The sequence below is a fragment of the Chrysemys picta genome, chromosome 1 (genome assembly GCF_011386835.1).
Source record: "Chrysemys picta bellii isolate R12L10 chromosome 1, ASM1138683v2, whole genome shotgun sequence".
Classification (NCBI taxonomy): Eukaryota; Metazoa; Chordata; order Testudines; family Emydidae; genus Chrysemys; species Chrysemys picta.
The window spans coordinates 63,753,206-63,875,101 of record NC_088791.1 but is presented as its reverse complement, the minus strand read 5'-3'; the positions used below and the strand labels follow the sequence as shown (position 1 = coordinate 63,875,101).

Below are 121,896 nucleotides of genomic sequence, written 5' to 3'. Positions count from 1 at the left end.
AAACTTTTGCATCTCCACAAAAATACTTCAAAACCCTGGTGATCTCTGATGGTTTATACTCTGGGGAGAACACACAGATACGAACTTTAATAGTGTCTTTTGGTAATGTGGTGAATAAAGACAAATTGATTACAGCAGTCTGGAAAAAAGCAGGTGATGCATTACCAGGGCCACTGGGTTAATGTTTTCCCAGACATGGTGAGGGCCACCCAGATCGTAAAAGAAAGTTGATATCTTTAAAGACTGACTTGTATGATCTGGGGCTTGATATGGCTTTCTTGTTTCCAGCTACATTGTGGATTATATCAAAAGAAAAAGAAATTTCATATTTTATGAGCCAGATTCTGGCCTCATGTACTCAAGAGCAAATCTGGGCTCTACTCAGTGACATACAATGGATTTACTCCAGATATACACCAATGTAACTAAAAGCAGAATCTAGCCCTGTGACTATGATGACACATGTCACTATTTAACATTTCAACCTCAAAAAAGTGAAGGTGCAAGAGGGTGATTTGAACTCTGAAGAAGCAGTAGTATGTAATTTAATCATCCCGGCTTTCTTGCTAGTGTCTCATTAGTTAATTGATACATTGTAGCAATAACTAGCATTCCTAATGATATATTTCCCTCCACTTCACTCATTTATCAATTAATTTTGAAATCTTATTTGTATTGTAACACACAGTCAGACCTACAGTCCACACTGTGACCCTTCTCTCTAGAGCACTAGGGGGGAAAACAGCCAACAAGTGGAATTGCTTTGAGGTATTTTGCTTGTGCAGGCCAGGCACAGACAGAAAGCATCAGGGAACAGTGGAGGGACCGCTCTGCAGAGCTCTCCTCTAAAAGTACAGCTTACAGTCCCCCTCAAGGGCACAGTGAGAGCTAGCATCAGCTTTCTGTCTAGGTCATAAATAGGTGTACCAAGGGGATTGGGGCGCATACCCCTTGCATGCTATTTTACCCCATCTGCCCTGCAGATATACAGGGGCACCCAGAGCAGAGACGTAGGATGATGTAAAGCATTTCATTAACATATTGAGAGATTTTATTTCAAAGGGGAAGCAAAGTATTCTCTATTCCACCTTTACTCTTTTTATTTCATGTTCTCCTCTGAGCTGGAGGTGGATGTTGCAGAGAATGGCAAGTTTAAGTTAAATGACACGAGGCATTTTATCTATCTGTCTTTTCCCTAGTTTTATCAATTATTTATTGTGTTGATTAATTTGTAACATGCATATATTATATAATATTGTAGAAAAAGCCTCTTATGCTTGGTTGGAAACAAGAGGCTATAGAAGAATCTCTTCTCCAAAACCACTTGTGAGTAATAGGCAGTGTGTGCTGGAAGTTAAGGCACTGGACTGGCAGCTGTGTGTGCTGGGTTGTAGTCCCTGTCTTGCCTTCTGTGTGACAAGTTGTATTTTTCTCTGCCTCGGTTTCCCCCTCTATAAATTGGGGATAATTACCTCTCTTTGAAAGTGCTTAGAGACCCAGGGCAGCCGTGCACTATGTAAGAGATATGGGCTAGATTTTGTCACAAAGGGAAGCCCCTTGTAAGGAGCAATGCATGGCCATGCTGCCTGAGCAGCATTTCAGGGAAGGAACTGTGATTCCCTGAGGCAGAGCAGCTCTGAATCCCTCCCTGCTTCCTGTTTCCTCCCTGGGCTTAGTAATTTACCACTTTCATATACCAGCAGTAACTTACTACCCTCCCACCCTGGTAGGTGAGTTGGGCTGGCCAGGAAGTTGAGGGCAGGAGTGGAGTCAAAGTGTGAGCAAGTGACCATCTAGCCTCACTTGCCCCTGTGCACCCAGACCCAAGGTCTGGTCAGCCTGTGCAGAAGTGAAAGGGGAGTCTTTGCTCGCCTGGGTGGGTGGGTGGGTAGCCCGCCCAAGTCACAATCTAACCCCAGGGTATTTTTGTGAATCCTTAACATTCTGTCCAAGTAGGAGATGAAGTGGCTAGAACAGTAATGCAAATCAGATGAGAAGAAAGCTGGGACAGTACCTTTTCTTCCAAAGGTCTGCACTGCTGGGCAAGTCCACAGCCACAGGGCAACTCAAACCTCTCAATTAATTCAAATATTACGTTTTTTAAAATACCTACATCTTTTGCTTAGGATTTAATTTTTAGGGGCCCAGTTGTGCATCCCTTACTCACATGGAGAGCACTTCCTCATATAAGTGAGCATTCCTTGACTTCACGGGAACAACCTCTGTGAATAAGAGATGCACAATCAGGCCCTGTCATTGGATTTACTCTTATAAAAGGGCATACAATTCTGATAATACTGTATTATATGATACTAATTTTGTACAGCGATATTGCTCAGGGGTATTCAACACAACTCCCCAACTAAACAATAGCAAAGTTAGAACAGCCTAAAATGGGCATCAGCAAACAAAAAACAAGCACTGCACAGTTACTATCATATGCAGTAGATAGAATCACTCACTGGATAGACGGGACTCAGACACGAATCAACTACAGAGACAAAAATCACACAAGGGAAAAACGTATCTCACAGATTTCAAGAGCAATACTTACTATCTTTGGAGAGTGACCATGAAGAAAAATTAAAATGCGATTGTGATTTGATTTAACTGTGAATTTTATTTATTGGGTTCAATTTTACAACTACTGTACTTTTGTAAACCACCATTTCTACAGCTAATACATTACAACAACAAAAAACCAAACTGGCTTATTGATGCAAATATATGGGTTTTCCACAAACTTGCAAAGCGGGGGTCTGAGGCTGGCTGGTTGTTTTTGTTTTGTTTAGGAGGAGGGCGGGGAGAGACTTATCATAGAGTTTGGTTTGGGTTGTTTTTTTTTTCCCCTTGGCTTGAGTAATTGTGCTCTTCATAGAGCTAACCACAGTGTTTTAACCTATGCTGCCCCTGCTGGTCAATGCTGCCAGAAAGACTGACAAAAATATGCCACAGCATGGCTTTGAAAACTGCTACAGAAAAGCAGGTACTAATTAATAAGCGTGGGGCAGATCAAACAAACATGGGAATTGCCATAATGGATCAGATCAATGGTCCATTTAATCCAGCATCCTCTCTCCAACAGTGGCCAGCACCACATGCAGCAGCAAGAAACCCAGCCCTAGGCAATTATGAAATACTGTCCTCAGGGAAATCGTCTTCGTAGCTCCCATTAGATTTATGCCCTGAAGCAGGAGGGTTTACGTCTGTTCCACAAATCTTGTTCTTTTGTGGATTATTTTAACTCCTGACGTTATGCATATAAATAGCTAGTTGTTTTCTTTAATCCTGCCAAGCTCTTGTCCACAATGACATCTTGTGGCAATAAATTCCCCAGAATAAATGTGCACTGTTTTATTAGTTTTAATTTTGCTGCCTCTCAGTGTCACTGACTGCCCCCATGTTATTGTATTATGAGAAAAGGTGAACAAATGTGTCCTATTTATCTTCTCTCTGCTGTTCGTTATTTTTAGGCTTGGCAGAATTTGATTTTTTTTAAATAATTTTGATGGCTAATATCTATAGTTATAAGAATTCTTTAGATTTTTATTGAATTAAATTGTCACTGTTGTGCAAAATTATGAGTTAAAAGCTTTTTTTTCAATTTTTATGTATTTAAATTTTCAGTTGCATAAAATTTTCAGACAAAAGGGGGTATAATAATTATTTAGTGACAGCAGATGTTGAAATTCAAAAAGTTAAAGCTTTAAAACTGTTAAACCACAAATTGGCAACATCACAGGTCAAATATAGAAAGTAAATATCCTCAAATCAGACTCTAAAAAGTTCTCAAGCAACATTTTTCTCACTTTGCCTATTTGTAAATTTTGATTACAGATTAAAGTATTTTTTCATCGGTTTGGGTGTGTATGGTGAAATCAGTGTTTGCTGACATTTACCAATAAAATTTGAATCTTTTCAAGCCTAATTATTTTGCATACCTTGATAATGTTTTCTTTTTAAATTAAACAGTCCCAATCTGTTCACTCTCATTATCTGGACCTTCCTCCTGGACGCCTCCTGGGCATATTAGCCACCAGAGCGGTGTCTCTGCGCCTGGTCTCACCTCCAAAGTTCAGAAACTAGCTGTGACTGACTTATTTCCTATCCTCACTTAGCTGCCAAATGTGGCTACACTATAAGAAAAAGTCCTCCCACAAGAACTATCCATGACTCCTTTTAAAAATGTGACCAGCTTTCAAAAGCTGTCCAAGGCCATGTGAAACTCATTGACCTGGCAACATTGCGGCAGGAAGCCTAAAAGCAAAAATTACTCAGTCAGGAGCATTCCTGAACTATCAGAGGTGGGACAGAGGCCTAGTCATAGGAGACAGCTAACGAAGAGAGGCAATACAATTTTGGTGGAGGATGGGGGGGAGAAGAGGGTTGTTATATGATGGACTAGCGACTCCAGAAGTCAATGTGAGAGCTTGTCTCTTAGGTAACTTTCATAGGCTGCCAAAGCTGACTGAAGGGAGCATTCAAAAATCAATGCCTGCCGTTTTACGGCCACTTTTGCAGGCTTGCTTAGCCAGTTCTTGACTTGCACGTGTGGCAACACTGCAGTGGGCCAGGTTTCACAGAACGCGGTTTGGATCCAAATAATCTGTACAGCTATCTTGAGTACTCCTTTGTGGATTTTACATGAAATATCTTTCCTTTGACAATTCCTGCAATAACTTGTCTGGGTATCTTTTTTTTTTTTTTTTTTTGTTCCCCGCTCTGAAGTTTTTGAGTAAGTTGGATTATAGTTACCACTGATGTTACAGGGCCAAATATGGAGTGAGTGAAGAGGGAAAAGATTGAAGACTGATATAGAAAAATGAGCACACAGTGAGAAAGACATATTGACCTCCCTCGACGGCAACAGAGGAAGAAAAAAAATCTTTCCCATTAGCTGTTTTCTCTCCCCCATGTAGCCTGTGCTCTATCTTTTCTCATTTTTCACAGTCTAGCAGATGAGTTAACTGTGAGGTTCCATCTCTATAAAATAGGGAATCCATTTTAGTATGTCGACTGAATTAGTTGGTTAGTCCTCCCATTGGAGCAATTTGTTAACAGCAGGAGTGTATGCAGCAAAATATAGTTCTTTGCTCAGACCTCCCAAGTTGTCCCATCTCCATCAGAGAATCTTTTGTGGGACACGGTGAAGGGAGGGTCCTTCTTCCACCCTCCCCCAAAGTAATGTTTAGGTGGCAGAACCCTAAAATTCCACAGAAGAAAATGTCATTATGAACCCTTTCACCACTGAAATATTAGCAGGGAAAATGCATCATTAGAGGGGAAAGATGATCTTACAGTACAGCTAAAATGCAGGGCTTGGAGTCATAAGAACAGCCGTACTGGGTCAGCCCAAAGGTCCAGCTAATATCTTGTCTTCCGACAGTGGCCAATACCAGGTGCTTCAGAGGATACGAACAGAACAGGTAATCATCAAGTGATCCATCCTGTTGCCCATTCCCAGCTTCTGGCAAACAGAGGTGAGGGACACCATCCCTGCCCATCCTGGATAATAGCCATTAATGGACCTATCCTCCATGAACTTATCTAGTTATTCTTTGAACCCTGTTATAGTCTTGGCCTTCACAATATCCTCTGGTAAAGAGATCTACAGGTTGACTGTGCATTGCGTGAAGAAACACTTCCTTTTGTTTGTTTTAAACCTGCTGCCTATTAGTTTCATTAGGTGACCTCTAGTTCTTGTGTTATGAGAAGGAGTAAATAACACTTCCTTATTTACTTTCTCCACACCAGTCATGATTTTGTAGAGTCAGGGGGATCTGGGGTCCTTTTCCAACTCTGCCACGCAGTTCCTGTGTGACCTTAAGCAAGTGGCAGAGCAGCTCTCTGCCTCAGTTTCCCCACCTATAAAAAGGGAATAGTACTATTGCTCTCCTGTATTGGGATGGCATGAGGCAGAATTCATTCATGTTTATAAAGTACTTCGAGATCCTTGGATGGAGGGGCCCTAGATTTGAAAACAAATAAGAAAAGGAAAAAGGAATTTTATTTTAAGAAAGAGAAACTTGGCACAGGTCTGATAAAGTAGTTACAGCCATGCCCAAAACTACAGGGATCAATCTGCAAGCTAAGCCCTAGTATGATATTTCTTCTGAACTGTCTCCAACAGCCTTCTGCAAATTGCTATCTACACTCTTTTTTTAAATACAATTGAAAAACTGCCTCAGACCAACTACCTGAACTGTCAATTGGCAGGATTTCCTTCGAGGGCTTCTGTGTGTATAAAGAAAATTAGATTGTCCCCCTCCATCACCACCACCCCCTAGAGCAGCACCCATTTTATCTAGTCTTTAGGGGTGGCAGTGGTAGGTATACAAAGCCAGTTCTGTTGCTGTCCAAAAGGTTAAGTGGAAGATCATCTGACTGGATTTTAAGGAGAATTAAATGGTTTTTTTTTCTAGCATTGTTATGAGTGTAAGTTGTGCACCTGGGCTGCTTAGTTGTTTGTCTAATACTTGTTTCTCGGTAACTGTTTCACATTTCCAGATATACACACAGGAATATTTTTTGCAGTTGACCACTTCGGCACAGGGAGATTTGTAGTCCCAGATCAAGGCACTGGTGAGAGTGAAGAATACCAGGTTTTAAGTCTCTCATTGCTCTAACAATTGCTTTACTACAGATATGAGCACTGGGAGAACGGTCTGATTTCATATGTATTTGTTTCCAGAGGTAATAATAACGGGATAACATTAAACATCTTTAAACAAGACTCTAAAAAGGGAGATAGAAAATGTTTATTTTCTAGTCTATTTTATTTCTACAGTAATATTCAATTTCTGCACACACATTTTCCTGTGAAAGTTGAATAGTTAGACATACACACACCCATCTGGGTTAGCAGATGCCCATTTGTGCATGTGACTGGAGATTTTATGGGCACAAAACATTGTATGTATAATTTTGCAAGCATAAAAATAGAGAGGATGGCTGAAACATTGCTCCTCAAGCTGTAGACCCTCTATGATCTATGATTGTGAGCAATTTAAAAAAAATTGCACACAAACCGACCCGAATGTATATGGTCTAAATGGATTTTTGCTCCCTTAGAAAAGCAAGGGAGGGAGAATATGAACTGCAACCTTCACTGTACTTTTGCAATATTGCAGCTGCTCTCAATTAAAGTGAGTGGTGGTTTCTAGGGACTGTATCTATGGTATTTGTCTTCCAACCATTTTTTTTTTTATTATTTTGCAATGATTTCATGCATCACAACCGTAGCTCAATAAATGGGTGTTACAGTCAGGACCACATTGTCCGCATATTTCTTTTCTGTTGAGTATCCCAAAGATTTAAGATACAGTCACCAGTAAAATGGCAAAGAAGAAAGGGTTAAATATTGAAAAGAATATTCCCAATGCAAGGCCACATGAAGCAGAGTTCAAAGGGTCCAGTGGAAGTGGGTTTGGGCCTGGGACCATTGGGAGGCCATAAAGGGCCCTATTTTTTCTTTACTACTTTTTTTTTTCCTTCTCACTCCTTTCTGCTATCGTGGGTCATGAGGCTTCTCTGCTTAGTATCCCAAATGTACTATTTAAGGACTGCCCTGAATGGTGTATTTGGGACAATGTTTAGTGCCCTTAATGGGCCATTCCAGGCCACGGTTAATGTTTTGGAAGTGCCTTTGACATCCACATCAAAACAGGGGAGGGTCTTCTGAGAATGGGGGTACAGTGAAATTCGCTGGAGTTGGGAGCCTTTCTAGAGACAGGATGCAGTGAGAATCAGGGTCCCTCAAATTTGGGGGGATATCTCTGGGGATACAGGGCTGGTGGGGTAGTGCGATTCAGTGGGGTGTATAGTCTTTCTGTGGGTGCAGCCTCTGCCCAGCTAGCCCTATCCTGCCCCTTCCTGCTGGCCTGGCTCAGAGCCTGTCCATACAAGGTGCTTGGTTAGGGTTACCAACTTTCTAATTCCAGAAAACTGTACACTCTTGCCCCGTCCCCTACCCCTTCCCTGAGGCCCTGCCCCTGCTCACTCCATCTCCCCACCACCACCCCTTGTTCACATGTTCATTTTCACTGCAAGGCCCAAACAGGCACCAGGAGAAAGCTGGGAGCTGCAACAGTTTGAAGGTGGGAGATGGAAACTGGACACCTGGTCACCCCAGCTGCAGGAGACTTCCTGTGCCTGTGGGCCGCTCCCCCAGGGGGCTGCAGTGCTGCCGTGAAGATTGGACCCCAGAGCAAAGGGGCCAGAGGCTGGCCACCTGGCACTGAGGGGGTTCTGCTCTGTGCCCCGGGCTGCTGGCTGAGTTTTCTTGTCTTTTTATTTTCTCTCTGTGATTATGATGGTGCGTGGGAGGACTCTACTCTTCCAGGGGCTGCCTAAATCACCTGGCTGGAAAGGGTGGAGGAGAGAGGATGGGGTGGGAAGAGGCCAGGGATGAGAGCAGAGTGGGGATGTGAGGGGGCAGTGAAGGAGAGAGGGTGTGTGGGGTGGATGGGGATTCAGGGGGAGGCAGAAGGCTACAGGTGCATGAGGCTGTGGGGGAAACAAGGTCTATAGGGACATAATGGGAGTGCAGCAGTGTATGGAGGTGAATGGGGTGCAGGACTGTGGGGTGTGAGGGACATGGGGGTGGCAGCTCTGGGAGGTGGAGAGGATGGTGGGAGAGTGCTGTAAGGGGTACCAGGCTGGGATGGGTAGGTGTGCGGGGCAAGGTGGGATGGGGAGGGAGGAGTTGCCCAGAGTCCATGGCTGCTGGGGCCAGCGGTGGACTCAGGAGGACTGTCCCGGGCTGGGGGGGGAGGGCACAATGCTACCAGGGCAGAGGAGGTGCTGGGCTGGTGCTGCTGGGCCAGGCCCACCCCCAACTCTGTGAGGTGGCCGGGCCGGGCTCTGGGTTCATCTCATTCTCTTCCCCTCCCCTCCAGTAGCCCCATTCCCAGCACTCAGAAATGGGGAGACATACCTCAAACTCCTGGGTGTGGGCAATGGAGCGGCACACGCCGCAGCTTGAGGCTGTGCTCCTCCTGTGGCTGAGGAGGCGAAGAGAGCCGGCAGCAGCGGGAGAGACACGCCACAACCCCTCAACGGCTGCCTGCTGAGCACTCGCGAGTTGTGCTAGTTCGTCCCCTGCCCTGACCCGGCCAATAGGAGCTCCACCTGCAGGAGGGGTAGCATGCAGACCTCTAAGCCTAGGAGCCGAACATGCTGGCTGCTTCCTGGGAGCCACGCTGCACGGTGGCTAGCAAGGAGTCTGCCAACCCCTGTGAGGTGCTGCCAACCGGCCAGTCAATGGCCCGGCCAGGATCCCATTTCAACTGGGGATTCTGGTTGAAAACGGGACACCTGGTCACCCTATGCTGGATGGCCAGTAGAAGAGGGTTCACATCCCCTGTAGCTTCTGGCCCCTCCCCAGCTCCTAGGAGGAGCCTATCCCCCCCACTGCCCACTCCCCTACCACCACCTCTTCTACTATCCAGGCTGCCGCAGCTCTTAGCTCTGCTATGCTCCCCTGTGGGCACAGGCACCACCCACTCCCAGTGTACTGATGGAGGGGCTAATGAGTGAGCAGTGCCTGCTCATGAGGGAGTGGAGGAGAGCCTGGGGTACTGTATGAGGCTGCATCAGAAGTTCTGGTAGCTATATGAGGCAGCAGCTCTAGAAAAAGATCTGCATGGACCTTAGCGACTCTGCTCAAGCTTAAAAATATATTTTGGGAGCAAGTCTGTGGTCCCGTGTGGCCCTCCACATACACTTTGTGAGACTGAGCTATAGCCACAGATATTATGACCTTTTAGGGATTTCTCTCAGAGCTATTAGTTATGTATCTTTCACCTGCTACTGCAGTCATTCCAAACCACACAGTTCATTCGTGAAGAGCTTGGTGGGTGAATTCTTATGGTCAACTGATTTTGGCCATGAATACTTACAAGCATAATATTGGTACTCAAGAGTGCAAATGGCAGCAGGCCCCTGAAAAAGATCAGAAGAGTGCACGTGGTTGATAAAGATTCTTCAAATGTGCAAAGTTCAACCATGTTCCTAGTGGGAATCTGGACAGTTCAGCTACTTGCACTTTGCATCTTCCTTAGCTAGTGAGGATGTTGATTTGGGTTTGCCAGGTAGGACGACACATGGTGCAATATTTTACATCATCCCTTGGATATTTTGCTGTACTTAGGTGAGTGGTATTTAGATTTGAGAGATTCAGACAAGATATTAGACAGTCCTTTAAATGGTAATTTTGGGGGGGTTTACTTGAGTTGCTTGCAATGTATGATAATGTGTTGCGAGATCATATAGAAACTATTAAGGCCAGTACTGCAAAAGGCAAGATACTTAACCAAACCAAATTCAAAATGTATTGGTAGGATTGCAAGAAAAATAGCGGTAGAACTATTTTCAACAAGATTAGGAAAGTTAAATACTTCTTTATTATGGCTGATTACACTCCAGACCTCTCCAAAGCAGAACAAGTATCTCAGGTGTTAAGGTATGTTGACATTTTGAAAGATGGAATGTTGAGAGCTTTGTAGATTTCACTGATATCCACACCAAAAACAGGGGAAGGTATTACCAAGGTTATTTTAGAGAAGCTGAAAAATATGGTTTAGATATGGCTGATTGCAGTGAACAAATCTATGACCATGGAGCTAACATTGAATACAATTCAGCAGGTAAATCTATACACATCTTTCATCCCATGTGTAACCCACTCACTGAATCTTGTTGGAAAAATCCCTGCAATGGTTGGTCCAAAAGTCATTCTCTTTTTTGGAATCGTTCAAATATAATACCATATTTTCTGTTTCTACTAGACATTGGGATGTGTTGAAAAAGCAGATTAGCACTATATTAAAATGCCAACTCATGAAAAAATGGTCAGCATGGGTAGAGGCAATCATCTATGATGAAATCAGGTTGGGGTGTTTTTGACACTTTAGAAAAGATTGAGGCTTCACACGACTTTATGCCAGAACTTCACTCAGAAGTGGATAGCTTGCAAACAAACATTTCAGAGTTTGTTTCTTGTGTTGGCTGAGATATGGTGTACGATCTTATAAAAAAGATAAGTGTGAGGAAAAAATTTCAGAGTCTGGCTCTTGACATTCAAACAACTTGTCATTTTACTTGGTGGTCTTTGAGATGCTTTATCAGAACTATGGTCTTCTGGGTTCATTGCATGCAAGGAAGCTGCTACTCCACAAGCTGAAACATTAGGAATATCTATGCAGCTCAAAGAGAATTGATCTTGAGGGAGGAAAGTAATGCCAGGTGAATGTGCAAAGGATGAAAGGTGATTAGATCCTGAAACAGTTTTTGAACGTGAGGCCTTCAGTCCCATCTTAGACACAATATGAATACAACTGGACGACTGACTCCATTGTACTTACACAGTCTGCTAGTTTGACAGGCAAGAAACTGAAAAGTCTCAGCAGCGAAGAGCTAAACAGGCATGCTCGAAACTTAGCAAGCAGCTACCCTGAGATTTAAACTCAGAGTTTTGAGAACAAGATAGAATTCTTTGTCAGTTTCTTCAAGCAAATCTTTAAGGATGACTTGGAAACAAAGGTACCCATTGCTCTCCTTAGCTACTTGCACAAGAAGATCTTTAGGTGGGAGTTTTCCTAACAGAGAAAACAACACTGCATATTTTTGTTGTCTTCCAGTAACTGTGGCTGCTAATGAAAGGAGTTTCAACAAGCTAAAAATCAATCAAGACTGCCTAAGAACATCCATGGGGCAGGAAAGGTAAAGCAATCTGGCAGCTATTTCTATAGAGAACTCAGAAGCATGAGGAACAGACTGGGATTGCTAATTAATGAGGTTGCTTAAGAGAAGGCTAAGAAGATCTTTGTAATAGTAGTTAGTGGTGAGTGGGGGAGAAAGTGGGTAATTGTGGGCCAGGGAGGAGGAGCAGGGCATATCTCAGTCTCTGAATTGGACTCAGAACACCCTTGACTGCCCCATGCATTCGTTAGTATCCCACAATGGGGGACAAACTGTTAGAGAAATTATGTGCTTTTTCATTAAGGCTTGAGACAGACAGCTGTCATATCACTTTCAGCAGGTGAGGCACCAAAGGGAAGACTATACACAGCCAAGTCCTTGTAATACAACCTCTAGGTCAGTGGTCTCCAAAGTGGGGTGCGCGCAAGAGAATCCTTGGGGGTGCGCGGCAGGAGGAGCGCTTTTTTTTTTTTTTTTTTTTGCTGCGTCAGGCGGGAGTCCAAGCGGCTTTTGTTTGTTTGTTTGTTTCGGCACGGCATGGGGTGCATGCTCAAAATTTTTTTGCTGATGGGGTGCACGATCAAAAAAGTTTGGAGACCACTGCTCTAGGTAACCAATGGGGCTCCATCCGACCATTTTTCTTCATAAGGCACTCCCACTGAGGTCAATGGGAGACTTACCTGAAAATCAATCTCACAATTGCCAGAGTATAAAAGTTTAAAGGGAAATGTTATTTGCAGAAGAGGATCCTCACTAATCAGTTCCATTTCTAACCCAGATGTTTTATGGCAACATTAAAATCTTGCCATATTCTACTCTTATATATGCAACTAGCCCCACTGAATCAAAGGAAGAAATAGCCTTGTGGTCAAGATATGGACCTAGGAGTCAAGAGACTAGGGTTCTATCGTGACTCCCACAGGCTGTGTGTGTCCCTGGTCAAATCACTTCAGGCTAGTCTGAGTGCTTAGGATCAATCCTGTGTCTGTGGAGTGGCTCAGAGGCACAATTCCCCCTCTTGCTCCAGGGGATGATTAGATTACTATTCCTCTTTTTTGGATTGGCATACTCCCCCATGTACACCTGGCTAGCTCTCTCAGCTGGTGCATAAAATGTGAGACGCCAAGATTCTGATAACTCCCTGCCTCCTGCACACAACCCAGCCCCCAACTACCAGCTAATGGGGAGGAGGATGTATGGAGTCTATCTGCTGCTTTGCTCCTCAAAACCAGAGCTGCAATTTGGGAGGGCTTTGTTATGCTACTCTTAGGGAAGGTCTACACTTAAAACGCTGCATCGGTGCAGCTGTGCTGATGTTGTGCTTAAGTAAAGATGCTCCTACATGAAAAGCTTTTCCCATCGGCGTAGTTAATCCACCTCCAAGAGGCGGTAGCGATGCCAATGGGAGAAGCTCTCCTGTCGACACAGCGCTGTCTACGTGAGGAGTTGGGTTGGTAGAACTATATCTCAGGTGCGGATTTTTCACACCCCTGAGTGACATAGTTATACCAATATAGTCTGTAATGTAGACCTGGCCTTGTTGAGTACTACTTTGCTATGGAAACAGTGCCACTGAAACTATGGCACTACTCATGTAGTAAGGTACTACTCCACATGAGTAAGGATGGCAGAAACTGTGCCACACTTTTCTCATCTGTAAAATGAGGAAAATCATGTTTCCTTACCTCTCAAGAAAATTAGTTCATTACTGTCTGTAAAGAGTTTCGAGGTCCTTAGCAGATGGAAAATGCTATAAAATACAGTGTTGTATTATAATCATATGTAGGTTTTGTAAAATGCTGTGCCAGCTTGGTTCAGAGTTTAAAGAGGAAAAGGTTTTTCTAGAAATCCAAAATTTTCCAATATTAAAAATAACTAATCCAGAATATCCAGAAGACAATCTTGTAAACATGCCCACATAATTAAACCTTTCCATTTTTGGATAGATCAAAATGCTCCTTTTTTATAGGAAAGCCACTTTTGCTAAATGTAACACCAATACCTGGGGTGGGTTGAGGCTGTTCTTTCCATACTTTACAATTCCAGGGGACTCCCACTGGCAAAACCTTTCTGCAAAGGTACACTTGACATTTTCACATGGCAGTGGTCTATTTTAAGCATCAACTGAGTTTAACGTCTAAACACAGCATTGTACACGACGATCACTGGGGCTCTGGAGCTTAACTATTTTGGAATTGGGAAGCACTGTAGTCCAGAGCAAGAGCCAAGCAGCTGAGCTTGTGGTTCAGGATGTCCCCGTCTGTTTTTTTATTGAAGTAAGTACTTCACACACTTACAGCCAGCCATAGTTAGCTCTGGCCAACGCTTGTTATTTTGTATCCTGTGGCACCAACCCTGAGACTGGTAATAGACAGGCTTAACTGATGTCACATAACCACCCCCCACCAGTATCCCACAAAGGGAGCTGAAAAATGAGAGAGATCCATAGCAACAGATGTGTTTTGCCATTAGTGATCAAACTTATTCAGTTTTAATTACTCAGAATTCCCAGTATTATGACAGTCCTGTAAAATGCTGACCAAGTCAGAAATAACTTTAAAATAAAGACAGAAAGCAAAACGAGGGAGCCATTGCTAAAGCTGAATGCCTGCTTCTGAAAACCAGTCACCTATTTGGCTAGAGAAATAGCTTTAAAATGTTTTAACAGAACATGAGCAGAAGGCTTGAACAATTCTGATGCCCAAAGGTGTGTGTGTGTTCACAGATATGCAAACACAAAATAGCAGCTTCCTTGAAAAAAAACCAACCAACCAACCAGGGCCAGATGCTCTTCTTAACTGGGAGGAGTAGAGGGAAGGAAAGCAAAGTCACAGGACAGGCTCCAGGTGATCTGCAGCACTATGGGACCAAATTCTGCAGCAGTAAGTGTGATTCCTGAATTCTGTGGCCACATTAAATTGTATTATTTATTCAACAATTTTTCCATTGTGTTCTCCAGGCTTCACTCCACAGGCCTTAGTGCCTGCTCTGTTCTCCAGGCTGCCTAGCTCTCCAGCTTGCACTTTGGCTTGCGCAGCTGGATTTCCACTTTGATTCCCCAAATTCCTCTTGCTCCATAGCACAGTTCAGGGAGCATGCACGTAATCCAATTAACTTCCCCATTGAGGGAAAGCTGCAGGGCAACTAGCAGTTGCCTGCAGGGAAGGGAGACAGGCACCCAGCATTTTGTTTTCTTTCTACAGTGAAATGTTGAATCCCATGGCATCTTAGAGAAACGCCAGGTTATGTGGCTACAGAGTCATGGAAGCCACAGGGCCATGAATGAGATAAATGTGGTAGTTCACACCTTTTAGAACTAGTGGATTAGGCTGTTTGCAGGCTCACAGAGGCATCATTGCATTGTTTTAATCTCGGTTCACATCTTCAAGTTTACCTCAGCATCCATATAGGCTACAAACACACGTTTTTAAAAACTGAAAGCTCAGATTCTTTAGCACACTTCTGTGGCAAACGGTGAATTCTGTGGCTAATTCTGCAGCTGCCAAATTTTGCAATACGTGGGAATACGATGGGAAACTCAATGGAACAACCACCCTCCACTACATGGCTTCAAGATTGCATGGATTTCCCAGCTAATATTAGTTAGAGAAGCATTAGAAGCTGCTCCATGACTGTACCTTGCTTGGAGGAAGGTTCTGGAAATGCAATCAAGGAAACTCAGAGCATGGTTCTCTGTGGTAATGGGCAAGATGGGCAGCATCACAGATTCGGCAAACCCCTTGGGCACAAAGACCCTTTGATGAACAGAATTTGTCTGAGGATCCTCAAGCTTCCTGGGGCATAACAAGCTTCATATCTACTGGCTGGTCCATGTGACTGCAGACTCCTCCCCTAGAGGGAGGGAAGCTTTCAGCAGAAAGTCCATGGGTTTGATGGAAACCACACAGGATTCTCTGCAAATGCTTTTTTTTTTTTAAGTAGCAGAGGATTATGACCCATAAGTGACTTTTCCTTGTGCTGCCATATGTTTCTGCTTTGGCTACAGTATGTTCATAGAGGTTACATCACTCCATGTGCTTGATATAGCTTCAAGAGTAGGGCCACACTAAACAGACATTTCGACAGAGAGGAGGGTGAAGGATAAAACAAGTACAGTCCATGTGACTCTATTAATCTTAGGATTTTCTACAGCACCCATTGCAATGAGCAAGATTTGTGGAAACTTGGAAAAAAAACATGCTTCAGAAAATTGTATTGCATCTTCTTTTTTTTTGCGCAGTAAATGTTTCTAATATCCTACATCTATTTTTGTTAGGAGTGCCTTGGTTACTGGGGCACAGAATAGTCCAAAGGCTTGTTTGTGGCATATGGTGCCTTTCACCTCTAGATAACTGTATCCGATCCAAAGGAGGTTGGTTTGGATCTAAATTAGTTCCATCTGATGAGCCATTTGGTAGCTTAGGAGCTAATAATTTTTGCTCTCTTCCTATGGGATCACTAAAAACACCACTGCCAACAATGATACCAATGGCAGTCTCAGCAGGGAGAAAGAGGATAAAGTGGGCATGGAGCGTGGCGGGGTGCAAGCACGCTGGCCATGTGGAGCAACTTGCACAGCTGCTGCCTGTGCTGTGCATGTCCCAAGGACAAACAGAAGAGTTCAGTATCAAAGGGGTAGCCGTGTTAGTCTGAATCTGTAAAAAGCAACAGAGGGTCCCGTGGCACCTTTAAGACTAACAGAAGTATTGGGAGCATAAGCTTTCGTGGGTAAGAACCTCACTTCTTCAGATGCAAGAAGAGTTCAGTTTCTGATACTTGCCAATCTAGTACTTTTGACAAGCCTCCCCCAAATGTTCACTGAAAAACAACCCCAGAAGATCCTTTTCATTGAGTAATCAAGGTTTCAAATACTTGGGAATTGTAGTTTATACAAAAAGGTGGCTAAAATTGGTTATTTAAGCAATACAACATTTAAAAAAAAAGAGTTAACCAGAGTTGGACACATGGCATTGCCGCCCTCATTACAGAAAGAATAGAAGCTATTAAGATGAATATATTCCCTAGGTTTTTATTCCTTTTTTGTCTCTGCATTAAGCCCAAATTCATCCCTCCCCCCCTCTACCTATTAGACAAGTCCGTCTCAAGGTCCACTTGGTGTGGGAAAGAGCCAAAAGATAAAAATAGAAAATATTATAGCAGAAGAGAAATTAATGTGGGCTGCCCCTTCTCAGCTTTCTGACCTGTTCCCAGGAAGCTCATCTGAAGTATTTAACAGACTGGGTGAAAGACCCCTCAGGGACGGCATGTTCACAAATAGAAATGATGCCATTTCCATCAATTCCCTTCTGCAATCTGAATAAAAAGACAAAAATACTACAAATCCCTACATCCTTGCAAATCCTTTCCGCTCAGAAGACTTTTTTAAAAAAAGACCTATAAAGTATGATCTGCTGAAGGCCAGACAACCTCTATCACATACCTGAACTCTCTCTGGGTTTCCATTGAGCTGCAAGGAATGGGTGGTCAAAAGACTTGTGTCCCTTGAAGCAATTCTGAAATCTCCAAATCTTTTGAACTACAGGGACAATACAAGTTTCAAAGATCAAATTTCTTTAAATAGCTACAACCGAGACCCTTTGAATTCACAAAGATTGGTGCTGGTTAGAGGAGCTATTGCCACCAATTAAGATCAAAATTAGAGAAAAACACAATACCTATAGGAGTACTCTGGTTGGCCAGAGTACTTTCTGACACATGGCCTGATCCTGAAGATGCTGAGGACCCTCACGTCCTAATGACTTCAACAGAAGTTGAGGGTGCTGAGTACCTCTCTGGAGATGCTCAGCATCTTTCCAGATGAGGTTCTTACTGCAAAAGTAATAAGAAGCACGTCCTAAACAACCTAAGGATCCACAAAGTTCTTAAGCGAAAGATATATTGCTATCCGTAGAATTTGAAGCATGAAAAGAGATTCAAAGAAACATTTTCATCACAGTTGCAGCCTCCCCAGACTGAAGGGGATTCTAATTTCCTGTACTCCACATGCAAAGCATCATAGGCTAAGATTTCAAATGTCCACTAATGTTGGGCACCTACTAGAGGTATCATAGGTATCTCAAATGTGTGCCCAAAGATGAAGACATCCCAAATTAGTGGACACTTAAAATGTAGCTTTTGTGTGTCTTTGATCCTTCCAATTACTATAACTGTTGGTAACAAACACAAAAAACCAGCCACACACAGAAATGTCACTGTCTGACTGCTATGTGCTCTAGAGTTATCCAACCGTAATCTCATTTTGGAGAACTATTCCTAATTTAATAATTGACAATTTGAATACAACCCACTTTGCTACAGTAATTTTAGTACTGACAGCAGCAGACAAACAGAAATATTTATTTCTATTAACGACCACTGCAGCCAAGCAAACAGAACAAAATTGGTTTTCAAAAGCTCTCCTCCACTTGAGTACTGTGGTTACAGCAACTTCATATAATGGAAGAAAATACATCACAATCCTGGAATCCATACAATTTAATTGTTCTGCAAAAGCCACCAGTGATTAACTTGTTTATAAATGTACTAGTTTAGTGGCTTCAGACTAGCTAGTAAACAAATCCTAGTTGGTGGGGTGGCACCTCAAACAGCAAGCATGTTTTGGGTAAGATTGGATATACCGGTGGTTCTCAAACTTTTGTACTGGTGACCCCTTTCACATAGCAAGCCTTTGAGTGTGACCCCCCTTATAAATTAAAAACATGTTTTTATATATTTATCACTATTATAAATGCTGGAGGCAAAGCGGTGTTTGGGGTGGAGGCTGACAGCTCACGACTCCCCATGTAATAGCCTTGTGACCCCTTGAGGGGTCCCGACCCCGAGTTTGAGAACCCCGGGATATACTGAAATGTCTAAATATGTACAGATGTACAGTGGCAAAGGGTGGTATGTTCAATAACTGCATGCAGTTTAATACCCAAGGATTAGAAAAGAAAAAAAGGATATTTTGTTTAACACTTTGTTCTTTTCCCTCTGAAATACATTGAGATTTCTAGGCTGTACTTACATGTGCTATTGTTATAAATATATTCTAGCTATTATTAGGTTAGTATCATATGCTGTAAGGGTCTATAAGATATTCGTGTGCATTTGTAATGACTCTACATTCAAAAATGGCCCTAGTGGAAGGTGCTAACTATATTTTAAAACCCAGGAATAAGTCAATAGGAGATTTACTATTTACTTCAGCGGGGCCATGATTTTACCCTCAATTTTCAGGTCTCAGAGACAAAAAAGGATGGATGACATTATACTGAGTGAAAATGGGTTCCTAGATCATAGGTGCTATTCTATGTATTGAAACATCTTCCTCAGTCTTTTGAGGAACGCAAGAATTGTTGTTAGCTGACTGGTTGATAAATAAATAGGGAGCTTTGAAAAAAATAGCTAAACCCAGGGTTGTGAGTTCAATCCTTGAGGGGGCCACTTGGGGATCTGGGGCAAAATCAGTACTTGGTCCTGCTAGTGAAGGCAGGGGGCTGGACTCTATGACCTTTCAAGGTCCCTTCCAGTTCTAGGAGATGGGATATCTCCATTAATTTATTATTTATAGCTTGGAATTACATCAATTTGGTTTACTACTGATGTTATGTAGTCACACACACACACAAAAATCACACCAACCACACATGGCATTTCCAGCCACCATTTCTTTCCCTTTCCTCTCTTATCTTCCAACTTCCTACCTTTCCTTCCTCCCACACCCTTCACCCTTACCATATTCAGGTAGCTCCAAACCACTACTATGTCCCATTTTCTCCATTTCCACCCCTGCCCTCTTCCTTTGAAATCTTATGTTGCATTTGTTCAGAAGTGAGAAAGAACAGGCAGATTTCTACAGGGACAGTTGCTACAGTGGGAGAAAAAGCAAACCAGCGACAGTGTTCAGTCGCACAAAGGTTGTGGAACAATGCTAAATTGTACCATCTGTGGTTTCAGCTGGATTGTCATTCGGCAACGGGCCTGGGAAAGGGACTAGAGTTACTGGTGAGAAGGCACAGCATGAAAAATGGGAGTAACGGGTGTATGCTGTAGTAACAAACTAGTGACACCTGTGACTGATAGTCACATGTCCAGAGTATTGTATTGAAATTAACTTCTAATAAATCAGGCACATTTTTGCTTTAATAATCAGTCTGTTACTAGCTGAAAGAGGATTTACACACACAGTATTAAGGCAGTGGTGGGGGCTACATTGGCAACCTGCCTTGCAATGGGTTCCTGACCTTACCCTAGGACTATCTGCATTGGATGAGCAAGAGAGGGTAGGTGTGTGTGGATAGTGACATCTGCATTGTGTGGGCAGAAAGGTTGGTGGGTAAGGAGTCGCTGTGGCAGCACCTGCATAGGAGGAACTAAAGGGATGGCTCAGTGAGAGCTGCATTGGGAGAAAGGAAGGTGGTTCGCTAAGGAGGGAGTGGGGGAGAGGAGGGATGTTTGCCAGAGGAAACAAGGTGAATATAGTGTGGAGAGGAGAATTGCACTAGGGATAGGAAAGATGGATATGTAAGCTTCAGGACCATAATTTGCACTTGGGGGAAGGAAGGAGTGTGGGTAGGTCTGCACGGGGGCAATGAAGGGGGGTGGGAATGGATTTATAATCATGAGGAGGGAATGCATAGTTATATCAAAACAGGGTAGGGTAACACTATAGAATGCTTCCCAGTCTGCCAGCATTTCCAGTAAAAGCTGGCGTTTCCTCCTCCATCCCCCACCCAGTCCAAGATGTTTAGGTTTGCAGGCAGATTTGCTCCTGTCTGACATGCTGCGTATCAGGCTTCCAAACAGGTCAGTCCAGATTCATCTCCACCCATTTTCAAGACTATTGGTCTAGCTATTTTAAAAGCTCAAAGAATTGAAGTAAATGGACTGTTTGGGGAGCTGTTTTTCATTTTATAAAACATAATTTTTAACTGCAATTCAGTCCACAGAGATGATTAGCTTCTTAGGAACTTGTTTTTATATTAACAATGGGGGAGTTTTATATTTGTAAAATGGCTACTGCACGTGCATAGTACTTTCATATTTAAAAAATGCTGTGGGTGAATTTGGTGCATGTGAAAGTCAAGGACAAACCACACTGGCTTGAGTCAAGAACAATTGTGGACAGATGCTGTGCAAACTTTCATGCATAGCTGTCAAAGCATCCATGTCCTTATTTGCAACACTCCTATTTGAGTCCTGAGCAGTGTCATGGCAAATGATGCCAGTTTTGCACGGTTCTGGGGTCAATCCTGCCTAGCCTTGTTTATGTGATTATTCCTACTGACATCAGTAAGTCTACGTGCATAAGTAAAGGCTATTCACAAGAGTAAGAACTGACCGTTAAGGGCCTTACTTTCTCCTGTGACAAAAGCCTGGTCTAAACTCCTAGGTTTTTAAAGCTGGGAAAGCTTAGGGCACCAACATGCATTGCTTTGCTGAGCATCTGGCATTTTTTCCTCACATGCATCTCTATTCACAGAATTAGTCCATTCTAAATACTCCATTGTAATAGCCAGAAGGAGTCAACCATAGATTTTCTTGACAGATTACATTATTAAGGTTTTATGAAGATATGTTGAGAAGGAGCCAGTGGCCCCCATTTTTCGAGGCCAGCCAGTGGTGCTCAGGATAGGGCCCAAGGAGGGTGGGCAAGTGTGGCTTTATACCACCTCTGTAGCTCTAATTCTGGAGATGGCTAGTGGGCAGTTTGGCCACTGGCATATGTTAATACACCTCTACCCCGATATAACGCGACCCGATATAATGCGGTAAAGCAGTGCTCGGGGGGGGGGGGGCTGCGCACTCCGGTGGATCAAAGCAAGTTCGATATAATGCGGTTTCACCTATAACGCGGTAAGATTTTTTGGCTCCCGAGGACAGCGTTATATCGAGGTAGAGGTGTACAATTACCCATAGCCCCAAGGAGTTGCTCTGGCAGGAAGAAATAGCTGGAGCATAGAGATTTTCTGGTCAGGACCTCATCTGTCCCATGTCATGTACCTTAAACCAGAAGCTCCAAGGACAAATGGCATAGAGGTTCCATGCTAACTGTATGCCACTGAAGGATGCTCCTGTGCTGGGGGAATTCCCACATAGCTGGATTCATGGCCCCGTTGTGTTGTTCAAGTGTTACAAAGGGGCCAGAGCAGACCTGACAATCAGCTCCACAGTCTGTTATGTAGGTATGTGTTTCAAACAGAGTCCAACAGACAGAATGAAATAATTCTTATATTTAAGTATATGGCTCTCCAGACAAAAGAAAAGCCCTAACAAATTATTTTATATTTAAAGAGCTGCAGGGTGACCAAAGTGGCCCTGTAGGACAAATTCAGCTCTGTTGTAATCAGTTGTCCTTTGCTGACTTTAAAAAGTAAATCTGGCCCCATGTCTTTGTTTTCCTACCATAAATTTAGCAGTTTCTTAGAACTAACTGAAAAAATTGAATTTCCATCCAGCAGAAAATTACAATATTTTGACATTTGTTTTCGTCCCAAATCAGGACAAAAATTCAAAATGGTTTACTGCATGAAAGTTCAAAAAAAATTTGATTTGGAAATGTCAGAATGTTTGTTTCAACATTTTTGATCTAAATGAAATGGTTCTGCATTCCAAATCAAAACACTTCATTTCAGTTTGTCAGCCTGAGATAAGTTTTATTTCAAGTCAGCATTAATCTCTGCAACTTTCTGTACCACCACAGTGCTTTATGAGAGTTGTAGTTCCAGATTCCTCATGCCCTCAAGGGATCAGCTCTGCAACCAGAGTACATCTCCCATAATGCACCAAGCTCAGGCACATGCAAAAATTGTCAGCCTGACATGAAATGTTTTGTTTTAATTTTCCTGACAGATTTCTGTCTAAATTGATCTTTTCTATGGAAAATTTCAATTACAATGACAATTTTCCAACAAGAAAATTTTAAATTCAAATTTTTCCGTCATCCCCTAGTTCTGACCTTGTTGTTAGAATGCAGGTCTGGAATTTAGGTGATCTGGGTTTTCTTCCTGATCTGCCATCTATATCCCATGGGCTCCTGGAGAAGTCACCTAACTTCTGCGTCCGTAAAATGGGGTAATATTTTCCTATCTCCCAGGAAAGCATTGTGAGGGTAAATTCATTAGTGTCTATAAAGGACTCTAAGCTTTTTGGGGCTATGCTCTAGAAGTGAAAAGTCCTATTATATAAACTATAGACATACCATGCCTGGATATTTCAGCATATATGTCATAAAACTATCAGATATTCTAGGCCTTCCTCAAAGCCATTCTGTCAGGCTTCCCCAGAATGGCTTTTAGGTATTTGGTAAAAATGGCAGAAGTAAATCTGTGATGGCATCTCTCACCATCCCTCTCTCTGACACGAGTCCTACCAGTCTTTTTTCACAAATTGCCCTGTGAAAGAGGGCAATTTTTGTAGGTGTGATTTAGCTGAACTTCCTGTGTGTGTGCGTGCGCGCAAGGCCAATAAAGACTCACTAAACTAAACTGAATGCCATCTAATGTACCTGCAAGGAGTCTGAGCTAACCATCTAGTGCTGTCTAGAGCTCAACACCCAGAGCATCCACCACGAAAGTAGCTGCCTTTTTTAATTATAGAATCATAGAACTGGAAGAGATTCTCCAGAAGTCATCTAATCCAGTCCCCTGCACTCAAGGCAGGACTAAGTATTATCTATCTAGACCAGGGGTAGGTAACCTATGGCATGCGAGCTGATTTTCAGTGGCACTCACACTGTCCGGGTCCTGGCCACCGGTCCAGGGGGCTCTGCATTTTAATTTAATTTTAAATGAAGCTTCTTAAACATTTTTAAAACCGTATTTACTTTACATACAACAATAGTTGAGTTATATATTATAGACTTATAGACAGAGACCTTCTAAAAAAGTTAAAATGCATTACTGGCATGCAAAACCTTAAATTAGAGTGAATAAATGAAGACTTGGCACACCACTTCTGAAAGGTTGCTGACCCCTGATCTAGACCATCCCTGACAGGTGTTTGTTTAACCTGCTCTTAAAAATCTCCAATGACAGAGACATCACAACCTCCCTAGGCAATTTATTTCAGTGCTTAACCACCGTGACACTTAGGAAATTTTCTGCAATTTAAGTCTATTGTTTCTTGTCCTATCCTCAGAGGTTAGGAAACAATTTTTCTCCTCCTTGTAACCAGCTTTTATGTCCCCCCTCAGTCTTCTCTTCTCCAAACTAAACAAATCCAATTTTTTTCTCCCAATCTTTCCTCATAGGTCAGGTATTCTAGCCCTTTAATCATGTTTGTTGTTTCTCAGGACTTTCTCCAATTTGTCCAAATCTTTTCTGAAATGTGGTGCCCAGAACTGAACACATTACTCCAGTTGAGGCCTAATTAGTGTAGAGTAAAGCAGAAGAATTACTACTTGTGTCTTGCTTATAACACTCCTGCTAACACATCCCAGAATTATGTTTGCTTTTTTTGCAACAGTGTAACACTGTTGACTCATTTATCTTGTGATCCACTGTGATCCCCAGATCCTTTTGCACAGTACTCCTTAGGAGAGTCATTTCCGTGTGTGTGCGCGCATGTGTGTGTGCACAATTGATTGTTCCTTCCTAAGTGGAGTATTTTGCATTTGTCCTTATTGAATTTTATAATATTTACTTCAGACCATTTCTCCAGATCATTTTAATCCTATCCTCCAAAGCACTTGCAACCCCTCTGAGGTTGGTATCATCTGCAAATTTTATAAGTGTACTCTCTATGCCATTATCTAAATAATTGATGAAGATATTGAACAGAACTATAACTGATCCCTGTGGGACCCCACTCAATATTCCCTTCAAGCTTGACTGTGAACCACTGAAGACTACTCTCTGGGAACAGTTTTCCAGCCAGAGATGCACTCACCTTACAACCTAGACGGATCTACTGTATTTCCCTAGTTTATGAAAAGACAATAAACGAAGCCTTATTAAAGTCAAGATATACCACATCTACTGCTTCCCCTGTATTCACAAGGCTTGTTACCCTCTCAAAGAAAGTTATTAGGTTGGTTTGACCTGGTTCGTTCTTGACAAATCCATGCTGATTGTTACTTTATCACCTTATCTTCTACGTGTCTGCAAATTGATTGCTCAGTTATTTGCTCCATTATCTTTTCAGCTACTGAAGTTAAGCTGACTGTTTGTATTCCCCAGGTTGTCCTTATTCCTTATTTCTAGATGGGCACTGTATTTGCCCTTTTCCAGTCCCCTGGAATCTCTCCCATCTTCCATTATTTTTGGAAGATAATCACTCATGGCTCAACTATCTCCTCAGTCAGCTCCTTGAATATTCTAGGATGTATTTCATCAGATCCTGGTGACTTGAAGATATCTAATTAAGGCAAAGAAATTAACTTGTTTTTTCACTATTTTAGCCTCCAATCCTACCTAATTTTCACTGGCATTCATTAAGTTAGATGTCCAATTGCTACTAACCCTTTTGTTGAAAGCTGAAACAAAAAAGTCATTTAGCAATTCTGCCATTTCTTACTTACCAACTCTGAGTTTGCTAAAATCTGCCTTCTTGAAAGCCATTATCTGTATTGTGTGGTTTTCCCTCCTATTATTCCTAAGAATCATGAACTTTATCACTTCATGATCACTTTCACCCAAGTTGCCTTCCACTTGGAAATTCTCCATCAGTTCTTCCCTATTTGTCAAAAATCAAAGCTAGAACAGTCTCTCCCTTAGTTGCTTTCTCCACCTTCTGAAATAAAAAAAAAAATGGTCTCCAATACACTTCAAGAACTTGTTAAATAATCTGTGCCCTTCTGTGTTATTTTCCCAACAGATCTCTGGATAGCTGAAGTCCCTCATCACCACCAAGTCCCGTCTTTTGGATGATTTTGTTAGTTGTTTATAAAAATCCTCATCCTCCTACTCTTCCTGGTTAGGTGGTGTGTAATAGACCTCTCCCATGACATCACCCTTGTTTTTTACCCCTTTTATCCTTAACCAGAGACTTTGAACAAATCTATTTATTTCCATCTCAACCTCAGGTCAAGTATATACATTTCTGATATACAAGGCAACACGTCCTCCCTTTTCCCCCTGCCTATCCTTCCTGAGCAAGCTGTACCCTTCTGTACCAATAATCCAGTCATGTCAGGGAGAAAGTACTCTGAACCTGGGAGATGGAGGGAAATTCAACACAACTTTGACCAGATGTGGTGGAGTGCCCACGAGGCAAGGAAGACATTCTGGAGACTCAAGTTGAGCCCTCTGGATCTGACCCGCCTTTCACCTCACCAAGAGGCATGTCTCATCCCAGTAAATGCTGCAATCTCCCTCTCAAGTTCTGAATACACTTTCCATTCTGTGTTCTCTCACATGCAGTAATTCAAAAGGCTATTGGACCTGAGGAACACTATCTATATCAGTACCAGATGGCAAAAGCACCTTTATTTCTCATTATGATCCATCCACTGGGCCGGATCATCCTAGGCAGAGGGTTTCCTCAGCACACAGCTCTCTCCCTTTCTGTAGAGCAGCACCCCACAGATGCCCCTCCACTTGGGTGCTACAGACCCATTGCTCTGCTCCCACATTTCCATGTGGAAATCCAGGGGAGGTTATATAGCCAGAACAGTAGCGTTAGGGGAGACAGTGGTGCAATTGTTGTCCCTGCAAATAGCTCCTATTTTTGAGAGGAAGGGAGTTCCCTTCCCTGTGAATCCCCAAGATTTGCAAAGTTGGGAAACAGCAGGACTTTCATAATCCACACATACCCCAAATCCCTCTCACCAGAAGAAATGGTTCCAGGAAAATTCAGATGGGAATTACACCAAGTTTTCCTTCCCATCCTACAATCCCTCCTGTGGGTTTATTCATGGGAGGAAGCAATCTGGCCCACTGGTTTAGGGACCCCTAGGATGCGACACATACAGATATCATAGAGACCTAATTTTGTACACAGAGCTCAGAATTATCTGAAAGATGTGTAACTACTAAAGTACTAAGACAGCTCCCTATTGGCTATATGTGAGGCTGCTCAGGAGTACAAGTTAATTTTTCCAAGGTCAATTCAAACTTGGACTTGCTAAATTGGCTCAAGTTCTAACTATTTGGGACAGTAGCATTAACTAAGACTTTTAGCAAAAGTGCCAATTTTAGACCAAACCATACCCCCTTTCGGAAACCTTCCATTATAAACGCAGAAGACATGTGGGTATGAAGAACCAGACTTTCAGGAGGAAGGCAGAATACTACTGAATTGTAACTTGAATTCAGGAGCTGCTATTTGTCCCTCAGGCACTGAAATTAACCACACATTTTGGAGATCTACAATTCAGTTCTAAGGAGATAGTTTAAATTAAAAACTGGCATTTCTCTAAATTTGTTAGCAGCCAGGATTACTGTGATCATAGTTGTCATTTATTTATTTTGTGGTAGCACCCAATGGTCCCAATCAGGGTTAGGATCTCCTTGTGGGAGACACTCTACAAACACAAAGGTAGATGTTTAGGAACCTAAGAATTGCCATATTTAGTCATACCTGAAGTTAATCTAATCCTGACAGTGGCCAATACCAGATACTTCAGTAAGGTACAAGAACCCATCATAGTCAGATGTGGGATACTTTGTCCCCTAACCCTTATTGGTTAGAGATTAACAACCTGGGAAGCAGAAGGTTTTATCTCTCTTCCAAAACACTTCATATTTTTATCATTAACTATTATTCTTATCCGGATAAATGTCCAATCCCACCTTGAATCTTAAATTGTTTCTCACAGGACACTGCTGAGGCCATGAGTTCCACAGTCTGATTGTATCCTATGCAAAAAAAAAAAAAAAAAAAAAGCTCACAGTTGGAACTTTTCTGCACCATCCCCAATTCTGTATATTTTTACCATATCCCTTTGAATTCATCTTCTTCCTAAGGGAAATAATTCAATCTTTTCAATCTCTCTTCATATGGAAGACTTTCCATGCCCCTAATCATTCTTGTCACCCATCTCTGAACGGCCTCTAATTTTGCAATATCCTTTTTGAGATGGGATAAGCAATACCACACACTGTGCCTTATCTGTAGCTGGGGTTGGCTGCTTTAGCTCAGAAGTGTTAGTTTTGATGTTTTTAAATGCATTTTCAAATAATTTTCTCAAAGTACACAGAGCAGGAAGGACTTCTGTAACATCAGGCCTTTGGCTGATCAAACAATCTAGCTTTCCTCCCACATACATACATACATACACACACACACAGCCGGATTTCACCTGCACACTGAGGAATCTCACTTATTCCGCATGTGCAGGGCCAACTGAACATTGGGATATGGTTATTAAAAACAACATCCTCGCTTGATAAAAATCAAACACTATCAAGCACTATCTACAATTATGACACATTATTTGGCCAAATACAAAACATTTTCACCAGGCTACTAGAAGGCTTATTACTGGCCTAAAGTCTATGTCAGAAAGCAAGTTGCTACCCCAAACCACTGAAAGAGTGGTTCAAAAAATGGCTACACATTTGCTTGTTTGTAAATAACAGCAAAATATTTGTGTGTGGGAGAAGGGGGTGTTAATTTTCTTTGTTTTAAAATGTAGCTGAACTGTATTTGCTAAAAACTTTCCATGAAAAAAAGTCATCCTTACGCCAACACCAGACGTGGAAAATTACAGTCCAAAAAGTTTGAGAAAGTGATAAGCAACTGGATAAAGGCCCTTTAGGAGGAAACTTTGGGGTAACTGTAGTTAGGGCCATTGCTACAAGCTCCACCCTATGTGTGTATATGCATTAGGATTAACCCCTTTAATGCTGTACTGGAGATGTTAAGAGTCTGACTGCACAAGCTCTAAGGATGCAAATCTTGGTGGAAGAGAAGAGGGTGTTTATTGAACAATTGTGTATGGTGGGGATGGAGATTGGAAATGCTGTTATGTATTACTTTAAAAAGGAAAAACTAAAATGTGGGGAACAAAGAGGGCTCAATCCTCAGCTGTATCCAGCTATGGCTATATATTGTCTTGGTGCCATTTGTACCCCCCCCCCCCAATAACTAAAACTACACATCACAGTAGATTGCTCTTTGTTTAAAAGTACTACCAGCTACCAAGGAGAGCCCCTAGCTGATGTCAAGCAGTAATTCTTGTTCTATAGTAGCTTACATTGTAAACTATGCAAGTCTAAAATTGCCCCAGAGGACACCCCCCCCCTTTAAAAAAATACCTACACACAGGATAGAATGCAGCTATTTAGCTAGGGTAGAAACAGTGCAGTCTGAAAGTCTGTGTATTTGGGTACATTAACGCCCTCAGCTCCCTTCCACCCACCCTCTCCACAACGTCTGCATTTTATTTATTGATTGGGTGTACTTTAGAGATTGGAGGAAACCCTAACCCCACCCGCCCCCTTCTCCTGGAAGAGGGGGCGGAGGCAGAGTGGGTGCAGTGCGAGCTGATTGTGCTCCTGCTCCGACCTCCAACAGCCCGATCCGCCTTTGAAGTTTTCCACCCCTCGACTTGAAGTGAGATCGATTACAGAAGAACAACAGGGACAAAGAATCTGCTGCTTTACGTGCAGCCACTTTCCCACGATCAGGGCAGCCAGCTCGACAGCAGCAAGGGATCACCGCTTTCCCCAGGCTCCTCCTTGCTACCATTCAAAAAACCTACACACGCCCCACCCCCAAACCCTGGGCTTTGCCGGAGAAGGAGGGAGGGGGTGGGGAGATTACCAAATAAAACAGGATTTTTAGGGGGGTGGGGAAGGGGGGGGAATAGCCTTTGCTGGCTTGATCTTTCCAGAGGAAACGGCAGAGGGAACGCGTGGGCCAAAAAGCAGCGTATTTAAAAAACGCGAGGACGTTTAAAGTGCAAATAAACAATAAACGGACGTAAGCGGCAAAGTTGAGCTAAGCGGGGAGCGGGCCCCTCCCCGGCCCGGGACTAGTCGCGCCGCAGGGCTCGGAGGAGGCGCGCACCCAGTCACAGGGGGAGTGTGGAACACACCCAGTCACTCCTTGCGCGCGCTGGGCTGACTGACGGCAGCTGCGCTGGGCACAGTTCAATCGCGGCAGGACAGTGCGGGGGCGGGGGCTACGTGCAGGGCAAGTCATTTACCTTCGGGGCCGGTAAACATCGTTGTGTCATTGCCGCCACGGGGCCCGTGGAAACGGGGGGGCTTGAAGAGCGATTGTCTGTCACCGCCCCCCCCCCCCCCCGAGGCAGGGGTTTTGCACCCTGGCTTGGGGAGAGGGACGCGCCCTCCCAGCTGCCTGTGGAGGGGATTGAAGGCGGGGCTGTTTCCCCACCCCGGGTAGGGAAACTCCTGCAGGTCCGCGCCCAAACGGGGGCAGAGCTGGGAGCGCCCCCTTCCCGCGAGGGGGACCGGCCTGTCGCCCTCTTCCCCTCCCACCCCAGTGAGCGAGCGCTGCGGGGCTCCCGCCCCACAGAACGGAGACCGCGGCGGGGGCACAGCGAGGGGTGCTGGGGGGGGGGGGTCTGCGCATCGGCGAGCCAGCCCCGCGGCGCGGCTCCGCGCGGCAGGCAGAAGAGCGGCGGTGGGGAGCCCGTGCGAACTCAGCCGTGGCCGCCCGGCTTCCTCCCTGGGCATCCCCGTCCATTCATAAAAACCCCTCTCGCGGCGGGGACCCCCGGAGCAGCGGCTGCGCGTGGAGGGGGAATTCCCCCTCCTCCCCCGTCCTACGACTTTGTTTATGAAACACACCCCTTCCCCCTCCTCCTCCCCCCGGGGCCGGGCTCCTCCTCCCCAGACTGCCCGGCGTCAGGGCCGCGAGCGAATAGGAGCAACCCAATCAATAGCCCCGGCCGCAAATTACAGCAGGAAGTGTTAGCAACACACCGGCTCCTAAACAAGATCGATGACTTTCCACTGCGGCAGCCCCCTGCTCCTCCCCCGCGCCCCAGGCCAGGCGGGGGAGTCCGCCTCTGCCTTGCCACCACTCACTGCCCAGGAATGGGGAGAGCGTGTGTGGCGGAGATGGGACCAGCCCTCCACGCAGCGCGCCCCGCAGCCGGCATCCACCGAGCTACCGCGGCTGGCGCTCCCCAGCTCCCAAACTACGCGGGAGCCGCTGATCGAAGGAAGCGGAGATTAATTCAGAGGCTCAAAATTCTCAATCCAAAACCCACCGCCCGTTAAAAGCACAAATGTCCAGGCACCACGTGGAGCTGTGTTTGTACAGTGCCTAGTCCTAAGTGATCTTGATGGGGACCTCTAGGCGCTAGCAGACTTGAAAATACTTTATTAGCTTATTTTATAGTAATGCACCTGCCCCTATCTGCCCTGGCCAATATTTATTTAAAAAAAAAAAAAGGAAAAGTGTTGCTAAAATGTTTTACCTCCCCTGGTTTGTGTGGGTCTTTCACGCAGCAGCAGGGAAAGGGACTAAGGATCCCAAGCACCTCAACTAGTTTTATGTGGGTGGACCACTGAGCCCACAAGGAGCGACGTTCACTTCAAGTACGCCTGTACAAGGACCAGGGCAGGGGTAGTCAATAGGTGGACCGGAAGCCAACTGTGGACCTCCAGACACTCTTGAACGGACCCTGAAAACTATTTTTTTAATATAATTTTCTCTGGAGCCTGGACCTTGCCCAAGAAATTTGGATCTTGACAACAACAATAAAAAAAAGACTGCCGGGGGTTGGCCTGCAAAGACCAAGCTGCAGGATGTAGAGTAGCTACACAGGGGAATGAGTGTAACTGACTACTACAAAGAGCTCAGTTCAGCGAGGTGCTGAGCGTTCTGCAAAGCAATCTATCAAAGCACTTAAACCCATGAATAGCCCCACTACAGTCAAAGGCTGTAATCCTGACCCCATGCTACTATTCACTTAAATGGGACCACTCCGTAAAGGTCTTAAAATTAAGCATGTGCTTAATCCTGGCCAGAGTGTTCAGCACCTTGCAGGATGGAGCCCACATACACAAAGTAAGCAAACTGAAAAAAATAGAGCAATTTTTTTCTCCTGATTGCTCATAATTATAGCCATCTTAAGTGTTACAGGCAATAATATTTGGTAAGCAAAATTCAGACAAATATGATTTTAAGGTGATTATGTCCCCATGCACTGGGTGCTCAAACTAAGAAAGAACAGCATTACCATTCTCTCCATATTTTATGTTTCTTTAAAGCCCTGGCTGTCAGGGGATTACATGGGAAATTTAGCCTTCATTTAAATAGAGAGCTTCTAGCCCTTATGGTTATAGAGAAAAGCATGAAAATGATCTGAGTGAACCCCAATAAAAATAGTTTGAATTTCAAACCTTTTTAAAAATCTCATTATTTTAAGACAATCATGATTTGAGGGGGTTTCATGGTTTTTGAATACTTGGGATTGGAATACTGGTTATATATACACACACACACACACACACACACACACATTTGGGGGAAATGATTGTGTTTTCTGCTTATTGCTATTTTTATTCTTTTTAGGGAGTTTAATTCACACATTCATACTAGAAAACCAAATATATATTCCTCCTCTGTAAAATAAGAATAATCTGACTCACAATGTATTGTAAGGATTGATGTTTGTAACATGTATGCTATCAAGTACACAGTTAGAGATCAGTTCTGTGTGATTTGGATAGCACTAAGTACACTATTACAGGGCCTCAGCTTAAAAATCATAGTTCATATTCATATTCTGTAAATCAGTGGAACTCCATGAGAATTTAGCCCATGTCTTGTAAATATATCATTTTACCTATGTTACTAATAAGAGTTTAGTTATTAAAAGTGAAAGTTTTTAAAAATCTAATTCGTTGCTAATTAGGCTCCTTATTTACTTGTTGCATTTTTTTCTCAGATTGCAATGAAAATCAATTAAGTCAGTTTCAATTTTGTTTATATTCAGTTTCTTAAAGCTGCAGTATTTGGATTTCATACATTAAAAGGAATATTTATTCGTTTAAAACAAACGGTTTTCATTGTATTTTTTAAAATGAGGAAATGCTTCTATTCATTTTAGGTTTTATAAAAGCTTTTTGTTTTTTAGAAAATATAAATTTTGTCATATTTGACAATTTCTCTTCAAATATTAGTAGAAATAATGCCAGTGGTTCCAGAATATACAATTAAAATTCCCTTAAAAGTATGGGCCCTACATCAAATAAGTCTCTCTGTGTTTGTGGCATTGGCCACTGTCAGGAGACTGGATACTGGGCTAGATTGACCTTTGGTTTGACCAGTATGGCTATTCTTATAGTTACACATATGCATATAGACAGAGTTGTATGTTCATGTGTGTCTGTGTAAAGACTATAACATCTATATCTAAACATAATCACACACAAATATTTGTTGATATATTGTTTTGGACTGGGACTCTGATTTTCCCCACAGTGATTTAATTGTAATTAAAATATAGTTCAAGTGTAATACTTATTACTTAAAATAAGATTGCAAAGTCAAACACTCAAAAGTTAGAAATTGCCAGCTCAACCTTAATTTTCCCCATTTGTGCATATGCTTTATTATGCAATCTTTAATTATATGATTACATGCTGGATTTTTTTTTAATTGTAGCCTTGAATCTGTTTCTGATCAATATTCTTTTTTATCCTCATCATTCAGTGTCTGGCCCCATGCATTTACTGCACACCATTTAAACCCTGCCTGGAATGAATAATTATTAATTTCCCCATGGGCTTTTCTAGGGTGCTCTCAGTACTATCTCAGTTCTTCACAAACATTAGTGAAATTATTGATCTCTGTTGCATCTGTGAGCACTCAGTACTTCTGCAAATGAGAGCCAGAGTGTCTCAAATTGGGCATCTAAAAAAATGATGATTACACAGGCAACCTTAATTCTTAGGACTTCCTAACTTTTGAGTTTTGAATTTGCAACCTTAACTTTCTTTTAACAGTCTTTTTGGATGTAATATGAATTAAATTTAGGATTTCAACATTGAAGGGGAACAGAATTCCTCTTGTTTAGTTCACTACACTTGATACACGTTTTATGCATCATTAGAACCAGTTAGTGGCCTTCTATCCCCTTATTGCTGAAAGCAAAACAAAGGAAGCTTTTACTACAATAGCATTTCATCATAGGGGGCTCAGTCCTGGCTTCCATTTAAGTTAATGAGAGTTTTGCAACTGACCTGGGAGGAACCAGGATCAGCCAGCTAAGCCACATTAAAATAAGAAATAATAAAAGAAAAAGAAAAAAAAACAGTTGCAACTGCTATAATCAGGGTATGATAAGTTATTTTTTTCCACTGATTGATCTATCCCAAGTACAAACAAGTGTAACTACATCCCCTCCCTCCTCAAAAAACTCTACTGGTTCCTCATTCATTTCAGAATAGGGTGCAAAACTGCCCTCCATGGACTTGCTTCAGAATGCATCAGAGACCTTGTCTTTCTACTCCACTCTCTGTTCCCTATGCACATCTGCCCCCTTCCATCTGGGCAACTGTTGGTACAAGAGCCTTCTTCTCTGTAGCTCTTACCATGTGAAACAGCCTTCCCACTTGCCTCCTCTTTGCCCAGGGCTGTAATCAGGGTGCAGGGCGAACGGGGTAGCCACAGAGGTAGAAAAATGGAGCAGAAACAGAGGCAATATGTGAAGCCCCACACAGCGACATGCTCCGGCCAGCCCCACAAGGCGGAGGTCAAGGAGGGAGTGCCACTTCCATCCCTGGCTTCACCTCAGCGAGCCTCCCAGCCTATGTGGTTCGGGGGCTCACAACCAAAATATCTGGGGGCATGTGACCCTGCATGCCCCTCCCCACGTGCAGCCATAGTGCAGAAAAGTTACCCCCCAAAATGATAGGGGGCACAAATATGCTTGCTCGCTCAGGGTGCTAAAATGCCTAGTTAGGCTCTGTCTTCACCTTTTTTTTTTAAAAATAAATTCTTTTCTCCCTTACCTATAATTGACAGTTTATTGAACACCAACGGTATTATTTGACTCTATAAAGCATTGTCGGATAGAGTTTGTGCAAAAAAAAAAAAAAAAATGCTGTACAGAAAAAGATTGTATTGAATTCTTAACTCACTGGTTGCCTCTGCTTTGTGTCTTGTGAACTAGACTGATTGTGTTTATTCTACACACTCCCATATAGGTTTATTTCCCTATATATAATCTATACAAGGGGTTCTCAACCTTTCCTTCTGAGCCCCTCCACCCTCCAACAGGTTATAAAAACTCCACGGCCCATCTGTGCCACAACTATTTTTCTGCATATAAAAGCCAGGGCCAGCATTAGGGGGTAGCAAGCAGGGCAACGGCCTGGGGACCCATGCCATAGGGGGCCCCGAAAAGCTAAGTTGCTCAGGCTTCGGCTTCAGCCCCAGGTGGTGGGGCTCTAGCTTTCTGTCCTGGGTACCAGTGAATGTAATGCTGGCCCTGCTTGGCAGACCCCCTAAAACCTGTTCACAGGCCCCCAGGGGACCCCAGGCCCCTGGTTGAGAACCACTGATCTATACAATAAGGGTATGTCTACACTACGAAATTAGGTCGATTTTTAGAAACCGATTTTATACAGTCGATTGCATATGTCCACGCTAAGCGCATTAAGTTGGTGGAGTGTGTCCTCACTACCGTGGCTAGCATCAACTTACAGAGCAGTGCACTATGGGTAACTATCCCACAGTTCCAGAAGTCTCTGCTGCCCATTAGAATTCTGGGTTAAGCCCCCAATGCCTGATGGGGCAAAAAACATTGTCATGGGTGGTTTTGGGTACATGTCGTCAGGCCCCCGCTCCCTCCGTGAAAGCAATGGCAGACAATCGTTTCACGCCTTTTTTCCTGGGTTACCAATGCAGACGCCATACCACGGCAAGCATGGAGCCCGCTCAGCTCACCGTCACCCTACGTCTCCTGAGTGCTGCTGGCAGATGGGGTACTGCATTGCTACACAGCAGCAGCTCCTTACCTTTGCAGGAGATGGTGCAGTAGAACTGATAGCTGTTGTATGTCTCCTGGGTGCTCCTGGCAGACCGCGGTGAGGTCAATCAGGGGCGTCTGGACAGACATGGCTATCCTCCTCTTAGAGCACCGAATGGAGCCAGAGATAGGGTTACCATATTTCAGCAAGCAAAAAAGAGGACGGGAGGAGCCCCGCCCTAGCCCCGCCCCTGCCCCTCCCACTTCCCGCCCCCCCAGAACCCCCAACCCTCCCCCCGTTCCTTGTCCCCTGACTGCCCCCTCCTGGGACCCCTGCCCCTAACTGCCCCCCAGGACTCCACTCCCTATCTAAGCCTCCCTGCCTCTTGTCCCCTGACTGCCCCAACCCTTATCCACACCCCCACCCCCAGACAGACCCCTGGGACTCCCACGCCCCATCCAACCACTCCCCACCCCCTGACAGCCCCCCCCCCCGAACTCCCAACCCATCTAAACCCCTCTGCTCCCTGTCCCCTGACTGCTCCGATCCCTCTCCGCACTCCTGCCCCCTGACAGCCCCCCCCAGAACTCCCAACCCATCTAAACCTCTCTGCTCCCTGTCCCCTGACTGCTCCGATCCCTCTCCCCACTCCTGCCCCCTTGACAGCCCCCCCCAGAACTCCCAACCCATCTAAACCTCTCTGCTCCCTGTCCCCTGACTGCTCCGATCCCTCTCCCCACTCCTGCCCCCTGACAGCGCCCCCCAGAACTCCCAACCCATCTAAACCTCTCTGCTCCCTGTCCCCTGACTGCTCCGATCCCTCTCCCCACTCCTGCCCCCTGACAGCCCCCCCCAGAACTCCCAGCTCCCCACCCCCCTGCTCCTTGTCCCCTGACTGCCCCTTCCTGGGACCCCTGCTCCTAACTGCCCTCCAGAACCCCACCCCTAAGCCTCCCTGTTCCTTGTCCCCTAACTGCCCCCTCCTAAGACCCCCCCCAACTGCCCCCCAGGACCCTACCCCCTACCTGTACCCTGACTGCCCAAAACTTTCTCCACCCCCCCCCAAAAGCCCCCCCCCCGTTTCTTGACTGCCCCCTCCAGAACCTTCCTGCCCCCGGTCCCCCTTACCCTGCTGCTCAGAACAGGGTGTTGGGCTCTGTGCGAGCCGAGCCGGACACGTGGCTGCGCTCCCCAGCACAACAAAACCTGGTCCCTGGCCCTGCACAACAAAACCCGGTCCCTGGCCCTGCACAGTGCTGCCGGACCGGGTTGCAGGAGAGGCCAACTCAGAATGCAGGGCGGCTCCGGCTCCTCTACAGCTGCTCAGGAGTCCAGCCCGGGATTTTTCTGCAGCCCTCCCACCCGCTCGCTCTGCCGGGGGAGGGGGAAATCCCGGACATTGTGAGTGCTTTACAAATTCCCCCCGGACGCTATTTTTAGCGCGAAAAGGAGGACATGTCCGGGTAAATCCGGACGAATGGTAACCCTAGCCAGAGACTCCAGGTCATTCTCTTCTTTAAGTTTTGTCTCATGGAGATTCAGTCCTGCCTGGAATATCATGCGAGCTGGAGGCTTCTGCCTCCGGCTGTTCTCCCAGTGGCAGCACCGCACAGTCGCACCTACCCCAGCCTACCCCTTGCTCCCATGGCTCACGAAGCCTAGACAGTAGTAAAGAGCAGTTCAACTATAGGCTGAGCAAGTGCAGAACGGTGGTAGAATGTGCCTTTGGATGTTTAAAAGCTTGCTGGCGCTGTTTGCTGACTAGGTCAGACCTCAGTGCAACCACCATTCCCATTGTTATTGCTGCTTGCTGTGTGCTCCATAATATCTGTGAGAGTAAGGGGGGGGAAGACGTTTATAATGGGGTGGGAGGTTGAAGCAAATCGCCTGTGTCCGATTTTGAGCAGCCAGACACCAGGGTGATTAGAAGAGCACAGCAAGGCACTCTGCGCATCAGAGAGGCTTTGAAAACCAGTTTCATGACTGGCCAGGCTTTGGTGTGACAGTTGTGTGTGTTTCTCCTTGATGCAAACCCGCCCCCTTTGTTGATTTTAATTTCCTGTAAGCCATCCACCCTCCCCCCTTCAAAATAAAGTAACTGTTGTTTTGAAACCATGCATTCTCTCTTTATTAACTTTAAAAAAAAATAGATAACGGACAAGGTAGCCTAGGTGGGGTAGGGGAGGAGGGAAGGACAAGGCCACATTGATTTTTAGTGCGGCTACAATAAGCAAATTGTTTGACAGCCTTCTGTTGCTTGGGCCATCCTCTGGAGTGGAGTGGCTGGATGCCCAGAGCTTCCTCCCCCCCGCATTCTTGGGCATTTAGGTGAGGAGGCTGTGGAACATGGGGAAGAGGGGAGACGGTTATGCAGTGGGGGTCTGTGCTCTTGTTGGCTTTCCTGCAGCTCCAACAGACGCTTCATCATGTCCATTTGCTCCCCCATTAGCCTCAGCATCACGTCCTGCCTCTGCTCTTCGCGCTCACTTAATTCTTTCCTGGCCTCTGCCACTGAATGCCTCCATGCATTAAGCTGTGCCCTATCAGTGCAGGAGGACTGCATGAGCTCGGAAAACATGTCATCGTGAGTGCGGTTTTTTGCCTTCTAATCTGCGATAACCTCAGGGACGGAGATGATAGGGGGAGTGTAGAAACATTCTACACTCTACAATTCTACAACTCTACAGGGGAGGACTGCATGGTCACCTGTGCTGCTGAGTTCACCACTCTGACCAAACAGGAAATGAAATTCAAAAGTTCCTGGGGCTTTTCCTGTGTACCTGGCTAGTGCATCGGAGTTCAAAGCAGCGGCGCCAACTTTCTCCAGCACCAGTGGGTGCCCGCGCCCCCCCGCCCCTTTCCCCGCCCCCCCAACTCCACCCCATCCCCAAAGTCCCCGCCCTAACTCCGCCCCCTCCCTGCCCCTATTGGATCCTTTCCCCAAATCCCCACCCCGGTCCCGCCTCTTCCCCCAACACATGGCATTCCCCCTCCTCACAAATCAACTGTGTCGCGGCGCAAGGGCTGGGAGGGAGGAGAAGCAGGATGTGGCGGCGCGCTCGCGGCGGAGGCGAGTTGGAGCAGGGGGGCGGGGCCACACGGGGAGCTGACGGGGGATGCTCAGCACCCACCAATTTTTTTCTATGGGTGCTCCTGTCCTGTAGCACCCACAGAGTCGGCACCTATGGTTCAAAGTGCTGTCCAGAGCAGTCACAATGGAGCACTCTCGGATAGCTCCTGGAGGCCAATATCCTTGATTTGCATCCGCACTACCCCAAATTCAACCTTGCAAGGTAGATTTTAGCGCTACTTCCCTCGCCAGGGAGGAGTACAGAAGTCGATTTTAAGAGCTCTTTAAGTCAACGGAACGGGGTTGGTTGTGTGGACGCATTCATTTTAAAATCGACTTAACACGGCTAAATTCAACCTAACCCCCTAGTATAGACGAGGGCTAAGATTCCAAGATTGCCACCTTGTGTATCATTGAAGCCTAGAATGTCTGCTGAGTTGGTGCAAAGTGATGGAAACAGCTACAAGCATGGGAGAGAGCTCTTTTGGTTTAGAATATGACCAGGTTCCATCACCACTGGGATTTGAGGTCTATTACCATCCAATTTTTATGTTTGCAGCCATTGGGGGGGGGGGGGGCGTTTTAAATCAAAAACAAAACATACTTTACAAATTTCACCAAGATACTTGCACAGGCTTTCACCTTATACAGTGGTAATGTATTGTCACCTATACAGTTATGATTAAAGAAAAAGCTAATTAACCCTATAAAACAAGCCAACAAAATTAAAGACATTGAATACAGAGGCTCAAGATGAAGCTATCTTGAACTTGCTGCCACTCCAGTCTCATTAGCCAACATCATTAATGTACATCTCTTAATAAATAGCCATGCTTAATATACATTGTAATTACTTCATTAAGCCTAACTAATGTTGACTCTTGCATAGAATGTGTGGTTACCATACAGAATGGATGTTTAATACTTCAAGAAAATGGGGGAAGTTAACATTGGAATTTCAGCCTTCACTTTGACTTTCTTTTAATTGGCTTGTGACAAACTTAAAATTATTGAAACAATTTCTTGGCCAGTTAATTAACTTGTATCAGTCCTTTAAAAACAGATTTTTGGCCAGTTTGAGGGAGATGGGACTAAGGTAATTATAAGTAGTGTAGAAAAGGCAAGTAAGGAACTTCTATCCACCTCTGCCCATAATACAAGAAACAGAGTGTGGTGGTCAGTAGGACTAATAGTTATCTGAGCTACTCCAGTATAAATCTGGAGTAACTGATCAGAATTTTGTTTATTGAAATTAATATTTATCCTTTACTGTATAGCACTTCACATCTTCAAAGCACTTTACAAACAATAATGGACAAATTGTACTTCATTACAGTGAAACCCAAGAAATGCCAGACATCAACCCAGGTCAGTATCCTGCCTTCAACAGTCACCAGAACCAGATGCTTCAGAGGATGGGGTAATGTTGGGCCAGCCCTGCCCCACATCTGCCCATCCCCCAGTCCATACATTAATTATGGCTCCAAACCTTTGCAGAGCCCCAGTCTTGTCGAGCATCAGCCCCTCCTTGCTGATCAAGTGGCTCCTTGGATCTCAAACAAAGAACCTGCATCAGCACAAAATCCACTCATGCCAAGGGAGAGGAGCTGTAAACCAGGCACCAACAAGCAATTCCCAATACTACCTCCCAAGTATCTTCTCTGTCCCCCAAACAGAAACATTCCCACAATAAATTTTCTGCCCCCTATGACAGGGTGTGACTCACCACTCCAGCACCTCCTTGTGGCCAGTACAGGAATTAGCTCTGGTAGCCAGTGCACCTTGATCTGGTGGTGCTCCACCCATCACCTCTTCTGCTCCTGGACCCACATCCCTCCAAGGACCATGATGTCCTCTTCAGTGACACTGCCCTCCAACCATACCACACTTGGTGCTCTCCCCTTCCAGGGGAACATCTCTATAGTCCCTGTCCAGCCACTTTTCTCAGTGGCAACTGCAGTAAAATGTTTAGCCATTTCCCCATGGCAAGTGGGGGAGACCCAGTTGCAGCCCAGGGACCCTATAGAAGGCCACTGCTTGCAGCACCCCCCTCCAACTCATCAGTAGGTTTCCCTGGGCTACTTCCCTGAAGCCCCAGCACCCCCTTTGCCCTTGCCTTGGGGCCTCAGCCTGCAGATCCCTACCCAACCCACCAAGAGCTGCTTGCAGTACTGCTCTGTCTAGAGTGCTAACTACCTTCAGCCTGCAAGGTAGCCAATCCTCCTCAAACTCCAGGGAGTGACTGAAAGTGTACTGATCTCCAGCCCTTCTTATATGGGCCAGCTGGACCCTCATTGGCTGCTTCTCACAGCTCCTCTCTGATTGGCTGCCTCCTGTGCAGCTTCGCAAGGGCTCTATTAACCCCGTAGAGTCCAGTGTGGCGTAGGCACTCCATCAAACCCACCCAAAAGCATGCAGCCCCCTCTGTATTCCCTGAATTAATTCTTCTGAATTAATCTGCCATTTCTACACATGCACTATCCCAATTAATTCATCTGTTGCCCCTATACAAGACCAATTAATTAATCTAATCCCTCCATGCAAACCCCAAAACTACTTATGTACCCACGAAACTTACTTCAGGTTCTGCTGCTGCTGCTTACATTTCTGTGACTCTCCTTATCATTTGCTCCCAGCTGTTCTATTTCCTCCTATTCTCCTCCTGGGAGGTGGGCAGCATTGGGAGCCAGTGAACAGGAGCTGCAAGACAGCTGAGCACCTGGCCATTTAAGAGAAGAGAAGGTGGAAAATGAGCTTAGCTTGCTCCATGTACTGATGGAGGAAGAAGCCCCCCAACTTATGAAGCAGCTCTGATTGGCTGCCTTTTCCCAGGAGGCAGGCAAGAGAAGAACAGCAAATCAGAGATTTCCTCAAAGGGGGACAGTTTATCCTCACCGATCCCTTAGGAGGATCTGAAACCCTGTGGTCTCTGGGGAAAGCCCTTCAAGCTTGCAGCTCTCAGTTGCCCAACTTTCGCTCTCTTGTAAAGCCATCGTTTCCCTTGTTCTCCAGTCCTCATAGCGATTTCCAGGCTAGACAGCCCCTGAATGTCTAATGTTTAAAAATGTCTTTGCAGTTTCTTTACATATCATGAAGAAACATAAAAGGGCAAATGCCACAAGCCACACAAACAGGGTTGCCAACTTGCAAACAAAGGGGATTTTAGCCCCTGTTGGAACCTGTCTCCCCAGTAGGGGAGTAGCTCCAGCCTTCAGGCCATCTCTCACCTAGCCCAGTAACTCTGATTGGCTGCCTTCCCCTCTTCCCTGCCGCCTGAGGAAGAACCTCCAATCAGCAGTGCTGAAAGAGGCACACAAAGCCTCTCCTCCCCTACAGCTGCCAGAAGTGCTTGGGGAGGGGTGAGAGGGAGCATAAAGCCATTCCATTCTCACAGGAGGGCAAGGCAGAGGAGGCAGGCTTCTCTCTTCCTTCCCATGAACAACAGGGTAAGCTTCTCACTTCCCTTTAATCCTGCAAAACTGGCCCCGGTATAGGGGAGTGAGGAGAGCCTCCACATCTGCAGAAGAGGCAGAGGTGGGGCAGAGCAGGACATAAGGCAGCTGTGAGACAGAGGTGTAGAATTGATATGAATTGATAAGAAATGTGACCTGCATGCACTATGAAGGTTTAAAAAAAACAGAAGGTAAATAAACCCTAACTTTTATTATTTAAAAATCTCATCATTTTGAGGGACCTCACAGATATTTTTGTACACTCTGCGTTGGCAATAGTGCATCTGTGTGAACTGGAATAGTATTTGCAACTCTAAGACTTGGAAAGAATTCCTCCCAATCCTATAACAGCTTTCTTCTCTATCACCTCAGTACTAACACAAAGTAGGGGCATTATAAAGGCTTTTTGTCTTGCTCTGAAGCACTTTGCTTTGGCCACTGTCTGTCACAGGAGCAACTCAGATGAACTTGTTCCAGTGCTGAAATACCTATGTTCTTATTGGTCAGAGATCCCTGGGTTTTATTTAATGGATTTCTGGATTAAGTGCTGATAAATCACTTACTTTCTCTGTGACTCATCTGTAAAACAGGAGTAATCACTCTGTATCTTTCAGCAACATGGGGATGACTAACATTTGTAACATAGCTCTTTGTTTGGGGGGAGTGATAGCTCAGTTGCAGGGGGTTGGACTAGATGACCTTCTGAGGTCCCTGATGTTCTATAGTTTGAGATTCTCACATAACAAGTCCAGAATACTATGACAAACTAATGATTTTCAGGATTTCACATTGGGAATTTAGGAGCACAAAACTAGCATGTTATTTACATCACTAACCTCTATTTTGGTTTCCACTTTTATAAGTTAAATATCAAATATATTTTTATTATTCATTTTTTTCTGTGAATCTCCCCCCACCCCACCCCAGAGATATTATATGCCAAGTTCCATCTAGAAGTGAATTTTTACGGTTGAATTATAACCCCCCTGAAAACAGAGCTTTATAATGGAAATCTGACCTATAGTACCATATACAGATACATAACTTGTTGGGGCGGGTGTGTATTAGTATTCCCCTGGTGTCCAGAATTCCCCTGCTGTCCAGAATAGCAATTATGATTGTCATTTTTCCCCCTGACAGCGTCACACTGTTTGCAGTCAAAAATTCCTAGCCAGCCATGCAATCGAGAGCAGATCAACCGTGTTCACAAAGAGACAGTTTGTACTAGAAAGGCAGTTAACCTAGCCACTCGGCATAACTTTCTGAGAGCAGCTTCGTATTGTAGAGCCCAGCAGGGAAGCTTTCGATGAATATTCTGCCTGCCTCTGAGCTCAAACATTTCAGCAATTCAACCTGCTCCCTGAGTCTGCATGGGAGACTTGGGAAAGCCCTGCCGGGGAATTATGCTGGGGCCGGGGGGTTAGAGAGATCTACAGGAGTTGAGATTGTCTGTCACCTACCATCACCTTCCCACGTGCGCTGAGCAGAAATTCCCTCCTCGCCCCACCCCAAAAGCAACCCAACAACCTCTGATTGCTCGCGGTGCCCCAGTCCGAGGCACTGCTCTCTCCCCTTCTGAAAGGGCTAACGGGCTTGCTGGCCGCTGGCGGAGCTATTTACAGATACACAGAGGTGGCCCCACGCTCAGCCGCTTTAAAGCTCTTGATTTCCTGTCGGGGAGCCGGAGGAAATCGGGGCATGTCATGAGATCTGCTCGCAGGAGGGAGGCAAGCCAGCCAGCCAGCCGGTGCCCACCCGCATCAAGGAGGCAGAATGAAGAAGAGAGGCCGCCGGGGAGAAGAGAGACACAGTAGCCTACAAAACTAATCTTGTCGGTTGTTTGGGGGAGGAGGGAAGCGTTAGTGCTAAATCTGTAGGGACTAATTAGCTAGCCACAAAATGGTCCAAATTCCCCAGCCTTATCATGGGAACCTTCTCTCACCAATCCAGCCTCCTAAACAAGAAAGAAAGTATTTTGCAAATTATTAGACTTTCTACAAACATTATTTATTTGCCTTGAAACATTGCCTGCCTTTATTAAAGCACATTCCATTCAACATACCGTTTGGACTAGATTTGATTTAAAAGAAAGAAGAAGAAAAGAAACCCACCAAAACAAAGTATTGTTTATATTTGAAAATGATTGCTAGTTTTAGAAATCACCTGTCAGATTAAGAAAGCACTGACTTGTTATAAAAGGTCACCCTGAAGAGCTAGTGAGGGGGCAAGCTGTCAATCAGAAATTTACTACAAGGTTTGGGTTTTTAAAAAAATATATATATATAACAATAACCATGACTTTATTATTTCTAAAATTCAAAAATAAAATGCACAAACAAAAGTATAAACTGTCTCAATTAAATGAACTTACTGAAAGGAGAAGGAAATTAATTCTCATAACAAACAGAAAAAATAACTATCATTCAGCTGACAGTTTTATTATAGGAACACAGACAAATTGTGACCAAAAGTGATATTTTGATACTGTTTATTAGTAGTAATTTATGTCTCTATATATTTTCTTTGGACAGGGCTGACGTTTAAGTAATCAGTATTGCCAAGTAAATAAACGGTGCCTGTGAACTAATTGTCTTCTTCATTTAAATGTATCTTTTAATTGTTTATTAGTGGAAGTACTGATAACATCTTTACATTTAAGAGAAGTTAAAATAAGTCACTTCCAGCTGCAGTCTAAATAACATCAAGTCTGAATGGTAGTTGTTTTCCTCAATTTATTATGAGATTTAAAATCATATCCTATTGACTTTCAAACTGCTTGCAAATTAAAACAATTACTCTTAACTCATAATGCATATAGGTAAAATCTGATTTTTGTTAATGACATATTTCAACTGCAAGTACTATAGCTGTAATTCAAAGGTGGTAAGGTTATCATTAGAGAAAAATGTGTTCTCTATGGGGAATCACATTTTTATATAATAAAAAAAAATGAAAACCCCATGTATGTTCTTCACCTTCAGAGAAGATTTAATGTAAGACTTTGTTCGTTTTTTGTTTTTTTTTAGTGGGGAGGGCGGATTCACCCACTGGCTTTTTTATAGTTTTTAATACAGCCCTATAAAGATTTTTCACACCTAAAGAGAAATGGGTAACATTGACTATTTGCTGTTTTTACAAAAGATCAAAAAGATTCACTTTTCATCTGGTACAATTTCACAGTGGAAAAAAAAACCCAGCAAAAAAGCTGTTTTCACCAGCTTTGGTTTGGAAACTGCCTGTTGTGTATCACAGCAGAAAGCGGGAAAAGGTCAAAGTTTAAATTTAGCTTGCTGCCTCACTTGGTCTGTTTGAATCTTGCACACATGAGGTCTGATTGTGCTTTTTTCTGAGTACCCTAGGCTCCCATCAACTTCTTTGGGAGTGCAAGGAATGCAGGATCGGGCCTAGGATAAACAGCACTCATTGCCTCAGTGGTAACTTGCAAAGGGAAAGATGTAGTAGAGAATTTAAATTGTGCGGGAAAAAAATCAGAAAAAGAGTCTTACCAATTCAGCAAAAAGAGCTCTTTTCACTTATTTAATTTCAATGGTTTTAAGTTATAATAAATGCATAATTTCCCCCTTTTTTATGGATAAGTAGCAAAAAAAAATCAACAAGAGGAGCTGTTAAAAAGGAATTAACCCTATAAAAGTAGAGGAGGAATAAGAGAAAAGAAAGAGGGTGTAATAACAAAGCCTCCTACAATTACCTCTGTTAAAGGAAAGGACAAAAGGCAGGGGCAGGTATAATTGCAGCCTCTTTCCTTCTTGTTTTTTTATTTCATTCACAGGATTGGCAGGGCTGAGTTCCCCTTAGATTTGTGCCATTGAGACAAATAAAAGGGCAAAAAGGAGCAGCAAGGGGGGGTGCTGTTATTACAGAGAATAAGGGCCTGATCCAAAGCTAGTGGAAGTTTTGTTCCATTGACTTCCATAAGCTTTGGATCAGGCCCTAACTGCAGAGACTGAGGCAGTGCCGCTTTTGTGTTCAGAAGACACTGAGAGAGGTTACATTAAGCCTAATACTTTAAATAAAAGCTGTATGTTGTCCTAGCTTTTGCTATTTTTATGCTTTTTCTTGTTCTTCAACCCACCACGCGCAGCAAGCTAAAGTCTTTGTGGGACTGGGGCCTCAGGGCAGGTCTACACTACAAACTTGCGGCGCAGTTGCACTGCTATAGTGCTTTTGGTGAAGACGCTTCAAGCTGATGGGAGAGAGCTCTTCCGTTGGCTTAATAACGCCACCTTTGCGAGAGGCGGGAGCTATTTTGGCGGGCACGGGAAAAGGTCTCCTGCCGACACAGCATTGTCTGCACAGGGGTTAAGTTTGGTATAACTACATCACTGAGGGGTATGAATTTTTCACACCCCTGATTGATGTAGTTATACAGACGTAAATGTGTAGTGTACAAAAATAGGTCATGTTTTAAAACTGCAAGCTAACACTGTTTTAAATAAATCTTTGTACCTTGTAGAGAGGGCAATAAATGGCTGAAAACATGTTAGGTAGTCATGGTCAACCCGATCTTCATGCCTACGACTGACCATGACCAGCTAATACATTTTAAAACATGGCCTATTTTCTTAGGCCAGGCATGGACGAAGAAACCTATTTGCACCTAAAACATTAGCTGCTAATTTTTCAATTGCTACTTATTTGGATGATAATTATATATGCATATTACAATTACTATTTTAGCAAAACAATGTGGCTGCAGTAGCACAGCTGAGGAAGGCTGAGATCATTAGCTTCTATATCCTCCATGCCACTGACATTTTCATCCCGGCAAGTCAACTTGCTGCTCAGGCACTGCTTACACACAGAGTTGAACTGATTTAATGAAAATTGGGTTTTGAATTGATTAAGCTACACTGCTGCAAATCCGTGTGGACATACTTAATTCAGTTTACCATAGTCTTATATCAATGTAGCTTTATTAAGTTATTTTCATTAAACTGTTGTGACTGTTATGTGTAAATAAGGCTGTGGGCCTGTATTTTTCACCTTTGTATGTAGTTATGTATTAGGATTCTTATCTGTAGGTTTCTTAAGTATTATTTTAGTGCTAATTTTTAGACAAATTATGGTTTGTTTTTGAATGAGTATAAAAATTGTTTGCAATCAGTGCTTTAAAATTTTTTCCCCCTAGATTTTCTGGGGAGAAGAGTCCAACATGCCAGCTAATCTTTAGGGCCCCACCATAAACAATTTCTACCACTTCAAAAATGGTATATTTCAGATATTTGGAGTGTATATTTTTAAAAATGCATTTTCTCATTTCTTTGCTTTAATGGAGTCTTATTAGATTTTATGAGTTATAACTTAAAACGAAAAACCCAAGTTATGGAACTGTGTTTGAGTAGCTATGTTAGGTAGAGCACATGACTAAAGCACATGACAGAGTTTTAATAATAATAGCTACCACGCTTTTACATAGCACTTTTTCTCCATAGATCTCAAAGCACTTTACAAAGGAGGATCAGTAGCATTACCTCAATTATACAGTTGTGGAAACCGAGGCACAAGGCAGGGAAGTGACTTGCCCAAGGCCACCCAGCAAAGCCACGGCAGAGCCAACAATTGAACCCAGGGGTCCCGAGTCCTAATCTGGGGTCCTGTTCAATAGGCTACACTGCCTGCCTTTAAGAGAGCTTGATTCTGCCACAGACTTCCTGTGTAACCTTTAGCAAATCACAACCTCTCTGGATCCCAGTTTTCTCATCTACAAAATAGTGATTATGCCTACCTCAGAGGGTGTTACAAGGCTACATTCATTCATGTTTGTAAAGCACTTGGAAATCTGTGCATGGAAAGTGCTTTATACGTACAAAGCATTATTTAAAAGGAGGAGAAATGTTCAATTCCATCTCTCTAGTTGTTTGCTATGGCTCCCCATCACGCACAAAAAACTGTTGCTTTAGGGGCTTTTACTCTAAGCAACACTCCAGCAAAACAACACTTTCTCTTCAACTTCCACAAAACCAGAAACAACACTTGGTTTCTTACATCTTCATTTACTTGTAAATTGCACTTTTCATTTAATTTTTGTAATTTAATTTGAAACATTTTAAATTGAGTAAGTTCCCAGATGTTCGCTAAGCTGATATTCATTTTTGTATTCTAGCACAAACCTGACATATCTGCAAAATGCATTTCCAGTTGGAGTGAAAACAGAATTCAAAGCAAAACTCAGACTTAATTAACTTGAAGTTCTTAAAAACTGATGGCCTTATACAACCCTCTGATTATTTCCCTCTGATGCTCAATAGTGAAATAAATACATAAATAAATACTTCATTCTCTAAATTGGGTAAAGTAAAAAGCACAAGACATTTACTGGACAGCTTCTCTTATGATTCTGAATGTATTATCCAACACAGCTAAATCTATTGGTAATTGCTTTACACTATTAGAGCTCTATTTGCTAGAAGATTAGATAAAGTGTTTATGACAAACATCAACCTTTAAAATTACCATAAATACAAAAATTAAGATATTGATAGAGAAGGAAATCTACTTTAATAACATGCTAATGTTTCTAGTTATTTGCTTATCAGCTTTGCTTAAATCAACTATGACTGAAATATGCTCTAATCTTTTCCTCAATTAACTTTTCATTCATTCACAAATTCATTGGGCCTCACCCTGGAATGAGACCCTTCATTCTTCAAAGAGTCTGGGTGACCTGTTACAGTTTTCAACTAATCAGAGAAACAAAAAAGGCTGAGATTAAACCCCAAGGAATCGAAGCTATCTTGGAATTTACTTGCAAGAATAAACATTGTCACTTACAACATGCAGATCTGCAGATATTTAACAAACCCCAGGGTGCCTTATACAGAGAAGATTTCCACATTTGATTGCCATCTTATCCACCAGAGTGGTTTTCTTTTAGATAGTTCTTTATCTAATCAAAAAGTTAGCTGGTTTGCTGGACAAAAGAAATTTTCAGCACAGTTGTAAGGATTGGGACAACTTTCAATGTCCCTGTCCATTACAGAAAAAAAACAAAAAACAGTTTAAAGGAATAGGAAATGTGGTTAATAAAGATCAAAGAGACCTGGAAATTGTGACCTCTGTGTTTGAAGGATCTCCAATTTGTGAACTTACAAACTTTTTTTAAAGAAAAAATTTGCTAAAAATTTAACAATAAATATGATTACAACAGAAGATTTCTAGCATCATAACATTATTTATAATTGCATGATGTCTTTGCAAATGTACGAAAGACAAGGTAAGGGAGGTAGTATCTTTTATTGGACCAATTTCTGTTGGTGAAAAAGACTCAGAAGTTGGTTGCATAAAAGATGTTACCTCACCCAACTTGACTCTCTAATATTCTCTGGGACCAAAATTACAACAAAACTGAAAACAACAATTGTAGATGTTCGTCCAGCTCTTAGTATGATGGGGCCTCAGATCTTGATTGGAGACTTGCAGCATTACTGAAACACAAATATCAATATTAAATAAATAATAATGGCTCAGAAATCAAATCAGGCAATTTCTAAGATTTACCAAGCTAATAGTCTTATATGTGGTGCTTTTCAGATTTTTTTTCTTTTTTACACAGCAAAATGTTCAAGTTAGCTGAAATGCTATAGATCTGTCTGAAAAGAGTTGGGGGGGGGGAATAATTGAAAGAAAAGAACACAAAAGAGTGAGATTACCAACAAAAGCATATACAAATAAAACTTTCTAACTTACTGGGTCACATTGTGGGGCAGCATTTCCAAAGACCCTTTTGGATATATAATGGATGGATAGCAAATATCTTCTCATAACTACTGTGCTCATAATAGGATGAAGACCAAACAACTTGAGCAGGGAACCTGGAATGGGACATACTAATCATGCGCAGCATTTGTCATGCATAATGAATCCACCTCAAAATGAATGGCCAGAACAACGTGTTTCATGACAGAATCATCATTGTCAAAGGATCTTAAGATTTAGGCATCTTCACAGGTTTGCTTGACTTTTTTCCAGTAATAGATTATTTTGCTATATGGTGCTAATATATAGTGTACATTTTTGTCCTGCATAGGTTCAGTCATAAGACCTGAAACTGAAAACATTTATTCATGCAAAAGATTCCATTGACTTACTAAGGGCTAAGGTGGGCTTATAGGAGTCACACGGTTCAGTCCCTGATTCACCCTATGGGAGAAGAGACTGTGGCAGCCCTTTTCCTGGTGTAGTTTACTTTTTACCCCTCTTTGGGAGCTCAACTCCTGCAGGACGGGGGAGTAGCAATTTGATGGAAGCTTCTCTCCCCCAGCCCTACAATACTGGTAGTCTGTGCAGGGAAGTAGGGGAGGTTCCTTATGTCCTTTTGTGCCCCTGTGCAGGACCATAGCAAAGGTCATGATCTGGCCTTAGAAAGGACATGATTCTGCTCCCATTTAAGTCAACAGCCTACAGTGACAGGAGGGGTTTTTGCACTGCTGTAGAATACCATCTCCTGAGTGACAGTGGCTAGGCTGATGGAAGCATTCGTCATTCATCTCTTGCCCTAGCTGCGTATACACTAGGGGTTAGGTTGGCATAGCTATGGCACTCGGGGGGAGGAGGGGTGGATTTTTCACCCCATTGAGCATTGTAGCAACCTGAATTTTAAGTGCAGACCAGCCCTCAATGAGCGAGTGAGGACTACTCATGAGTGTAAGGGTTTGCAGAATCTCCACTAATTTCACTGATTACATTTACACCCAAGTTAACATAAGCGGTTTAGTAGAGCACCTCATCACAGGCAGCAAATGGTTAGCTGTTCAAGACACCCGCACTTTTATTGCTGATTTATAGATGGCTTCCAACAGTGCTGGAACATAGATGTGACAGAAAAGCCACTCTTCTTCAATTCCTTTATCCTGTATTATTTTAAATTAACATGTTTCACGAACGACTTCAAATTGCTTTAATTTAGTTTACGTTACATTAGCTGCTCTTCATTTTTATGTACAAATTGTGGAAAATGGCGTTTTTATAAGTAATTCTAACTCTGCCTGAAGAACCTGTTAACAGAATCAGGGCCAGATTCTCAGATACACCACTAAAGACAAAGGGATTGTTTGGGTGTAAACAAGTTTGGCAAGTAATCTGGATTCCGAGATGAAGTGGTAACTTCCAAAAATGTTGAAAAGCCCATTCCCCACCTCTCTCCACCTCCTCTACTTTTCACTTGTAAACTGCAGTCCTCAGTAAAACCGGCAGTTTTCTGGCCTGCTGTGTCATGCCATTATGATTCAGGATGGACTGAACAAGTGGAAAACAGAGCTGTGTGACATTTTCACAACACATCACAAGTTTGGTTTCAGGTTTTGTTAACAATCCAAATCCCAGAGAAGTCTAGTTAAGGTTCATGAACCTCAGGGTTAGTTTGGTGAGGTTCCAAGCAAATGCTCTGGAGTGCTGAGTGAGAATGTGAGACAGGAAGCTTGAGTTCTAATTCCAGCTCTACCCCTGACTTGATGTGGGTCTTGGGCAACTCGTTCTACTTCTCTGCCATCTGTGAAATAGGGATAATAATGCTTACCTCCCTCCATCAGAGGAGTGCTGTAAGGATTAATGGTTGCACAGCCCTTTGGGTATGTAAAGTGCCACCTCAGGCTGGATTGAGTAAAGAGTAAAGCATAGCTATGCTGCCCCAAGAGCAGCCCCGGGAAGGAACTGAGATTCAGTGTTTCAGTTTCTTCCCTGCTCTTCCTTGCAGGGGTGGGTACTTTACAGTGTGGTTTACTGGCTAGCATGTTGGAGAGGTGGAAACTTGGCCTCATGGGAGGGAGGGAGAATTGGGCATATAACCCCTGTTCTGCGCACCCATGCTCAGAGGCTGAGTGGGTGGGAGGGTCTCACTCCCTTACACGGTTGTGTGAAGGTTAGTCATACTCTGCCCCTAAGTAATTCATTATAATTATTATTTATTATGAACCTTTTCACAGAATCTATGCCCAGTTTTATTAGGATTATTATTTGTTTAGTAATAATTATACCCTGGATTAAAAAAAAAAGATGCTAAGAAAGAAAACAACCAAGGAGCAAAGAAGAAAGAGACAATAAAATTAGTAAATAGGGAAAAATATTTAATATGGTCCAAATCTTGAAGTTCTTCCTCATGCAAAAATTTGGTTTGGGTCAAATCCTGCTGCTGGTTATAGCTGCGCAGCCTTGGAAAAGTCAGCGTGGTTGCACTGGTGTAATTGAAGGCAGAAATTAGTCCACTGACTTCAGTGAGAGTTTTGTCTAAGGACTGGGTACATATACTTCTCTACTTGTTATTTAAACAGAAGAAATTGGAACAATTTTCATTTGTTAGATTTTTTATCTGACCTCAGGTATATTACAAAAAATCATACATATTCATATATGCCACTGTATTTAAATGAACATTTTATTTAGCTGTTTAATTTCCATGATTGATTTTACCAGGAGCCACACGTCTTTTGACCATGTCTTTAAAAAGTATTTAACATTCGTTGTTGTTTTGTCTATAAGATTCGTTTAAATATTGCAAGTCTGCAAAGCCCTATCCACAAATTCCTCAGGACCAGGGGGAAGAAAATTTTCATTTCTGTAAAATAATTTTATTGAGTATTAATGTTACTTGCAGCAACCACGTTCATTGGGGTGGTGGTGAAATCAGAGACTTTGAGACAATACCATAACATATGCAATGGAGTGTCAAGATATTGATTACAGCAACAGCAATTTTGTGAACATTTCATGGTGCAGCAGCCACACAGACTGGTGTCCAATAAGTTCAAAAAGGGATTCTGTTGTATAAGTCTAGACAGAAGGTCTAGAGAGGCTAGAGAAATATTGGAACTAATATGTGTTGCCAGTCAGTAGGAAACAGGGAGGTCTCTATATCTTTACTCCATATGGGATGAAGTGAGTTTGATGGTATTTCAGATTGTTGGGTTACAGCAGATTCTGAAGTTTTGGTGCAGGGCCATTTTATAAAAAAAAAAAACACAAACATATATTTAAAAGAGTGAATAATTGTGGAAGCCTTATGAGGAATTTAGGGTAATATTGTACAGAGCCAGGGGGCACATACTGCCTTCATACACACGTTGTGATCATCACAATTCTGTGCATTGTTATGGTGTCAAGAAGTTAGGTCAATATGTCTGAGTGGAAGACAGGAAGAAGCTAGTGTGCATAGGAGACAAATTTTCACAGGAGTTGGACCTAGACAATGGAATTCATTCAGGCCAGAGATAAGAATGACTACAGGCCTCAGCACTTGCAAAACTCAGGATTTTGACTTTCCCTCATTAATGTCTTCAGACACTCTCTCTTGCACACACAACTAACTCTAGTTCTTCCTCAAGCTGGGAAGAAAGAAAGAGAGAGAAATTTATAGTTTTAAATACATGGGTAAGATTAATTATTAAAATAATGGGGGCTATATAGTAGACAGATTTCCCGTAATTTCCCAAAATGGAAGCATTAGGGAAAAAATATCCTGTAGACATTTCATGGATTCATTCTAGATCTCATTCATTTTTATGTAACTCAAATCACTAGGCTCATTATTTAAAGCTAGTGAAATGTGTACAAATTATTACATCCAATATCTATGTAATAGGAAACTTAATAAAGAAAAGTTATTTTATTTATATATACACACACACTTCACATTTTGAGTACACAGCAAACATTAATTAAATAGGTTTCAGAGTATTAATTAAATAATATAACCCATGTTAAAGCTTTCTGTTCAAATTACGTACATTAAATATGTAGCCATAGCAGATTTTTAGAAAATAATAACACTTCGTATTGCTGTTTCACCTTCTGAGGTTCTTAATGCATTTTTCAAACATTAATCAGTTTAGCGTCATGATACATCTGCTAAGTAGATATGTACTGTTATCCCCATTTTACAGATAATGAAACTGAGGCACAGAAATTAAAGACTTTCAGAGTGATTGCAAGGAATAGAGCCTAGCTTTTCTGACGCCATGCTTGTTCTTCAACCACTAAACTCCCTCCACTTTCTATACATATATTAAGATTAACCATTGTTTACATGATTTCTCATTGGTTAAAAAAAAAGGGAAAACACTTTAATTGTATTTAAAATAATCTATGTCAAAACTAAGCAATATTTATCGTGCTATAAAAATACATTCACAATTCATTTGGAAATAGCAAAATTTTGTTGATAAGAAAGTAGAATTAATGAGTGAAATGGTTTCAGTGCATTGGAATGAGCCACATGGCAATTCCATGCTACCGTGAGCCTCTGTTCATAGGGAAGGTGTTCTATGAAAAATAAATGTAACAAAATGAGCACATTTCCACTGTTTTCCTAAATACATAAAGTAGTAAAATATTTAAAACAATATATTAAAGCAAGTAACATATAAACATGATTACTGTGATGTACTTTTTTAAAATTTTCATTGTGATCATAAGAAAATAATAAATGTTTGCATTCCATATTTTAAAATATTTGAGCAAAGTATCAGCCAATGTATTTATTATAATTATACATTACATTGGGAGGATGACTTATCAGAGACTCTTCTCTTATATTCTGTGTTCTAAACAATACAACTGTATCCTAAGAATGTACTTTCCAGGGAGCCTGAAATGTGTCCTAAAGTTCCAATGCAAAGTGTGTTCATGAAGTAGATTGATGCAATAATTTATACATTACATGGAAATAAATTTCTTAAGGGTAGCAGAAAACTTCTAGGAGTGTGACTACTGTGACCCAGGTGTGACCCTGTGAGATTATATAAAAAAAAAAATCTTCTGTCTTTTGTCATGTGTTCTCTGGGTGTGATAATCATGTTAAATTCAGATTTAACTTCATTGCTTACAGCAGTGAACATCACAAAACCACCAAAATGGACTCTCTCGAGAGTTCTGGGTAACAGACTATCGGGAAAACATTATTACATCTTACTTCCACAAGTGATGATTGCCTTCCAAATAAGGTCTGTGGCCATTGACTGGGCAATACTGGAAAGCTTCCAATGCAGATGTTTAGACTACTTGACTGACTGATATATGGAGACTCCTTTTTACAATGCTATTAGTGTCTTAACATTAACAAGCAATGGGATTTAATAAAAATACTTTTCCTGAAAAAAGGCTTAGTACTTTTATTTTAGCGGTAAGAAACTTAAAAGCATTTCAAACCAACCTTTGGTGAAAATAATCATCCGGGCAGGATTTGGATGCCTTCAAAGCAGACCTCTTAAGCATACAGTACGGCATTTTGTGGGATGCCGCACACTTTGGTTGACTCAAGCTGCCTGTTTTGCAGCATAGCAAAGACAGGCAGTGTTCCACAAACAGAGAGAGTAGGAGAGATACTTCCCTGAGCCTAGGGGAACATGCACTGGTGGGGCAAAAGACCATGTGTTTAAATCTCACTTTTCAGGACTGTTTATATTTCTGTTAACTTCACAGCTCTTATTACTGACCAAGACCTTACATTCTAACCCTAGAGGCAATAAGTTAACAGGAAAGCTGCATAAGATCACTTCTGAATAAACCTCTAATAGCGCTAAGTCTTACCCACTCAGCACACTGTCTTTTTAGCTATGTCTTCACTGCCAAAAGAGATTATTATTATTTTTAACTGAGAGATAACTAATGCTAATTATCTTGCTATAAAATCCTAGTGGAGACAAGGCACAGGTAGTTTTTACTATGATGTAATTAGGCAGACTATACCTCCAACTAGCATTAACTATCTCGCTGTAAATCATATTGAATGTGCCAACTATATGCAATTTGGTTAGCCTACCTCTAACCACTACACTACACTCCCTAACCCTGGATTACTGATGTCCAATATGCTGCTGCTGTCTTAATAGGTCTGTAACCTACTAGCAAAGTGTGTGGCAAGTCCCCCTCTGGTGGTCCATATAAAGCAGAGGTGGGCGAACTACAGCCCGCCGGCCACATCCGGCCTGGGGGACGGTCCTGCCCGGCCCCCAACCTCCTGGCCCGGGAGGCTATCCCTCAGCCCCTCCCCCGCAGCCTCAGCTCGCTTGCTCCGCCACTGGCGCAGTGCTCTGGGCGGCGGGACTCTGAGCTCCTGGGGCAGCGCAGCTGCAGAACCCGGCCTGACCCGGTGCTCTGCGCTGCATGGTGATGGCGACAGCGTGGCCCAGCTCCAGCCGGGTGGCACGGCTGTAGTGCCACCAGCCACCAGTGCTCCAGGCAGCATGGTAAGGGGGCACGGAGCAGGGGGGGGTTGGATAGAGGGCAGGGGAGTTCGGGGTGGTGGTCAGGGGGCGGGGGTGTGGATAGGAGTTGGGGCGGCAACAGGGGGTTGAATGGGGGCAGAGGTCCCGGGGGGGAAGTCAGGAAGGAGGGGGGGTTGGATGGGGTGGCAGGGGGCAGTCAGAGGACAGGGAGAAGGGGTGGTTGGATGGGACAGGGGTTCTGGGGGGGCCGTCAGGAATGAGAGGAGGGTTTGGATGGGGTGGCGGGGTCCAGGGGTGGTCAGAGGACAGGGAGCAGGGGTGTGTGGATGGGGCAGGGGTCCCGGGGGGCTGTCAGGGAACGGGGGGGGGTTGGATGGGGCAGGAGTCCCGGGGGGGGCAAATAGGAGGTGGGGGCCGGGCCACAACCCCCTCTCCTAATCGGCCCTCCATACAATTTACAAAACCCAATCCGGCCCTCGGACCAAAAAGTTTGCCCACCCCTGATATAAAGGATACTAATTACTCCTATCGTTCAAGTGGTAAATGTTTGTGTTGGAGCTCTGATTCCTACTCTATGGATAGGGCCCTACCAAATTCACAGTCCATTCTAGTCAATTTCATAGCCATCAGATTTTAAAATTACTCAATTTCACATTTTCAGATGTTTACTTCTGAAATTTCATGGTGTTGTAACTGTGGGGGTCCTAACCCAAAAATGGGCTGGGGGGTGTCACAAAGCTGTTGTGGGGGGGGTCACAGGATTGCTCCCTCACTTCTGCACTGCCTTCGGAGCTGGGCTCTGGGCTCCGAAGGCAGCATCCCTGGAGCTTCCCCATGCGGGGAGGTCTGATTTCATGGTCTGTGGCACATTTTTCATGGTCATGAATTTGGTAGAGCCCTACCTATGGATGATCCACATTGTCGGGGCGACTTTATAGCTGCAATCAATAGAGTTTTTGCTTTTACAGTTTTATTTTTAAAAGAGTTACTTAATTTATACAAAGAGAAAACATCCTTTAAACAGGTTTTGTAGATAAAAAACATAATCAGTAAGTTATGGTGTCATATGCAGCCATATACAGATGTTCCATATTTTGGTCATTTGTCACATATTTTGCTTGCTGGGGTCATACACTGGCAGATTTGAAGGTTGAGAGGTATGCTCAGAGGACGGGTAGCTGGATATGGAACCTTTTATTCTTAGGTCACTGGTTAAAATCTCATCTGGATATAAATGCTCAAAAGTCATATTTAGTCTCAGTCCACTTATTAGTGGATAAGGGCCTACATTACAAAACTGGCACCCCAACAGGCTGTCACAGTGCAGTCTCAACAGAGTCTCAATTAATCCATTTTGCCTAATTTCAAATAGCCCGCAACCTCATGCATGACTCAGACTTAAGTGGGTTCAGATTTTACTTAAGAAAGACTGTAAGGGGGAAAATAGGAATAGAGAGGGTGAGAGAACTTTTCTAAATTACAGTGTGTCACACACAAATACAGAGAGGGAGATTAGATGTATGTCATCTTTCTCTATATATCTATATGTATATATGGGTAGACACTCAAGGTGTGATAGGCACCAGTGGGTTCCCTCTATATTGTGTGTACACACACACACACACACACACACACACACAGAATGTATAGGGATCCCCACTGGTGCGAAGCACACCAGGAGCCCAGTCCTGATTAAGCTCTCAAAGTGCATTTCCCTTTAGACAGAAAAGCATGTGTGTAAATTGAATCACTCTTAAAAATCATAGGTTAAAATTATGGGTGGAAAAGGTTTGCAAACTCAAAGCAGCACAGCAAACCTAAAAACATACATTGAGAGGTTTGCAGTCCATCCCTACTTTGCTCATTCTTTCCTTTTCACTAAAATATACTCTACAGCTGCCTTCCAGGTCCCCTTGTCATAACTTGTGTGTGCAATAAGGCATTTTATTTGTAGATACCAGATATAATGTATTCCTGAGATGCCCAGAGCTCTGCAAATAAGCAAATACAAGTAAACCATCCAGGAGAATTAAAGCCTTTATGTTTCTCTCCTAATAAAATCTTCTAAAAAAGGAGTTGAGCTCACTGTATCAAGAGATTTGTAGAATTTTGGATTAATCTTATCTGGAAAGTATACCATATCTCCCCCTTCTTTCTTTATACTCACAAGTGTTCTCTCAACCTCTATGCCTCACAGCTGCAGTGCTAATAAATTACCCACCCGGTCACCTCCCTCATAATACTTCAGCTGAGTCTTCTTCAAAGCCAAAGGAGTGAACTATTTGACTGCATATGAGACAAGCAACACACTAACAAGGGTGTGTGAGTGATCTTACTTATATTTCTCTTTGGTCATGAGTTCACTGGAGTTGGCCTTGTATTTGCTAGGCAGGACAGGAATAAATACAAAGAGAGAATATTAAAAAGCTTAGGGACAGATTTTCTTCTGCATTAGGGCAGATTTGCACTGCTCTGCTAATGGAAAGCTGCCCTAAAGCTGGCATAGCTGGCCACAGGAGGATTACCTCAGTGGAGGCATTGTCCCAGTGTAGCTGGATTGCATAGAGCGGCCAAGTGATTCCTTTACCACCATCTCATTCCCGTGGCTAGCACAAGGATCATAGTTGCGATAAAGACCATGTGCCTGAGGCATTCCTACATCCTGGTGATCCCCAGCAGCCTTAACAGCCTTTGACAGCTGGTACAAATTACAGTAGCCTCTACATTGCTCTAACTTGCACCAGAAGGCGGGTCTAGCTCAGAATGGAACTAGGATCGGGGCAGTCGAAAGGTAACTGAGTTCTGCTCAGTTCCTAGGCCAGAGCCAAAGACCAGGGCCAAAACATGTTAAGACAAATATATTTAACTGGATTCACTCACATCTGGAAGAAGCAGCCAGCCAAGTATATTCAGTATCACACATTTGGAATGGGATGATTTCCTCTGACTCTCTATGACCCAGGCTAGTAAAGATAAAAGGAAAGTCACTGTGGAAGCTAAACCTTATTTCAGTACCAAATTCCACCCCAGCCTGGTTTGCTGTGAGCCCTGAACTAAGTTTTCTCATTTTCATTTCTGCTTTGCCTTAAAAATTTCCTCTTCTTTTCTCTTTGCTTGTCTCTCAGAGCCTGAGTGTTTTATCTGCAAAAACATGCTCCCCTTTGCACACACATTGACGTCTACCCACACTACACCAAGGTGAGTGTTTATTCAAAAATAACTTCAACTGCTGGATCAAATCCTCTTCTGGCATAAACTGGTTTATCTGATTTCAAGGAAGATCTGGGCCACTATTCATTTGATGAGATAAAATAGGACCAGAATTAAATACAACTCAATCAACAGGTGTAAATTTTCCCTACAAACTATGAGTTTCATCAAAATCTAAATTTTTCCATGGGAAAATGTCACTTTTGAGAAAATTTTGCAATTTTTCAATACAGATTCCGAATCATCAGAAAGGTTGACATTTAAAAACAAATTGCTTAAATTTGATTGACATTTCAAAATGATTTTTTTTATTTTGATGTTTCCAAAGTGAAATTTTTCTGAACTTTTTCTTCTGTGAAAATTTTGACTTTTCATCCTGTTTTCAGATGAAAACAAATGTCAATATTTTGGAATTTCCCATGGGATGGAAAATTCCATTTTCTGAGCAGTTCTATTATTCAAACTCAAGAGATCATCAAATTAATAGAAAATTCCTAAATCTTCTTAGCTGGCCTATGGGGCTAATGGTATGCAGTAAATACCAGGGAGGGAGAGGAATTATTTCAGCTCAGTGCTAATGTGGACACGAGAACGAATGGATATAAACTGGCGGTGGGGAAATTTAGGCTTGAAATTAGACGAAGGTTTCTAACCATCAGAGGGGTGAAATTTTGGAACAGCCTTCCGAGGGAAACAGTGGGGGCGAAAGACCTCTCTGGCTTTAAGATTAAGCTTGATAAGTTTATGGAGGGAATGGTTTGATGGGATAACGTAATTTTAGTCAATTAATCAACAGCGTGCCATCGCTGGTAAATAGTATCAATGGTCAATGAGGGTCTGGCTGGAGAATCTTGCCTGCATGCTCGGGGTTCTACTGATCGCCATATTTGGGGTCGGGAAGGAATTTTCCTCCAGGGTAGATTGGCAGAGGCCCTGGAGGTTTTTCGCCTTCCTCCGCAGCATGGGTCTGGCTGGAGAATCTTGCCTGCATGCTCGGGGTTCTACTGATCGCCATATTTGGGGTTGGGAAGGAATTTTCCTCCAGGGTAGATTGGCAGAGGCCCTGGAGGTTTTTCGCCTTCCTCCGCAGCATGGGGCGGGGGTCGCTAGCTGGAGGATTCTCTGCGACTTGAAGTCCTTAAATCACAGGATTTGGGGATTTCAACAGCTGAGTCAAGGGACAGGGGGTGGGTCAGCTTTTGTGGCCTGCATCATGCGGGAGTTCAGACTAGATGATCATACTGGTCCCTTCTGACCTTAAAGTCTATGAGTCTATTCAACAAATAACCAAAATCTGAGTCCCTAAAGTAGATTCAAATGTCAGACCTCTTCAATTGCATGTCCAAGGCTATGTCATTAAATAATAATACAGTACTTAGCATTTATACTAGTGCTCTCTAGACATGAAAATAAATATTTACACCTTATCATGTAGTTAAGCACAGTTATCATTATTTGACAGATAGTGAAAATGATATGCAGAGGGCCAAATTCATCCCAGCTGTAATCCATTAATTTGAGTATATCGGGGATGCATTTCATCTACAGTGACAAATTCTGCTTACAGTTATACCCATACACCTCCATTTAGTTTATGGAGGATTTGTATGATATGGGCGAGCAGAATTTGGCCCATTGCAGGTTAAGGGACACGTCCAAAGACACATGGTGAATAAATGTCAGAACTGAGACTAGAAATCAGGAATTCCTGGTTCCCAATTCTGTACAAATTCCCTTAGCTCATGCTGTTTCTTTGTCCCCATTGGAGGCTTTACCGCATATGATATTTTGTATGTGATTTCTGGCAGCTGTGAAGATTAATAACAACACTGTGTCCTTCCGTAAATGATTTTCACTGGAAGATCTGAAGGAGCTTTACAAACATTATTCCCATTTTCAGGTGGATAATTGGAGGCATAGAAAGGTTCAGGCTGAGACAAAGGATTTAGGTTGACTTTCATTGGGAGTTAGGTACCTAAATCCCATTGGAAATCCCAGCCTAAACAACTTGCCCAAGGTCACACAGCAAGTCAGTTTGTGAAGTGGGAATGGAGCCAGACAGTCTCGACTCCCAGTTTCCTAGTGTAACTACTGGACTGTTCACAGGACATTTGGTTATCATTGCACAAAATCTTGTCAGCAATGTCTTGTCATGACAAAATTATAATCCCAAACAGAAGATATGATGCCTTGAAGATAGAAATTGTAAATCCAAGTTCCTTTATATTTAGCAGCAAGGATGACACATCCCATGGTCAGATCTCATTACAATCAAATATTTGTGGTGAAAGAACCAACATGAAATGATGCAGTCCTGATAAAATGGCCATTAAAGACCAGATGTATGCATCTGGAAAACAGGACACACTACATTAAATATCATGCCACAAATATTCTGTTTCCTATTTGGGCTCAAATCTAAAGTCAAATGAAACACTTCTCATGCTGGGAAGACTATTTTCACTCTTAAAAAATTTATTACAAAAAACGAAACCAATATAATCCAGATATTCATATTATATAAATAAATGCACACAGAATTAGATGGTTATTTTAATAAGTTTAGTCCTCCGTTACTTGCACACTTTAACCTCTCACTGAAATCGATGGGAGGCGTTATGAGCACACAAGTAATGCAAGTTCAGACTCATCTTTGGCATCTAGGAAACCTATATGACAATATTAAATCTGTCCATTTGAATCCATATAAGGAAAATCATATAGCGAAATCAGATAGTTTTTAATGTTACAGAAACAAAAAATTTTGACTGGGTTTTAAAAAATATTTTCCTTTGAATTCTGTACAAAGACTGAAGTGGAAAGCCCTGCTTTCTGTGCTCCCAGAGGGAAATCTTTAAGTTTAACCAGTCCTTCCACAAATAAATTTCCTCATGGCAAGAATGGCATATTTTGTATTTTTGGTGTTTATCTTATAGAAAATTACTCTTTTTTTGTTTGTTTCAATTGAGTTTTTATTAGATTTTATTAGTTGTAACATGCAGTAACAAGCCCTTTTTTGATGCACATCCATGAAAAGGTGATTCATGGATTCAATGACAGACAGTATCTTTAACTGATTTACATATGGAGTGAAATAACATTGTACACCCAATTTGCACAGGTATAAATGGCTGGTCAAGCTTCAAGCTAGGGAAGAATCAGGCCCACTGTAGCTAGAAGGGAGAAAGGGAGAGATGACAGGGATGTCCATCAGTTCCTGTTTCCCATCTTTAGTGGCGCTTCACAGTTAAGAGATATGTTATATAATATATAGTGTCTATCTTTGTCAAGGCTCCTTCCCCACTCTGAACTTTAGGGTACAGATGTGGGGGCCTGCATGAAAATTTCTAAGCTTAACTACCAGCTTAGATCTGGTCCGCTGCCACCACTCCCAAAGTGCTAATTCCCTTCCTTGGGTAGCCTTGAGAGACTCTTTACCAATTCCCTGGTGAATACAGATCCAAACCCCTTGGATCTTAAAACAAGGAGAATCAATCAGGTTCTTAAAAAGAAGGCTTTTGATTAAAGAAAAAGGTAAAAATCATCTCTGTAAAATCAGGATGGAAAATAACTTTACAGGGTAATCAAACTTAAAGAGCCCAGAAGAATCCCCATCTAGCCTTAGGTTCAAAGTTACAGCAAACAGAGGTAAACACCCTAGCAAAAGGTACATTTACAAGTTGAGAAAACAAAAATAAAACTAACATGACTTGCCTGGCTATACTTACAAGTTTGAAATATGACAGACTTGTTCAGAAAGATTTGGAGAGCCTGGATTGATGTCTGGTCCCTCTTAGTCCCAAGAGTGAACTCCCACCAAAACAAAGAGCACAAACAAAAGCCTTCCCCCCACCAAGATTTGAAAGTATCTTGTCCCCTTATTGGTCCTTTGGGTCAGGTGTCAGCCAGGTTACCTGAACTTCTTAACCCTTTACAGATAAAAGGATTTTGGAGTCTCTGGCCAGGAGGGATTTTATAGTGTTGTACACAGGAGGGCTGTTACCCTTCCCTTTATAGTTATGACAATCTTATTCTCATTTACACTATGGCCCCTTTACCCCACTCTGACACAGTAAAGGATCCTTAAAGTGGAGTCGACCCATTCTAAGTCACCTTTACAGGGCCAGATCAGTGTAGAGGGGCCTTAGTGAATCAGGCCCTATTTCTTTGGGACAGGGATCATCTTTTCAGGTATAGGGATTAACACAACAGGCGATCCGCAGTTGAGACTTTTGGGGAGCACCACAATATAAACCATAATAGACTACCGTGATGCAAATTCGGGAGAAAAAATGTTTCTCCATATAATAGTTTGATGTACTTTAATATTTGAGCAAAAACAATGAGGAGTCCTTGTGGCACCTTAGAGACAAACAAATTTATTTGGGCATAAGCTTTCATGGGCTACAGCCCACTTCATGAGATGCATGGAGTGAAAAACACAGTAAGCGGAATATATATTATGGCACATGAAAAGATGGGAGTTGCCTTATCAATGGGGGGGGGGCGTCAGTGCTAACAAGGCCAATTCAATTAAGGTGGAAGTGGCCTATTCTCAACAGCTGACAAGATGGTGTGAGTATCAGCAGAGGAAACATTACTTTTTGTAATGACCCATCCACTCACAGTCGTTATTCAGGACTAATTTGATGGTGTCCAGTTTGCAAATTAATTCCAAGTCTGCAGTTTCTCATTGGAGTCTGTTTTTGAAGTTTTTTTGTTGAAGAATTGCCACTTCTAAGTCTGTTATTGAGTGTCCAGGAAGATTAAGGTGTTCTCCTATTGGTCTTTGAATGTTACAATTCTTGATGTCTGATTTGTGTCCTTTTATTCTTTTGCATAGATACTGTCTGGTTTGGCCAATATACATGGCAGAGGGGCATTGTTGGCACATGATGGCATATATCACATTGGTAGATGTGCAGGTGAACGAGCCCCTGATGGTGTGGCTGATGTGGTTAGGTCCTATGAGTGTGTCCCTTGAATAGATATGCGGATAGAGTTGGCAACAGGGTTTGTTGCAGGGGATGGTTCCTGGGTTAGTGTTTTTGTTGTGTGGTGTGTAGTTGCTGGTGAGTATTTGCTTCATGTTGGGAGGCTGTCTGTAAGCAAGGACTGGCCTGTCTCCCAAGGCCTATGAGAGTGAGGGATCGTCCTTCAGAATAGGTCGTAGATCCTTGATGATGCACTGGAGAGGTTTTAGTTGGAGGCTGTAGGTGATGGAAACCTACACCGGAAACCTACTGACCTCTATACTTACCTACATGCCTCCAGCTTTCATCCAGACCACACCACTCGATCCATTGTCTACAGCCAAGCTCTAAGATATAACCACATTTGCTCCAATCCTTCAGACAGAGACAAACACCTACAGGATCTCTATCAAGCTGACACAGACTAACACGGCTACCACTCTGAAACCTGTCACCTTTTAATACTTGAGAGCGTCACATGATTCTGAGGAAGACTGTGCAGATTTCCGAGACAGAATCAGAACTTTTCACTCATTTACCCAGACACTAGCATTTTACACCCTCTTTGCTCTGGCATAAATGGTGACACAAAGTACAAGGATGTGGTGAATCAGGCCCACTGGCTATTTTCTATATTCAACAAATGTTACTCACATAGTGGTACAAATGCAGCCTTGGTATCACTCTAATGACTGCTTACGCAAGGGGTGATTTTGGCACCGAGTCTATTCCTTTTCATTTTCAGGTAGTTGTGAAATCACATGGTGCACTGGGAAACAACCTGCTGCCATCCCAGCGAGCAGCCTCATTCAGACATAGGGAAACAGCATCCATCAGTTATACTGGAATGGCAAATGAGGAAATAGATAAAACAGGGCACCTTCCTTGAAAGGCACTTGTCACTCAGCATGTTCACTTCTTGTTATCAGAGGTCTGCACTTCTGGAAGTCAGACATTTTTAAAAGACCCTTGAAATGTTACATACTAAACCTTCTATTTTGTTCCCAGTGCCCAAGTTTGATGCCATCTGGCTATTTGAGCTGATTTCTCAGCAAAATGTTCTCAGTTCAAGTGAGAGGTGTAGCCCGTAAGGGCCACTCAATTCAACACAAACCTAGAAAAGATCCTGTAATGAGGCAAAGAGAAAAGAGGCAGGAGAGTAGCAATCCTGTTCCCTTCTAAACTCAGGTGCAGATGACCCCTGTGGAGATGTTATGTAATAATCTAAGAATGCTCATATGGAATAATGGCATGAATCTTGTAAGTGATCTGGTCAGTCAGGTAAACTTCCTGTATAATTATGGTGGATTATTAGAATTTCTTGTATGAATGTATTTATTAAACTTATATTGGGGGTGATGGAATACTTATTATATGGCTATAATACTACTTGAATTCAATGGGGTCTGTGCATGAAGGCAACAGAATAGCTTCTCGGATAAAAACATCCAGGTACACATTTGAAAGACAATGAATGGAGCAAGATGTTAGGATACAGGATCCTTGAAGCAAGTCTTGTTTGCAGGTCTTGTTTTGACAAAATTGGGAGCTTGGAGATAAAAAATAACACATAAATAAATCAAAATACACAAATACTAAATAGTTAAAAAATCCTTCTCAGGAGAAGAAAGGGATTCAATTGTCAGAAGCTGTTGAGGGATTCCGAAGGAGTTGGGTCTTCCCAGATCCAGGGGACAGTAAGCCCTAAGGAGATGCAGGTATGCACATAGACTGGTTTATTGTTTGAAGAGCTGTGTTCTTTTAAATGTTTTTGTTCTACATAAATAACACTTTGCTTGAAGAAGGCTGTTTGGTCGCTGTATTAAACCCTGTCATTGCTCCAAGCAGGAACAGACTTGCATGGTCTGGACATAAGTGAGACTTTCTGTGGTGATCATAGTTGATGCATAGGGACTGCAACCCAGGGCCTGGTCTGACAGCGGGAGAATCACAGCTTTCCATCCCAAGAGAGAGGTGACAGCTCCAGGCCTGAGAGAGGTGTAATCAAAGAGATCAGAAGGGTGAGAGGTGCAGTTAGCCTGGTAACCAGGACAACACTGCACCCCAGAAAACAAAACCTTTAATTGCATCCACAAGACCTGTGATGTAAAGGCCAAAAAGAATCAAGGACTTTTAGTGGTCTGTAGAGCTGAACGCAAAGACCCTGTTGATTTCCTAGAGGAACTCACAGAGCTATTGCCCAGCCTGGCATTGGAATCCCCCAGATTTACTATCCTCAGTGACCGTACCTTCTACATATAGAATGCCAAAAATACATTAGCATCCATTCTTCTATTCCACATGGAAACCATAGGTTTCACACAGCCCATCTCTGGACCCACACACTCAGGTAGACACACACTGGATCTGATCTTCAGCCTAGAAGTGGACTTTGGGGACATCATCAGCTGTCCGGCCTCATGGTAAAGGCTACATTTATGTCACGGAGGTCACGGAAGCTATGACTTCCAGAGACCTCTGTGACATTTTCTGCTTCACCCCCTGGGTCTATGGGACAGGAGCTGGCAGCCAGTGGGGCCCCAGCAGGGTTCCAGCGACAGGTGACAGCCTCCTCAGGGGCCCTGGGGACAGCCTTGCAGCGGGGAAGGAAGCAGGAGAATCTTGTAGCTCTCAGCCACCATGGGGTGGGGGAAACCATAGAGCCACAGCAGCAAAAGTCATAGACAGGTCACGGCTTCCGTGAATTTTTGTGTATTGCCTGTGACCTGTCTGTGACTGTTACTAAAAATAACCATGACAAAATCTTAGCCTTACACATGGTCCAGCCACCCTCACCATCCAGATGAAGATCAGGGCTATCCCTCCAGGTAATCCAGGTTATGGACTGCCAAAACCGTTTTACTACACACACACTTAAATCCGTTATATTTTAACATCCCTGTAACAGGCTAGCAGTGTTTGCCGGAAACACCCACCCGGTTAGCAAATGTTGATATTGCTAGGAATGTTAAGGAGGTTCTGCTGATTCACTAAAGCGGGCAGTTTGTCGGCCCATTCCTTGATATAAAAGAAGTGGGAGTAGCTGTCTAGAGAGAGAGAGACAGGACCCAAGGTGCCAGCTGAGCAGTCCAGGGGAACTCTAGGAGCAGCTAAACATAGAGGGAGAAGGTCTGAGATGAATTTTGTTATTTTATTGTTAATTTGCTAATACATTTCTTTTTTAATAAAAAATCAAACCTCAGGAAGAGGACGAATTTAGACTTTACTTGAGGTGTAGACTATGTTTGAAAGTAAGATGGGAAAAGCATCTGTTCACAATGCCTTTGTGGGTAAACCACCCACCCACAGGACCGTGGGGATGGGTAACTGCTCCTCCTCCTCAAAAGCGCTCACCAAAAGCGTCCCACAGAGATCCATCTGGCCTCCCTTCTTCAATATCGACATAAGACCACTGGGAAGTTGGTGAGATGCCATAGGCATCACTGCCACCAATATGCCAATGACAGCGCTCTGTACGTATCATTTTCCACCAGGGCCACCCAGAGGATTCAGGGGGTCTGGGGCAAAGCCATTTTGGGGGCCCCTTCCATAAAAAAAAGTTGCAATACCATAGAATACTATATTCTCGTGGGGGCCCCTGTGGGGCCCGGGGTCTGGGGCAAATTGCCCCACTTGCCCCCCCACCTCTGGGCAGCCCTGTTTTCCACAGCTGAAACCAGCAACACCACTGAGGTGGCCCCTATAAGAGATCAGCTCTTGGAGGGCAGCTGGCTCATGCTCAAATGAGGCAAGACCTAAGTGATACTGGTTAGGAGGAGAAAAAAATTATTTTCTCTTTCAATCAAATGGATCCTTCCCCTTCCCCATTTGTCAAAGTGGTGCAAGGCTTCTAGGTCCTGTTTGACTCATCCCTAATATTAGATGCTCAACATCCACAGTGAACACAGCCTTTTTCCACCTCCAGACTGCTAGGAAGTTCCACCCCTACCTCCTGGATGAGGATCTGGCCACAGTGATACATGCATTTATTACCTCCAGACTAGATTACTGTAATTGTTAACTGGAACTAAATGTGGATGCAAATAGGATGGGTTGCCATGAACACATCTTCTGTGATCTACTCCTCCATTGTACCCCAGTCCACTTCTATTGTCTGTTCAAGCCTTTGCTCCTGATCTTAAGAAGCTTAAGGACCCACCTGAGTCAGTGACCACATCACCATCTGGTTCATCTACCCAGCTGCAATCCTGGTTTACAATGCAGCTTAAAAAGCCTCAGGTGAAGGAAGTGATAAAACATTCTCTATTGAAGGAAGATAAAACAAACATTCTATCGAAACATTCTATCGAAGGAAGATGAAACATACTCTATTGAAGGGCATTAGAATGACCAGTCAGGCTAATCTAATCTGACCTCTGGTAGGGCATGTTGCAAGAACTTCTTGTTTGACAAAGCATTTTCCCCATAAATGATAGAATGGTGATTTTTTTAAAAATATTCCCCAAGCCATGCCCAAGGAGGGGGAAAGAGCAGAAAACTTGCTGAAGTTCCCTAGCGATGTGAATCTTTAACTTACTTGGGAAGTGTGTCAATATTGTGGTGATGGACAGTAGAAAAACTCTAAAATATGCCTCCAGTATGAAATACAGCCATTTCAGTTTAGCTCAACCAGTGCTGAATACGGGCTGTGTAACTGTGTAAATGTAAATATGTATAAAGTGTAAAGAAAAACAAGCTGTGGCTAACACTGGATCAGCAACCATGGTAAAGCCATTGCTGAGGGTAAATAGGTCAAAGGGATTGTGTCCTTCTTTTCAGGGCCTTACAAAGCCTTACCTGCATATGACCATTTCATTGTTAATCAGATCCTTAGTTTGGCTCCTTCATTGAGAAATGACCTGTTATGTCTTCATGTTTTCCCCCTCCCTGAAATGAGGGTTTTGTATAAGAGCTACACAGAACAGCTGCTTGGACCATGGATAGGCCAGTTTACATTAGGCTGGTTTTTCTTGAGAAAGTCATAGTTTAAACAAATGGTTGTGTCTATTTTAATCATTTTTGCCCTCTTTTGAAGTGTTTTTTCAAACATTAGCTTTTTTTCCTTCAGAATCAAGTTTAGCTTTACAAATTAGTCTGCCCTGTCATGTCCCCTTTAAACACAGCTGTTACTACAATGTAAACATAGTTTTAAAAATGTAGATAAACAGTTACAAGAGAAAGGACTTCAAGTGTTTTTAACACATGGTCAGCTTTTGCTTACTTGGTTCTCCGGTTTAAAATTAGAATTCAAAATACACTCTGTATTTCACAGATGTCAGCCCCTCAGTAATAACACTTACATAGCGCTTTGCATTTTCAAAAGGCTGAAGAGACATGAACTAATAATCCTCACAGCACCCCTGCCAAATAGGAGAGTATTATTATTTTATAGCTGGCAAAGCCGAGATACGCAAGTTTAGTCTAGGCTAGGGAATGTTTGCAACTATTTCCCACCATCACAAACACAGTTACTGCCCCCACAAGTGTTAGCGGCTTTGGGAGCCCAAATTATTTATACTGTAGTAGCACCTTGGAGCCCCAGTTATGGACCCAGACCCCATTGTGTTGGGGGCTGTACAAACACAGAAGAGATGGTCCCTGACCCAAAGAGCTTACAGTCTAAGCCCTAGTGGAGGTGGGCCATCTCTTGCCATCACCATTTTAAGCGCCATGACAATCAGAACTGCTATGAGCAAAGTTAGACACAAGGTAACAATTGCAGTAGTGCCTAGGTCACTTAGGAGTCTAAGTTAAATTTTCAAAAGTGACTTTGGCATTCATTAAAAGTCAGTGTGACTGAAGTGCCTAAGGGTCAGATTTTTAAAAGGCATTTAGGTGCTGACTGGAATTTTCAAAAGCCCAATTTCCATAGGTTTAGGAACCCCAGCTGCTTTTGAAAATCCCACTAGGTACCTAAATACCTGCCCCCAAGTGCCTAATTCTCTTTTAAAAATGGGACTTAGGCACTTTTTAAAACTTTACCCACAATGCCTAAAATAGCAGCATCCTGTCTGTGCTAGGATTCCCAACGTCACTAACACCAGTAGAACTAAACCTGTGCTACCACTGATGTGAATTTTTTGAAAAAAAAAAAAGCTAAGCTATAGAAATTAAGTGACTTGCCTAAGGTAATCAAAAAGTAAGTCAATTGCAAAGGTCAGCTTAAAATTTAAAAGCTCCTGCAACTCAGTCTTGGGTGTGGTCCTCTAAATGACACTGCCTGTCTTTAACAGAGCTATTCTGCATACTCTGAAAAATAACTAAATTATGTTCAGCAGCCAGAATTGTTAACATTGTCATAATTTTAAGAAAACAGCAGTCACACAGAGGCAAAATGGTCTCTCTTCTGACCCGAATCATTTTCAGAAAGAGAGAAAGGGCATGGGACCACAATTTAATAAATGTTTTCCTTTTAATGAATTAAGGATGACTGCAAAACTTTGGTAGGCCAAAAATAAAGTGAAACTGGATAAGCTGTGCATGGTTATCTCTAATAATTGAAAATAAAATGTGTATTATGTTTATTTGCATTGTATTTACATCAGAGAGGATGTCTACAGAGTAACTCAAGGTAAAATATGTAGCTATTTGCTCTTCTTTAGAGCAGCCATTCTGATTAGAAGTGCAGCATATAGCAAAGCTTCTAGACAAGGTTACACAAGAGTTTTCATTCTAAAGGCTATTTTTCAGATATAACTTTGTCAAACTGTTACCTTTGGGGCTAAAATTTGGCAAGCTCTCTCAGCTGAGGAATGAATTGCTTTGAAAAGTCTAAGCAAACTTAGTTAAGCTTAGTTAAGCCTTTTTTCAAAAAGGAAGAGTGAAACAACTCTTTCAGCATTACAAAAATTATTTGTCACTTTTTTTTTTTTTAGAACAGTAACATTGCCTAAGTGGGAGATGGTAAAAACTCTAGATTTGGCAGGGATGTCATCCTAAGGTAATAGATGTGCTTTTTTACGGGTTTCAAGAAAATTAGTTTTGAGCTGTCAGATTAATGTTTTTTACACTATGTTTTTTATAAGGTTTTACAATGAATTTCATTTTTAATGAGCAGGCAGATATAAAATATAAGGCAGAATTCAATTTTTATTATTTATTTATCTGTCATTTCAACAGATAATAATGTTTATCTGTAAGCATTTTTTTAGATTTTGATTGATTTAAATTTTCATAGTTGTGTGCAATTACAGGGATGGTCACACAATGGAAGGTTGAGACAACAATTATTTAATGACAGAAGTGATTGAGATTCAAAAAGTTAAAGCTTTATCACTGTTAAAACACAAATTGACAACATCACGTCAAAATATACAAAATAAATATCTTCAAATCAAACTCTGATAAGATCTCATTCAGCATTTTTCTTACTTTGCTTATCTATCAATTTTGATTATGACTGATGGAAATATTTGTTTGTCGGTTTGTGTGTGTATGTTGAAATTGATGTTTACCGACATTTACCAATAAAAATGGAATCTTTCCAAGCCTAATTATTCAGCATACCTTTATCACGTCTTCTCTTTAAATTAAAGAGTCCCAATCTGTTCACTCTCATTGGCTGGATCTTCCTCCTGGACTCCTCCCTTGCACATTAGTCACCAGACCTGTGTCCCTGCCCCTGATCTCACCTCCAATGTCCATAAACTAGCCAAGAGAGACTTATTTCCTATTTTATTTACTGACATTTACTGATAAAAGTCTAATAATTCCAAGCCTATATATCGGGGGGGCGGGGGGGGGAGGGAGGAGTGTTTTTGAAGCCCTGCTCATTCCACAGGATATCTGAAGTTACATATCTACTCAATATGTTCATGAAAGGAGAGATGACTCTAAAGGAGCACTGTTTCTTCCATACATTATGTAAAGCTGCTTTTGCAGGAGCCCTTGCATTGTTGAGTGCATATATTGTGCAGAATGGCACACTAAACTGTTGTCTAGCCAATAATGGAATTCTTTGTTTTATCTCTTTTAAAGAAGAAGAAGAAGAAGAAGAAGAACCTAGGCAATTCCATACAAAAGAGACTGGTAAGATTGCAAACTGAAGCAAACAAATGTCAGGAAATACCAAAGTTAAGCTTGCCCATGCATCCTTATCTTGGCTCCACCAATGTCTATACATTACAAAAAAGGCTTTCATTACAAGATCACATACTCTCCTCCCCCACATCACCACCACAGGACCCTTGCCTCATTCATTGCACATAATGAATGGTGAATAATGCATGGCTGTGCCGTGAATGAAGTTGAGATCTGGAGATCCCGTTTCATGCATGGCAAAAGCTGGATGGTGTGTAATGAATGAAGCATGGATCCACAGGCCCCCTGCCCCATTCAGTGTGGGGGTTGGAAAGTGAATAGTTTCTGAAGCATGCGGCCAATCATTATTCCTCTGGGAATATACAATAATTCTTAATGAATATAACATTGTACATTAAGTTAACAAGTAAAGTAAGCATACATTTAGACAATAATCGGCCATTTAAATGGCCAAGTTAAACAAGATACAATTAGAACTCCCAGAACACCCATGTGTGGGTTGCTAAACCTAGTCGGAGGCCACATTAACTTTCACTACATGTTTATGTTTTTCAAAAATAAGTCCTCTCTCACTGAGAAAATCAGCTATTAGGCCAGGACTAGATAGCACCTCTGACCTGCATGAGGAGGGGAAACCTCAGATGCAGCTCTTACCCCTCCCACAAAGAAGTCGGGGGAATCATCCATCTTTATAGCTTCTTCTCTCACACCTTTCTAGGACCTCACAGTGAGGTTTGTGTGGGGTCAGGATCTGCATGTGGGAGGGAGAGGGGCAGGCACTGGGTGGCCCCATAATGGTGAACAGGAAAAATGTGTATCATCCCTTCTCTGGTCTTGCATCTATGGCTGTATTACCTCTTCCACAGAGCCCACTCTGTGTTAAGACCCACTTTTAAAGGGGGCTGCCAGGGGACACAACACCTCCGCACATTTGTAGGTGAGCTCCAGGGTTCACTCCAGAATGCCCTTTTACACCTGTGGAGCAATAGTAGACAAACATCACAAGATGAAGCTTGTGAAGGTTCCCTGGCCCTCAACCCTCATTTGTGGGTTTTACTGTAGGAGGGGGTGATCAGGGCCAGCATTACTTTTTATTGTTAATGGAATCACAAGCAACACATATGCCGCCTTCTGTGCGGTCACAAAAGCAGCCACCATATCCACCATGCTAGAGAGAGCCGTTGATGAAGAATAAACCAAGAATTTTCATGTGTTAAGTTATACACCAGAGGGAGTCCCATGAATGTAATACAAACATCCTGATAGCGCTGAAGAAAAGTCAATTTAAAGTTGGACATAAAGGCTACAGAGCTCAAACAGTGTGATCCATAGGTCACAACATAGCTCTCCATGCATGCAAAAGTTCATGAACATCCGACTTAATTTACTGGCTGCTTTTTATCTATAGCCAAACATAGAGGCTGTTGAAGATGATGCCTCTCCTCATGTTTTTCTCCAATATGTATCCTCATCTACATCTAAATGAGCAGACATATGAAACTGATTTTATGCATGTGATATTTAAGCAAGTAGGTTTGTCTGAAACAATACATTTCTAACATTTGGAACCGTTTTAAGGCAATATTCTAGATTTCCCACTAGGTTTGCTCCTATATGGGATGGTTATTTTCCCCCCTTACTTGAATATTGTAATGTTCATGACCTTCAATATGTGAATTTTAACATCAGCCAGTTTGATGAAATGATTTCATGTAATAATTCATCTCCTATTTTCACTCATTTTATTTCCTTTCCCCCAGCCTTCTGGAAATCTTACACTTTTCATATGCAGCAGTCAAGCTGGTCTGGTTCTCTCCTATTGCCCTTCCCTTCCCTCCACACTATCTAGTAATGTTCAACTTCTTGCTACAGAAATGACATCCAGAAACTTGCCATATACGGTCAGCTTAATGACTTCAGCAGTTAGCTTCAAATCTGGGCTTTGAACCAGAGTTGAGATTCAAAGGGTCAAATACAGTTTCTAATGTTTTGGCTGGCCTTTGTTTCTAGTTTTTTTTACTGTCCTTTTTTTAAAGCACTAAATGGACTTTGTTTTGGCTTTACAGTACGCCAGACTATTTATAGAACTGGTCAAAGCATGTGGGAGAATTTTTTTTCATGAACATGATACACAAAGTACCACCCATCATTTAAGCTAACTCTGCTAATTAGAGGAAAGAGGTGTATTGTGTGAGCATTTGATAAATCTGGTCACGGGTAAGCTACTGCTGCTCTTTGTCTGAAAAATTCAGACTCCATTAGGCTGATAGCCACTGTTCTTCTGAGGAAACTATGTCACTTGTGGACCTTCCTGTTTCCTTTCAACATTCTTAATGTGATACTGGAAGAGGATATCCTAAGGTCAGACATTAAAATGTAAAGTTGTGAGGTGATGATTAAATGGGAACACAGTGAAAACTTCACTCTTCATTATTTTAATATAGTCCAGCCTTTGCTTATATAATCATTTCCAGCAGATATTTAAAGTGCTTGTGGAAATGATGAAAAGAAAAGACTTTCATTTATTATCTTAATTATATTTTTTGTGTTATTTTAATTTTTTTCTTCATTTCACTAAATGCTCAGGTTTAAGTCTTACAAGTTTATTTTAAAGGACACTATATCTTCAACTGTGCGTTACACTTTGATCTTCCAGGTATAATGGTTTCATAAAGTTATTATAGCAGTGGCTGCGATAGTTAAAATTTATAAACATTTTCCATTATAATCGCCTGGTTTCACACACTCATAACCTACTGAAAAAGTCACATTTGTGGCTGAAATTGTCCATTCTTGGTTGCTGCCTAAAGGCTATTACTTTTTTCTTTTTATAAAATTTGAGCATGATTCTTTCGGCCCTTTTGAGTTATAGGACAGGAGAAAACAAAAACTAGCACACACACTTTCCCCACTCTACACGTTTTTCTACAGAAAATATAGCTGAAAAATAAATCCTTAAATTGGGCCTGGGCATAGTCCTGACTGAGACTTAAGTCTTTGCATTCATTGAAAGTAACTGTTTTCTTCAGAGTATGACAGCCATTTGAAAACTGTGTTGTGAGCATGCACAATAGAAAATGTCACAGTCCCTAGATATGTGATGAGTAAATTTGCAGGTAGGCCCCCCTTCAGCAAGTTATGACTCCAGTGGAACTACTCATGTGCTTGAATTTAGGCAAACTCAGAAGTACTTAGTTGAAATGGGTGCAACTTAAGAGGCAAATCCATACTCACTACCAGTCAGAGTAACTGAGCTAGTCACTGGGCTATAAGAACAAGTAAAAGAAATCATCATGCCCAAGGCAGCAAAGTGAGAGCAGCTTATATGGAGTAGCGTCTACTTCCCTGTTGCGGGGGTAAGGGAAGAAGGATGGCTGGAAGAGCCATGTAGCTTGCACAATTAAAACCACACATCAGGCAACGCAAGTCTATGTCTTCAGCAGCTATATCAGCTCCACTGAACACATGAACTGCTTTCAATTCCTGCTTCTCTGGTTCAAAATATAGCCCAATATATTAATTGTTTATATGCTTAAACGTAAACTACAGAATACACAGCATGAGCAGCCCAGCCAGGTTAGTGTTGCTGCTGGAACCTTAACAGTTGCATTTCTTGACATATTGTTATTTCAACTGTGCATCTTTGGTGTAGCATCAACAGAGGTCTTTCCCCCTCTATTTAACTTTAGATTAGCTCAGACTTTCAGTGCAATAACCCCATAAATTAAGACCCCTGTCACATGATTTCCTTTCAATGAGCATGAGCGTATGCTCTTTGCACAGGTCTAATGAAAGAGATTTAGCACAAAAATTGAGAGTTAGCTCTCAAACACAAAGCTTTCCACAGTGTTTGTGTAGCAAACTTTCAACAACATCAATACCTTGTCAGTCCCTCAATGTCAGTAGAATTGCAGTCTACTCCCATCTGATACCAGGCCCTCATCTGGTAGAGTGACCAGACAGCAAATGTGAAAAATCGGGACAGGGGCTGGGGGTAATAGGAGCCTATATAAGAAAAAGACCCAAAAATCTGGTCACCCTATCATCTGGAATGATAGTATAATATACATGGATGGAAATTGCTGAGACTGTAAGGATGCACCAGGATTACTCATGTGAGTAACAGCTTCATGATCAGGCCCTGCACTTCTATACCCCACCAGGACTGGAATGCTATTCCAATTCATTCCCAGCATTCACGCTGAACACCAGGGAACAGTTCTGTCAGTTTGCCCAGAAGGTTGCAAATATACATGAAATAGTTAATTTTTGCAGTCCAAACTTAGTATTCTCCCCCTCCCTTCCAACTAGATCAGGACTGTTGCTTTAGGACTGTTGTTTCTCCACACCATTCCAAGGAATCCTAATGTTTGGACATGATTCAGATAAGCTCACGTGTGACTATGTCACTACAAGCGAGAAAGGTGCGTGTATTAATGACTCACAAGGGAAAAGCTGAGGGTTTTTTTGTTTTTTATATAACTTCCAGCCCTGAAAGCTCCCAATGGGATCTGAAGGTCAAGCTGGGTTATTTCCTTCTCACACATCATCATCAGCAGGAATAAAGATTCTGCAGACCAAACTGTGCCTCAGTTACACCTGTGCAACCCCAGTGTGTTCTGCGGAGTTGCCCAGATGTAACTAAGGCTATGTCTACACTATGGACCTTACAGTGGCACAGTTGTACTGCTGCAGCTGCGCAGCTGTAAGGTCTCCTGTGTAGCCACACTGTGCTGGCGGCAGAGAGCTCTCCCACCGGCATAATTAAACCACCCCCAACGAGCAGCAGTAACTATGTCGGTGGAAGAATGTCTCCCGCCAACACAGCACTGGCCACACTGGTGCTTTTGTTGGTGAAACTTATGTCGGTTGAGGGGTGTGTGTTTTTTCACACTCCTGACCGACAGAAGTTTTGCTGACAAAAGCGCTAGTGTAGACAAAACATTATTGTATCCCACAAGGTTGCACAGCAATGCTGTTAGAACTTTGTTCAAAATTCTGTTGATGATGTGTGTAAATGGCTGGGCTGAGGCAACCTACCTCTCCTCCATAGGAGGGTTCAGGTGGTGTTTTGTATCTTTGTGAAGGGCTCAGAGGCTCACCCTTCCCTGTCAAAATACAGAACTGTATAGGGGACCTGAACACCTCAGCCTTTCCAATGGGATTGCAGGAGCAGAATCTACATGGTTTCAAAGGCTAATGCTTTATATAACATCAGAGCAATTTTGCATGTGAGAAAGCAGTGGCTATCTACATTCAGAAAATAAGTCCACTGTCTCTGTCAAATATGTAATGGCTTTGTCTTTTATATTGACCCGATTCTCCTGCTACATCAATGTAAATCAGGAGTAACTCCATTGCCTTCCATGGAATAATACTGAACATGGCGCAAGAGGAGAATCAGGCCAACATACTTCAGTTTTCTTTGGGGGTTGTTTAGGGCTTTATTTATTTTTTCATGTATTAATTTATGTTGTGAATAATTCATATGATTTCTTAAGGGTGAGCTTCTGTGTGGTGCCTCTTGCAGCACAGAACTCACAACCAGGGGGAGAGTGAGTTACTGTGTCTTTAAGCCACTTCAGCACCCTCCCTCCAATCCTAGGCTGGAGTGTCACCCAGCATAAATGAGACAGCCCTGGGACCCTAAGTAAGGGCAGCCTCCCTCCCCCAGCACTGTGTGTTGCAGTGCCACTCCCAACACACCTCTCTGGCTTCCAGCCCTGTCCCCTATACTGGGGCTTGCAAAGGGGTCCTTGGGAGGCAGCCTCTAGCTGTCTCCACAGTTCTGAACCAGAAAATTCCTCCCTTAAGCCATTTACAGCAGGGCTTTTAGGGCTTCTTTACGCTGCTCCAGCCTTTTTATTGGGATAAAGGGGATGGAGCGAAGGTGAGGATCCCACCCTTAAACTAGAAAAGTATCTGAGCCTGATTTTCTGCTCGCTTCCACCAGAGAAGGGACACGGTGGGTGGGAGGGACCTCCAGAGAGGGCGGGGGTGGAGTGGAGCCAAGGAGGGATTCACTAGTCAGTGGCAGGCGGAGGGGGCCTTGTGGAAGGGGTGGAGCAGGGACAGGAAGAGACGGAGCACAGGCAGGGCCACCACAGCCCAGGCGTCTGGTGGTGCGGTGGCTGTGCCAGGGAGCCCTAGCCTCACTTTGCCTATTATACCTGACTCCCATGCTTCTACCCATGTAACCCCATTGGCTTCAACAGAATTACACTGCTGATTTAAACTACAGCAAGTTGTTGTGTTTGCACGACAGTAGTGCTAGAGCAGGGCCCCACTGTGCTAGACACTGTTGTAAGAGACAGTCTCTGCCCTGAAGAACTTATACTCTGTGGGCTCATCTGAAGGCAAGACACACAAAGGGTGAGAGGGAAAACGGAGACACAAAGAACTGAAGCGACTTGCCCAAAGTTACCCAGCATATGAGAGCAGAGATAGAACCCAGTTCCCCTGAGTCTAACTCCAGTGCTCTCACCACTAGACTACACTGCTTCCCTTAGCAAGGGAAGCATTAAGGCATGTATTTTCAATCCTTTCAGATCACAGCACTTTCTTAGATACTCATATACATTCCCTTTTGCCCCCACAGTTAATCATAAAAATCAGATGTTGTATCCTAACAGGCTCAGTTTCTTTTATGTCCATTTTATATTCTGCATGGTCCTTATGAAATTAGATAGATTTGATTTCTCTACCATATGTACATCATTATCTGTGTACTTATTTCTATTTGTGTCTTTGTATATACACTGAACATGTGTGTGCTATAACTCACAGAAGCCCATATCTACCTAATAATTGGTGCACTGTGAACAATAGGCTATTAAAGGGCTCAGTTCAGTAATAAACAGTTGCTGGGGATGTTGGCCGCCAAAGCTCCACAGGTTTCCTGTACTCTGCAGCTGTGGCGGCTAATTTACATTCTTCAGAGAAATTTTTTAATTTCACTCATCTTTGGTGGCCATGTAAATAGTTTGTCTGGCCTTCCACGCTGCACCCTCTCCACAGCAGAGTCCGTGGGCCCAGTCGAGAGGTGGTGTGAGTTACATGGTGGGGGTATAAATTGCATGCTAGCAAAGAGATGGGGGGAGTCCCTGGGAGTGTAAATTGATGTAATTTACATGCCACGGAGCTGAAGGGCGGGTTTGTAGGCGGAAAAAATCAAACAATAGGGGGTGGAGTATGAAAGTGTAAGGTGAAGCAGCCTGACACATACCTCTCACATCCTCCTGCTGATTGCTTTTACTTCTACAAACCCGCCCCACTCGCCTAGCATGTAAATTATCAATGTATCCCATAATTTTCATCCCCTCTTAATCAGGCCTCTGACTTTGCCTCGTCTCATAAGAAAATCAGGTTCTTGAAAAGAATGTCAGGGAAACAAGCCCACTAAGTGTGCTCGGAAAATCCCACTAAATATGCTCAGAATCACCCCTCCATCCTTCATAACAAAGCACTTGGCTCCTCCTTAACTGCCTTACAAAAGCCAGTGAGAATCATAAGACAAACCAACCCTAGGCAAAATTTTCTGCTGACACAAGTCCACTGACTCCAGTAGAGTTACAACAGCAATGTATTTAGCCCTACACCTTTATTTCTGTCCCTAAATGTTTACCAGTAGAGAAAATTCCAGTGTTATATTAGCTTAGGGTTACCATACGTCCGGTTTTTCCCGGACATGTCCGGCTTTTCGGCAATCAAACCCCCGTCCGGGGGGAATTGCCAAAAAGCCGAACATGTCCGGGAAAATGCGACACTTCCCCTCCCGCGGCTGCTCTGCTCCTCCCCTGACTCTTCGGCTCTGTTTAAGAGCCGAGCTGCCCGAGTGCTATGGGCTTCAGGCAGCCCCCTTGCCTCCGGACCCCAGCCGCCGGCCGGGCACTTCCCCTCCCGGGCTCTGGCGGCGCAGGGTCCGGAGGCAAGGGGGCTGCCCGAAGCCGGTAGCACTTGGGCAGCTCGGCTCTTAAACAGAGCCAAAGAGTCAGGGGAGGAGCAGAGCCTCTGGCCGTGGCGTCTCTGCTCCTCCCCTGACTCTTCGGCTCTGTTTAAGAGCCGAGCGCTACCGGCTTTGGGCAGCCCGCATACCTCCGGACCTTGCGCCGCCGGAGCCCGGGAGGGGAAGTGGCCGGCTGGGGGCGCAGGGTCCGGAGGCATAGGGGCTGCCCGAAGCCCAAGCGCTACCGGCTTCACGGTTTGCCGGGCAGCCTCCAGACCCTGCGCCCCCGGCTGGGCACTTCCCCTCCCGGGCTCCAGCTGCGCTGGGGAAGCGTGGCTGGGAGTGGGAGGGAGGAGGGGGCGGGGTTAGGGCGGGGTTGGGGCAGAGTTGGGGCGGGGCTGGGGGTGGGAAATGGGCGGGGCCAGGGCCCGGTGGAGGGTCCTCTTTTTTTATTTGTTCAATATGGTAACCCTATATTAGCTGAGGCAAATCTAATATGTAACTGTTGCAGGAACTTTTAAGATTTGTTTTGCTCCCTAGAACTGCTGTAACAGACCAGGGACTACCACATTTCAAAAACACCGTCCAGTGTCATTATTTTTATTGTTACACAGAAATATGACGCCTTAGAAGCCTTGTCTATACTAGCATGTTTTAAGAAACCCCCTTCTTGCCCTACCGCTAATGCAGCTCCACCAGTGGTAGCAAAGATGGGAGCCCTAAAGTAGACAGGTCATTGGCATTTCTACCACCACATTGTTTAGAACTGCTTTGAGCAGGGTTAGACAACACAATGATAAAAAGGCCTGGGCCCTGTTGTATCGGTCTATGGCATTCCCACGAGGGCTGCCACTAGTGGATCTATCTAGTGCAATGGTGGTGGTGGCAGCAATGGGGTCCTGAAAAATATGCTAGTATAGACACAGCCTTAATCTGTTGTTACATAAATCTACAGTTTGATTACACCTGGAATCTCTTCCAGACAAGAAAATGGGTATCCACAATGTGTGCACCTCATTCAAATGGAAAAGTGGGTGATTTATATAGACCACATATTGTGCTGCCCTAGCATTTGCATGGGTTTTATATTAGCTTACTGATAGTTCAGGGACATAGACAACATTTTTATGGGGCAGTGAGGCTGATTTAAAAATAATAGCTGTTGAATACCACTTTTACATCATCTAACTATAGTATAAGGGACAGTCCCCTGATAACTCAGAGTTTGTTCTCTGCAGTTCAGGAGGGGTACAGTCCTCTGTTGGTCTTGGTTGCTTGAAGTCCCTCTCTTTCTGCTGGCACTTGGGAGCTGGGGCCAGTCAAAGGTCCTTCTTGCAGCAGGCTCTGGCTCCTTTCTTCCCTGGCTGGGAAATGGCTTAGCAAGCAGGGTCTCCTCTGAGGAATTATGTGTGCCAGGGTGAGGCTCTCCTGTCTGTGCTTTCCCCACTCTTTCTGCAGCCAGCCTGGCCATTTCCCTCCTTCTCTCATGTAGGTTAGTAACCCCATAGGTGCTGGAACTAAGAGTGCTGCTGCTTCCCCTTGTTTGAAGTGGTTTCCATCATATACAGCGTTTACAGTTTGGTTCAATGGCTCTCAGCACCCCCACTATACAAATTGTTCCAGCACCCTTGACTGATTCTCTTGTTCTGTCTCTGTGCACGAGGACTTCTCATCCCCTCTTTATCTAGGGAGTCCTGATAGGTCCAGCCAGCTGCCACTCCTTTGGGGCAGACTCCCAGAGACTCCTAACTGATCTGTTCTTCTTTTGTCCCTCCTTCCTCATGAGTTCCATATGTTCTTTTTCACAAAGTGAAAGGGAGGCCAGAAGTCACTGATCCCATGATTCTTTGGCTGGTTTTTTTTTGCAGCCTCTGACACTAGTCCCATCATGCCTTAGGATCACAAGGCCACTAGCTGCCATCTTATTTGTAGTCCTTTCCTTGTCAGACTCTCTGGGTATGAGAGGAACCCAGGGGGTTACCTAAGCAAAACATAAAAAGCAATTGTTTTCCAGTGTAATCAACGGATCAGGTGTAGTCTGTTCCCTTTCTTCATTCTGCCACAGTCTTGACTATTCTACAAAGAATGCAGTGACTACATAAAACCAAGAGGCCAGCTAAATGATTCAGTTTGCCAGAGAAGTATTGTGTGTGTTTTGTAATTCTATACTGCTATGCTGGTCTCACTAAGTGAGTAGTGCCTGAGTGAAGTGCCAAAACAAAGCAGATATATTCAGGGGCTAAAATGAAATCACTTAAAACATGGCTGATTAAAAAGGAGGAAACTACACGTTCAATAAGGGGATCAACTTCTGCTGGTCATAGTACTGAGCTGTCTCCGCCATTGCCTACAACTGGAACTAACTGCCAGTTGCCTGATGCTGTTAGCGTTTCTGAGACTCCTCACCAATCACAATTTAAGTCTTTCCTTGTGCATAGTTTTGGAAAACATTTCTAATATGCATAAAATGGAGCAGAGAGCAGCTGTCAGTGAGGCAGGCTCCTAGTTACAGCATATAATGTACCATTTTGGCCTGGGCGGCCCTTCTCTGTAGTCTCAGTGAGTCACAACTCTGTATTAAAGAAGAAAGTATATGAGGGAAACTGCAAGGGAAATTACTGACATCTGTGGGCCGCATTTGACCAGTGAACCTCCTCCAGAGTTCAAGCAAAATGAGTCAAGGAATAATACATAGAAAAAAGTCCTGGGGAGTAGCAGTACAACTGAACACAAACAATAAAACCAAATAAACAAGACTAGCAGCACTCTCTGTTCAGAATTGTGTTACTCATGTCAACAGGGAGCCTTTTCTTATATTTACAACAAAATAATATAATGAGAATGTGTCATTTGGGGAAGAGAAACAGGCTGGGGGAAAACAAAGTAATTCGGAGATAGAAGGTCCACTCCTGCTCCCACCGAAGATATTGACAAAACTGCAATGAACTACCTGGGGAGCATGATTGGGGCCAAAGTGAACCTTGACTTTTGCCAACAGTATGTCCGTTGGCTGGAGCTGGCCCCTATGGAAGTGCACTCATGCTATTCCTGGGTAGAGGAAATCTTAAGGACTCAATTGTGGAACCCTTGTTCATGTTGGGGAGCACTAGATCACCCAAATAGTCCCACTGGCTGCAAGAACATAACTTGAGTACTTTGTTTAGTTCTGGACCCCTCACTATAGAAGAGATAGGGATAACGTCAAAGCAGCACAAAAGAGAAATGGATAGTAAGGTTATAGGTCATGTCCTATAAGGAGAAATTATATAGATACTTTCCAACTTGGAAAAGAGGTGACAATAGGTGATGCAGTTGTGTCTGATAGATGGTGCAGATGTTAAAAAATTAGAAGGAAGCATTATTCAAAAAGGAGGAAAACAAGGAGCAGTAATTTCAAAAGGGTAAAACTCAAAATAAGGATTAGAAAATAGTTCTTAAAGGTGTAATAGAGCCACTAAGGTTTCATAATACTGTCCCTGGATATGTCCAAGACAAAATTAGACTTAACACTTAGGGCCACAGTCTAAAGCAAATACTGTTTTATTGTGAGGTGATGAATAGATTATCTGTGTGAATCATTACATGTGTTAGCAAAAATTGTAACAATACTTTAAGAGGTTTTCATTGAAAAGAAATATAACATCAGATGGGTGCAATTTTTTTGTTTGCTTTTCTGTGTAACATCCATCACTGAGGAAATAACTGAGGGATAAATTCTGCCCCAAGATACATATATTGACTTCAGTGAGAGCTGTGGAAGTGTCTCTGAGGGTTGAATGAGCTTGTTGTGATTAGAATTGGTATGGATACCTATGAACTGCAAATATTTTACATGTAATCTGGATTCCTGTTAGTCAGGGACTCAGCCCTTAGATGTAAGGGCTAAATTACAGATCGGAATGCTGTTCTGAACACCATGTAAACTCAAGGGCTATAGGGCCTTGTCTCTAAATAATTATTAAAAGTCTCCCTTAATAAATAATTATTAAATGTGTTTTAGCCTTGTTAAAAATATTTCTTATTTTAAAACTTAAGTTACTTGTTGCTTACTTTCTAAAACACCACCATTTCCCCAAATTCTTTGAAGCTAGCACCCTTGATTTGGAAAAACATACTTGTTTACATCTTTAGGATGAATTCCTTCATAATCCATTGACTTCAGCAATGTTACAGGGCTAGCTAAATAATGCCAAATATCATTCATAGGAATTTCATTTTTTTAATGTGTGTTTTTGGTTGGTTAGGGAATTTTGGTTTTGGTTTTGGTTTGTTTTTCAAAATTTCCATGACAATTTTTCATTTTTGGACAAAAAACTGAAACCAAAAATTGAAATATTTTCAGTTTTAGTTACAATTTATGGTTTTCAGTTAAAATTTTCATTTTTCAAAAGCCAATTATTTTTACCATATGCAAAATATTTTACTGAAAAGTGAAAATGTTTACATTTTTTCCCAATTTTTCCATAAAAACAAATCAGAAAATTTTGACCAAAATGAATAATTCCTGCAAACATTTTCATTTTGGTCAAAAAGCCATTTTTCATTGAAAAAAATACTTTGATGAAAAAAACCTGACCACCCCTAGAAGTTACTCTGGATGAACACTAAGGCCTGGTCTACACTGGGGGGGAAGGGAGAGGGGGAAAATCGATCTGAGTTACACAACTTCAGCTATGTGAACAATGTAGCTGAAGTTGACGTACTTAGATCTACTCACTACGGTAAGTCGACAGCTGATGCTCTCCTGTCAACTCCGCCTGCGCCTCTTGCCCTTGAGTCGACGGGAGAGCACTTGGCGTTCGATTTACCGCGTCTAGACCCCCCCGCTGGATTGATCGCTACCCGTCAATCCGGCGGGTAATTTAGATAAGCCCTTAGTGTAAGTGAAGGAAGAATTAGGCACTTGGGGCTAGATTCACAAAGGAACTTAGACTTAGTGAAGCTGAATGTCACCATGCCTAGCTTTTAGGTGCTTAGAAAATCACTGGGATTTCCAAAGCCTGAGTTAGGGGCTGCAGTGCACATGCTCAGAGGCAGAAACATAGATACCTAGGGAACTTTTACTGCAAAAATTTAGGTGCTGAGCAAGTTTAGGACCCAAAAGGAGTTGGGGGAAGCTGAGCAGGGGTTTTGTGAATACCAAAGTGGCCTGATTCTGGTATTTAGGTGCCTAAGGTGGCAGCTAAACAACTAAGTCCTTTTGTGAATCTGACCCTTGGTCTGTACGGCTCACTCAGACTTATTGGAATAGACTAAAAGGTTTATGAATGAAAATCTATCTCTACAAGAAATAGTCCAATTAAAGTCTAGATTCCTTTCAGAGAATTTTCTAGCAATATATAGTACCATTTATCATTTAGCATTAGACAAGTCTTCCGGGTATTTTCCTGGCTGCTTAATAATGAACTAATACAAGACTTTTTCAGGGTCACTGGCTCCACTTTTGACTTTTACATAAAGGGAGTTTGTGACTCTCCTGGTCTCATTGCTTTCGGAGTTATAATGCTGCACCTGTCACGAATGATGCAATCTTAGCCACTCAGCTCTTCAGGGGAATTGCAGCACGTATGAATTGCGACAGGACCTTCTGTGTCTGATCACTTCACTAGATTTTAGTGTGTATAGGATTAGAGCTTATAAACATTTCTGATCTGTATTTGGGGAAAAAATGGGTGCTGTAGCCATATCATATGATGATAACATTCTTCCATTCCATTAGCATCTCAGGAGGATGTTGAACAGCAGCTACTAAAGTTGGAAATTTTTAAATCAGCAGGCCCAGGTAACTTGCATCCAAGAGTTTTAAAAGAGCTGGGTGGGGAGCTCACTGGACCATTAATGTTGATTTTCAATAAGTTTTGGAACACTGGGGAAGTTCCAGAAGACTGGAAGAAAGCTAATGTTATGCCAGTTTTTAAAAAATGGTAAATGGAATGACTGGGTAAATACAGGCCTGTTAATCTGACTTTGATCCCAGGCAAAATAATGGAGTGGCCAATATGAGACTCGATTAATAAAGAATTAAAGGAGGGTAATATGCTGAATGCCAATCAGCATGGGTTTATGAAAAATAGATCCTGTCAAACTAACTTGATATCTTTTTTTGAAGAAATTATAAGTTTGGTTGGTAGAAGTAATAGTGTTGATGTAATATACTCAGCTTCTGTAAGGCATTTGACTTGGTACAACACAAGATTTAGATTAAAAAACTAGAATGATATAAAATTAGCAAGCACACATTAAATAGATTAAAAGATGACTAATATGACTGATAGTCTCAAAATGTAATTATAAAGGGGAATCGTCATTGAGAGATGGAGTTTTTCTAGTGGAGTCCCACAGGGAATCTGTTCTTGGCCTCACGCTGTTTAACATTTTAATTAATGACCTAGAGGAGAACATAACATCACTACTGATAATGTTTGCAGATGACACAAAGATTGCGGGAGTGGTAAATAATGAAAAAGAACAAGTCACTGATACCGAGAGATCTTGATTGCTTGGTATGATGGTTGCAATATGAGTTTTAATACAACTAAATATAAATGCATACATTTAGGAATAAATACTATAGGCCATACTTACAAGATGGGGGATTCTAGCCTGGTAAGAGGTGATGCTGAAAAAGATTTGGGAGTCATGCTGGATAATCAGCTAAACATGAGCTCCCAGTGTGACATGATGGCCAAAAGGGCTAATGCAATCCTGGAATGCTGTAGAGGAGCTTAGCCGGGTTCTTCCCTCTCCAGGGCAGTGGGGGAACACACTGCCTCGTTATATCCTCACCGTTGCTGGCGTGGAATCAGTCCGGTTCCGGGAGTCTCTCACAGGGATGACCGGGGAGATGCCACAAAACAGTTATTTGTGCCCAACTGTGGGTGGTGAGTGCCAGTTGGCAGTGGCTCAGGCCCTCAGCAGCAGTTTTTAAGTAACAGGCCTAGGCCCAGGGTCAGGGCGGGGCAGCAAGGAGTCAGTGGCTCAAGCCCTCAGGCAGGGCTGAGTTCAGACAAGTTAACAACAAGCCCAGGCTCTTGGCTCCGAAGGGCCTGGGACAGGGGGAGAGGGCCACCCCCGTGAGGTGTGGCAGGGGGGACGCAGGTCCTCCCACTCCACTGCGTCCCAGCCCGAGGCCCTAGCAGTGGCAAAAGGCCTACTGCTGAGTCAGTGGGGATCCTGGCCGCATCACACTGACATTGGCACTGGCAGTACTGCAGCCAGACTAGAGTCGGCTGCCCCCCGGCCACTTCCTAACGCCCCTTCTAGAGGTACCTGGGTCAGGACAGTGTCCTCCAGGGGGTCAAACACCATGGGGTCCTCAGGATAACTTGGCGAGGGTTAGGCTTGGCAGCTCCTCCAGGTAACTGGCGAGGGTCGGGTTTGGCAGCTCCTCCAGGCTCTGGTCAGCATCAGGCATTGGTTGTGCGGGCCAGTCTTTGGGTCTGTTGCCGGGGTCTCCCAGCCAGGAGCTAGGCCAGAGGCATCTGGCATCTTCAGCAGCTGCACTCGAGTGAGCTCTGGCCCCATGCTTTTCTACTTCCTGTCCTGCGCCTGACCCGCTGGGAGGCAGGCTCAGAGCTCTCTGGCCCCACCCACTGTGGTGTCTGGAGGGGCTCGTCCCTCTCCAGGGCAGCGGGGGATCACACCGCCCTGTTACAGATGCATAAACAGGGAAATCTCGAGCAGCAGTAGAGAGGATATTTTATCTCTGTATTTGGCACTAGTGCGACCAGGTTCTGGTGCCCACAATTCAAGAAGGATGTTGAAAAATTGGAGAGGGTTCGGAAAGAACCACGAGAATGATTAAAGAATTAGAAAACATGCCTTATAGTGATAGGGTCAAGGAGCTCAATCTATTTAGCTTTACAAAGAGAAGATTAGGGAGGACTAGATACGAGTCACTCTAGAAGTATCTACATGGGGAAGAAATAATAATGGGCTCTTCAATATAGCACTATCCAAAGGCTGGAAGCTGAAGCTAGACAAATTCAGATGGGAAATAAGGCATAATTTTTTTAACCATGAGTGTAATTAACCACTGGAACAATTAATCAAGGATTGTGGGGGATTCTTCCTCACTGACAACTATTAAGTCCAGATGGAATGTTTTTCTAAAAGCCATGCTCTAGGAATTATTTTGGGGCACTTCTATGCCTGTGTGATACAGGAGGTCAGACTAGATCAGGGGTGGGCAAACTTTTTGGCCCAAGGGCCACATCGGGGAATAGAAATTGTATGGTGGGCCATGAATGCTCACAAAATTGGGGTTGGAGTGTGGGAGGGGGTGTGGGCTCTGGGGTGGAGCCGGGGATGAGGAGTTTGGGGTGTAGGAGGGTGCTCTGGGCTGGGACCGAGGGGGTTCAGAGGGCGGGAGTGGGATCAGAGCTGGGGTAGGGAATTGGGGTGTGGGGAGAGGCTGAGGGGTGCAGGCTCTGAGCGGCGCTTACCTCAAGCAGCTCCCTGAAGCAGTGGCATGTCCCTTCTCCGGCTCCTACATGGAGGCATGGACAGGTGGTTCTGCACGCTGCCCCATCCGCAGGCACTGCCCCTGCAGCTCCCATTGGAGCGCGTAGGAGCCAGAGTGGGGCCATGCCGCAGCTTCTGGGAGCTGTGTTTTGTGGCTTCCAACCTTGCACCCCAGCTGGTGCGCCGGAGCAGGGCCGAGCCGTGTGGTGCGGCTCATGGGCCAGTTTAAAACGGCTCGCGGGCCGTATCTGGCCCACAGGCCATAGTTTGCCCAACCCTGGACTAGATATTACAGTGGTCCCTTTTGGCCTTGGAATCTCTGAATCTCTCTGGGGGTTGTTCTTTTGTTTTTGTTACTCAGTTTCCTGTTTGGTCAGCTCTCACAAAAGTGGGTATTTTGTAGCTCTACTTGGAAACATATGGAATCTACACATGTTAAAGAGTTCATAGCTCTGGGCATTTGAGCTCATTCCAGCTGGCATGAGTGCTTCTAAAAGGTCAGCAGAAAGAGGCATGCTCTCATGGCTTGAACACAGGACTCAGAGCCAGGAACTCCTGAGTTCTTAACTCTGTCTCTGACACTGACGATGCCTTCTGTGGATTTGGGCAAACCACATAGGCCTCAACTGAGAGCTCCTGAATATTCCTGCGTAAGTGGGTATAGGATGCCTCCTTATTCCTCTGCACAGATACATGCTGCAAGAAAGCATTTGCCACTGGGCTCCTTCTCCCCTTCTTGCTCCTCCAATGCACTAGCCAACACAGTTGAGCCAGTACAGAGGGGGGAATAAGGACCGAATTGTGAATCTGAGTCGCAGTTTGGTCCCTATCCTGCTCTTGAGGCAGCACAGCTACTCATTGCCCATTAGTCAGGGCAGATTGCAAGGTACTAGTGCAGGGGTCGGCAACCTTTCAGAAGTGGTGTGCCGAGTCTTCATTTATTCACTCTCATTTAAGGTTTTGCATGCCCGTAATAAATTTTAAGGTTTTTAGAAAGTCTCTTTCTATAAGTCTATAATATATAACTCAACTATTGTTGTATATAAAGTAAACAAGGTTTTAAAAATGGTTAAGAAGCTTCATTTAAAATTAAATTAAAATGCAGAGCCCCCCGGACCAGTGGCCAGGACCTGGGCAGTGTGAGTGCCACTGAAAATCAGCTCGCGTGCCGCCTTTGGTACGTGTGCCATAGGTTGCCTACCCCTGTACTAGTCTATCCCTTCACCCCTGAGGGTCTATACTTACCTTCGGGTCCGGCGGTAAGCAATCGATCTTCTGGGATCGATTTATTGCGTCTTGTCTAGATGCGATAAATCGATCCCGGATCGATCCCGGCAGTGCTCGCCGTTGACGCCAGTACTCCTGCTCGGCGAGAGGAGTACGCGGAGTTGATGGGGGAGCCTGCCTGCCACGTCTGGACCCGCAGTAAGTTCGAACTAAGGTGCTTCGACTTCAGCTACGTTATTCACGTAGCTGAAGTTGCGTATTTTAGTTTGAAGTGGGGGGTTAGTGTGGACCAGCCCTGAGTGTCAGTCTCCCTGGGTGTAAAATACTTAATCTAGTTACCCAAGCTCTGGGGAGGGAGGGACATAATCAGGACTGCTGTCTGTGTCTGGCATGGTGTTGGTTTGTCCCTAGTTGGTTACTTTCAGGTTTTAGGATAGAAAAAGCTGCTGGTTTTCATTTTCAGATGATTGTATCGCCTAGAACTTGGGATAAAATCTTTTTTGTTATATATATTAAAAATAAAGCCAACTCAATATATACAATATCTTGCACAGTGTTGAGCTATAATTTTTCATTCTGTTTTGTTTGTTGTATTGTTTAACTTCAGGTTTACTTTTCTTGCTCTTTAAAATGAACAGATGCCATTTTTGTCATGAGCCCTATTTTATTTTTCCACAGCCTCTCCCAGTTAATAAATTAAGGACTGTTATTTGCTGTAATGTTTATCCCTGCAAGTCCCCCCCAGCTGCATAATACTGGGGATGTCCTCAGCTGCAGCTTGAATACCAGAAGCCATTATTTGTCAGAGGAAATATTTTGGTAACGTTCAGAAACTCTTCAGATTTGACAGCCATCGTTGTATCAAGCCCCAAGAATATTCTGGAATTTTCCTGACTTTAGTCATAGTCCCCTGGGTCTCTACGGATACACAGTTTGCCTGATTTCCTAACAGCTACCATGCTGTTAATCTAGTCAACTGGGGCAGAAAACTTGGCTGGGATACTCTTCCCCCTCCCATTTATTTACTAGCTACCTTCAGACACAAGGAGCCACTTAAAACCCAATTGCCCAGGACCACTCCTGATTTCAACCCAAAATACAGGTGCCCCTTCCCTACTCAACACTGGGCTAAATGTACACTAGTCGATTCATGTGCTTTTATTCCTACAGAATTTAGTAGCTGCAACCAACTCCCTTTTTCATGTTGCAGCCAACTGATAACGTAACTGATAACGTAACAGGTGGCATTTGATTTCATTTACCACTGCATGAGGAATCACTTGTAATAAAGCTTTAGAAGTACAGGGTTGCATATGGTCACCACTGGGCCAAATCCAGCATCAGCAGCATTTGCTATTGTATCTCATTCATCTCTTGTCTTTGGAAATTCTATTAATCTTTGAAATACCACAGAAAGCACAAAAGGTTCGCATTACATATCAATGATTGTATTTCCTTAAGACGGTACTTGGCATCCCTTGGAAGCATATGAATCATCATCTCCTTTGGCTGCTGTATAACTACTTATTGTTTTATTGACCAAGAGAGTAAAAAGTCTCATAAAAGCCTGCATACTGTAAATGGCCAGGGTATAATTCAGGCCTGCCCTTGTGCAGATTAATTGACACATTTGGCCTTTTTGGAAAAAATGTCAACTGTTTTATGATAAATATAGCTTAGGCTGAGCACTTGAACCATGAATGACTTTTATTATTATTTTTTGGGTTGAATTTCACTCGCCCTTCTAATTTTCTCTCTCTCTCTCTCGCTCTCTCTTTTTTTGTGCTCCTGAGGTTTTTTGAGCGTAACAAGGGGAAAGCAAGTTAAGACAGCAGAAAAAACACATACCCTTTCCAAACTCAGAAAGAGCAACTTTTGGCACTCTCCATAGATAGTGCATAAAGCTTTATGAACATAATCTCTCGTACCTATATGTTTATTTGTAGTACTGTGTGTTTCCTCCTTCTGAAGAACACAGTCAACTCTCTTCACATTCATACGTAGGAGATGTTTTTTACACCAGAAGGAGGGTGATACTTGCTCGGTGATACTCCAGCATCCCTGGAATATTTTTTTAGAAAAGCCCAATGTTGGTTTCTTTTACATAAGTACATGATGCATGCACACAGTGTTTGCCCCAGATTTTATGTGCAGCTCTCCCGGGGCCTAAGCACCAGCTGTGAGGTGCTGAGTGTCTTTAACTCTTATTGAGCTCCATGAATCACATTCTGAGAGATGCTGAGCACCTGCAGCACCCCCTAAAGTTAATGAGAACAGCAGGTGTTCAGCACTTCTCAAGATGGTTACAGGAAGGGAAGGGGGAGGCCCTGGAGAGAAGAAAACTTTATGAAGTTCCTCCACAGATGGTTTCCTAAAATTTCCTCCCTTCTACTGAAGAAGCAGGAAGCCTGGAACCCCCAAAGAACCCCAAGGTTGACATGGAACTTAGGGATCTGCCAGAAGTCCCAGGCCTGCATATTGGCTACAGGGTCACCTGTCCCACCCTTTTAGCACAGTCCCGCTGGTGCTGGGTAGCTTCTGCATGGATTCTGTGCAAGATTTGGGGGGTGGGGGGAGTCAATGCCTCCATCTGCCTCATCTGTGGATCCCGGACAACAGAGGTATCCCACAATAGGAATCCAGGAAAGTGGTGCCACAGAGTCAGGATTTGGGACAATGGGACTGAGGTATTTAGGCGCTTACAGATGCAGGTAGGTGCCTAGTGATATTTGCACCAGTGCCTAAGAAAGTTAAGGTTTAGGTGCTTAAACATCTTTGAAAATTTGGTCCTCAGTTCCTTGCAGGGTCAGGTCCACCGATATTTAAAATTCACACCTGTCTTTAGGCTTTCATGGGTAGTCCTACACCAGAAAAATGTTGTACCTGTTACAGGAGTGCTCTATAAATGAGATGACTGTACATATGTAGATAGGTGTTTGATAGATAAGTGCCATTGGATAGTGCTCAAGAAAATGCAGTATAGCTTCTGAGTTTTGTAGGACCAATGAAACGTGTGCACTTCAAATTGCTTTCTCTGTGAAGTTCTTTACATGGAGCTGTGAACAGTACCCATTTTTCAACAATGGCAGACACTGCCCTGAGGCTTGTGTAGGCAGAGCTCAGATGTGTTTATAGCAGGTTTTCAGGATAAAATGCCTGAATCCTGTCTTCACTAGTGCTTAAACTGTTGCTAGTCCTGGTGTACATACACCCTTGCTGGAAAAATGAGTAAAAAAAATATAGTATACACTAACATGATGAGGGACTCTGATTTCTGGACATTAAAATATAGATTTAAACTGTATGATCATGGTGCAGCTTCAGAGACTGTCTTCAAAGCTTTGGACTTATGTACACATATTGCACTTAGGTAATTTCTAGATTCCTCATGTCTGAATCTCACACTTGTTTTACACTGGCATAACTCCACTGATGTCAGTGGAATTACTCCTGATTTACACTAGTATAACTGAAATTAGAGTCAGGCCTGGAGTGCCTTTGTTTCAGGCTTTGTTGCAAAAGGTAACATGGTGTAAATCAAGTGGTGGTTATTCTTGGTTGCTGATTGGCTGAGCCATCCCTAATTGATAGCAAAGGACAACCATGATGCATTTGTAGGTCAGTTCTCATCAAGCAGTCCAGGACTCAGTTCTGCCTTCTGAAGAACCTGCTTAACCCCACTCTTCTTATTGGGGTTACATAAGTGCCATGGAGGGTAGATTTTGGCCAGCTATGTTTAGCTGGGACTGAAACTCCAATTTCCACAGGTTAACTTTTAAAATATTGTTTAACATTTATAGGGTTTCACATACAGAGAATCACTTTATGTAGTTACAGAGGCAGCAGGGGAGGGTCTTTTTCTCCCTTAGGCAAAAATGCCACCAGTAATAATTCTTTCTCTATATGAAAAGTAATATAGATTATGTGATTATGCAGACCAAATTTCACTGCATCCTATCTCAGTAATGTCAGCAAGCAGAAGCTTATGTCTTCAGTGGTTCTAGTTAGCACTCAATTCCACCTCCAGAGGAAAAGAATAATTTTAGGCCCCGAATTTGTAATCTGATGCACCTTGCTGGACATTTATGCACTTGCATAGCCTCTAAGTCAATAGGGCTCAACACCAGTGCAGTGATCAATCCATATGGATCAGACTGCAGGATCAGCACTTTATTTTGCAGTCTCCATGTTTGCTAGGCCTCGTACATACACAGGAGCATCTGCTTCTGAGAGGTCCATTCTTCCATGGCAGTGTTTAGACTGTCTGGAAATTTCATGTCTAAAGTTCGAAGTATTATAGTTTTATTTTGCAGGTTGGACTCGCCTGCCAGTTAGGCCACCTGTAAATCTCTCCCTTCATTTGGATGGATAGGTAATGAATGATCTCCCATTACATCTTCAATGCTGCTGCTGCTCACAGGATTCTCTCAAAGGGGGGACAGGACAGGTTGTGGGTTTTTGAACAATGGTGATTTTGGCCAGTGAAGGCGGGGGGAAATGGTGGAGGTAATTGCTGAATGCTCTATGCTGACGGAGTGTAGATGCAGGCAAAATGTTGCCAGGACAGTGATTAATTTGTAATGAAAGAGGTGCTGGGGCTCAAGCAATTTTTTTACTTTCATAACTGAAGTGACCAGCCCAGGGGCGCCAGAGCTATGAACTGCCAAGCCCAGGCCCACGGTTATGAACTGCCAAGCCTAGAGGTGCCAGGGCTATGAACTGCCAAGCCCAGGCCCACGGTTATGAACTGCCAAGCTTAGAGGTGCCAGGGCTATGAACTGCCAAGCCCACGCCCACGGTTACGAACTGCCAAGCCTAGAGGTGCCAGGGCTATGAACTGCCAAGCCTAGAGGTGCCAGGGCTCTGCCCTGACAAGCACCAACACAAGTTAAGCATTGCTCCAGGGACAATGGGGGAATGTGCTCAGAAGCAGCAAATACCTGTCGAATGAGTTCAGTGTGTCCTCTCCTCAGTATCAGCCTTCAGTTATGTGACTGCTGAAAAGGCCCTGGGGCCCTGGCCATGCCCATTGGGGTGTGGCATGCCTCAAACTATACTAGCCCCTCTCCTTTCTCTCCCCACTTAGGGGGTCCTAGCACCGGCATTCTGGTTGCCTCCTGTGTGACTGTGCATGAGCAGCCACAAACTGGCCCTAACATTGTTTTTTCCACCTCCCTACTCCTTAACATTCGGCTCTAGATTGTACCTAGCCCTTATGCAACAGCACAGGATGGGAGTAAGGACGCTTCACTCCCTCCTGCACAGCTCAAACACAGACTACCCAGAATTGTAGCCTACACGTTTGAGGGAACACAGGGTCTCCTACTGAGTTGCTCCCTGTGGGTAGCAGCTCACAGCAAAGGGAGCAGGATGGATGGGGGGCAGGGCAAGGTAGAGCATAGCTTGGCTCCCCCGTCCACTGGCCAGCCAAGCTGAGGGGATTATGTGGCATCTTTCAGAAGGTTCTAGCTAGCTGCTGCCCCACTAGTGTAATCAGGGTGCTCCAGGAACCACTGCGTGTCCTTGAATCACAGAGCCTGTGAGAAAGTGCCATCTCCTCAGGAGAAAGAGAGCGGGAAGGAGGAGAAATCCTAACTGGAATTAAGAACACTTATCAGCTGGCTGGAAGAGATGGAGAATCATCAGCAGTTAAATGCAAAATGGTTGCTTTAGGACTGCAGCCCCCATTGACCTGGGACGGCGAACCACGGCCAGTGGGAGCCGCGATCGGCCGGACTTGCGGACGTGGCAGGTAAACAAACAGGCTCGGCCCTCCAGGGTGCTTACCCTGGCGGGCCGCGTGCCAAAGTTTGCCGATCCCTGCCCTATAAGAATGATACGCTACAGAGAGGCGAGAGGGAGCAGTTGTTTATTAAGGAAGCTGTTGCTACATCAAAGGGCCCAATCCTGTAGGTGCCAAATGCAGAGGCCAAACTTAGCTTAATAGCTATTTATCTGCTACATGGGGGACAAAAGGAGCTGCAATCCTGCCTGCCGGAAGGTTACACCTTCATGCATGCCAAGAAGATCTCTGTAGTGGCTCTTCACTGTGATGAATAGGTCTGAGCAAGCAGGAATCTGAACGTCCAAAAACTTGTGTAGGAACTGAGCAGTAAACTGAGTCCACTATTCCTCCCTCTATACTTAGCAGTATCTGGATGCAGGCTAGCCATACAAATGCCTCAAAACTTGCTTTGCCACACAGAGCAGGATTCCACCCACTCTGCTCCCTCCTTGGCTCCTTGAGCAAAGCCCTATTATTCAGACGACCCATGTCATTTATATATACCAGTGTAGTTTGCACATGTAAATCTCAGTTTTTGCACGTGCAAAAAGTTAGGTATGATGGATTATATGTGCAAAAACATAAGCACACAAAAGATTCCAGGTACAATTTTAGTGGCCTTTTCGATTCCACTGTCTACTTCTTTCCCTGTCATATGCTGCTGCAGTTGAGGCTCTAGATCAGGGGTGGCAAACTATGGCTCGTCAAGGCTTTGGATCCGGCCTGCGGGATTGCCACCCCCATGGCACCCCAGCCCCCGCGCAGCTCCTGGAAGCAGCCGGCACTACGTCCCTGCGACCGCTGGGGGGGGGGGAAGAGGGTGGAGGAGGAGGCAGCGGATGGGGAACCATGGCCAATGGGAGCTTCGGGGGAGGTACCTGCAGGCGAGGGCAGTGAAGGGAGCCCTCTGCCCCCCTTATTCCAGGGGCCACAGGGACGTGGCGCCGGCCACTTCCAGGAGCGGCACAGCACAGGGTCAAGACAGGCAGGGAGCCTGTCTTAGCCCCACTGCGTGCCGCTGCCACCCCGGAGCCCGCACCCTGAACCCCTCCTGCACCCTGCACCCCAATCCCCTGCTGCACCCCTCCTGCACCCCAACCCCCTGCCCTGAGCACCCTTGTACACCCTGCACCCCTCCTGCGCTCCAACCCTCTGCCCTGAGCCCCCTTGTACACCCCGCACCCCTCCTGCGCCCCAACCCCTTGCCCTGAGCCCCTTCCTGCACACTGTACCCCCTCCCACACCCCACCTCCTGCCCCAGCCCTACATATGTGGCCCTCAAGCTGGTTTTGGTATAAAAGAGAGGGGACAGAGATTTCTCTGTGAAGTCCCTTTTCTTTGGAATTCACTCCCTCCAGTCCAAAATAGCGTGAATGTGCTGACCTTCAAGGCACACTGCAAGGTTCATCTTCTTAGAAGAACTGCTGAAGAGGGCCTATTGCAGGGGTGAGATTTATAGAGAAATGGGGAATTGGCTTATTTATGTGTTACTTGGTTACAACTTTTCTATACAAGGAGATTTTTGGTCTTTTCTTTGACTTATTTTCTTTTAAAGTCTGTGTTATATAGGCATCTCTTGTTATAGATCTGAAGAATAAATAAATACATTCAATTTTTGTTCAAAGCTTTGGACTAGCCTTAATGAAATTGTGCTAGGTACACTGTGTATACATACAGTGTATACTATAGGTTATGTTGGAAAACTCACTAAAATATGATGTTTTATTGGTGTAAACATTCCATATTACTGTAAATTGGAACACAATGTCCTTTCCATCCCTTATCTATAGAATTAAAATGGTCAATCAGTGTGTTATCACTATAAAAGATACCGACCTCCTCAGTGATGGGAACCATATATAGAGAAAATAAAAACACAGGGCCTGATCCTGAACTCTGTGGGCTTACCTTAGTGAATAAGAGCTTGTAGGATTGGGAAGGCTCCTTTCCTAAACAGGAAAGAAGATGCACAGACAAGATCTTTAAAAAAAAAAAAAAATCTCACAACCCCACTGCATAGTTGTAAAATCACACATTCTGGCATGACAGTCATTTCTGGAGCCCTGGAGCCTCAAATTAAGAGTGCATTTTTATCATGGACATTTCATCTGCCCTTCATTTTACCCCTAATCTATCTTCTCTTTGCAGCCTGTGAGTGTGCTGGTGTTGAAAGATAATAACAAAGCAGGAGTCATAAGGGAGACACTGAGATATGAACTCAATGCTAGGGTTCAAGCCACATTTATGAGGACTACTTTCAGGCAAAAGGCATCTCTTTCTAGTACTCCCTAAATATTTCTCCTCGCACTTTAGTGCGACTGATTTTTATCTAGTAGGATACAGTTTTCAAACATTTCTATGCACACAAACAGGCCTGTGGTTTTGAGCTTCCCATTTCATCTGTGTTTGCTGTAGCTGAAATTATTATTAATTATTATTATTATTATTTTGCATTATGCTGATATGTGAAAAATACATAAAAACCATATGGCCCAAATCATGACCCAGGCAGTGAGCAGCTGCAGAGCCTACGCAGAGTTTCAGATTCCAACCAGGCTCCACCACCACTGCACAGCATGAGTTAGAGCCAGGTATGGGACGAGTAGCTACAGCAGAGCGTGTGGAGTTACTCTGCATCTGTCCTGCCCACTATGTCCCCAAGGGCAGTGTGCATGACTCCCGCTCCCACATCTGACAGTGGGGACACTGAAGAAATATCAATGAGACGTGATGCCTGTCCCAATGTCCCAATGCAGGAGAGAGGGAAATGGCTGACAATGCCAAAGCTAACTGACAGGCAGCTCTGGGTGAAAGACACTGCCCTCCCAGAGGGCACAGCCAAGCCTCCCCACCATCATCCCCATTAGCTAACAATTTTCAGGAGCTTGGACTGAGCTGCCCCATACTTGGGTCTGCCTGCCTCACCACTGAAGGCTGCTTTGCAGAGGGCTCTATGAGAAGCTGCTGGAGGGGGTAAGAAACACATTGCATAGGTTCCCCACCTTTCCTCTGCGCTGCATGGGCCCAGACTCTGGTGTAGAGAAGAAGCATCTCTTTCTACTATCCCACCAGGATTTGGACAGTGCTTAGCTCCCCTGTGCAGGAGCGAGGGACATGTGCACTGCTCAGGCTTTGGGTCTATTATTAGCATTGGGTCTATTACATAGCATTGCCTATAGTTAAAGTAGCCCTATATTTCCCATTTTAAGACCATGCTTTCAATTGCTTATAACTTTGCCAAACTTCACCTGCTCAGGCTGAAATTTTCCATGCTGCGTCTGCCTTAGGCTGAATCTTTTGGGAAAATTTTAGCCAAAAGAGTACAGCTGTTTCCTAGAGTGAGATTAGGGGGAAATGTGTTGTTTTCCAAAAAATTCTAGTGACTTTTTCTTTGGAAAGCTCTAGCACCCCCTTGCTTTGGAGCAGGGTTGTGAAATTTGGCAAGAAGGTGGCCTTTATATCAGGGCCATATCACATGTTCCTGTGGAAATCCACCCAAATTTGGCCAAGTTATAATCTTTTAGAAAATCTCAGTTTGCACATGCTCAGTAGAGACTTCTTAGACTTTACCAGGTAAAATCTCCACATGTACTAAGTGTGCTCGAGCCTCTCACATATCCTAGTGCTGAGCAAACTGCACATGCACCATGGCCACAGAGCAACTGAGCATGCTCCCGCCCTGGGCTACCGGGGTACAACTGAACTTTTCCTGTGATTGCTGCTCTCTGTTGCTCCAAGCTAGGATGGGGCTGGGCACCAGAACTAAGAGCAGGGAGTCCATCACTCCTGAGCGTTCAATGACCCCCTGTCTGGCACCCAGGCGGTGTGGAGGAACAAGCTGTCTGACTCAAATGCACAGGGGACACAAGCCAGACCTACGGCAGTGAAGGGGAGTGTCAAGGTAGTAGAATGGGACAAGGAGCCTGGGGAGCAGAGACTTGGACTGGAGGCTGGCAGGGGGAAGAGACTGGGACTAGTTGTGCATGGAGACTAGGTCAGGAGGAAATATGATTAGATGAGAAGCCATTAAAGTGGAATTGGCAGGGCAAGAAGAGAGTGGGAGCCAATCAGGTAGGGGAAAGGAGGTGGGGGGAGATGAGACAGATATGACAAAGAGCTGGGGACGGGGGAAGAACAAGGGCTGTCTGGGTAAAGAGACAAACAAGGAGATGTCACACAAACATCAACCTGTGGAACTCATTGTCAGGTGATGTTGTGAAGGCCAAAAGTATAACTGGGGTAAAAAAAAAATTAGATAAGTTCATGGAGGATAGGTCCATCAATGGCTATTAGCCAAGATGGTCAGGGACACAACTCCATGCCCTGGTTGTCCCTAAACCTTTAACTACCAGAAGCTGGAATTGGATGGCAGGAAATGGATCACAAGGTAAATTGCCCTGTTCCATTCACTCCCTCTGAAGCACCTGGCATTGGCCACTATTGGAAAATAGGATACTGGGTTAGATGGACCTTTGGACTGGCCCAGTGTGGCCGTTCTTATGTTCTTAAGGAGCCGGGGGAAGGGCAAGAGGGGATGAATCTGTATGGCTGGGCAAGGAGACTAGAAGGAGGGGGGGCAGACTGGGAGGGGGAGTGGGGAATACTGAGATGGGGAGACTGTGGGGGGTGAGAGGAGGACTTAGTGAGCAAGAAGACTGGGACTGGGATCAGAAGACACTGGGAATGGCTAGGTGAGAAGACTGAGACTGGGACAAAGAGCCAGTGGTTGGTAGAAAAAAGACTAGGTCAGGAACAAATTGGAAGGGAGTGGGCGAACAAGGTCAAACCTAGAGGGAATGGTAGGAAGAGTTTGTGCACACACGAGCACACTCTCCTCCAGACCCTGCAATGGAACCCAAGATTCCCCGAGTCTCACCATTCCTCTGAGGTCAGCAAATATCTGAACAACCCACTAGCAAAGTGGCCCATCGCCCTCTAGTTCTGGTCCACATAGAGGATGAAAAAACGACATATCTTTGCTATCCGTTACTCCATTAGCTCAAATGGCAGAGGATTGAGGGTTGTGGGTTGGCTGTAAAGGTTTCAACCCGGCTGATGACCCATGTGGGTGTCAATATGCCGCCACATGATGACATTTCTGTTGTTTTCACTTTGCTTTTTTAAAAACCTAGGAAATGACACACAACAAATCTACGTTAAAACCACATTATTAAGGTTGCAAAGTAAAACACTCAAATCAGTTGCTATTTTTTCTGCTCTGCTCTGGGAATGAATCAGGTTTGTCTACTGAAGGAGACAGTAGTCTCTCGGACCTCTGCCTCATTTGTTGCAGAAGTTGAAAGGTGTGTAGTAAATGAGGAGAACTGGCTTCTATCCCTACCTCTGCCACAGAGTTCCTATGTGATGCTAAGCAAATGACTTAAACCAAAAACTTTTCACAAGAGGTCACTAATTGCATGCCCCTTATTTTCTGAGTGCCTGACTTGAGACGCTGGAGTCTGTTTTGCAGAAGTGATGAACATTCAGAACATTCAGAGCTAAAGGTGGTAGGAGCTGTGCTTTGAATATATAAAGTACTATAGAATGCTAAACTCTGAAAAATCAGCTCCTCGGTATCTCAAATTGGGCAATTAGTGGATACTTTTGACTTTAATCTTTCTGTGCCTCGGTTTCCCATCAATAAAATGGGGATAATACTACCCCCCTCACCTCACAGAGGTGTTGTGAAGACAAATGAATTAATGTCCATGAAGTGCTCAGATTCCGTAGTGAGGGGCACCATGGGAAAGTCCACAAGGAAATTAATAATTCTGTCCTCAGCTCAGGGTTTGAATACTGTGCAGCAAATAAAGGAAGGGACCATACATTGAACAATGAGGAGAAAACAAAATATTGAGTAGTTGCTCATTAAGTGAGCTCTATCCAGCCTGAACACTCAATGAGGCAGGAAATAGAGAAAATAATATGTGATTATGTAATTAAATACTATCATAATGCATGTGCACAAGAAGGATGAATTAGGGTTGCCTAGGCAACCCTAATACTGATATTTCATAACTTTTGAGTGTTTGACTTTGCAACCCTTAATAATGTTCTTTTAACATAGTTTTTTGTGAAATATAAACAAAGAGAGCTTTGAGGCAAATGGGATATATAACAGTGTGCAGCACAGTTTAATTCACCTACAATATATCCCTGAGGGGTTCACATGTTATCAAAATCAAGATCTTTTTACCTTTCCACTTTGCTCTTCCTGAAGTGATTCCTTCCCTGTCAGCATTATTTGAGTCATAGTTACTGAATGTCCACATCTCTTTCTAATAAGGCAGTTGACTAATCTCAGTTAACTCACACTATTAACTCAAAAAAATTAATTGCAATTAAAAAATTAATGTCAGTTAATCACACCGTTAAACAATAGAATACCAATTGAAATTTATTAAATATTTTCGGATGCTACAAAAAGTGCCATGTGAATGCCCGTTCTCACTTTCAGGTGACATTGTAAACAAGAAGCGGGCAGCATTATCTCCTGCAAATTGTAACCAGACTTATTTGTCTGAGTGATTGGCTGAAGTAGGACTGAGTAGACTTGTAGGCTGTAAAATTTTACATTGTTTTATTTTTGAATGCAGTTATTTTTTTGTACATAATTCTAACTTGTAAGTTCAACTTTCATGATAAAGAGGTTGCATTACAGTACTTGTATTAGGTGAATTGAAAAATACTATTTCTTCTGTTTTTTACAGTGCAAATATTTGTAATAAAAAATTAATACAAAGTGAGCACTGTGCACTTTGTATTCTGTGCTGTAATTGAAATCAATATATTTGAAATGTAGAAAACATCCAAAAATATTTAAATTAATGGTACTCTATTATGAACAGCGCGATTAATCACAATGAATTTCTTTAATTGCTTGACAGCCCTACTTTCTATACTTTCAGCCACAAGGGGAAAAAAGCCAATCAGGTTAGTTTGCAAAGAAATGCTTGCCATCTTGAATAAAAGTTTGTATCACCCCTTTCTTTCTTGCCTTTCCCCCACAATCCTGTTATAAACTCCAAAGGCCTGAATCTCCATTGCTCTGAACCCTTTGTAGTAATTTAAATCAGTGCAAAGTGGGCGGAAAACTTGACCGAATCAGAATGGTTGCTTTGTACACTTGCCTTGCACTGCTGTCAATGACTCAGGTGCAAAGTAGTGGAGAATTGAGCCCCAAATATTGGCTGGAGTTAACACAAAATGAAAGCCAAATCCTTAAGTCCTTAGTTTTTACTCAGGAAAGCTATTGATTTAAAACAACAACAAACTTCCAAAATCTCTACAGAATTCTAGTGTAATATCCAAAACGCTGCCATGTACTACAATGTTACTGCAGTGTTTTGAATAACTGTTGTATTTCTATAAGGGCTGTGCCCCCAATCCATGTTCCAAATGACACCTCTCTCTGTTTTACTTCAGAAAATCTAGTTTCACGCCACACCCTCCCAACTCAGTCAGGCTTTCCTCATGTTCAGCCTTGATTTATAAAAATGTTGAATCCCTTCCATCTAACTCTTTCTTTGCCTCTCCCAATGTCTCTATCGCCCTTTGCACCAATTGCAATGGTTCGCCTCAGTCTGGAGTGGCTCAGAGCACTCCCTGATAACGTGGGTGGTCTGATCCGCTCAACCCTGAAGTTGACAGCTGAACTCAGCTTTAGATAGCAACAGGCACAACAGGAGAAGAAAGGGAAGGTTAGATTTATTCTATCTAACATTTTGCTAAATCAGCCATGGAAAGGAGTATAGATTAAGGAAGGGATTGGGGGAGACTGCTGGAGAGAAATTCTTGTTTTTATTCAGGAACAAAGACATTTTGTGGAGGTTAAAGCCAGAGATATGCATGTTACTAAGGGATGACAGAGAAACTTTATTTTTATTGATACTATAAATGTTATAGTTTCCCTTCTAGTATAATAGGTGGAGTGCTTCATTTTCCTCAGTGAATAATTCACTTCCCCCATTGAGATCCATGGCTCAGCCTTCGGTCTCATGGTTTATTCCCTCACAAACCAGATTATTGCCTTGTAAAACAGAGCACCCCCTCCCATTATCCCTTTAATGCTGGAATAACAATTACTGCAAGCACACGCAAAAAAAAAGCATCTTAGTCCAGCAGAGTTCAGTTTGAGAGCAACTGGCTCAGATCTGCTGTACTATTTGTATTGCATTTGATGACGAGTTCCAATTATCTTTGCAGAACTTTAAATGGAGACTTAAATGTCTGATTAAAGAAAATAATGAGCTCTGGTTTATTTGTTCATGTGAGTGGGATTTTATCTCTAGATATGAACCAAAACCAAAAGGAAACACACTCCTCCAGTTTGACATGTGCAGTTTCTCCAGAAGAAAGGCACCCTGAGTCAGAGCCTCAGTTGGTGTAAATCAACATAGCTCCAGTGCTTTTAGAGGAGTGATGCCAGTTTATACCGCAGGAGGATCTGCCCCCCTATTACTTGCACACCCAGTAAAATTAGATTTGCACTAAGTGGTTGCATAAGAAGACGTATGGGCTACCCACATATTATTACATATAACAGACCAGTTTTCAAGGGAGTCACAACAAAATTTGCTGCTATCCTGTCAGGTGCGGCTCTATGTATTTTGCCGCCCCAAGCATGGCAGTCAGGTGGCTTTTGGCAGCGTGCCTGCGGGAGGTCCACCGGTCCTGAGGCTTCGGCGTACCCGCCACCGAATTGCTGCCGAAGCCACGGGACCGGCAGACCTCCTGCAGGCATGCCGCCGAAGGCTCCCCGACTACCGCCCCCACAGCAACCAGCAGGCTGCTCCCCGCGGCTTGCCACCCCAGGCACATGCTTGCTGCGCTGGTGCCTGGAGCCACCCCTGTATCCTGTAGGGTTAGGGTTGACAATTTTGGTTGGATGTGCTCCTTGAGGTTTCATCACCTTTAATCTTTAATTAAAGATGAATCTTTAATTCCTGGAGACTCAAGGACAATCCTGGAGGGTTGGCAACCCTGTGTAAGGGGGTCTTGTATCCTTTCATAAACTTGAGAGAAACGTCTATGATGAACTTCATTGTGCTGTGATGCTGATGTTTAATTTGAAAAAATGGTGCTTTTCGCCTGTTTAACTATTAGATGGAGCCTCTGGAATAAGTAGGAGAAAATAGTGCATATTAATTAAAGGCCTGTTCCAAAGCCCGTTGAAATCTTTTCACTGACTTCAATGGGTTTGGGATGAGTGTAAGGAGACAGAGATTTCCTCTCCTAGTAATTCAGCCTGCAGAGGAGAGAGGAATTTGAGAAAGAGTTCAAAGATTCCCGCAGAGCAGATGAGTAGCAGCAAAGACTCTGGAGCTGGGGCAGGATGAAGAGCAAGGCTAGTCATTGTGGGGGATAAAAGGAAGTTTGAGGCTCTATGACAAAGCCAAATGGAAGCAGGTCAGGAGAAGAAAGCAAACCACAAAAACCTTGACCTCGCTGAGACACCAAGAACTTCCTGGTGGAAGGAAAGAATGGCCTAACAGAAAGAAGCATTGCCTCCAAATTCCTCAGAACCTAAATTCATCACAAAAGGTACCTCAGTCACTATGGTGTAACTAAAAAGGTTGCAAGGTAGTAAGTCTAGTGTGAAACTCCTGGCAGGAAGAGAGAGCGTGAAAGGGAATTGGTAGCTTACTGCAGGGCACATTTGGGAAGAGTTAGGGAGTGAGACAAAATTTAGCCAAAGTGCGCCTCTTCAGCAGAAAAGAGCTGGAAGAGGATCTTTGCCATTATCCAGGGGCGGTACTGGAATCAGAAAGGACTGAAGAGAAGGGAGAGAGGAAAACTCTCCAGAATCTCCCCATTGCTGTCTGAGGGCAGGTCTTCACTACAGGGGGGGGTCGATTTAAGATACGCAAATTCAGCTACGCGAATAGCGAATAGCTGAATTCGACCTATCGGAGCCGACTTACCCTGCTGTGAGGACGGCGGCAAAATCAACCTCCGTGGCTCCCCATCGACGGCACTTACTCCCACCTCCACTGGTGGAGTAAGAGCGTTGATTCGGCGATCAATTGTCACGTCCCGACGAGACATGATAATTCGATCCCCGAGAGATCGATTTCTACCCGCCAATTCAGGCGGGTAGTGTAGACCTAGCCTGAGATCCGAGTCCTGTCTTGTGAGACAGGAAATACTATTCTTGAGCTACTGGAAGGGTTGAAGCTGGGTCTTTGTTCTGCAACAGGAGAGAGATGGAAGGTCTCTTAATATAGAGAGGATTTTTCTTCCATATGTAGCTTCAGAAAATGTATAAAAGTTGTCTTCTTTCTTTTGCAAAAGATTCATTTCCTATTTGAGTTCAAAGCCTGTGTTAGGTAATTCATCTGAGGGAGGCTCTGGTTTCCAGAGACTGATTGGGAATTCTCACAATTCTGGTAGGCTCCCTTCCTCTGACCTCCCAGCTGGGTAGTGAATGTTTGATAGAATAATGACTCACAGAGTAAAGAGCATGGTCTTCCTAGCACCTTTGCAAAAGTCTATTTAATGTTCAAAGATGGAAGGTTAAAGGGACAAATCTTGAAGCTCTCACTGAGTTTCTATCAGTTCTCACTCAAGCAAAATTTCTATTGGGTCAAATCTTGATATCTTTCCTCAGGAGTTTTGCCTAAGAAATGACAAAGTACAAACTAAATACAGACTTCACGAACCTGCCCACTAATAAACAAAACAAACAAACAACAAAAATAATAAAATTATTTAGAAAGAAAATGAATAAGGCATATACTGCCAATGAAGAGGAAAGAAAACATCATTATCACAATGAAATGCTCAGAATAACACTTGTAGCATTCACTTCTCAATCCAGTCTCTTTTCATTAGAAGCAAGCAATCACCAATGCTTATGAGATGTGTGAAAACTGTTCTTTCAAACATCGAGACCTAAAGTAAAAGAGCAGGCACATGAGCAAATTCATCCTCTTCGTTGAGGAATATTCTGTGCTGTGAAGTGAATTAGACAATTTGTACTTTCTTTGATCTAGCCCCTACTCCACATATTCTCTTGCATGCAAACTGCAGAATAAAATGCATGCACTCAGCAGCCTTAGTGATGCAATACAAAAAACACTTGAAAAGGAATTCTTGCATGCCTCATGCACTGGTCCCATCCTATACATCTCAAAACATTAACAGTAACCTTCTAGCCACTAAAATTAGACTTTTAATCACAGACAACAATTATGCACCTCAAAATCACTTCTACCCACAACATCACCAGCAATCAAACCCAGAAATAAACATGTCTATTATTAATTAGGATGATTAAATTTATTCAACATTTACATAGTAGCATAATATGGTATGGTGCTTTACATAGACTGACTAGAAAGGAGAAGATTACAGTGGAGAGAGAAATATGGCTTAATTACACATTAACTAATTAAAGTCCCACTCACACAACTTAACAGATGCCTAAAAGTGGATGATGGGGAGTCTGCTTCTCATTTCTATTCCTTGAAGAACACAATGACTTGGCACTGAGAATTTGGAGTCAAGAAAAGCCATACTATTTAGAATTAAAAATAGTACATTTACAGTGGTACCTCACTTTCATATAGAAGAAGAATAGTTTTATGTATAAGGCACTGGACTGGGATTCAAAAGATTTTGGTTCAGTTTCAAGCTCCGACACAGACATCCTGTGGCAAGTTACTGCATCTTTCCATCTTTATAATAGGAATAGTAACACTTCCCTGCCTAAATAATGTGTGTAAGGTGTTTGGAAACTACAACAATGGGGGCCATGTAAATACATATAGAGTACGTTCAGATTTTTTATTTTTTGTGCCATAATTAAAACTTTATGAATGTAAACAAATCTTTCTTACTGGCACAAACAGTGCTACATAATGTGAAACTACACTATTAGAAAATCACACATTATCCTGTATCTAACATTACATCTTGCCTTTTTGCGAATAGGTTGACATTATTAAAATATTATGCTTTTACAGTTTAGTTATAACAAGAAATATGACTTTGTAAAATGGCATCATAGGGTTCCATATTTATTTTCTCTCAGTGATTCACTTATCAAATTATCTCCGGTTGGAAATAAAAAATAATAATGTTTGAAATGCTAAACTCAGTCTGGGATCTGAAAAGCAAGCTGTGTTATTTCTACTTTTTACATTGTCACGAGCAGTAAAGATTCTGTTGACAATTTTATTGATGGTGCGTGCACATGGTCAAACAGAATCCAGGGATTCTCATGGCTGTGTTGGTTCTGCAGTACTAACAATATTTCCCCCCCCCCAGTAAACTAAGTACATCTGACTTGGAAGATACTTAATAGCTCTGCTCCCAATGTAAGAAGGTGAAATTTTTATATCCTCATTTTTCTGAGCATAATAGCTCTTGACTGATGTTTGTTGTCACAGCACTGAAGATCAAGCAGATAACTCCAGCTGAGTCCCACAAACACATGACTAGGGCTCTAGCAAAGGCTTCAAACATCCAGAGCTCATGTCCTGTGCTTTGACTCTTTTGTTTGCCATTGTTACTCCTGGTGGTGTGAACAGAAAAGCAACACCCAGTATCTTGAGAGAAGTTCAGATATTCCATAGCAGGAACTACATGTTAAGTTCCACTACAAGATAAGTTTCCTATTAAACCACTTGCTTTTGTAACATGACATCCAGACCATGGCCCCCATTTTAAAAAAGTGACTTCCCTTTCCCCCAGTTGTATTTGTGCAAATAAAAAAGAATAATGATCAAACTTAAAACATATAGTGTGATTGATGGGACATCTACCAAGTGCTTTACAAATGTTAACTAATGAATCCTCACTATCGCTCAGTGCATTAGTCTAAATATCATCACCCCCCACACACATTTTACAGACAAGGAAACTGACACAGACGTTTCAGTGACTTGCTCACAGTCACATGCCAAGGCAGGGGGCAGGGAGAAGCAAAGCCGTGGAGCCAGAATCTGGCAGAGAGTGGGACAGAGAATACACAGAAAGAAGGAAGCCTGGTGGTTTTAATTTCTTACGGTTACATCAATAAAATTCATAAAAGAGGAAAAATTTGATTTTGATTGTTGACCTGAATACTTACAACCCCCCCAAGATCACAGACCACACCCATCACATTAAAAACAGTCATAAGAAGACAAATACTGTCCTCGTATCATTTCACCCTGTGAGCAAGCACTGCAGAGGCCATATGGTAGGTATACGATCCCAGATGGAATCAAGAAGCAGCTTAGAAGACCATCTTGTTCTTAAGAATGCTTCCACACTCTGAAAGAGTTTGAGTGCATCTGTTATATAGCCGGCCCCACAGATCTCTCCTAGATAACTTTTCCAGATGTGACGGGCCCATGGACTGCATCTGGTGCTACACGACTACAGAACGACACTATATGAAAATCCACAGCACATGTCACATTCAGTAAGTGAAAGCAGAATAGAGCAAGAAAGTGCAACATCAAAAGTGGCCTCCCAAAGGAGGCTGCCAAAGTGTGTAATCTTCCTGCAGGAAATTTATTGCACATAAACCAACATCATATTCCCCAGTGGTATTTACCACATGAAGTTATGTGTTTTGGTATCCCCCACTGTGTATTGTGGCTCAAATCCAGTCTCTCTCTCTGTGCAACAGGATTCTAGGGGGCTGTACACTCACTGCATGACACAAAGCTCTGTTCTGGGGGGGCAGGGACATGGGCAGGGCAGAAGAATCTGCTTCTGTGTTATGTAGATATTCCTACCCAACTCTGAGGGAGCTGTGGAGGATGCTCCAGCCATCACACTGCAGTAGTCTCTGCAGAGCAGTTCTATTGCCATTCTGCAGCCTGGGAAATAGGTTCCTCCCTTGCCTTGTGTAGCTATCCAGCACCTGGCTTAGCTCCTCCTCTGAAGAATAAAAAGGTCTGTTTTCAGAAGAGTGGCCTCTCTTTAAGAGGAGGAAATGTATGTGTGCCCATGAACAAGGTGTGGCACAAATTGGGGGCTTGGAGGGAAAAATACTCAGATTTCCACTCATAATCCATTCCTTGAGCGCTAAGCTTGCATGTGCAAAAAGGAAAGGCAGCCCCAGGTGGCCCACAAACACTAAAAATATGTGTTCTTGCTTCTTTCTTGCTCCTTTCTGCTTTCACTAGATTAGTACAAAACTGCTATTTTCAACATCTGAAAAGAAGTTTTAGAGATGTTTTCTTTTCTGTTGGCTAAAAGCTGAGGTAAAATTACTTCAGGTATTGACAGGAATTTGGCTCAGAACAGGTTGAAATGTTTGTGGGAAGTTTGCGTATTGGGGCCCAGCAGAGCACTGTACAAGCTGATGCAAGCGATACACTGGTTGCCACGATACCGTAAATGTTGATGTCTTTGACTTGCCCAAATGCAAGTCTCATTTGAGTGCACAAAGCTCTTGTTGTACCTGGCTCCAGGCAGGGCAGCTTTGTGGTGATTCAGTCAGATATTTTAGTTAGTTAGTCAGCAGCGTTTCTGCTATCGAAGAGAGGTTGTCTTTGCTTTTCCGACTGCCCCTTTTTAAAAGTGTGCTCTCAGTCGACTGGATTATACTCAGTTGTTCATGAAAGACAGTGCTTTTCTACACTCCTCCACCTCACTTCTCCATAAGCCACACTGCCTACTCTGCTCCTAAGCCAGCTCTGTCATTTTAAGGATGGCATAGTCACAGAATTGTAACAACAGGGGGACATACTCGGAAGTCCTTGCTCTAGCCCCGGCGTTCACTGCTCCCTGCTGAGGGAAGTGAAGGGATGCACCACCAGGAGTGCTGGGATTGATTGTGCCTTTGGAGCCACAGTGCCTGAGAGTTCCCCCATGTGCAGTGTGAGGGCGTACACTGCACTGTACCTTAGGGTGATGACAAACACCTGTGTACCCAGCCAGCTCTGCTGGCCAGTGTGGAGGGAAGTGTGGGGCACACCTTGGCCTCCTCAGGGCAGTTTGCAGCCCTAAGAACACTAGGATGGATCAGTCCCTGTATTCACAGGAGTGCAGGAACAATGATTATCTCCAGCCCTTTCTCAAAGGGCACAGAGTCGGGGGGGGAGCAATCCATCAGTGCTCTTTGCATCCTACCTCCTCCCCATCCTAGTGCTCCCTTCACAAGGCCCAAGCTCAATCTGTCCCTCAGTCCTTCCTCAGTCACAACTCCCATTGCCTTCACTGGGACTTTGCCTAAGGAAAGGAGTGAGGACCCCAAGGACTTGGTCCATAACAATCAGAGATGGAGAAGACATATTGAGGTAAGTCAGCAAAACACATAGCCAGATTCTGGCCCCAACTTCCAGCCTCTCTGTGCTTACAGCCAGCTCTCTGCCACTTGTTCTCCACAGCATAGGGGTGCCCCTGGGTGGTGTGGATGTGCGAGGACACCGCACCAGAGACCTTTAGGCTGCTCTAAGTTAGGTCAGGAACCAGTTCAGCCCCTGGTCAACGTGCACATATTTTGCAGGTACAATCTAGGTTGCTACATGATGAGAATTCAGCCCATCCAGGTTTCTTGTCCACTTCCTGCCAATTGAAGATTTGTCCCTTTCATATAGTGTCCAGTGCCCAGTCTACAAGAGTTTTAAATGCCTCAAGTTCCAGGGCTTAAAACAGGCTGTATGGTCCCAAGTGATAAGCATTCAGCCTTAATGCTGAATATTTCCTATTTTCCTAGCTGGGAAACTACAGTTCCTACTGAACCAAACACCTTAGCTCTGTCTGGGTGTGACCAAAAGCACCCCTGTAGTTATACCCTACACATTATCATAATAATCTCTGTGCAAAATATGGCTTGTGAGATATCATTTAAAAACTATCACCACAGTGGTTATCGATAATCTTATGCAATGTATGTACAAAATGCATGTTAAGAGTTATGAACACAAGCTGAAATTATGACTGTTTACCAGATGGGGTGCTGGAACAGGAGGGGCCGAGGGGCTGTAGCCCTCCCACTTTCTGAAAGTGGCTGGCCTGGCCCGTCCACTTTTTGCCCCGCCTGGCCCCCTGCTCCTCCTCTTCCCCCAAGGCCACGCCCTGGCCAGGCTGGAAGCTGGAACACAGCCCAGGTAAGAGCAGCTTGTGGAGCCTGGGCAGCTGTGGGGAGCCGCGAACCCTCCAGCTGCCTGGGGTGGGGGTCTCAAAAGGAGCCTCCGCCCCGTGTCCCCACTTCCTAGGCTCCCCATCCAGGGGAAGTGGAGGGTCCATGGCTCCCCAAAGCTGCCCACACAGTTCTTACTATGGATCCGCTGCGGCTCTGGCCCTGCCCCCAGGCCAGGCCAGAAGCTGGAGCCAGGCTGGGGTAAGAGCCACGCGGGCAGCTGTGGGGAGCCATGGACCCTCCACCTGCCGTGGGCAGGAGGCCCAGGGGGCAGGGACACTGGCTGGGGTTGCTCTCAGGCCCCCCTGCCCAGCCTGGGCAAATGGAAGGGTCCAAGCTCCAGCTTCCGGCTTGGCTGGGGGCAGGACCTCTGGGGGAAAAGGAGGGGCAGGGGCGGGGCCACATGTTCCCCCCCCACTTTTAGGCAGAATCCATTGCCCCTGTTACCAGACAAATCTGGGGGAGGGGTGGGGGTAACCATGGTTCTCAAAGACAAAGAACAAGCCAATGCCTCTAACCAGGTCTCATCAAAATTGCTTGGCAATCACCTGTCGAGTGGCTGTTCTTTGGCAAGGAAGGAGGGGCAGGAACAGATCAAGCTGCATTTTAGCAAACAACAACATGGGATCTCTTTCACCACGAGACTCCATGTCTATGTCCTCACAGCTGGAAGGAACTTTATCTAGGGGTAACCCTCAGGAAAACACATTTCAAAGGCTGACTGGACTATAAAAGTGAGGGGCAGAAACACAACAAGCTGCCTCTCTCTCTCTCTTTCACCTAGGAAGACAAAGGAACCATCCCTTTGACTTTGAGGAGTGTGATTGGTGTGTTGCTGACAGGAGGCTGGGATCAGAGTTGTGGGAGAAGGGCTGTAGCTGTACACAGATGCTCAGGGTGTGTAGCTAAACACAGACACTGCATGCTGTGAGGCTGTTTGTGAGAGGCACCAGGTTGAGAGCTACAACAGCAAAGCATTGTGAGGCACCCAGGGTTACTGGACAGGCAGACAGAACCTTTCACTGGTCTGGACTGGGCCCCGAAATGCAACAGCCTGCTCCACACTTTCACCAGTTTGCCAAAGTGTAATAGTGCACCACAGGCATTTAATATCATATCTTGCTTTAAACATCCTTTTTGCCTCTGCTCAGCACATACTGCTGCATATAGTTTGCGGAGTCTTTTTTTGCTTTCTTCTGTATCATTTTAATATCTCCGTTTCAGTGTTCTCTGGTAATACAATGGGCTAAAATTGAAGAGAATTGAAGCTAATTTTTTTAATTCTTTGTGAATAGAAAGGCTCCTGCCCCTTACAGGAATATGTTAGCCTTCTCATGTGGATGTAATCTTCTTAACTCTCTGCCATGGCGCTCCTAATACCTATTGTATGAATGAGCTGCCTTTCAAACCCCCCACCGTTTGCCTTTGTTTAATTCTTTTTGCATATGTATCTCTAAAAGGCTATTTCAGGGAGGGATCCATTGTAAATGTGTTATTCTTTAATATTATAAGTATTCTAATTCTCTGCATTTAGGTAACTCTTATTGCTCAGCCAGACACATTACCACTGAAAAGGAAAAGAAGACTTCAGCTCACAAAAAAAAGACTCTATCATCTTAGATTATGAGAACGTGCCTTACTATAGCCATCTGCTGTCTTGTCTTATACTTAGATTATAAACTCCTTGGGGCAGGGACCCTTCTTTTCGTTCTGTGTTTGTACAGCACCTAGCACAATAGGGTTCTGGATCACGACTGGAGCTTCTGGATGCTGTGGTAATACATATAAAATACTAATAATTTTATTTCATTGAATACGGACAGTGATTTAGAGGACAGAGCAATGGACTGAGGATCATTCCTGAGTTCTAAGCCCAACACTACCACCTACATCAGTGGTCTCCAACGCGGCGCCCGCCGGGGCATTTATGTGTGCCCGCCTAGCGACACGGTATGAAAAGTAATGCCCAGCAGGGGAGAGAAGCCACGGCTCTGTGTCTGCTGGGGACAGAGAACTCCGGGGCTGCCGGCGCCAGTGTTCTCTGTCCCCGGCAGGGGCAGGGCTGCGGCTTCTCTCCGGCTTCTCTCCGCGCTGCCCAGAACTGCCGGGGGAAAAAAAGGCGGCTCGGACTGCCACCGGCCAAACTGCCAAAAAAAAAAAACCCCGCTCGGACTCTGTCGCCCCAAGAATGGACGGAATGCCGCCCCTTAGCATATGCCGCCCCAGGCACATGCTTGCTCCGCTGGTGCCTGGAACCGGCCCTGTATGTGAGTATTCTTCTGCTGCACTGATACTGCTGTTTTCTTGTGCTTTGCGATTTTTTATTTTTTTAACATTTTGCCCCAAAATGAGTAGTTCAAATAAAAGACAACGTACGTATTATTTCAACGCAGAGTGGGAAGAATCCTATTGTTTTATTGAAAATAAAGGGAAATGTATTTGCTTATTGTGTGGTGGTACTGTCGCAGTGCCGAAAAAACATAATGTCGAACGCCATTTCCAAACTAATCATGGCTCTTTTGACATTAGCCATCCACTTAAATCTGAGTTGAAAAAGAAGAAAATTAATCAACTCAAATCAAACCTATCTGCCCAGCAATCTGTTTTCAAGTGGTAAAGTCTAAAAGTGCTACTATTGCTTCCTTTAAAATTGCTCATCTGCTCGCAAAGAAGAAAAAACCCTTTCAAGATGGTGAATTGTTGAAGGAAGCATTTTTGATTGGTGCTGATTGCCTGTTTCAAGGATTTCCTAACAAGCGTGAGATTTTGTCAGCAATACAAGGCTTGCAGTTATCAGACAACACAGTTACGAGGAGGATACATGCAATTTAGGGTTACCATATTTTGTGCCTCCAAAAGGAGGACACTCCACGGGCCCCGGCCCCTCCCCCAGCCCCGCCCACGCCCCCCACCCAACTCCGCCCCTTCCCCAAAGTCTCCGCCCCCTCCCCTGCTTCCCGCGAACATTTGATTCGCGGGAAGCCTGAAGCAGGTAAGGGGGGTGTGGGGGGAGGAGGCGCAGCCCAGGCTGGCCCCCCCGGCGTTTCCAGCCTGGGTCGGCTCGGGCCCTGGGGTGCCGGGCCCGGCCCAGCACCCCCGGCCCCCGGCCGAGCACCGCCGGTCCCCGGCCCCCGGCCGAGCACCGCCGGTCCCCGGCCCCCGGCCGAGCACCGCCGGTCCCCGGCCCCCGGCCGAGCACCGCCGGCCCCCAGCGGCCCGGCGCACCCCCCGGCAGCCCAGCGCACCCCCCGGCCACCCAACACCGCCGGCCCCTGGTGGCCCCCGGCGGCCCAGCACACCCCCCAGCGGCCCGGCGCACCCCCCGGCCGCCCAACACCGCCGGTCCCCGGCGGCCCGGCGCACCCCCTGGCCGCCCAACACCGCCGGCCCCTGGTGGCCCCCGGCGGCCCGGCGCACCCCCCGGTGGCCCGGCGCACCCCCCCAGCCGCCCAACACCACCGGCCCCTGGTGGCCCCGGCCGCCCAGCACCACCGGCCCCTGGCCCCGGCCCAGCGGCGCCGGATTTTCCCGGACATGTTCGGCTTTTTGGGATTTTCCCCCGGACGGGGATTTGAGTCCCAAAAAGCCGGACATGTCCGGGAAAATCCGGACGTATGGTAACCCTATGCAATTTCAAGTGACATGCAAACTCAGCTAAAGGATGACTTAGAAATATGTGACTGGTTTTCACTGCAGTTCGATGAGTCGACAGATATATCGGATACAGCGCAGTTGGCAGTTATGGTTACAATGGTATTCACCGTAAAAGAAGAGTTACTAAAAGCATTGCCTATGAAAGGGCGAACAAAGGGTGAGGACATCTATAATTTATTCAAATCATACGCAACATCAATTAGTATGTGTGGCGGGCCTGGCACCGCAGTGCCCCTTTGTGGCAGGGGTGGGATAGGGTGTCAGCACCTCACCACTCTCCAGTCCTTGGGTCCGCCTCCCTGTAGGCGGCCGGTTACGGCCTCTCGGCCTTCTTCCCCACTATTGCCTCTGTCTGGCGGGGTAGCGCGGCCTAGCAGCCAGAGTCCATACAACCCCCCCACCCTCATGAGCAGGGTAGCGCGGCCTAGCGGCCCAAGTTTATACAAACCCCCTTCATGAGCGGGGTAGAGCGGCCTAGTGGCCAGAGTCCATACACCCCCTCCTTATGAGCGGGGTAGCGCGGCCTAGTGGCCAGAGTCCATAAACCCCCTCCTTACGAGCGGGGTAGCGCGGCCTAGCGGGCTCTCCCTCTTCAAGAGCTGGCAGCGTGCGTCCTCCTCCTCCAGTGGTCAGCTCCGACTGAGCTGATCTGCAGGCTTTTATACCTGTTCTCCAGTTGGAGCATGCCCAGCAGAGCTTTCGGGGCGTGGCTTCCTCTGATAGGAAGGAAAGGTTAACTCCTGCGGTACCAGTGCGGGGCCGCTCTGCCCCATCTCCGTATGCCACTACACAAGCTGTCTGCGATCACCACTGATGGGGCACCATCAATGATGGGCAGCGCCAATGGATTCATTGCACTCTGCAAGAAGAATGAATCCTTTCTGAACTTTCTGTCTTATCATTGCATTATCCATCAAGCAGCTTTGTGCGTCAAAGTTTTTTCTTTTCAAAACATCATGAATGTCGTTATTAAAATAATTAACTCTATTTGAGCGAAATCTTTGCAACACCGACTTTTTAAGGCCCTGTTGGAAGATATTGATGATAAACAATCTGATCTTATCTTGCACACAGAAGTATGATGGCTGAGCAAAGGTAAAGTTCTTGCACATTTTTTAAGCCTAATTGAAGAGATCAAAGAATTTCTGAAGTCCACTAATCAGAACTTCGAGCAACTAGAAGATTCCAGCTGGTTAATGGACTTGGCTTTTCTTGCTGACATCACTGACAAATTGAACATTTTAAATCTTGAGCTCCAGGGAAAAGACATGTGGCTCAAATGATAGGTTCTGTAAAATCATTCAAAGCAAAACTGATCTTGTGGATGTCACATATGAAGACGAAGTCTCTCGTACATTTCCCAAGTATGAAGAAAATGATATGTGACAGTGATTTTAACCCATCACCATTTGTTATCCACATTCAAACACTTCTGGAACAATTTGAAAAGAGATTTCAACAGTTCACCATCATTGAGCCTGTAGTTGCCTTTCTTGTGAATCCTTTTACTTGCCAAATAGAGGTAACAGAAATGGCTACATCAATTGCGAGTCTCATTCAAGTAAGAACAGAAGACGTAGAACTGGAGATTTTGGACCTTCAAAATGATATTGTTCAAAAATCCTGCGCAACAGATGAAAACTTTTGGAATCTGGTTGACTGAAAAAAGTTTCCTGCCTTAAAAAAAATGTAGCATACAAAATAAAATCTTATTTCGGTTCCACTTATCTATGAAAAGTTCTGTTTTCAACAATGAACATCATAAAATCAAAATACAGATCTCGGCTTACAGATGCCCATCTTGACGATTGCTTACGAACGGGATCATCCTACTCTCCCAACTACGAAAAATTGGCTGAAGAAATGCAGTGCCAAAAATCACACTGACTTTATTAGAAAAACCGCGTGAATTAATGATACCTATTTTCCATTAAGTGCTGATGAGCGTGTATGATTAACTTGTGTTTAACTTTTTTTCATATTTGTTTGTTTGTTTATTGAAATCCAGATACAAGTAACAATACAAAGAATATTTTTTAATTAACCATAACTGGCTATCTATGTTAAAGTAAGAATAATAAATATATTTGGACCAGCAGTTCAACAATGTTTTACTTTTTTAAAATAAATAAGATGAAAACTGTTTATGATATTTATTTTGTAAAAACTCCTTAATTTTTCTTACAGATAGATAAAAAAGAGCAAATTCCCATGGTAAGATGAAAGAGTAATTGCCGAATAATTTAATTAATACCTTTTACGTGTGAAATTACCTTTTTTACCTTATGGATTCATATATTATGTAATATTAAATATGATGTTTTTCGTATTATTTAATGTACAAATACAAAATAAGCCTTGAAAAATTGTTGGCGCCTGCCACACTCTTTTGAAAACATGAATGTGCTATTGGCCACAAGAAGGTTGGGGACCACTGACCTACATGATGTGTGCTCTTGGGAAGCAACATCTCCCTTTCCCCACCTACCCTTTGTCTGTATTATCTATTTAGCTGCTAAGCTTTTTGGAGCAGGCACCAAATCTCACTAGAAAAGTTGATGAGGAGAATAGAGCATTTCATACTAAGTGGGAGGAAGATTACTTGTTCATTGAAAGTGATGGACATCCACAATGCCTTGTGTGCTTGCAAGTGTGTGTGTATGTGCACAGTGTGTGTGTGTGTGTGCGCGCGCACAATGTCTAACACAATGGATCCTTGATCTCAGTTGAGGCCTTTAGGTGCTATTGTAATGCAAATAATAAATAAATAATAATAGTGTCCTGAAAGTGCCTAGACTCTTGTGCGTGCTACTGTGATACAATTTATGATATGGTTACATAGGAATACAGCCCAATTTCATTCTCATCCAGTTGTTTCTTTTTATGTTTTTAATCCCTTTTGTCAGTGTGTATTTATTTATCTTATTTACACCAGTAGCCATAAAGGGAGGGGTTTTGGGGCAGAGGCTGCTCCCATATCTTGTATACCACATATCCCTTACTTGACTTAGAAAATTGTGTTCTTGGGAAAGTGATTTCAACATAATTGAGGACATAGATTCAGACTGATAAGTGTGCAGGTCATGCTCACTTCCTTTATCTCCTAGATGTATTAAAAGGCCACATCTACCCTGGGACTGGCAGGTATTTAGAATAGTGTCTGCCCAGGATCCAGAGATTACAGCCAAGATTTTCAAAAGTGGGGACCGAAAGTTAGGCCTTGGCTACACTTACCGGCAAGTTCGACGGCTGGAAATCGAACTTCTGGGTTCGACTTATCGCGTCTAGTCTGGACGCGATAAGTCGAACCCGGAAGTGCTCGCCGTCGACTGCGGTACTCCAGCTCGCCGAGAGGAGTACCGCGGAGTCGACGGGGGAGCCTGCCTGCCGAGTGTGGACCAAGGTAAGTTTCAACTAATTCGAAATAAGGTACTTCGAACTTCAGCTACGTTATTCACGTAGCTGAAGTTGCGTACCTTAGTTCGAATTAGGGGGGGTAGTGTAGACCAAGCCTTAGGCTTCTAATACCATGGTACCTAAATAAATGGCCTGATTTTTAAAAGAGATAAGTACCCAGCATTCCCCATTAACTTCAATGGGACTTGAGGGCACACAAGGAAATGCTCTGTATCTCATTAAACTTTTTAATGAAAAAAATGTTCAAAGGGGAATTTCAACCATATCTATACATTATACTCTCATATTGCAGGAATATTTCCCTTTTACCAAGACAGGCCACCAACTTACTCACCCCTCAGCCATTCTTTGGACAAGAATATTAAAGCAGTTGAAATTTACTGCAGCATTGTCTGCCTTCATTCTATTTGGGAGTCTTCCTTTTCTATACTTAATCCCCAGCTGAAGCCAATATTTGGCAGAAGCACAGTATGTTACAATTTCACCATGAGATTAGAAAGAATGAAGTGCTCTCCCCCGTAGACCAGATCCTGAAACAAGACACAATCGACAAACTCCCTCTCTCACAGTATTTCAATGGTTAATGACCCTCTGTTAATCTCAAGTAGTACTGCAACCTCTCCAGTATAAATTTAGGGTAGAGTTCTCAATACCACTATTGTAGGGATATCACAGAGCAGGTTATATATAGCTACTATGGTCTTTTCCCCAAAACAAAACTTTTTGTGAAAAATTGATAGCATTATAGAAATTTTCTGGTTTTTGCAAAAACTTTTCCACAGTATTTTAAAACAAAATTATCACATTTTCTTACTGAAAATTGTTTCTTGGTAAATTAAAATTTTTGAAAAAATGATTTTGATAAAAATTTCAGTAAAAAATGCACAGAAGATGCAGAATAAAAACAGAAAACAGGGCCATTCCAAACTGCCAAACTGAAACTATGAAATTTTAAAAATTTTCATGAAATTGTTTTTCAATCAATTTTGAATATTAGATCAGACAACTAACTGCCGCCTTCCCCAAATAAATAAGTAAATAAATCGTGGAACTAACATGATGTTCGCTACCATCCCATTGTTAACTCGGCTTGTGTGTTCTACCCCTCCTCCCCCGCCCTGTGTCTGTCTTGACTATTTAGACAATATTTTCTCACTGATTCCTTGTATTCTCCCACCTATCTGTTTGCATCTATTGTCTCTTGACTTATACTTAGATTGCAAAATCTTTGAGGCACATCTTTGAGGTCTGTCTTTTTGTTCTGTGTTTGTACAGTGCCTAGCACAATGGGGTCCTATTCCATGACTGGGGCTACATTAATACAAATAAATAAAATATTCTGTTTACAGTATCGTAATGGCCAATAAAATACTGTTTCAGCCTGTTAAGTTTGCTATACTGAAGCTACAGAGAGGTTAATGGTCCAACTGGCAGCTGGAGGGACAATTCAGTCTGGTCCCTGAGAGATATTCAGCTGTGTGCAGTCCCATAGGCATCCCTGCTCCCCATAGTGGTGGCATGCTGTGAGGCCACTGGCAGAGTCTCCTCCCCGAATCGGGGGGGGGGTAGTTGCTTTTGAATCCATTTATTATAGTGTGTGCTTTGTGGATTTTAACCATGGTGCATTAAAACGTGATGCACAGGGCCGGTCCAAGCACCAGCTTGTCAAGCAGGTGCTTGGGGCGGCCGCTCCGGAGAGGAGCAGCACATCCAGGTATTCGGCGGCAATTTGGCGGACAGTCCTTCACTCCTCCTGGGAGCGAAGGACCTCCCACTGAATTGCCGCCGCAGATCGCCATCACGATCGCGGGTTTGTTTGTTTGTTTGTTTTGGCTGCTTGGGGCAGCCAAAACCCTAGAGCTGGCCCTGGTGATGCAGCAGTAATCTAAGAGCAAGGATGTGAGTAACTGCAATGGCTGCAAGTAAGAAAAGTTGATGCGGAGAATAGAGCATTTTATACTAAGTGGGAAGAAGATTACTTGTTCATTGAAAGTGATGGACAGTCACAATCCTTCATGTCCTTGCAAGTGACACATTTGGCTGCCATCTCCGACTTGCCACTACAAATATTGATGTTGACATTGGGACTCTAAGGCGAGAAAAACCTTTTCCTCAGGGTTCTCACTAAGATGTGAGCTATTCTCTTATTTAATTTTATTTTATTGCTGCTTAACTCCATTAATGCCTTAATGGCTAAATCCTCCTAAATCCTAAAAAAGGATTTGATTCTAGAATCTGGAATTATATTTCTGTATGTGGCCCACAGAGGTGCCTCAAATTTAGCATCTGGCTCACAGCAATGAAAAGGTTGGACAATCCTATATCGGCTGTGACATCTGCAATATAAAAATAAATGGCATTGGAATCATTACTGCATCAGAAATGCAGAAAAAATTATTCTATAGAAACAAAAGAAAGCTTTTATTTTTTGTGAAAATGAATTTAGCATCTCTTTGTCCACCAGAAAACCCAATCTCTTTTAAATGATATGACCATACTGTGTTGTTATTCTTACAGTCAAGATTATTTTGGGGGGTAGGGGAGAAGTGACCAATATTTTTGGACTAGGCTGTTTACTGCCAGAGAGCCAGCAAAAAATGGAACATGATTAAGATAAATGGATACCTACCCTTTTTCACTCACTTAAACTGTTCTATAAAAGTCACAATGAGTTGGCAAGAAACTTGAGATTCATTTACCTTAATTTCTAGAATAAAAACAAACATTCTTATTAACTTCAAACACTGTTAAACATTATTAACAGTTGCAGGTCTGCCAGAATACAATGAAAAGTATAAGAATTTTGCAAGTAAGTGACATAATGTTGTTTAACAGGTATTGGATACATCATTGATATAT

At 43.6% G+C, this 121,896-nt stretch overlaps 2 long non-coding RNA genes across 2 annotated transcripts; one reads left to right on the top strand and one right to left on the bottom strand.

The window, feature by feature from the left end:
* Window positions 1-522: 522 nt before the first annotated feature.
* Window positions 523-30,371, bottom strand: LOC135973759 (uncharacterized). Its single transcript, XR_010590771.1, has 4 exons — window positions 29,795-30,371; window positions 27,435-27,500; window positions 9,900-9,942; window positions 523-9,129 (listed from the first exon to the last, which is right to left on the bottom strand). It is a non-coding gene; the product is annotated as an uncharacterized LOC135973759 (long non-coding RNA).
* An 11,484-nt stretch (window positions 30,372-41,855) lies between these two features.
* Window positions 41,856-66,141, top strand: LOC122173974 (uncharacterized). Its single transcript, XR_006175094.2, has 4 exons — window positions 41,856-42,056; window positions 49,865-50,030; window positions 59,365-59,437; window positions 66,044-66,141. It is a non-coding gene; the product is annotated as an uncharacterized LOC122173974 (long non-coding RNA).
* The last annotated feature ends 55,755 nt before the right edge of the window (window positions 66,142-121,896 follow it).